General features: G+C 41.0%; 2 protein-coding genes across 2 annotated transcripts in view; one reads left to right on the plus strand and one right to left on the minus strand.

Moving 5' to 3' along the window:
- Positions 1–5377: 5377 nt before the first annotated feature.
- YES1 (YES proto-oncogene 1, Src family tyrosine kinase) lies at positions 5378–74610 on the minus strand. The gene is made up of 12 exons (XM_077810395.1): positions 74365–74610; positions 39089–39358; positions 32379–32478; positions 30622–30720; positions 26451–26554; positions 26179–26328; positions 20793–20948; positions 19959–20138; positions 14693–14769; positions 13297–13450; positions 12109–12240; positions 5378–8404 (listed from the first exon to the last, which is right to left on the minus strand). Exons 2-12 carry the CDS (start codon positions 39348–39350, stop codon positions 8196–8198), a joined length of 1623 nt encoding a protein of 540 aa, XP_077666521.1. The 5' UTR covers positions 39351–39358; positions 74365–74610; the 3' UTR covers positions 5378–8195.
- A 66860-nt stretch (positions 74611–141470) lies between these two features.
- ADCYAP1 (adenylate cyclase activating polypeptide 1) overlaps positions 141471–144179 on the plus strand; it is a 6359-nt gene continuing 3650 nt past the window's right edge. Inside the window, exons 1-2 of the mRNA XM_077809050.1 lie at positions 141471–141571; positions 144042–144179. The exon at positions 144042–144179 is cut by the window's right edge and continues 45 nt beyond it. Of these exons, the coding sequence (XP_077665176.1) occupies positions 141471–141571; positions 144042–144179 (239 nt within the window). The remainder of the gene's footprint in view (positions 141572–144041) is intronic.

Below are 144179 nucleotides of genomic sequence, written 5' to 3' on the forward strand. Positions count from 1 at the left end.
CTAACAGGAATGGCCCCCAGATCTGGAATGTAAAAGTTTTCAGTATGCCATTTGTTTAATTGTAGCCCAGCCCTGAGGTGTGACTGCCTTCTCCCTTTCCTCCTCAGGGTTATGGGTCCTTGTTTCACCTATATGGGTGCCTGGTGCCTCCACCCAAGCAAACCCCTTAATGCAGAGAACACAGAGAAATATTTTCTCCTGGCAAAATATTTCATATAATCTCATACAGAGGGGGTGTCAGAGCACACAAAACTAAACTAGCTATCACAATTCCCACAGTAATAAAACAGTAACTGGGTCTTTATTAGGTATGGGGAACTCAGGATAAGGGACAGTGGAACAGGAGATTAGGATAAAGAGACAAAACAACAATATCTAACACTAGCCCTCTCAATATTTACAACCAGTACAAACTTCCCAGCACCTGGATAGGCAAATAGTGATCTTAAGCTCAGTCTTTCACAGAATCATAGAAGACTGGGGTTGGAAGAGACCTCAGGAGGTCATCTAATCCAACCTCCTGCTCAAAGCAGGATCAACCCCAACACCCCTCTTTGATGGGTGGTGCAGCGCTGATGTCCATGGTGGGCTTAAAACAAAATAAAAAAATTAACAAACCAGGGTATTCTCTCAAAGTATGTGCACCAAGGATGGTAAGATCTTCCTTGGTGCTCTGGTCTGGATTCCAATGTGCAGTTAGGCTGGCTCTCCTTAGTCTTCAGAGTTTCTGGTCTCTGCTGTTTAGTGACCCAGAAATCCCAAAAGGACTCAAAATCTTTCCTTGGGTAGAAATGTGGAGGGGCAATGCAAAAGGACCTTTCTGGCAGAGATGCGTCTCTCCCTGCTATACTTCCAACACAGCTAAAACCAAAAGTAAAACCAAACCCTTTGTCTCTGAGTTCTGGCTTATGATTTGTTCAGGTAATGTTGCTCACCAGTTCTTTCTTCACGCTGGACCCTAAGCAATCTGAGAAACAGAATCCTGAATCTTTTCCACCATTGCTGCTGTAATCCAGGGCGAGTCCCCTAAATGCTCAGTGCAGTATTTCAGCAGCAGCATCTCCAGGGTGTTACATCATAACTGCTCTAAAACAGCATATTTCTGTGCTCAGTGCATGTGCAGGACATTAAAGGCAAGTCAATTAACTATATATTTACCACTTTTCACATTCTAATTTAAAAGGATAGCTGTGGTGGAGTTTAATCTGGAGCCTTTAAATTTTTGGTGTTGTTCTCAGATTTGCATATTTGTGCCCATACACTATGTAACCACATTCAGGAGCAGAGAATCCACTGAAGTGAAAGAAAAGTTGTCTCAAGGAGAATGTAAACCTCACTCGTGATCAGTTTCCACTTTTAGAAAGTTTAGTTAGCACAAATTTGACTATTGCTATTCCTAGGAAGGGCTCCCCCCGCCTTTACATTCCTTTTGATTTGTTTACTTTACACAGGATGTTCAACATTCAACCTCACACTGAGAGTCCACATCAGCACGTATTCTAGCAATTTCAGATATTCTGATGCATGATCTCTTTAGGATTGCTGCAGTGCCTCTGTGGTTACAAGGCAGCTGCATAGCTTTTGATGTCAGGGAGCTGTTGACATGCACACAAGTTTTCCAAGGTCATTTACTTTTGAGGCCGTGTGCATGTCTAATCTTTACAGCAGGAGATTAGGAGGGGAGATGTGTGAATCAAACACTAAATTTTCTGAATAGATAAATATCATATTGGCAGTATTTAGCTCATCAGAATTTACCCCTCCCAGTTTGTTGCTAACAGCCATAAGTAACTCCAAGCTTGGAGTTTATGCTAGCATCATCCCTGCATCATCACATGGAGAGCAAAAAGAAAAACTGCAGCACTGCACCTCTCCGTCTGAGAGAAATAGAAGAATCTTAGGTGAGCTGGAAGTGAAGATCCTGGTTAGCCCCACTCTTTCCTGGACCTTGCTGGTGATGGTTGCAGAGAAGATAGGAGACAAGAGAATGAAAACTGCTGGGTAATTACCACACCCCCTTGATTTCAGATAGCAGAAGAAGTGTGTGCACATCTGTGTGGCTTCCTAGCAATCACGCCAGGCTAACTCCGTCTGTGTAGATCTTGCTAGCCTCTTTAGGATTATGAACTTCCTGGCAGATAACCCTCTTTTGCTGATATAAAGAACCCAGAAATGTAAAACAGAGCCTCAGCTTTCATTTAAATAAAAGGCAAACATTTTTAAACTTGAGTTAGGCTAACTTGGAAAAATAGGGATTTAAATCCACACTTTAGGTATCTAATGTTTGTTTGAGAGATGCTGAGCACCCCCATCTCCCACTGACTGCAGATGCTCTGCACCACTGGGAAACACGTTTGGCCACTTATTTCAGTGCCGGATTTAGTTTTCTAAGTTGAAGCATCGGAGTTTAAAAATGTTGTCTTAGCTTTCCCTTTTACTTGTCCAAAGAGCCCTGAAAATAGAGTTGTCAACGAACCAAGAGGGTTGAGAGCTTGTCACTGATTTCCCTAAAGATTACAGATTATTCACTACCCCCCCCCCACGGATGTCCAGGGGTAGGCTGTGATCCTGATTTTTGGAGGACTCCAGATGCATTTGGAATTACATTACTGCTGATGGCACTAGGGCTACGACAAGTTTCCTCCTGCCAGGTAGTTGCTCACAGCTAGGCTTGCACATTTGCTGAACACACAGTGTGACAGACAACAAACATGGAAAGCTCAATAGTATGTTAGACAGCAGGAGCTAGTGGGCTATATGTTGGCGGAGAACAAAGAATGCTGGTATTTAACATCTCCCTCCCTTTCCATTCTTTTATACAAAATAAATTTTGTGTTTGGATGTTAAATAACCCTCCCACACCAGTCACATTAGCCCTGGACAGTGGGGTGTTCATGGTAGTCAAGTCAGTTAGGTGCAGTAGAAAGAGAGAGGCATGGGCCTGGTGCAAGGCGTGAGACCTGAACCAAAGTCAGCAAAAGTTATGCTCTGAGCAACAGTCAGGCCCTGTCAAAAGCAGGTGCTTGCCTGCAAATTAGTGTCCGGTACACGAAGTTGGCACCCATATTGCTAGCATTGCTAAAACACACTCTGAATATGTAAACACAGTCCAGCAGGCCAGCACAGGAACACCCCAACCTAGCACATGATAAAATGGTTTGACAAATGTGAATAGTGAAAATTTGCCTGAAACAGCAGGAGTAAAAGTACAAAGACAGGTGTTGAATAGGAATGTTTTGTCTGAAACATCAGGATAAAAGTACAAGATGCGGTAACAAACATGTCATGAAACGTGTAAAGGTGATATGTAAGTTGTTGATCCCATACTGTTTGTTTCCATCTATAAATGCTGGGATACATCACCGTAACCCTTTGTCTGGCCTAGGGGACAGTGGAAAGTCCTGCCGCTGACTGAGCTGGTCCCCTGTCACAGGCATAAGTGTGTTAGTGTACCTGTAACCATTGAGCCGGGCTACTAAACCAAGTCTTGGGGTCTTATTGGTCGATTCCGTCAGAGCTTGCTGTATGGGCTATCTGGCCAGAGCCAGTACAGCACCCAAAAAGAAAACACACATGCAGCTGAACATCTGACAACATTAGGTTTCTGAAGTGATGAAGAAACACTATTTGGAAGATCCACCCAAAGCCAGCAAGGTCAGCTCTGGCCACAAACCTCCTGCTCCTTATCAACTTATCATACATGCAGTCAGCTGTTGAGGAGCCCGCAGTTGCCTGAATCCATTCTGATGTCTTCAAGGTTGGTCTCATTTTTGAGAAAGCCAAGTGATAGGTAAGTTCTCTTCCCAATTTGTGGCATTATCAGGGTGGTGAGGTTACCTTTTTTGAGGTGGGGGGCTTAGTTCAGCAAAATCAGGACACATTTGTCCAGCTCCTATACCACTGGCACTTTCAAACTGTAGAGCAGAGAGAAGTCCCAACATGCACATGACTATTAGAAAATGAATGAGAGCGAGAGAGAGCGAGTCGCAGAACCTGGCACTAATTCAAATCCAGCTGAGGGCAAGGAAAAATAAAAGTTATTACCATTTAATGGATATTCAGGGTCTCATACAAAATGCACTGACACATCCACATCATAGTTAGTGCACACTTGTTGACGGTTTCTAGTGGAAGCCCAGGAATGAAAAATAAAAAAAAACCTATTGACAGGGCAGAAGGAACACTCTCAGTTCTCCTTGTAGCTATCCTATGGATAAAGAAAAGACTGTCTTCACAGTTGTCAAGTTGGCATCTGTTGTTTGTAGCATTGCTGAAGCCATGTTTGTCCCAGAATATGAGGGAGACAAGGTGAGTGAGGTCATATCTTTTATTGGACCAACTTCTCTTGGTGAAAGAGACAAGCTTTCAAGTTACACAGATCTCTTCAGGCATCTATCCCTCTATTCACAGATGAAGTTTTTATTCAGCTCCTCCTTCGTAAATTCTGATTTCGCCCCAGGCCCCACTGTATACAGTCTAAAACTGGCCCTTAATTTTTTAAGAAGAAAAATGGCATTTAGGGACAGCATGTTTTTTCTCTCATTAAAATAAGTGAGAAACTCAGAAGAAAGTGGCAGTGTTCGGCAACTGTAGAGCAGAGTGCAAATGATCTGAAATTTTTATACTATCGAGTTTATTCTCATTTAACAATAGTATGACTGAAATTTTTTTCTGAAAAATATTAAACAGAAATAAGTTTGTACACACAACCAGCTAAAGAAAATTTAATTCCTCACTGTTTTGTGATAAACTTAATCACTAACAATATTTTGATTCATTTCAACAAGAACTCCCAGTGTATTCTGCAGCAAAGCCCTTGCATTTTGTGGCAGGCTGGTGGAAATGCTAAGTTCTACAGCACCTTTAGATAAAATATTTAAAACAGAAATTTTATTGGGTTAAGCATGAAAACGAACAATTCCTTCACTATAACTGAGGTACTTATTTTGATATTAAATTTAGTTATTTTTAAGTTTTGTCCACTTTTCCAGTTTTTAATTTGCCACAGATCACCACTTTTAGGGTTATCATCATCTTAGATGAAAGGGGAAGATTGCAGAACTCTGAATTGTTGCAGACTGTCTGCAAGTTCATGAAGACAACACTGCATTGGTTTATGTTTTGTTTACCTTTTCAAGGTCCTCTTCACAACCCATGAGAGCTAGAAACAAGAAAAAAAAACCTATGGCACAATACTATATGGAGGGTACAATTCCATAGCTGCAAGACCCAGGAATATATAAGGCCCTTTTTATAACTATGCTAAAGTAGCTACTTATTTTCTCTAAAGAGTAGGCACATACACAATGTTTGTACTTTTGGAACTTTAATTACTCAAAAGTAATATAAAAATATTTTAAAAATACTAAAGCTTGAGAACACTGCATGATAGAAACAGTTTGAAAGTCTTCCACAACAAATGTATATGACAAAACTGATGAACAATTATTTGAGTACAGTTTTTACCAGAAATATTACATAAAATGTTCCCATTTAAAATCAATAATAAAAAATAAACATTGATTACACTACAGGAAATACTAAAAATATGGTAAACTTCGCAGTTTATAACTTGTGTAGAAAGAATCTTTTGTTTTGTAATTTTATATTAGAATTGTTTGATGTAGGTTAGAAAACATTTTAACAAGTAGTACAGTCTTAATATACAGTGGCCCTCCTCTACAGTTGAGAATTTGGGATTGGCTGTAAGTGCCCATTGAATGATAGTGGTCATAGTGACAGCTGATGTTTCTTAACTTTAGCAACAAGTTATGTCTATCACAAGAGTGGATTTATGACTTCCCAGAACAATTACACAGAAATCAGTAATAGCTGTTGACAACAGATAAGGTACAAGAGAGCAAACAAATGCTTGTCTGTAGTAAGGTGATGCCCAACTAGAGGATTTTGTTTATTTTGGAATTTCTCTTATGGGAATTCACATAATGCCGGTTCCTTGTAAGAGTTGTAAGATTAGATAGGATTTGTTCTAAATGATCACTACTAAGGAGTTCTGGAGTGCTCTAGAAAATCTTCACTTTCACAATAGATTTCACAATTCAAATGTCTGAAAAAGTATATTAAAAATAGCTTAAACAGAAAAAAAAAATCAAAACTCCGTTCTCTGCAGCTTCAAAAAATTTTCCTCCAAAAAGCAGCTAACACATGAAGTAGTTTTGAAACCTTGAAACCAAACAATTTTATCTTTTTTAAAGTAAATCAGATGCAATGAGGGAGACATTTATTTTAAACCAATTCTGCAAAAGAATTCCACAGTGCCATACTTTATAAAAATAATTACATAATTAAACTTATTACTATTACATAAAAAGCGTAAATGTGAACTTTGAAATTTTTGTTAGGGTAAGATCCATATCAATGTCTTGAGGTGAAGGACTGTTAAAAATAAAAATTTCATATACATACAGAAACTCTTTCTGGAGAAGTTCTATAATACACAACCATTTACAATGAACGAACTCATTAAGTTAGTGTTTTATTTCTTTACTATACAAATGTTATTACAAGGAATTATTCCATTCAGTCATTAAAATCCAATTAATGCCAGCAACATTTTCAGGCATTTTTACTGTAACTGTATTAATACATAAACTTGCACGATTGTGTTACCCATTTTAAAATATTCAGAAAAAATTACAATTCCATAGTGTTCTTGGTTTTTTACATAAAGCCCTTTTAAAATTTGATAATCACGCGTGTATAGAAGATAAGGGAAAATGCAAAATGATGGCACTGTTCTTACAAAGTTTCATTTAGTGGAGAGATTCAGTATGAAGAATGTAGTGTAAACATGTGAAAAACAATTTTTAGTACCAGAACTACATTGCCCACTTGCATGAAATTCATTTGTCAGATAGTGTTACACTGCTAATATGATCATCATCATGATACCAGAAAAAACCGTTTAGTTTCATAATTAAAGTATGTTAGCTTAATTTGAAAATTCTAAACTTCATGTCACCAGATGAACAGAGGACATGAAGTTATTGCTAGATATGTCAGTAGTTGAAGAAAATATCATAGATTTAATGTGAACTGAATGCCAGCAAAGGTTTGTCATCACTGTATTATGTCAATATTAAATATACTTTATCCGTCTAATTTTTAAGCCTTCACATTTTCTTCTCCTATTTATTCTCACTTAAATAATTCTGTGTGTAAGAGTCTTTATAGTCACGAAAAGCAAAAGTGCAATCAAATCCCTGAACTAGTGTAATTTTACATTTGTGGCACCCATCACTGTTAATACATACTAGCCACATCCCACAGTACCAAATCTGTGTTTTAATGTGTACTGTTTAAAGGTGGCCATTTACCAGCTAAGGTCTTGATCTTGCAATGAGCTTTGTTTAGGTAGTCTTCCCACACAGAGCTCATTGTAGGATTGGAGCTTAAAAGTTTAGAGAATTTTAACCTCTGATTGTACTGTATGGTTTCAAGTTCAAACTTTATCATATTTTATCAACACAACGTTATAAAATATTACCTCATTTTCTTGTTATCTTCATTATTCTTAACTATGCAGAAAAAAATAAAAATGAAAAATCTCACGCTACTTTCCAGTTACATTAATACAAATATGAACACAGTGCATTATGCTCTCCAATTCCACTACTGAGGTCTAGCATTTAATCAAGTTTGTCATACACTGTTTAAATTTCTGTTTTAACCTTGTCTATCCTAATTAAGTCCATGCAAGAGGAAGCTTAAACTGAAGATTACTATCAATATCTCAGATATGGTGGTATTATCTTTAAGAAAAAGTCCATCTAATTCTGAACACAGGAAATTTTATAGACCTGGAATGGAATTATTTGGTCCCATAAAGTTCCTTTGTTTAAATTTTTTTTTTTTTTTAGGGTTTTTTCTTGCTAGTAATTGTCATGCTGACACTCACTTTACCACTGAGTAACTTCAGCAAGCTCCTTTTGGACCCTGAAATCAGTTTGGGGGGGTAGAGGGGGGAGAGATAAAGGGGCGAAATCACATCATAGGTAAATTAGGGTATAACAGTTTAAAAGTGGTTTTGTGCAACTGTATTATGGAATTCCAGTTTGCCATTAAATGCATGCAGAGTGAAGATTTTCTTTCCTTGGATTCCTTTAAAGAAGCGAGGAACTCTTTGAAAGTCTTTTACATTTGGCAGATTTGTGCATGTTATGTAGGTTGCTGGCTTATAAATTGTCTCCAGGCTGGTACTGTGGTTCTGTAGCAGTGAAGTAGTCTTCCAAGAAAGACTGAATATATTCAAATGTTGGTCTTTCATCTGGGTCCTTCTTCCAGCACAGTTTCATTAACTCATGGAGAGACTCTGGACAGCCCTGTGGGCAAGGCATCCTATACCCACGTTCTACTTGTTCCAGAACTTCACGATTCACCATCCCTACAATAAAGAATTTTAGGTGTTAATGACATTACACAAAGAACAGTTTACAAAAATCCCTCAGCTTTTTTTTGGCATCAGACCACCTGAGAGTTAAATATAACTGTACTGTCACAAGGGACTCTTAACTATAGACACAGTCTGTTGGATTAATTTTGTAAATTTTAAAATAAGGATATTTTCTGAAATATTCAGTTACACCCATGTTTCTCAAATAATTAGTACTGGCCCATCCTCATGCTTCTCCAAATACTTTTGCTAAAGAACATTTCCTATTTACTTGGAGAAAATTCCTGCAAAGGACATCCCCACAAAAAGACCCTTACTCCTGTCTGGAGTTCTGTTCATTGGCCACTTGATCTGAATACTAAAATACTAGAATACTAGAATACTAAAAGAGATTCTGTATACTAAAGTTCAGTTGATAACTTGCCCAGAACAAAAGTGATATATAAACTCAAATCAACACAACAAAATATTTCATATTATTTACATTTATTGATCTAAAACCTGTGGAACCTGTCCATAAGGCAGCCATTTTCAACACATACTGTATAGATTCTGGCTGCAGACAGCATCAGGTTGCTGTAAGTCAGGGAAGCCCCAAATCTGAAATTTCAGAAGCGAGCAGGTAGAAAGCAAGTTTAATATTCTCCTGTACTCAGTACTCTTAAACCTTATCAGTGGGATTTAAGATACTATGGGGTTCTAAAGCATTTTACATTTAACCATGCAAGAATTAAATTGCAAGGCAAAAAACTACATAATTGTAATTAGAATAAAAACTATAAAATACATTTTACATTTCAAAAAGAGTAAGAGCAGGATTTTCCAAAACAGGAGCTTAAAGTTAGGCTCCTAACTCTATATTTATCTGCCTTAATGAATAATGAAGTTTTTTTTAAAAAAATACTCAGTACCACCCAGCTCCCACATTTTTCTGTTTTTGAAAATGTTGGCTTTTGAAGGATTCATTTATGAAAATCATCAAAATATTTCCCTAAACACAAACAGTTCAGAATTTCAGAATATACTTTGTTAGGTAAATAGCAGTCCTAGTTCAGGAAAGAGGTATTTGCTGAGATTTTCAAGAGAGCCTACAAGAGCATGGTTTTGGGTGCCTAACTCACTCTCAGGCTTCTTTGAAAATCTCAGCCATAATGGTTAAGTGATACTGCTTAAGCAATGCACTTTGCTTTCTTCTCTACAGCCATGGAGGTCCACAGCTGTCCAAATGGTGTTCTGCATAGGAGTCTGTGGTCGGCAGATTTTAGAGACCTGGGGAGTAGATGCCTGCATGCTGTGGAGCCTTACTTTTTAGGGGCTCCCTGCACTTTGTCATTATGACTGGTGGAAGGGCAGAGGCAGTCCACCAAAAAAACAGAGTTAGGGTAGGGTAGGGTTACCAGATAGCAACTGTGAAAAAACAGGACAGGGGTGGGGGGTAATAGGTGCCTATATAAGAAAAAGTCCCCAAAAAAGGGACTGTCCCTTTAAAATCAGGACATCTGGTCACTCTAGGCTAGGGGATCTTCCCCTCCATGATCTAGCTGCCACTGTTTCCTGCACCAAGTTGGTGCAATAGCAGTATTTGCTACTGCAGTCTCAAGGCTGTAGCAGCAGCTGCCAGAGTGGTTCCATTGCTTGGGGGTACTATATACTGCATGTAAGTTTCACCTCCCAGTCTCTATAAAACCACTAGAGTTAAATCCTGCTGCTTGGGCTTGGCCCAGATAAAAGGATTTGGTCCTAAAGAAGCGGAACTAATTATGACACTCAAGTGTGGGTTAAAATATTTTAGCTTAGGACTTGTCATCTTGTCATCATAGTGTTTATTCGTACTGGATCACTGAAATAGTTTTTTGGAAATTAATGGTATGAGTCACAACAGCATTAAAATCCTGAGGTATCAAAATTATGCTAAAAGCGAGTGTTCTGGACTTGCCTACATTCTGAGAGAAGACTCTTAATTGCAAATCTTACCCTTCTGACACTCAAAATATTATGCATTCTTTAGGAATAAATGTTGCACTCATGTCTTTTTGGTTGGTTATAGCCTGGTAAGTATTACAAATTGGTGTGGTTCTGATGCACAGGGATGCAGAATGTGTTATGATGCAGGAACTCCTCTAGTAGGTTCTATACCCTCACATATTAGAATATTATACTTTGCAGAGCCCATCCATAGCAGCACGCAGGGAAGATTTTGAGGACGTAGCATGGCCAATGCATCCTCAATTATGCAGGTCCGCTGATCTCCTCTTCCAGCAGGTGGCAGTAGCAGCCACAGAACACTAACCTATGGTGTAAAAATACTTTACCCTCGAAACTCATAGCACTCACCCATGTACAGGGAAGAGGATTTGGCATGTAGCAATGTAATGTAACGAGTACTATGCTTTTTACAGCACTGGCAAAAAACACAAGAACCAACAAACAAAACCCCCACAAAACCAACAAAAATCCAAACAGAGCAAAACCACAAATCAAACCCAAACATTTAAAAGTAATGAATATCAATCAACTACACTGATTAAACATCCTTAGCCCCTGAGTCAAGACAACTTTCTGTGACGGAAGAAAAATTTCCCAGTTTCTCAATTTATTTATTAATAAGGCCCAAGCTGCATGTAGTGTTATAGAAACAGGGCTTGACATTTCTCTTTTTGCAACTTTATATAATGGAGCACTATACACCATTGCTTTCCTCCTGGAAAATCATTTTACTCCTCTAATATTCTGTTAAAGGGTAGCTTTGCTTTCTCCAATAATATTGGAAGTAGAGTATGTTAAAATGGCTAACAGTCTAATCTATTAGGAGAAAGACAAGTTTCTTCTGTTAGACTTATTTTTGGAAAGAGGACATAGAAGCCATTCATATTTCCAGTATTCATTATTCTACCTCTGATTTAGACATAGGAGAAGTAGAAAAGAAAGGAGCAGGAGGAAGATTTCAAAGAGCTTTATTTAAGATTATACTGTAAACTGGAATAAGATCCAAATGAGCAGTTTGAGAAATTAGGACTAAAAGGAGTATCTTTTTTGAGTTTCATTACCTTAACAGGTTTCAGAGTAACAGCCGTGTTAGTCTGTATTCGCAAAAAGAAAAGGAATACTTGTGGCACCTTAGCGACTAACCAATTTATTTGAGCATAAGCTTTCGTGAGCTACAGCTCACTTCATCGGATGCATACTGTGGAAAGTGTAGAAGATCTTTTTATACACACAGAGCATGAAAAAATACCTCCCCCCACCCTACTGTCCTGCTGGTAATAGCTTATCTAAAGTGATCACTCTCCTTACAATGTGTATGATAATCAAGTTGGGCCATTTCCAGCACAAATCTAGGGTTTAACAAGAACGTCTGGGAGTGGCTAACTCATTATGCAAGGTAACCTATTTCCCCTTGTTTTTTCCTACCCACTCCCCCCCCTCAGATGTTCTTGATATACCCTAGATTTGTGCTGGAAATGGCCCAACTTGATTATCATACACATTGTAAGGAGAGTGATCACTTTAGATAAGCTATTACCAGCAGGAGAGTGGGGTGGGGGGAGGTATTTTTTCATGCTCTGTGTGTATAAAAAGATCTTCTACACTTTCCACAGTATTACCTTAACACCAAACTATATAAATCCCATTATGATCATCATAACATACTGGTGTTATATTTTCTAATAATGCCTTGTTTAATGCTTTCTTACCTGGATATGGCACTCTACCCTTTGTTACCAGTTCTGTCAGCAAAATTCCAAATGACCACACATCAGATTTGATTGTAAACCGACCATATAATGCTGCCTCAGGAGCTGTCCATTTAATTGGAAATTTGGCTCCTAAGACAGTGGAGAAAAACAGACACTTTTTTCCTAGATCCAGTTTGCTCACACTGAAGTATGTATGTGTTTTTGTATATACAGTAAAAGCTGTGTTATCTGGCCCCCTACCAACTGGAAAGCTCTATAAACCGGCATTTCTAATCTTCCTAGAAAGTCTGGTTTATAGTCCGGTTGGCATGGGGCCGGCAAACTCCCTACCTGGCTCCATGTGGCTCCCCGGAAGCAACGATGTTTCTCTGCTGCTCCTAGGCAGAGGCGTGGCAGGCGACTCTGTGCACTGCTGCTGCCCCTGCCACGCCTCCACCTAGGAGCAGAGGGACACATCGCCACTTGCGGGGGAGCTGCCGAGGTGAACACCCTCCGGATCCGGGACCCTACACCCCCTCCTTCACCCCAAGCCCCTACCCTGACCCTCCTCCAGCACCCAAACTCCCTCCCAGAGCCCGCCCCCGTCCTGCGCTCCAATCCCCAGCCCCGTACCACCTTCTGCATCCAAACTCCCTCCCTCTTAGTCAAACAGCATTTTTCACCTATCAGCGCTCCGCATTCCTCCAACATGCCGGTTTAAAAAAACCACAAACTTTTACTGTATATAATTTGAAATAAATATTGGACTACCAAGAATTTAAATTTTGCTTTGCTAGTTCAATTAGTTGGATGGCTTAATATCATTTAGTATAAAGGGATTTTTCAGACTGGAAAACATTACAGCAATTAAGATTTTCAAAAGTGACTTGTGATTTTGGTGCCCGGCTTGAGTAACTTATTTTCAGCAAGTGCTGAGCACTCTCCCACTGAAATTCAGGCCTATACAATGTGCCTCAGAGGATGGGAACCCAAAATCACTAGTAATTTTTGATAACTTAAGCCATTATCACCAAATAATTTTCAAAGTTTACTTGTTAGTTAGTGAAAGCTGCAGCAATTAAAGTAGTGGAAGTTGGGACCAAACATATATGCCTTCAAGGGTATGATTATTTTTTATATATATATATATATATATGCATAAACTTGTACATAGATTTATTTATACAGTAAATAAATCTGTCTTACCTTGTCTGGCAGTGTACTCATTGTCTTCTATTAACCTTGCTAAACCGAAATCTGCAATTTTACACACAAGATTGTCTCCTACAAGAATATTAGCTGCCCGAAGGTCTCTGTGGATGTAGTTCATTCTTTCAATGTACGCCATGCCATCAGCAATCTGAAAAAGAAAGGTTTTATTTAAAAGCTATATTTGGTGACCAGACTCATTTCTCCAAAAACGAACATGTAACAAGCCAGTCTTTTTGGTGCCAGTTCTGCTATATATCTGCATAAAATACGTCATCACAGCTGGCCATTATAGCTTGCTGATCATTAATAAAGTGTATTTTACTCCAGGACATCTAATAAAGAGATATTTCTTGTAGCAAATTATAAAACTTCAACAGAAGCTGTACAGCAGGGGCGGGCAAAGTTTTTGGCCTCAGAGCTACATCGGGTTTCCAAAATCGCATGGAGTGCTGGTTAGGGGAGGCTGTGCCTCCCCAAACAGCCAGGTGTGGCCCGGGCTCCGACCCCTATCCAACCCCCCTTGCTTCTCACCCCCTAATGGCCCCCCCCAGGACTCCTGCCCCATCCACCACCCCCTGCCCCCCCTCCCAGATCCCCCAACCTGACTGCCCCCCCCCAGGACCACTGCCCCATCCAACCCCCCCTGTTCCCTGTCCCCTGATGCCCACCCCCAGGACCCCTGCCCCATCCATCCCTCCCTCCCTGTCCCCTGATTGTTCCCCCGCCGCCCTTTCCAATCCCTCCTCATTCCTGACTGCCCCCCCCCGGACCCCACCCCATCCAACCACCCCTTCTCCCTGTCCCCTGACCGCCCCTGGAACCCCTGCCCCTGACTTCCCCATACAACCCCCCATCTCCTTCCTGACTGCCCCTCCTGGGACCCCATTCAACCCCCGTTCTCTGCCCCCTGACCACCCCGACTCCTATCTACAACCCTGCTCCCTGACAACCCCCTCGATCTTCCCTGCCCTCTATCCACCCCCCCCTTACCCCTTACCGTGCTGCCTTGAGCATCAGTGGCTGGCAGCGCTACAGCCGTGCTGCCTGGCTGGAGCCAGCCACGACACTGCGCAGCACAGAGCACTGGGTCAGGCAGGGCTCTGCAGCTGCGCTGCCCTGGGAGCTCACAACCCCGCCGCCCAGAGCATTGCGCCGGCACTGCAGTGAGCTGAGGCTGCAGGGGAGGGGCCGGGGGCTAGCCTCCCAGGCCAGGAGCTCAAGGGTCGGGCAGGAGGGTTCCACGGGCCGAATGTGGCCCGCGGGCTGTAGTTTGCGTACCTTTGTTGTAAAGAGTACAAGCATATAGAACATTCAGTTGGTATATCTGTTTCACATTTTTTAACATGTTTTCTATGTGGAAAACACTCATTTGTTGACTTATACAAAGTACCTGAGCAGCCATGTCAACTAACTGTGGAAGTTTTAAGCATTTCCCTTCTCCTTCTTTAAGGAAGTCTAGTAAGCTACCTGTAAAAAGAAGATAAACATAAATTAGGAAAACACAGACGCAATCATTCAGTCTAGCTGAAAGCCTCTAAGAGAGAGTTTTTCAAAGACACAGATGGGATTTAGGTACTCAACTCCCATTGACTTTCAAAGTCCCAGTGCCTTTGAAAATCTCCCCCTAAATATTTCCTTCTCCAAAATGTAATACTGGGTTTGCACAATCTAATAGTGTTCCTTTAACTGCACACATGGGAAAATTACTAACAGCAAGTTTCATCCAATTCTGCATGCTCCTCTGTTTAAAATACAAGAATTGGTCATAAGAATGTCTCTCCTCCTTCCATATCTTGGTTACTTCACCACACTCCAGAAACAAGTGCTCACAAGGTCAATATGAAGAAAGCAGACATTAGGAATAAAATGCTGCTATGTTACCTACTGGTACAATGTCTTGGATGCTCATGGGAATCCTTAAAAGGTTTAGCCTAAACTTTAATTAATATATACAAAATCTTGTCATTAATAGCAAAAAGAAAAGGAGGACTTGTGGCACCTTAGAGACTAACAAATTTATTTGAGCATAAGCTTTCGTGAGCTACAGCTCACTTTATCGGATGCATTGATGTAGCTCACGAAAGCTCATGCTCAAATAAATTGGTTAGTCTCTAAGGTACCACAAGTCCTCCTTTTCTTTTTGTGGATACAGACTAACATGGCTGCTATTCTGAAACTTGACATTAGTAGAACGTTATGGTTGCATGAGGAAGCACTTACAAGCCAGAAACTGCCCAAGATAACTTTGCACATGCCACCTTAACAGCGCTCTTTATTCACGTGCTTCATAGTCGATCTGTAACATGGGGATCATAATATTGACCTCCTTTGTAAAACACTGAGCTCTACTGATGAAAATTTATTTGTAAGAACTAGGTATTATTTCTCAAATAATACATTATATAACCTTAAATACATGTGCAGAATCCTGTATGCCACTGTATATAGCTAGTCTATGCAAGTAATTTATTGAGAACACAATATTTAAATATAAATGAGGTATTTCATAAAAAACGTACATCAAAAGAATGTTAAGATTGCAAAACCAAGCACTCTAAAGTTTAGAAACGTGACTTAACTCAGCGACCGTATGCACATGCATTATAATACAGTCTTTAATTACATGATCCCAGTATTTTTTCTACTGGACCATCCATCTCTTCCCAGTTCTCATCCCTCTGTCGTTGAACAAACCAGGCTGTTTCCTCCCTGCTAAATGGGAGACAGCAGGGGGAGCACTGAGAGCAAAGAAAGTGTTTCATTGCCCTCAGATCTGGTAACTGGTGCCAGAGTGGCCACCAGCAGCAAGGAGAAACAACTGCAGGAAAAGGCTTGCTCAGCCCCTGCAGCACTGGGATGGCGCAAGATCAGTCTGGTAGGCACACAGAAACTGTGTCAGGATGGAACATGTTTAGTACAGACAGAATCTTTGAAGAATAATGCTGCCAGTCAATAGCAAACATGTTATTGGGCATGTGCAAACTGAAAAGATCAGAAATGTATAATTTGGCTAAATTTGGGTGGATTTTCCCACAGGGACAGCAAGAGATACATTGCTGACACGAGCTTGACACCTTTGCCAAACTTCAGGTCCCTGACTCTAAATCATGGATACAGGACAGCTTTTCAACAAAATGGTTGTAATTAACATGGGCAAAAATAACATTTTCCTATAACCTCATTCAAGGAAACAACAAAACCATTTTGCTGAAACGTAATATATATTTTTCCCCAGCCAGAGATAGACACTCTGGATGGAAAATTTCTGCTGGAATTGTTGAAGTTTGCCAAACTAATGAGGAACTGAAAATAGGGTAGAATAATGGAAAGCCATCAGGCAACCTTAACTATATAGATGTCTCTATCAGAGCTATATATTCAACAGTATAAAAGTGAAATGTGCTGGCATATATAAAGGGATTAAAATTACGACATTAATTCTTTCAATGACTATATCACTATCATCAGTGCTTCATTAATACAACTGACCATAAATGCACTATTAAATATTTAGCACCTGCAAACTCGAGCACCGTCATTTTTAGTTACATAGTACCCTTTGCTTTCATCAACTTAATTTAAAAGCATATATGTATATGTACAGGAAACATTACATTTGGTACCAAAGTGAAAATTTATCCAACCAGCGTACCAACAGTATTGTCTATGGTCTGGAAGCAGCTGGATTAAATGAAACAGACATTAGAAGGCTGGAAGCAGTAGAGATGAGAGATCTTCAAAAGATGGCAGGAATAAAGTGGAATGATTTTAAGACAAATGAAGAAGTTAGGAGACTAGAATGTAAAAATCAGAATATGGGATTGGCTACAATCAAAAAGATTATGATGGTGGGGACACTGCAGAAAACAAACATATGATAGGATGCCAGAAAAATAATATAAACACAACCAAGGTCAGACCTAGAGGCTGAAAAGTAACCAGATGGCAGGGACATGACATCATACACAGGGACATGACCAGGCTAGGCTTAACGGAGGAAGAAGGCATAGACAGGAATGAATGGCAATGCTGTACTACTCCCTGTGCCTGCAAAGGTGCTCCAGGATTAGAAAAAGATAGAGTGTTTCCTATCTGCCACTGAAATGCAATAGCTCCTTACGTGAAATATCATGGCTATTTGTAAACGTAAATAATATTTCAAATGAGGACAGTAAAAGTAATAGGGCACACACATCCTATATTGACTATGTTAAATACCCTTTGTGCTAGCTAAATGGACTGCTACTGGACAACTGGAAGCTAACAAATTCTTAGGTCAGGAAGCATCCTTACATCATTGATGCTCCTTGTCAGCTACCTACACCATTTAACAAAAACAGAGACATTTTATATAATGTATAATGCTTTGTTTGCAGCCTCTTTCACAGTGAAGAAGAAATAAATTATTTACTGCATAACTAAATACATTCAGGTGTGTTTAGAGTATAAATTTTTTTTTTTTAAATTTCTGGATGTGAATTAAGTTTCCCTAAAATACATTAAGGAAGTTATTCTGCCACTCAACCTCAATTATATATTAGGGAAATTGTAACGTTACACAGTTGCAGTTTTTGCTTTCAACGTATCAAAAGCAGCAATGTTGTTTGTTGTACTTTCTTTTTGATTCCAAAATCCATCTCCCCTCCTCTAAGATACATATTTTAATAGTCTTTCCTCAACTACATATCACATTTATACAAAGAACACTAAAACATTAGTACTGCTTGAAAGGAGTTGCAGTGATTTAATAACTGACCATAATTTGTACTCCTTAAAAGGCAGCAATCTTAAATCTTGGTCTCTGATATAGAAGCTTGCCCACCTGTAAGCATACTATAGGTATTCAAGAAAATGTTCTCTTTAGTATGAAAATATGTTAAAATTCTAGGAACTGGAGTAATTTAAGAAAGTCACACCTTCCAAAATGGTAAAGACAAAAATGGAATGAAAAATGTTAAAAATAAACAAGTCATAGACTTTTCAGAGCAATCTCATCATTGTAACTGCCACAAGTTTAAATACATATGATATATTTATAATCGCTTGCTACAATTTTCTGTTTAAAGGAACAGCGATGGGCCAAACCAGGATCTCTGTGGTTGATGTTCTGCACTAAATTAATGAGACACGAGATTTCCATACCCTGTTTCTTGGGGAAGGAGTATTGTGGAGGAGCAAAGACCTTACTCCAACTTCTAGTAATCTGCCTGACCAGGAACAACACTGTTGGGCTCTGTCGTGCTTCCATGCAGCTCTCTTTTCCTTGAAGAAGGCTGTTTTAATGCTGGGGTCTCTGAGGCTAGCTAAATTAACCCTGAGAGGTAGCACCGGCAATTCTCTTGGGGTGGGGTGGGAAAAGCAGTGCAAATAATGAAAAATAATTACAAAAAACCCAAACAAAACACACCAAAACCCAACCCCAACAACCTGATTTGATTAAAATGCCACAACCTTCTTGTTTCAATGGCTTTGTGCTACTGGGGGTAAATATTAACAAAACAGTTTATGCACTAGTATAAAATTGATTCCCTCCCTCCTCCACTGGCTTTTTACATTTTCAGAAAAATAATGAACAATTTGTCTGAGATTAAAATGGAAAGTAGAGTTTTACATTTGTAATATCGAAAACTGCACAGTTGATTTTTGAAATACTTTTGTAAGCCTACTTTGTTTTGGCAATGTTCCAATTCAAGTTTTAATTTTTGCTTTGTACCATCCCATTTCAAGTAAGTAAATAAATACATAAATGGCTTATTCTAAACAGTGAAACCTGATTTCACAAGGCTGTTTTAAGATCTGCCATCAGAGAGACTGCTTCATTTCATTCATTTCCATTTTGTTTTTACTTTTAAAGTTTGAAATCTTCAGTTCCTCTCCACCCTATCTGGCCTGATCCAAAACTTTAAAAATATTTCATATGCTATGTGCGCTTTGATATAATTTGTAAATTTTATAATTTCAGTTTCTGACTTCAATCTGATTTCTATCCTCCTAACATTGCCACAACTCTCTCCAAGATAAGCACAAGAGAACAAATTCTTCAAAAATTAAAGTACTTGATTTGGGACCTGTTCTTTTTAAAGATTGTTTAATACTGGAAGTAAACATTTAAAGCCTATTGCACACATCCTGAACCCTTAAACTTCTCTCTTTTTGGGGCGAAGGGTAGCTTGGGGAAAAAAAGATGAGGAAAGAGCACAGCAAACAATTTTAGTTTACTGTTTAGTTTGCAGAACTATTGCAAGTAGATCAAACTTTTGACCTACTAGCCTCAACAGTGCTTCTTTTAATTTCAAAAAGTTTTATTGATTCAATGGGATAATTACAAAGACTTCTGCCACTAACAGGCATCTCTGCCACGTAGTTCCTAGCAACTAAAAATCTGGATCTTTTGTAAAACTCATCTGGTTTAGTTCAGTAAAGAAACAGGTTATAGCAGATTTGAACAAATCACGATAGCACAAAATTAAGAAAAAAAATCAGATCCAACAAAGATGATTTCAGAACGTATCATATGTTAAAATCTAATCACAAATTCACATGCTGGGCTAGGTTTACACATATCAGTTTTCAACAGGAATCAAAATATACCTTTTTGGGTTACTGGGACTTTTATTAACTTTTAAACTTAGTGCCTTCTAGTTAATATCACATACCTTTTGTCATAAATTCAGTGACTATGAAGATTGGCTCCTCAGAAACAACAGCATATAGTGGAACAAGTTTATCATGTCGTAATTTCTTCATGATCTGAGCCTCCTGCAGGAAAGCTTCTGGCATCATTGTACCAGGTTTTAGTGTTTTGATTGCTACTTTTGTGGTTCCATTCCACGTTCCTAAAGAAAAAAGTACATTTTACTGCCTCAGCTACGCTTCTAAGAGGTTTTCAATTGAAACTGCTTTTATTCTTTGTTTCAATTTTTTTTTTAAAGGGGATAAAGCAGTAAGAACTATACTGAAAATTATCTTTGAATTTTACTATATATAAATATACAGAAGTACCAAATACATGTAATGAGGGCATAATTTAATTATGGAGATCTAGTAAATTACAAAACAAAATTCTTTGTGTAGTCATGTGAACAACTGAGATGGAATTATTAAAGCTCAGTTTTCAAATGAGCTTTATTCTGATTCCCCTCGTGCTTGTTGGGGTCGTCTCCTCCATTTATTACTTCTTGTTGCCACCTTTTCTCCTCCTAGCATACCCGTGATTGCCATTACCTCCTCACTCTTCCTTTATGGTGGCTGGACTGCTTCATACCTGCTAATCCCAGAGTCCTTGCTACTGGCTAAAGCTCATAATTCATGGTGTGAATTCATATCCAAAAATTACAGGAAATTTTGCATTGAAAACACTTTCCTTGACACATATCACTGCTATTAGTAATTTTGCCTTCAATTCTTCATCAGATTATCTTTCCAGACTATGATATTTTAGGTAAAAATAAATAATTGCAACAGGATAGGTGCAAATATCATACTCTTACCCATCCATACTTCCCCAAAGCATCCTTGGCCCAGCTTAACTTCTAGCCGCAAAGACTCTCTAGGAATTTCCCAGGCATCTTTTGATAGTCCCTGGGTCTGGGGTTTCACAGTTGGACACACAGTTGTTAGTTTATGACACAGGCCATCAGCATGCTCTGGATAATTGGAAAATGAAATCATTTAAGTTAAATAATATGCGAAAGACTATGATAAAAGAAAATAAAATACAAAGAATGTCTAACAAAGTTATCTGTTGCATTTTTTTTTGCCATTGCTAAAAAGAGCTTTATTAATAACAACAACAACAACAACAAAAAATAAACACACTTTCCAAAAATATCACCAGCCACATAGGGTATGTCTACATTGCAATTTTACGCCCAGGGTTGGTGGGACTTGAATCAGCTGAGCCATGTTAGAGAACTCTGGGCTTCAGCATCCACACTGATTCTTAATCCGTTAAAAGAAAAGGAGGACTTGTGGCACCTTAGAGACTAACCAATTTATTTGAGCATAAGCTATCATGAGCTACGGCTCATCCGATGAAGTGAGCTGTAGCTCACAAAAGCTTATGCTCAAATAAATTTGTTAGTCTCCAAGGTGTCACAAGTCCTCCTTTCCTTTTTGTGAATGTACACTAACACGGCTGCTACTGTGAAACCTGTCATTAATCCGTTAAGACTCTTCGCTGCAGCGTGCAAACCCAAATCAAACTGGCCATACCCCAGAGTCCCTAGCACCCTCACAAAACGTGGCTGCTCTAGCACTGTGGGAAAACTTTATTGCCCACCCTGCACGTTCCAGGAAGTTTGAACAGCCCAACACCACAGGCTACTGAGAAGACTGTCTATGCACTCCCAGCTACCAAAGCCAGCAACATGGAGGTGGCACCTTTTGAAGAACTTCTCTGGCTTGCACTTTCACTCCTGTGTCAGGAAACAGGTAGAGCATCCATGAGGCTCTGGTGGACATTTTGGGTGTTTTCGGAACCACCAAAGGCACCTGACAGGGCTTAGGATAGAGCGGGTGGAGGTCTACCCAGGCATTGTGGACTTGCGCTGGCTGATGCTGCTCAGTACACTCGGTATAGCCACTGATGCCCCCTATACAAACCGACACTTCTTGTGCAGAGCCATAAGTACAGACAGGTGGGATCACATCATTATGCAGACCTCGGATGACCAGCTGTGGGTCCCAAACTTTCTCATGAAGAAGGCTACATTTCTGGAGTTCATAAGGAGCTTGTCCTGACCCTCCAGCGTAAAGACAGGTCTGTTGCCAACCAGTTTGGTGTCGGAAAGTCGATTGTGGTTGAAGTGGTAGTGGAAGTTTCTGAGGCATTCAGACGTTTGGTTTACCCCATGTGGGCATAAAAGATAATCCTGAGGTAATTGCTGACTTTGAGAGAATGGGGTTTCCAAAGTGCACCAGAACCACTGAAGGGACTTATAGTTTGCCCTCCTCAAAAAACAGGAGTACATAAACCGCAAAGGGTTCTACTCCTTTGTTATGCATGCCCTCATGGACCACAGAAGATGATTTATGGAATGTCAACAAGAGTTGCATTGGGAAGATCATGATGCCAGGGTTTTTCGCCCATCAAGAGTCTGTATTTATGGACAGGCTGGGACACTCTTCCCATCAAATGACATGATCATAAATTGACTTATTGTCCCTACCATTATTCTGGGGAATCCTGCCATGCCCCCCACCCCTTTTGCCTTGACTTATGAAACCATACTCTGATTTCAGAGGCGCTGGCAAAAGACGGTCAGCAGGTGTACAACAGTTGTGGAATGTTCATTTGAAAATCCTGTGGAGATGTCTGTCTACAGACCCATTTGGATGTCAGGGTCATCAGTATTCTCCAAATTATTGTGATGTGCTCTTCACAATCTTTGTGAAACCAGAGGTGAGCCATTTTCCCCTAAATGGACTATGACAGTAAGAGGCCACTGAATTGGCACTCAGCCAGAAAGTGCACCTACCACAGCTGGAGCTTGATGCACCCAGGCTACAGAATTTGGGGATGGTTTGTGCTCTCACATTATGAACTTACATGACACAATGGAAGAGGGGGAACAGTACCTTTCTGAATGTGCTTGTGGATGGGTGGGGATGCGGGTCATTGATTCTGAGGGATTTCAGTGCTTGGGGAGTGGTGGGGGTTTGATTGCCATGCAGTGTATTTATGAATGACGTGACCATTTATGAAATGGGGGCCAGGGACTGATTCACAGTATGGACTGATGCAAGGAAGTGGTTGAAATATAGATTTATGTAGATAATCATATTGAGGAATGGTGTTTGCTCCGATCATGTGTTTAACTTTATTATTTTAAATACACATTGTATGATGTGATGCAGTGATAGCAACACACTTTCTTGATTAAATAAAAGCTTTATTTATAAACATGTATTAGAAAAGTACAACATTTGCCCATTGCCAGGCAGCCAACTGCCATTACCAAGCCAAACATCAATAACAGAACCTTTAAGAAAAAGCAAAACACAGAGTGCATGAACAAGTGCAAAGAGTGAAACCATCTACAAGACAGAAGCCCCTTACTGTTGCATGTTCCCTGCCCCCCCATTCTCCTTTCCTTGTTTGTCGTGCACTTGGCAGTAGGGGTGGAGGCATCCATATGGGAGGGGGTCCAATATGGAGGACTGCATGGGGTAAAATAACCCTGCCTAGCCACTGTTCATGGGGCGCAACTGCATGGGGCACCCAGCCATGGAGTTTTCCAAGCTGTTTCTGGACTGCATCACAGGGGGACTGAGGCTGTGGCGTTGGTGATGCAGCAGGAGCCACTACTCGTGATATCAGCTGCTCAAACAATTATTTCTGCTGAGGTCTGTCCTCCATCCTTATCTGCCATTCCTGTTCCAGGAACTGCGAGGCAAGCGCCTGTTCTCTCACTGAAACCCTGCCCTCAAGCTATACAGCCAGCCATTTCCTCTCACCGTGTCTCTCCTCTAGCCATAAGTTCCTCTCTGTTTATAGTACTGGACCTGCTTGTTGGCCCTGTCCAGAACTTCAACAACAAATTCATCACGGAAATGCTTCCTCTTGGAATGGTCCATGACGACACTGACCCGGGCGTCTGCTGCAGTGTGGGTGAGCTGTGGAGGTACCAGAGCCAGTAGAGGTCAAGGGGCCTGGAATAGGACAAGACACAGAGGGCTATTGTCTCAATAGCTCACTGCAGGAGCATAGAAATTGTGGAAATTCAAAGGACAAAACTTTACTTTTCCAAACTGAACTTTAATATATTGTAAGAGGAATGCTTCAGACCACAGAAGTTCCCTGGACACTGCCTGGTTAATCTCAGCTAAAGAAGTGCAGAGGCAATGATAAGTTAAAAATTCAAAGCTGTTTTTGTTTTCTAAAAATTGCAGAACTACTTGGGTTGGGGGGGAGGTGCCATCAACAGCCATGCTACAAAAGCTTTTTCTATTATTTCAGGACTTCCACATTTTGGAAGATAACAGTTGCTGTGGTGCCCAATTGGCAAAGGAGATTTTATTTCAAGGTACTGTTGGGACACCTGCAGTGTATGCACCTAAGTATTCAAATGTGTGGTGACTGAACAGCTCATCTATGAATGAAGTGGACTGGTCAGCTACTAGGGTGGCCGTGGAAAATATGCCCTTCCCCAAAATGCGACTGCCTATCTGGAGTTCCCGCTTCAGGAAAAGTTTGCAGCTATCAGCATCTGGGATTGGGTCAGAATTCATAAAGGGGACTCAACAGGATGATGTATTAGCTTTCATATGGCTTAGCCTGTATGGAAATACACAGAACTCCACAGCCAGTCTCCTTGTCTCTCCCCCCACCCCCATTTCTGGACAAAATTTCAAACCCCACTTGAATTTGGAGCAAATGAATTTTTTCACCTATGGACTGCATGGACTACCTTTAATTGAAATGGACTAGATTTGTAAATGGAACACATTCACTCCCTTTCACCCCGGCCCCATCCACCCCTCCAGATCACTGTTTTCAGGCGACTCGTTACACTGTTGAGCGGTTACAGAGCCACATACTTATAGGCCTGGCAATGTAAGGTTACTTTTAAGAAATAGAAATGCCCTAGTAAAAATTCACTTTCAAGATGTTTTTATTGTTTGCATGCCATTTTGAACTCCACATAGTGGAAGGTAGGAAAGGGTGCAGCCAAGCCACTGGTGACATAAAATCTGCCATTAGCGGATATACACAACTAGCTGGGTCCTTTAATAACTATTGCACTGGTTCATAGGATGGAAATCCCTCCTATCCCTATAGTAATACAACATTAAAATGGAGCCAGAAACTTACCAGGCCCAGGGGCAGCTTCTGTCCCTTCCGTGTCGGCTGCAGGCTCCGCAGCGGGCTGTGCCTCGGCGGGGGGACACGGAGGGGGGGTGGGGAGAAGAAATCAAACTGCTCCTTTGAGTATGGCCCCAGGATGTGCTGCTGCTTCTCCTACTGCAAAACCTCCTCAGGGACAGTTTCAGTAAGAGTCACTTCACTGTCCTCACTCGGCACCTGCTGCTGGCTCCTATCAGTCCTAATGTTGGATTCTGGGGCTAGAAGGGCGCCATTCTGGCTGACTACATCATGATGCGCTACTGTTGGCTCCATGTTCAGTGCAGTGCCCAGCATCCAGTCAAACTCCATATAAAACAGGCATGATGTTGGCAAGTTGTCCAAGGTACAGTTCTGGTTCCTGTTTTCATGTACTCAGTCTTGAGCCACTTAACCCGCTCTGGTTAATTTGCAATGCTGCCAGCTTCTTTGTTATTTGCTGGTATCTGTAGTCATTCCTGGTACCCTTACTAAAATCCACTCTTTTGCTCGCCTCGCTCTAGAGATGCACCAAAATCTGGCTGTACACCCATGACCATGAAGCAGTGCACTTTGCAAAAGACTTGTTCTGATCTGTCTCCACTGCGAACACAGAAGGCTCTCTGATGGTATGTCTGCAGCTCAGTGTTCAGAAGACAACAGACAGGTTAAACGCTGACTCATGGAGCTGCTGCACTACACCAAGGGGGGTTGCCTCCATTTCCCTGGAGTCAACAGGAGATTTTTGGGATAGAAAGGACAATGGAAGTTGTTCCATGGGATACTTTTGTCAGACTCCCAGGGTCCCGAGGTGATGTGTGTGTGTGCACGCGCGCGCTGTGTCTACATTGCAAAGTAATAGGGCTAACCTTTGGTCCCTGCTTGATTCCTAGGTCCGAGCCTGAGAGATGAGTGTGTAGACAAAAGGGGAGTTTGGGCTCAAGCCTGAGTGAGCCCATTGCAATGTAAACATACCCACGTATCATTTATTCAAATTTCTTTTCTTGTAAAAACCATTAAACTAGTATTGGACTGTAGGGACTTGAGCCTACCTGTATAGTGTTTAACCAACTTCTGTAGAGACTCAAATTGTGCTCTGGTTGTGATATAGTATCCACCACTGTCAAGTTTTCTGATTTTGTAGTGTTTCACATTATCGCCTCTGACCTCATCCCAGTCACGTATAGAAAGGGAATAAGCACCTAGAAAAAACAGTTAAAATGTTGTTTCTTACCAAAAAAAAAAAAAAAGAAAAAAAAAAGTGTACACATATGAAACAATTAACTCTTTTGCTATAGAGAGGAAGTAAGCTTAAAAAAAATACCTTTAGTGGTTTCACTCTCTCGTACTAAGAAAATACCACGTTGGTTCCCAGGATTTAAAAGTAATCTCTCTGCATCTTTCCTGCCCATCTTACCAAAATACCATCTAGAAGAAGTTAAAGAAAATATTTGATAAGGTTAGTGAAGATACTGTGGTAATAATCTGCATAAAATAGCACTATAAATTCTGCTTGTATAAGTTTCACTTAATTTTTTTTCAAATCTTAGGGGCCTTTCATAGGCCCTTACACCTAAATAGGCAGCAAGGTCTTGAGATACAGATGCAATGCTGCTTCATCATCATTACTCACATGGTGATTTATAACAGAAGGCCAAACACTAAAGCGTTTCTGCTCATAATGCAAACTCCCAAACACTGATATTCATCTAAACATAGTTCTCATAAATCTATACCACTACTAACTGTTGGACTACTGATAAGGAACAGCAGGGATTAAAGTATCTGACTTCATCCTGAACAGCAAAATCTCTGGACTGAGCTTCCATTCACTGGAAAGAAATTCTGACTTCTAAATTAACAGGCACTGTGCTAGCATATTTTACAGGTTATATTTTTCTATTCATTTCATTGAATCATAGAAATACAGGGGCTGAAAGGGACCTTGAGAAATCATCAAGTCCAGCCCCCTGCACTGAGGCAGGACCAAGTAAACCTACACCATCCCTGACAGGTATTTGTCCCACCTATTCTTAAAAACCTCCAGTGATGAAGGTTTCACAGTGTCCCTTGGGTGCCTATTCCAGATCTTATCGACCTTATAGTTTGAAAGTTTTTTCTAATATCTAACTTAAAACTCTCTTGCTTCAGATTAAGTTCATTACTTTTTGTCCTGTTTTCAGTGGACAGGGAGAACAACTGGTCAGGTTTCCTAAAGCTTAATCATTTTTGGTGCTCTCCACTGGATTCTCTCCAGTTTATTCACATTTTTCCTGAAGTGTGGCACTCAGAACTGGACACAGTACTTCAGCTGAGGCCTCACCAGTGCGGAGTAGAGAGGGATGGATAATTACCGTATATACTCGTTCATAAGCCAAATATTTTTGGTAAAAAAGTGATGCATCAAAGAGCAGAGGTCGGCTTATAAATGGGTCTACACCAAAATTTGATTTTAAACTCTATGAAATCATTGAATTGAATATCTAATACATTGTCGTTTTGTTTACCTGGAGCGTCTGCAGGCATGGAGCACATCAGTTCCTTGTGGCCGCGCACTTCCCACAGCTCCCATTGGCTGGGAATGGCGAACCGTGGCCACAAGGAACTGAGGGGCTCCATGCCTAGACGCTCCAGGTAAACAAAACGTCCTGACCTGCCAGCGGCTTACCCTGATGGGCTGGGAGCCAAAAAGTTTGCCAACCCCTGAAATATAGGGTCGACTTATGAAAGGGTCATACAGTTTTTACTATTTTTACCTATCCATTTTGGGGGGTAGGCTTATAAATGAACGGGCTAATGAACGAGTATATATGGTAACTCCTGTGTCTTACATATGACAGTCCTGTTAATACACCTCAGAATAATATTAGCTTTTTTCACAAATGTATCACATTGTTGACTCATTCAATTTGTGATCAACTATAATGCATTATATCCTTATCAGCATTACTACCTCCCTAGCCACTTATTCCCCTTTTTGTAGTTGTGCATTTGATTTTGCCGTCTAAGTGAAATACTTTGCACTTGTCTTTATTGAAGCTCATCTTGTTGCTTTCCGACCAACTCCAATTTGTCAAGGTCATTTTGAATTCTAATCCTATCCTCCAAAATGCTTGCAACCCCTCCCGGCTTGGCGTGATCCGCAAATTTTACAAGTATGTTCTCCACAAGTCACTAATGAAAATATGAATAGCACTGGACCCAGGACTGACCCCTGCAGGACCCCACTAGATACACCCTCCCAGTTTGACAGTGAACCATTGATAATTACTCTTTTCATACGGTCTTTCAACCAGCTCTGTACCTACCTTATAGTAATTTCATCTAGACCACATCACTAGTTTGCTTATTAGAAATGTAATGTGGAACCGTGACAAAAACCTTATTAAAATCAAGACATAGCACATCTAGTGCTTCCCCCATCCACTAGGTCAGTAACCCGTCTAAGAAGGAAATTAAGTTGGTTTGGCATGATTTATTCTTGACAAATCCATGGCTGGCTCTTCCTTACAACCCTATTATCCTACAGGTGCTCACAAATTGATTAAATAATTTGTCCCATAATTTGTATATATTAATATAGAAAAAGAAGCCTCCCTCTGTAAGCTGTAGGTTCCTCTGATGTGTTAACACAACATAACAAAACCCAGGATCAAACCTAACACCTTCCTCTGACCTTCCTCAGAGACTGGGCAAGGAGGTCAGAGTGGTGTTAGCACTGGGCAAGGAGGTCAGAGTTAAGGCTCCTTTACACTGCCAGAGTGGTGTAAAGGAGCCTTATTGTGAAGGACATTTTTACACCTGTTTTATACTCCTGGGGGAATTCACTATGAACAATGGAAACAATTCACTAAGCAGGCAGGCTGCTACATTCTACTCTGCCTGAGGGGACAGAGCCTTCCCCAAACCTACCTCCTCAGAAACACCCCAAAGCCTTGCCCCTCCACACTGAACATGCTGCAACAGTGAGCAAGAAGGACAGAGTGTATCTCTAACTACCCAGCCCCATTGCCCTGGCAGTTATTTACATCTCTGCTGGCTGTTCTGGGCACTCAAACTGATCTTCCTGAACTGCTGGAGAAGGGTGTGTGACCACTCTTGCAGCTTCCTTTTGCTTCCCCATCAGAAATAATTTTTCTGCGGGGAAGCAAAGGGAAGCTGCAAGAGCGGGGAATAATTTTTCTGCGGGGAAGCAAAGAAATCTACGGGGGCCATGAATTCTGTGCATGCCCAGTGATGCAGAGTTCCCCCAAGAGTAACTCTTTGGGCAACGTCTCACTTCTAGAAACAATCCCCAAAACTTGGATATATCAGCACTAGCATCTCCATTGATGCTACTGCTTGGCCATCACAGGTGCAGCACTGCAGTCGTAGTAATTCAATTAGGAATTTTAAATATTACTTTTTTGGTTATATAGAGCAGCATTTTGTAAGCAGCTGAAAGATTTAATTTTTAAGAACAAATGCTTGTCTCTCTCTGATGCAGCTGCTATTCAATATTAAAGGGCCAGGTAGTGGCAGCAGAAGCAGTAGTGATATACTGAAGTCTCAGACTGAGATTCAGGAAGCAAGCTGGGAATTGGGCTTCTTTCCCAGAAGTGCAGTGAGATGTGTGAAGAAAAGGACTGGAAGAGTCCTGACCACATAACAGGGCAATGAAAGCTGGGAAACACTCCCACTGCTAGCATTGTGGAGGCAAAGGCAGCAGAGCTCTGTAAGTCTTAACGCAATAATTAGGTACCCACTACCTAGCAAACAAGCACTACCTGAGACATCTCAGAATCCCTAAAGAAACTTCAGGTGATTCCTTAACTACTACATTAAAGATTATGGGCTGTGTCTGTCCTCAATTGTAAGAAGTGCTGGCAGTAAAAATGGTAATGTTGCCTCAATTCTCACTGATCTTTGGGGATGCTGAGCAATTTTCTGTCCCCTCACACAGATCTGTCCCAGAGATTTGGAGGAATCAATGGCTTTAAACCCTGAACAGCTTTGGAATGCCATCCGTGTAAAATGTTTGCTTAGAACTTTGAGTTCACTCACTATCAGGGTGATGGAGCCTGTTGGGTTTGCCCACCTAGTTAACAAACAACATTTTATCAACTGCATTCCAAAGTGTGCATATCTTGATTGAGAAACAGATGGCTGTTAGATGTAAGCAATAACACATTGAAGGGTATGTATACCAATTCAGTTATCTTCACACTCAGATATACTCAGGTTTTTAAACACAAACACACACATATAAACAATCTCATACGTATTAATGCATTCCATTAAAAAGTCACATATCTATACTTGTTACTATTTAAGTAGTATTCCCATCCATTAATTAGTGAGAAGTATCATATTCATACTTTCCCGAATTAAATGTTATCTTGCTACTCTGAAACCTGCTACTTATATGGCACTGTAGTAAATTAGTTCCTACGTATAATTCTTTGGTTGTAAATTATGGGCAAAAGTGACTGACAAAAGACTGAATAATGCCTTACTCTTCTGCCTGAATGGAGTCTGCAGGAGCTACATAATTGCTCGGGATGTAGCCAGTCTTTCCTGTAGCAATGGATCTTGCTTCCCACCAGTCTCCTTCCCTGAAATGCAATAGCAATTATCTCTAAATTGCATAAACTCTTACAACGTGATGTATTATCATCCACAAATATTCAACTCAGATCAAATTTTAGCCAATGCAAAATTAAATTTAGAGGACAATCATCCCAACTAGAATGCAGTACCTGCCAGTAAATTTTTCACTTCATCATAAGCTGCATGTGTACATCTTAATTTCATTTCATATTTTAAAACAGAAATATGTACAAGAGAAAGGCATTTACTGACATATAAGGTGTAGAGTAATAGACTGCTTTGTTATATGATTATTAAGTAAAGATATTGGCGTTCCAGTTATATATTGCAAAGTTAAATTTTTAGGAAGGTTTTTTAGAAGTGCCTTCTAATCACTTTCATACATTTCAGACAAATATTTGCCACTGTTGACAATCTGGAAAAAATGGCACCTCGTGATGAACAGGATTAAAAAAACGCTAAAAGAAAAAGAAACCTGATGAATGCATTTATAATGTTGTAGAAAACTGTCAACTATAGATAAGCAAATTAAGAGATGTTCCAGTGCTAGCACACTTTATGGCAATTTAGAGCATCTCAGAGTGCTTTCTCCATCCTTTAATTACCAGTTTTTAGACAAGGAACAAAATCCCAATTACTCAAGTCAATAGCAAAAGCTCCCCATTGACTTGTGTGAGGACAGGACTTCACCCAAAGAGTTTAAGTGATTTGTCCAAGGTCACAAACCAAATCTGTGACTGCGTAGGGAATGGAACCCAATTCTCTAGTCCTTTTCTGTTGAATCCAGATCTTTAAGTACTGTTATGTAGCTACCACAGCAGGCTGCCTTTATGTACACACTGAGCTATAAGGGAGGGACAAAGAAAATAAATAAAATTGTGTACAAATTTTAGATTAGAGAATTATATGAATTCAGCATATTGTCACATGTAGTTCTAGGATTGCCAACCCTCCAGGATTGTCTTGGAGTCTCCAGGAATTAAAGATTAATCTTTAATTGAATATTATGTCATGTAATAAAACCTGCAGGAATACGTTCAACCAAGATTGGCAACCCTGTGATTCAAAGGAGGGATCTGAATCCATATCTCCCAGGCGAGTGCCTTAATCACCAGGCTACAGATTTTCCGCCCTCTTTGGCCCAATGAATATTTAAGTATTACACAAGTGGAACAACTTCAACTGAAGTGGTTGAGAGCAGCCCACCCCAGAAAATCCTATAGCCCATTGGCTAGGATGCTCACCTGGGAGGGGGAGATCGGAATCCTTGCTCCAGAGTTGAGATTCAAACTTGGGTCTCCCACTTCCAGGCAAGTGCCGCAAACACTGAACTAAAAAGGTCAGAACGCCTTCCCCCCCCCCCCCATTTGTGGATGACACAAATTGGGCTTTTCCAGTTTGCTGACAAATTCAAATTATTTTCAGAATTAAACCAAGTATTTTTCTCTGAATTTTGGTTTGCTGGCCAAATTGGAAAAAAAAAATTAAATTTACCCAGCTCTAATTAGCATGTTAATGTAGTCCTCTTAAGCCCATATTTATGGAGCTTTGTAAATCAAGTGAAAACCTGTCTACTCTTTGTTGAAAAATCTTAAAGGTATCTTGAAGGTATTTATTTCCATAGTAACACTAATTATAGAAGTCTCTGACAGAAAATACTTACGTGTTGTTTATTATCTGGAACCGTTCACCCTTCTTAAACGAAAGATCATCTGTAGTTCTAGCTTCATAATCATATAAGGCCACAAAAACAGTTACACCACCTTATGAAAAGAAAAAGGCATATCATATAGCAATACCACTAAGATTAATTTTTTTAAAAAGCAGTCTATGACAGCAGCTAATCAATTTTGCTTTGAAAACAAACAAAATGTTCTCTGCATACTAGATCCTGTCAAGATGCAAAAGCTGACTTATCAATAGACTGGCTAAGTTCTTTTCATTAAGAGGGAATTTACATAAAGAGAATCCTCAGATAAGGTGAGTTGAGTTATAAAAAGAAAATGCAAACAAGATTACAGCAGTTCACTAGAGAATCAAGAGTGGTACTTCCAGTCAGACCATATACAGGGCTTACTATACACAAGACATCAAGAATGATAAAACTCAAAAGAGTTGCTTTTTAAAAATATATTCTAAAGAAGGAACATAAAATAGATTCAAAAGCCATCATCATATTTAAGTTTTTAACTTACATTTTTATAAATTAAACTAGTTTTATGGCAGAGCATCTCCAGACATTACACCATGGATTCTCCACTTTTCTGGAACTAAATATCAAGATCTGTGCATGGGATTAACCGGACAAGAGGCCAATTCCAGAGGGGACAAAACATTTTCATTCTATTATGCTTTAAAAAAAGGTCCTCACTATAGCATAATTCCACACAGTAGTAAAACATACATGTTATCTCCCAGCCATAAAAAGCAGGAAGGGAGACTGGTGTTGAGGATGACACACAGCTGCATCACCCTTGGGGGAATGCTGAATAAGATTTTTCTTAAGAGAAGTGAGCTTACTGCATCAATCCATTTGAAATTTGCTCCTCCAAGCCTTTCTAGCCAGTTATTCCAAGCATGGGGACTGTTAACGTGTCTGTCCTTTGAGTGAGGTGTGAGAAGTGGTAAGGCAACACACTGTCTTGCCCTAAAAGATACTTGGCTAAACAATGACACAGGAGGGATGTGATAAGAGTCTACAAATATTTGAAAGGTGTAAAACACCAAGGAGGAATAGGAATAGAAGCAGAAGCAATTGGATGAAATTGAGAATGGAAAATTTCAGATGGACTATCAGTAAAGACCTTTCTCAGATCTATTACTGAGGAACAGTCTCGAGGGAGTTCTAAGCGCCACTGTTTCGCACATTTAAAACTAAGTACAAACATTTTGTAGGATGAGAGGCTATATGACCCAAAACGTCTTTTTCATCTCAAATTTCTACTATTGGTATGTCCTGAAGGCAGAGATCAAAGTTGCTAGGAGGCATTCAGCTAAATTCGTGGAAGACCTCTTGTTAGATCATTCATGAAATCAAATCAAGTCAACATTATGAGAAAGAAGCAAAACTGAAAATTAAATTTACAGTCATGAAAGGATTTAAAAAGAACTACAACAACCTAGACTACAAAGAATTTAGCCTCTTATGAATAGAGAATTGGCCACGGCTTGCCCAAGAAATAGAGCACGCTGTCTGAATTTTTCCAGAAGTTGAAGGATGGTGCATAAAACAAATGACATCAACATGATTTTCATCAGTTTTGCCTGGTAACCACTCGCTTAGTCTGAAGTCAAGGTGATGCACCAAATAATGAAAATGGCAAGAATGCACACTTTAAACACATTCACACAAATATACAACTGATGCTCAAACATAAGGAAACAAGCTGTATCTGATTATATTTTAAGCTTCAACATCTGACAAAAGTGAATACTCTAGAGTTCCATTATGACAGATGCGTTGATTGCTTACCAGCCAGCCAACACGTTTCATGATCAACTGTACAATTTATCGCAACTAGGAAGTTATTAATTCAGTTAAACTACACAATACTAACCAAAATAACAGAATAATGCATGCAAATGCAAACCGCACAGCAAAAGAAGTTATTTACCAATGCTGTTCTTTGACCGTTGCCCTGGCAGTGAATACATGGAAACCTCTTTCAGAAGGCATCTCTGCTGGGTAGGCGCATGAGCAACCAAACATTGAATCATACATCAGATACCCAGATCTATATAAAGGAATGTGCTCCTCCACAACCGCCTCAGTTCCTTCTCCTGAACTGTTAAATTCTCATGACATGTATGTCTACATAGTATTTTGGAGCCTGTGGGAGCAAGACTCCGAGCCTCAGTTGATGGACTCAGGCCGGTGGGAAAATAGCTCGATAGACAGCACTTTGAAGTTGTGGCTCAGGATGGAGCTTGGACTCTGAAGCCTATACAGCCTTCTGAGGGGGATCTTATGCCTGCAGGAATTGGCAGTCTAGCTAAGATGCCACATAGTTCTGTGCACCTCATATTCTACTGAGGAAGACCCTATTTAGATCTAAGTTTTCCCGGACTAGAGCTGGTCACAAAATGGACTTCCCCATCCTGTGAAAAATTGAGACTTTGGAAAAAAAAATTCATTCTGAATTAGGATAAAAAGCCAAAATTTAAACATTTTTACATACATGAAATCAAGAAAAAAGTTTTGGTTCAATCAGAATGTTTCCTTCAATAAATCTGAAACATTTCATTCATAATTCATTCATTCATTCAACAATTTTTTTTATAGAAAATAAATTTTGAAGTAAAAAAAAATTGAAACGTTTTCTTCTGAGAATGTCAAAATAGAACACTGACATTTAGAGAGAAAAAATATCAAAATTTCCCCCCAAACGGAACGTTCATATATGATTTTGTGAAAAATTTCAATGTTGTCAATATGGCATTTTTCTGATGGAAAAACTATTTCACTGAAGATTTTCTGACTTTCTCCCAGACATCTTTCCCATAAGCGACAAAGAGCCTGTCTTCTCTAAATAGAAAAACATTCTTTTATCATCTGAATTGTGCAAATTACCTGCCTAGGATGGGAATAGGTCTGGGAAAGACAGGGAGGGGCATATACCAGCTGAGGTGGAAATCCAATACCACTTTAGGAATAACACTTGGGTGGGGTATCATGATCACTTTTTCTCTGTGGATCACAATAGAAAGTGGCATAGTTATTAAGGTCTGTAGTTGACTTATTTTCCAAGAAGAGGCTATGGCAATTAGAAAAGCAGCCTTTACAAGACTCACTCTAGGGAAATTTCCCTGAGAGGTTCGAAGGAAAGGCATATATTGGTTTCATAAAGTTCCTTGGTAGAGGCTGAATGCATTGATCAGGACTTAAAAAATAAAAATAAAAAATCCAGCAACAGTGGATTGAAAAATGTAAGTCTGCTTCAACACATTGATAGTAAGCAGAGGGGATGTTAGGTGTGCTTCGAGAGGCTACACACAGGTCTAAGCACTTTATACAGAAGACAGGCCAGAATTACAGCAAATTTTAGACTAAGATGGAATCAAATCTTTATTAGGCAACATTTTCAATCTTGGATGTAATTTTTGCCTTGATTGGGTTAGAACTGTCTGCATTTTGTCATCAGGAGTGGTCAGTAGTGGATGGGATATTATCCTCTGTGTTGCAAGCTGCCCATTTTAAGGCTGATAATCTTGAGGGAGAGGCAATAAGGATCAGCTCTAGGAAACAGTAACAATGTTGGTGCGGATTTAGGGGGGCTACAAGGCTATGTCTACACTACCACAGTAAGTCGACCCAAGTTACACGACTCCAGGTACTTGAATAATGTAGCTGGAGTCGACGTAGCTTAGGTCAACTTACTGCAGTGTCTACACCGTGTTGGGTTGATGGGATAGTGTCTCTCGTTGACTTACCTTACTCTTCTCGTTCGGCGTGGAGTACTGGGGTCAACTGGAGAGCAATCTGTGGTTGATTTGGTGGGTCTTCACCAGACCCACTAAATCGATTCCTGGTGCATCTATCTCCAGAGCATCGATACAGCGGTAGTGTAGACACAGACAAAGCAAATCTCATCCTTGGGCTATCTGATCTTCCAAGACGACTCTGAGAAACAGATATTTTGAAGGAAGGCACACAAGAGCTATGAACACCATCTCATTAGGAACGTGTCTGATAGGGATTTCTAGACTCTTCCAGCTCTGGTACAATACAAGAGGTATTTTGTGTTTGCTCTGGAAGTGAAGAGGTTGATATCTGGGTGGTCCCATTCTGGAAGAGGACATTGGTTAGTTTGTTTTAGAGACCACTCTTGCCAGATTTATGTCTGTCTGCTTAGCGAGTCTCCGCCTATGTGTTTTCTTCTCTTGCTAGGTGGAGAACTGAATAGATATGATGTTTTATGTATCACAGCTACAGCTTCCTCACCTCCAAGGAGAGGCTCAGTGATTGCACACTTCTGTTTACATTGCCTGTCAGGACGTGTAATACTTTGATGTTGCAGTGATGGGACGAAAGACCTTCAGGGCACAGCATACGGCCCTGAGTTATCGGATGTTTACACAGAGCGTCAACTGCCATGTGTTTCAGTGGCCAAGTACTTTGAGTTTTTGGTAATGTGCACCCCAGCCTAGACTAGACTCATTAGTGATCTCTCAGAGTTTGAAGATGATTATTAACCTTAAGATTCTGTCATGGGTATTTTTAGTAAAAGACAGGTACAGGTCATGGGTAATAAACAAAAATTCACAGAAGCCTGCAACCCATCCCTGTCTTTTACTAAAAATAGTCTGGGGGACAAGGGGGAAACAAAGAGTTCTGCCCGGGTTTGCACCTGCTCCAGCCCCATCACTGCTCCAGCCCTAGCGGGGGCTGACCCAACTCAGGCTAGCTGCCACTCCGCTGACAGCTTCAGCAGCCCAGGGGACTGAAAGTTGCTCCAGTCCTGCCTGAGAAGTCCCAGAGGTCCCAGAAAGTCACGGAATCTGTGACCCCATGACAGAATTGTATCCTTAAAGACTGCCTTCCATAAATGATAGCCAGTTATCACTGGTGGATTCACAGGTGGCTAATGAGATGGACCTAGGATCCACAGATCCTGTAACAATTGGGGCAGACATTTCCCAATGGATGGGGCAGATCTGGACTGTGGAGTCGGGCTGCAGTGCATTCTTTCCTCCTTTCCCATTTCCTGTTGTCTTTGATGGATCTCAAAATACGGGGGTCCTTGTCACAAGGTCCTTTTCCGTATTGGTCGGTCTAGGGCTTGGGTTTTCCGTGAGTTTATGTCAATACTGCACTTCTTCATGTTGGCTCTGAGGACACCTTTGAAGTGCTTTTTTTGCCCACCCCTCGTCTGTTGGCGATGGTCCAATTATGAGAACATGACCTGCTTTGGGAGATGATTTTCCGGCATTCAAAGAACATGACCAGCCCAATGGAATTGGTGGTAGGTGATCATAGATTCAATGCTGGAGGTTTTGGCTTGGGAAAGAACACTAATGTTGGTGCATTGGTCATCCCACTTGATTCAGAAGTTCTTCTGGAGGCACCATTGATAGTATCGTTGAAGAATCTTGAAGCGTCTACTGTACGTGACCCAGGTTTCGGCACCATATGATGCATTGTAGGTGGTGTTGAATTTCCTCACCAATGTCAGCTCTCTGTAACAGTTAGCTACCAAGGTAAAGGAAGTGATTGACATTATTCCTGGGGGAATTCTGTGCCATTGTGCGCATGCAGAATTCATATGCTCTGCTGATTTTTTTTTCTCCACAGAAAATACATTTTGTCAGAAAGGCGCTGCAGTTATGTCTTTTTCCCACCAGGGGCTGCTGTGGCACCAGAACAGCAGCCGCTGGCTCACCACTCACTGGCCATAGCAGTTAGCAGCCAGTAGGGAGGAGGAGGAGAGGTTGTGTTCCTCAAAGCTCCCTGCCTGGGGGGCCAGATGAGGAGGCAAGAGAATATGGGGGCACAGACTGAGCGGGACACACAGGGCTACTGGGGGGTCCACCCAAACGGAACGGGGTTCAGAAGGGCTCGTGGCAGGACAGACTGGAGCAGGGGATGAATGGGAGTCGGGGTGCAGGGCCACATGGGGATGGGGGCTGGAGGTGCAGGGCCACACAGGGACAGGGAGGACGCATGGCGCAGCGCCACATGGGAACAGGGACAGATGTGTTTGACTGGTTGGGAGAGGCTAGGCTCAGCCAGGGTCTGATGGGAAGGCTCCCCAACTCCCTAACAATCCCTTTTCCCCTCATCCCCATTCACACAAAAAAATTGTTCCATGCTTCTCCCATCCACACCCAATCCCTCTTCAGGTTCACTCTCAAGGCTCCTTCCCCAGCAATTACTTCCCTCTTTCTCAGCTCCTCCATTATCCAGCTCCCCCAAGCCTTTGCACTGCTCCTGAGGAGTGCGGGAAATACATTTCTATATTGTAGGTTAAATAAATTATTACTCAAAGTTCTGTATTAATATTCCTCGTAAGAAATCTTTTGTCAAAAAACACTTCCTGAATCTTTTTTGTTGTCTGTATTATTACATTTTGAATCATTCCCCCAAATTTCAAGGTCATTATTCCATACATGTATCTTTGATGTCTCAGACTCACGAATACAGTCTTACTTGCTCCTGTTACTGCCTTGGATTTCCATTGATGTTCTCTTTGCTGTACTCTTTGGAATGATATCCACTGAATTACCACGTGAATGGTAAAGACCTTGAAAAGCAGAAGCCCTTAGAAAAGTGTTCTGTTTTGGCCATGTAAGTTTTCCTGTGTTGTATGGCACTATAACATTTACTAGACGAGACTGTCAAAAGATAAAAATTAAATTATTTTACATAAATCTCACCTGTTAAACTATTAGGATACGGACTTGGCACAGCTGAAAACGAGGAAGAGGCTCCTCCAAAGGGTGTCATCCCTGAAGGTCCTCCAAATGGAGTCATGGAATGACTGTTAAAGTTAACTGATGGTCCCTTTATCGCAGGCGACTGTGTTGCTTGAGAATCTGATCCATAATGGCTGATGTGGGAACTAACAAGTTCTGGAGGGTTATCAGTTCTATATTTCATAGCTGGACCTTTGTCCTCTTTGCTTTTAATGCACCCCATAGTTGCTTCTGTAGAGGGAAAAAAAATCATCTCACCGTTGATATATAGTTAATGTAGAAAACATGATAAAGGCTTATTATAAATACTGATTAAGTACTGCTTAAAAATTAAAAAGAAGGTGGTAGTTGGTTTTACAGCCACAAAAACTGCTGAAATTTCAATAGATAAAGGCTGGAGAAAATAGTTAAGTTAGCTTGCTAGCATACCTGGATTACAAATACTAATGAAAAAAGTTTTCTGGATGGAAATCTGTAGAATTCATAGAATCGACAGAAACGTATTTTTCCCCCGAAGTACTACAGTACCCTGACAGCCCTTAACAAGAACAGTATTTGGATATTCATCATTATGATTGCTCCCTGGGCTGTAAATTCTAAGGAGACAGAAAAAGTAGGAAGATGGGTAATGGAAAGATTAGAGCAGCGGGAAGACTTTTATATGAGAAGAGACTGAACTTAAACCTCCATTCCGGAGGTGTTCATAACTTCTGGAGGTTCTACTGTGTGCTAGCTGGAGCACTGATCTGACATGACAATTCCAGAGATAAGAATTCTGTCTTAACTTCAGAAGTGGAAGTCTCCTTGAACATGAAATAATTAGCCGTCCACATCACTGAGAAATTTAGAGAAAATGACTGAAATCAGTAACAAATTGGAAGCATTTAATAAAAAAAAAAATAGTCTCTTTTCATTGACATCTATGGTTAATATTGCATGAATCTTTCTTCCATAGGTGGTCAAATAAGTATGAACACTGGAGTTCTTCCTTCAAGTAATTAATTGTCCACATTTTTTCTTTGCAATCATCACTGATCTCTTCAATCATTAGATATTTGCATCTGGAACAAACTTAAGTTCTAATCATTGCCCCAATACATCTACTTTCAAATATTTTTTTTCAGGTTGTGTGTCTTATTTCTCTTTTCATCTGGTCATTAAAATATTAAAGACACTTTTCATTTTCTTAAAAATGAACTCTCAGGCCCTGAAATGGACCATGAACACATGGCAGAGGAAGCACACAAAACTATGTTCTCATTTCAATGCACATAATTCCTATACATCAATATAAGAATATTCACCATATCACTTGGTCTCTAACATCTGTGGTACTGTACTAGCTAAGAGAAAGAAAGATCCAAACTAGCTGAATTGTTGCAGCCTGCAAGTATCGTTTAAAAATTCTGCAGGGATGAACAAAACAAAAATATCATGGAAATGCCAGAATTTGTCCAAGGAGGTTTTTTTTTTAAATTAATTATAGTTAACCCATATCTGTTGGGAATGTCTAAATGTTATTAGAACCACCAAGTAAAGGATCACATAAATGCATGATTTCAAGAGAAGTTAATGGAGTTTAGCTGTTTAAAAACACCTTACAAAAGAAATCCTGTAATATAGATCTGGAAGGCTCCTAACAGGTAACTCCTAATTAAGTTTAATCCAACGATAAACACCTATTTATAACCTCTCTACTACATCTGGAAAATTGAATCCAGTAGGATATGAACCACCATATTTTGTCTGTCTGGATTCTCAGTGTGGTTTGTTGCCTAATCCTGAGGCCTACCCCTTTTAGTAGACAATTTCCATTGCAAATTTTTTTTAAAGTGTACAGTATGAACTGTACTGCCTTTGTGAAAGTGTGTTTTCCTAGCAGTACTTAACAAAATGATGTATTATCTGGCTTGTAGTTATAAAGTCATACAAAGTCAGAGCTTCAAGAAGACAAATACATGAGCATTATTTATTAAAACAAAAATAATGTGGATTAAATAAAGACGGCAGAAGGAAAAGCTGCTGCATCCTCAAAACATACTGTGCCACTAAATATCTGTCAGAGATATTCTGTCAAGTTTTGTACTCTATCTTTAACATCTGGCTAACAAGCTAATGAGACTTCAGGATTTAAAAAAAAAAAAAAGTTTGCTTGACCTAGTAAAACCTGCTGGATTCTCTCCAGAGCACTTGTACATTTGGCCGAATGTACAGTGTAAATGTTAATGTATGTTGTAGTGATTATAAATAGTTTCTGTGACAAGCCTCATTAATTAAAATAGTGGCTAGTAGTGAAAAGTACCATCATGTTATATTTGAACAGACTGCAGAAAGATACTTATTGAGGATTTGAATTCATATTCAAGGAATGCAGTAGATCCCCCTGCCTTTTGGTTCACTGTTAAGGTAATCTTCTTTCTGAGGTTTAAGAGATTAACAATAGATATTCAATTGGCACTTCAAGGAAAAGCCACATTCAGACACAAACAGCCAAAGAAAATCCAAGAGCTCTACTTTAAAAATCACATACTCCCCCCTTTAAAAACACAAAACAGAAAATAACAAAAGCCCATGTTTTAAAAAGATAAAAACATACATGAAGACTTTCTATAACGTATTGTGGGGGGAAGGAGGGTTAGGGAAGTTGGAGAGAGAAACAATAGGCTTTTCTGAGTGTTTAGCTTTGTAATGCATTACTAGAGAAAGGAAAAATCCTAAACAGCTGGTCTGTAATGTGGGGATTGGTTATTATAGTACAGTATGTGTTACTAAAAATGTATATAACCAGAGCAGCTTCCAACAAGTATTTAACACTTCTTTTCCGCTACCAGAGACAATACAAAATAGTTATACGAACGATGTGTTTCCCAGTTAATTTATGCCACCCCTTCCAGGGGCAATAAGACCAAGGTCATTTTACAGACGAGATAAACAGACATGTAGAAGGAGGAACAAGATCTTTTGAAGATCTTTATAACTGCATAAATAAAAACTTGGCCCAAGTTATGTTTATACGCGAAACCAACATCGTTCACTAGGCTTCACAGAAATCTAACTAAGGATAAAGGCTTGACAGACTCCCAACACTTGGCTCCTTGGAGATAAGAGATGAATACCTGCGATCCCATGGTACTGAATTGGGAATCAAGTGCCAGTTTTCCAGGAAACTATGTTCTGAAGGAAATGGACTAAAAACGTAGATGTCCAATTCTGCTCTCTAACTGGAAAGGGGCCCCAATTAGAATGTTGTCAAAAAAAAAAAAAAAAAAAAGAGAAACTGGCTGTGGGGAGGAAAGAGATTTTCAGGTAAGCCTCCCTGAGGGCCAACAGAAGAAAAACTGTACTAGGAGACAGTTGACAAATGAGATTTTTGAGTTTCCATATTGAATTTTGCCCTTTTGACTGATCTGTCCAAATGGTTCGGGTCAAAGATAGTTTTGATGCTTTGCAAATACTTGGGAACTTGACGGTGGAAGATGGAGTATCCCTCGGTCTCTGTCCAAAGTGGAGTAGTTTGAGAGGCTAAAAATATAAAGGCTATTTCTCCATCTTCTATTTTCTGACTTCTGCTTTGTTAGATTACAAAACGTTGGGCCAGGGGAAAACCAATTTATCTGTAGGTCTGAGTGATTGATGCTATTGCATAGACCTTGCTGATTATCTCTGTCACCTACCTGTTCAAAGAAGGTGTGATTTCCTAGTTTGAAGAACTGATGAGAGCCACCATATCTCCAGGAATGCACTGGGACAAGAAGCACTCCAAGTTTTTGTGACAGAACGTCTGTACAACTAGTCTGTTTTTCCCATTTCAAATTTTCTGTGTGGTCTGAGTCTTGTCTACAGAATCTAGCAGGGAAGGAGTCACAAAAGGAATGCCTGCTTTTTTATTGTTTTTCATTCCTTCTTCCAATAGTAGAATCTTCCTGAAAATATCTTTTGTTTCAAGAACTGCTTTTCCATTGGTTTGCTAAAACACTTGGCTCCCAGAGTGCTTCAAAAGAGGCCATATTTGATTTAAGGCTTGTACCAAAAGTATCTTGGGAAGGGCTCATTTTTACATCTTTAGGACTGATGGATAAAACTTCTGACTGAATCATTTAAGGCCAATATGGCCAGAGCAAAGCAGGCTGAAAAGCCCTCAGAACAGCTGTTTCAATTTTTCCATAAGGTGGATTCTACCCTGCAGTCTGTGAGGTTTTTTGGGCAAAAAGTCATCTTTGGTTTCCAAGGCTTCAGAGAATTACTGAGCATTCAGTGGGCTGGCAACTGCTGTATGCATGTTGGAAAGAGTAATGAAAGCAGATTTTTTTTTTCAATTAATGTGGGTGCCACGCTGAATTTTTATAATGTGAGAACCTCTTAAGTTTGGTTCACTTGTGCCTGCTCTGATTTGATAACATTCTTCTCCTTAGGATCAAGGAGAATGCAGAGTTCCCTCTTAGAAGCCATACCAAAAAAGAATTTTGTTGTTGAATTTCTTACTTTCCTCCTGATTCATCATACACTCGGATATCTCTTATGGAGTGTGATTCTGAAGCGGTCCAGAGGGAAGCCTTTTTTTGGGTCTCTTTCTTTCCTCTTTCTTTGTTACAGTCTGAGCACTTACCATTCTCTGATGACAAGTGTGAAGAGAACTTTTGTTTATACATTTCTCTTTTTCAGAGTGCCTAGAACTCCTCTCTCCCCATCTTAATAACAGACTGGCTCTATGGTGTCAATACTTAATTCTCTCTCTTTTTTATGGACACGAAGTTCCAAATTAGTGTTAAAGGAAAAAGTCTTGCTATTAAAATTCTGTGTGATTATAAAAATAGAATATTTTTTACAATTCAAAATGTCACTAATATTCTGCAGGTTAGTTCAGTGGATTTTCAAGCTTTAAGCTTGAAGCTTCTGATTGTTTAAGTAAACAAGTAACCTGAATGTGTCTGAGTGGAGACTCCTTGCTTACTGTACTGGGCAAACACAGTGGAACAACAGGTGGTTTCAGATGGTAGTAGTTAAAACTGATTTAATAAAGGTAGGAGGGTGGTGCAGATTAAAAGAATGAGAGAAATCAAAGATCCCCGCTAAGAATGGCTAAAAACCGATGCTCCTAATCCTGGTTAAAAGGTTATGCTCTATTATAACATTCTACTAATTCCATCTAAAGGGTATGTGTTTGGATATGAAAGGTATTGCCTTTGCTATAAAACGTGAAGAACATACACATAAGAAATGCATACTTCAAAGGATAAACGAATTGTTTCTAGTCTTCACAAAACTGGCATAATCTTTTGTCTTTACTTGAATTACATCACATGTATTATTTAATACAATTTATCTAAAACTGGCAAATCATGAAATTTTCTAATTTCACTGTGACCAACCCATGAAATTTTAGACCATTCATTTACAGGGTATCTTCATCAAAATTAATTATAACAACATTAGCATAATGCAACAACCACTTTAAATCTCCAATCTATTGTTATGCAGCTGAGAATGTCATTGGTTGTAAATAATGACTTGGTGAGAGGGAAGGAGTGAAGACAGTGAGATAGGAGCATAAAAGAAGCCAGTGAAACAATGGACAGAATTTAACTACCAGAAGGTCTGTGATTAGTACAACTAGTACTAAAGAGTGGTTCTATAATGAAAAGTTACTGGAAAAACAGCACTGTTGGCTCCGTTGTTTTGTGTCACTCAGATCAAAATCTGTTTAGTTTAACAGCAATACATATTTTCCCCCTTCTTTACTGATAGCACTGTAAAACCAACCAGTAAGAGGTTCCACATGCCAAATACTGTCCTCAACAGGGTTGCACAAGTAATTAAGGTCAGAATTTGGTGCTGCAGTTGGAATTTAGTTGATTTCACTGACTATACAGACACTAGAATAAAACCCAGCAGTCTCCCAATGCACTGCAGCAACTGAAGAGAAGCACAAATACAGAACTCTGAAAAGATCAAGGGAATAAACCAGTTATGTAAGAAGAAAGTGCCTTTTATATTAACAGTACATTTTTAAAAAGTTTTTTGATGGGAAAGTTGTCCGCAAAGATTGATATAGTTATAAATTGTGTTTCTTAATTGCTCAGATGCCATCACTTCTATTAAAGTTAGCTTTCTGTATAAAACAATTTTCAGTAAAGATTTGTAAACTGGTTAAACCTTCCTAAATAAATAGTTTTAAAAAGTTAAGCAGATGAACATATTATACCTGTCCTCAACCAGCTTGCAGTTCCTTCAGAAATTAAATTTCATGTTTCTGCCAAAGATGGTTCTTGAGGGTGACTGATTTTCTCAATAAAGAGCCAGTTTCTTGACTAACAAGGACCTTTTGAGGGTGCAGGGTCCAGTCCAATCCTGAATATCTACACAGAAATTTTTAGTCCCACAGCCCGAGCCCCGTGAGCCCAAGTCAACTGACCTGGGCCAGCTGCGGCCATGCCACAGGTCTTTTATCCCTGTATAGATGTACCCTAAAAGATACTTGCCACACAAGGTAAGCCCTACTACCTGACCCCAAGGTCCTATGGGATTGTAGTTTCAAGGAGCAGAGGGAGAAAAAGGTCTATTTTCACACCAAAAAGAAGCGGAACTAGGGAATGACAAGAGCTGGGTGAAGCAGAGATCGGTAGGGAGGACTGGGAGTCCCTCTTCAGACTGCACTCTCCTCTTTTTGCCTGGTGCCTGACCTACAGGATCCACTACTTGCTCACTGCTTACCTTGGGAGGTGAACGGTTTCTGGACGGGTCTTCCTTCATTTCAGGGGAAGGCAAAGGTCCCAAGCAGTACACTGAAGAAAATGACCCAATCACAGATGGCTCCATGGAAGCTACAGCGTCTGGTGCTCCTCCTAAAGTTACTGTCTATTTATATTGTGGTTGTGCCTAGATGCCCCAACCACAATCAGGGCCCCACTGTGCTAGGTGCCATACATACGTATAGCAAGAAATAGCCCCTGCCTTGGAGTTTACAAATCTAAAATGGACAAGTCAGACAAACGGTGAGACAAAGGAAGTATTATCCCCATTTTACAGATGGAAAATGGAGGCATAGATAGATTAGGGACTTGTTTGTATACATGGGAAAATTATATCAGTATGAGTTAATGCATGAATTTGAACCAATAGTGAAATTGTTATAACCTTACTGTGTAGACACATTTTTTCTGGTATGAGTGCCTTGGACAGAACACTGGACTGGAACTCAGGAGTCCTTGACCACTGGCCTGCTGGGTGACGTGGGTAAATTACTGCACCTGCCTGTGCTTCAGTTTCCCTATCTGTAAAATGGAGATAATGATGCTGACCTCCTTTGTAAAGCTCTTTGAGATAGTGCTTTTCATTAGTAGATAAGAGCTAGATATCACTGTTTTTATTTTACTCAGTTTATCTGATACCATTTAGGAAGGGGTTTAAGCTACTAGAATAAGTGGTTCCATAAAGGGAAAGGAGGAATGGCTATACTGATTAATCATATGGGTAAAACTGGCAAAACTTTCCCATGTAGACAAGCTCTTAGTGACTTATCCAGAGTCACACAGGAAGTCTTTTGCAGAATCAAGAATTGAACCCAGATCTCCTAAGTCCCACTCACTTCACTAGAAAGACAAGCCTCCCTTTCTGCACTCCTGTTGCTGCCATTAGTGTACTCCACTTCAGTCAGGAGCTGCCTATCCAGTGTGAGGTAACTGAAGACTGGGGGAGAAAGCACAGGTTTCCAAGAGGAGGTGATGCAGTAGATACAAAACTGCTCAACAGCTAGGATTGAGTTGCCTGAACTGGAGCCAAAAATCTAGGCAGAAAAAAATTCAAGTAACTTTAGGGGTTACTTGCAACAACAGATACAAAGTTTTCAAATTAGATTTTCATCGTTAAGTTGTTGGTGTCCCTTTCAAGGTTCTCTAGAAGTCAGCATATTGTTTATATTCAAGAAGTGAAAAAAATATATATTAACTATGCTCTTGGGTACATCCTAAAAAACCCCCACCCAAACCACATGAAATTGTACTTGATGCTGATGATTCATTTTCCTTACTCCAACAGCCAAGAATCCAAGAGATTTTTTACTAAAACTACAGTTTGCAAAAAGAAATTTTCTGTACAGCAGACATGTGAACCAGAGTATGAAGGAATAATTTTTAAAATAAAAATGTAAATTCATGTCTCAGGAGTGAGATGTATTTTGTGGTGCAGCATAACGTCATCACATGAAATCTTCTAAGATACTACAAACACACCACCACAATACATGAACCATAAACCATTGCTATTGCTCCACAAAAAGTCTAGTCAGTACATTCTTTTCCTTAAATGTACAGAGTCAAACAATCAATGCAACAAATACAAGTAGGAAGGGAAGAATTCCAATGCTTTTTTGATGCACTTAAAAGCAGTTTAGTCTCATGGATGTTTAGTTGAATGGGTAAAGAACATTTTAACAGATTTAAGAGCCTTGCATGTGTGAAAAAGCAGGCCAAAAGTTAGTTTCAATTTAACATAAAATATATGTTATAACTTGTCTAAACCACCTAGTCTACTTCAGACTGACTTGATGAACTACTGCCAGTAACAAAATATATCTTGTATCTCAAACCTATTTGCACTAGGGCAGCTGGGTAAATCTTGTTCATTTCACAGATTATATTTAAGCAACTCATTGTTTTCCAAACTTTCTATATTCAATACATTTGTTCTCAAAGAAAGATGCATCTGACAACTTTTTAAAAAGCCATTTTATAAAACCACTACTGTACTCTATGGAGCTCACAGTAGGGAGAACAACTTTAAGTCTGCTTCTATCACACACAATTCAAATCTGGAGTGACCTAAAAATAAAAACAAAATAAAACAAAAAACTCACATTATTCATAAATTTAAACCATCAGAAAAAGTGAGATGAGGCATCAATGCATTAACCACTTTGGACACTTTTGTCAAAGCACCCTCCAATAAGTGTTTGGAACACCATACACTTAACTGGTTGTTTGATTACATATAAAAACTTTTTTACACCAACCACAATCAAGTTTAGATTTTCTTTCCAATGGGCATGGAAATAAAACACTACACTAACAAAATTTAAAAATAAAAAGCTCAACATTACTACTATTCAGAAAAAGCACTGTAAAAGAAAAACTAATATGCAACTATTTTTCAAAGATGTAATAAAAACAAAAAATAGATTTTTCCCTGCTAAAACTATTGCAAATAGACACAATTTAACAGTCAAGCTTAAATATGTTCCTAATACACATCATTTGCTTGAATTTATTTCAAAACTAGATTAATTGCAGATTTCTCACCATGAAGACACTTATTTTTTCAGACTTCTACACTTATTTAGCATCATTCCTATTGACACTAAACAAGATTTTGCAAGCCCACAATATTTAAAGTTCCAAGCATGCAGTTTGCCCACAATAACTAATTTTACCTACAGAGATAATCCTCTTAGTGTATGGCGAGTTTTATCTTAGTTTTGTCCTGTCTGAAAGGACAGTGCCTAGGACCGCCTAGTGTGGCAACTACATTTTATAGTTAGAGAAATATAGACTAATATAAAAGAACAGTGGAGAAGAGTTCAAAGTCTGCAAAGTTTACATCAATGAAAGCTTTATTTACAGTCTCCATTAACCAACTTAAAAGAGCTATTAATGGATAAAAGTCAGTCATAGAATCTATATCAAAAGGCATATTTTTAAAGGCTCTACTGTCTTTACGGTTCCCCCATCTACTTCAAACATATTTCCCTAATGGTTTTCCTGTAATGTATGTCACACAGACATTCAAGAAATAATCTTCTCTTTTCAGTGCATTTAGTCTTGATTAAAGTAGTTTAGTGTGTTTTGACATCAAAATTATGTGCCAAATTTAATGTTACAAGTGTTTGCCTCATGCGGTGTATCTTCAGATAAGTAGTCTTCTCACTTGGCCTGAAGTTTAAGTTGCCTGTACTAGAATGCCTTTCTTTTTGAGTAAATCCTGTTTTTAAGAAAAGAACCTCAGAATGTTACGGGAAGATTGTACAAAATAATCTGTCTTCCCTGCCTGTTAAAGAAGAGTTCACGAATAAATGGGAAAGAGCTCTGATGCCAGAGGTCTGAGATTTCACAGTGTCTTTTGTGTTTGTTCCATTTCAAAATATGTGTAAGAGTTAAAATATAATACAGCATAAAATATAATAACACATTGTACCAGATACCAGTAAATATGAACAAGATGGCAAATCACTTCTCTGACAAACACTGGAGGCATTGTGATCAACATGTTTTCCTATTTCAAGTTCAGTGGTCCTGTTCATAATTACCTTCTTATTGATCACTTGTTCTCCATCACACTCAACAAAATTCTCTGGCTTTTTGGTGCCCAGCATTCCAGACTCTTGTATGTTGGGGAATTTGAACTTTGAAAAATATGAGCGAGATAAATGGAAGCGGATTCAAATTTTACTTATGGTTGCTCCATTGCTTATATATAGATGATGGAAGAGTCAGGGATTTTCTACCATACTGGAATAGGTTCAAGTCTGGAACTTTGTGTTTCTGCACATTTGTCTAGTTATACTTTGAGAAGGTACACAAGCCTGTGCACATTCTTCTGCAAATTACTTTAAACAAAAGATCATATAAACAGGAACAGGGTACTTTAGTAGTAAATGAGGGAGACGTTAAAGCTACCCCTTTCCTCTCACTCTATATTTTCCTTTTTCTGTCTTCTTTCTCATATCCTTTGTTACATATTTAAAATGTGTTATATTAATTTTAATTCTTATCTCACTATTTGAAAAATACAGAAACCTCTTGCAATGTTTTCATTGGTTTTATTTATGCTTGGAAGGATTAGATTTTTATTAGTAAATGTAGGTACCTGATTTCACTGAACACACAAACACATGAAAAAAATATTTCCATCAACAGAAATTTACTGATAAGCAAAGAAAGAAAAATGCTGCTTGAGAACTTTAGAATCTGATTTTTTATGTTTTATATTGTATGTTTTGACATGCGATGTTAACAATTTGTGTTTTAACAGTTGCAAAGCTTTAGTGTTTTGAATCCCAATGTCTACTGTCATTAAAGAGAAAAATTTAAAAGAATCAATTTTATCCTCAAAATTATATTAAAAAAGTCAAATTCTGCCAAACCTAATTTTATTCATAAAGACAAAACACTAATGTATTATATTTCTAATGATCCTATATTATTTAATCTATGATTTTTACCATTTTACAGAATAAGAATTTAAAAAAAATAATGTCTCTTACTTCATATATCAAAAACTAATTAGAAAGATATGGACATACTTTATATGCTAACTAAGAATAATAGATAGAGGGGATTGAGTTTGCCTAATATGAGCACTTCATTATTTATATAGTAACTGATAAAATAAGAGATTATAGAGATGAATGCAATTTACATTGAATGATACATAAATATATGTATCAGGAACAGCAGAAGCGTCAATGATTTGGGTCAGCAGGGAAGGAAGAGGTAGCAATCCAGAGTTATTAGAATACGGTCTTTAGTTTACACTCGTTTCCAATAAAAGAAAAGTGTGTAAATATACACATACACAAATCTTTTGTAAATTGCTATTTTTTATTCCAATCCTGCAGACAATTATGCATTATTGGGACTACTCACAAATATAAAGGTTAAGTATGAGCAGAAGTAGCTGCAAGATGAGACCTTTACAGTAACTCCTCGCTTAACACTGTAGTTATGTTCCCGAAAAATGCGACTTTAAGTGAAACGATGTTAAGCGAATTCAATTTTCCCATAAGAATTAATGTAAATGGCGGGTGGGGGTTAGGTTCCAGGGAATTTTTTTTCCCTGGAAAAGACTATATTATATAACACACACACACACGTTTTAAACAATTTAATACTGGTACGCAGCGATGATGGTTGTGAAGCTTGGTTGAGATGGTGAAGTCAGAGGGTGGGATATTTCCCAGGGAATGCCTTACTGCTAAATGATGAACTAGCACTTGGCTAAGCCCTCAAGGGTTAACTCATTGTTGCAGGAATGGAAGGAGGGGAGACACACACCCCGTGTGTGAGAGAAAGAAAGAGAGAGGCACATCGCTCCTTTAAGTACGCTGACCCCGCTCTGAGTACACTGACTTGTCAAGTTAATCAGCAAGCTGAGATGGCAGCTGCTGCCAGGAAGCTCCCTCCATCCTGAGCCCTGTGGTTTGTCGCCCCTGCTCTATGGAAGATGGGGTAAGCGGGGTGCAGGAGCAGGGGGACACCCTGACAATAGCACCCCTCTTCCCCCGCCCAGCAAGCAAGAGGCTCTGGGGAGCAGCTCCTAGGCAAAAGGCAAGAGCAGCACGTAGCAGTGAGGGGATGGACAGCTGAACTGCTGGCAATTGACAGCCTGCTGGGCGGCTGCTGCACAGGGAACTTGGGGGAACGGGGAGCTGATAGGAAGGCTGCCAGTTCACCCTGGTTCCAAGCTCTCACCAGCTAGCTGCAATAAGGCTGCTCTTCCTGCAAGCAGCAGACAAAGCAGGCGGCTGCCAAATGACATTATAAAGGGAGCATTGCGCAACTTTAAATGAGCATGTTCCCTAATTGATCAGCAACGTAACAACGAAACATTAACCGGGACGACTTTAAGTTAGGAGTTACTGTATTTATATTATTTTAAAAAACCTTAAAGATGATTTTTAAAAGATATTACAAAAAGAACATTGATTCCACATATAAAATTCATGAGTCCTCCCAGCCTCTACTAATTTTGAAAAGGCAAATTATTACAACAGTAGACAGAATAAAAATAGTGTGACCATTTTAATTACTTCCTTAGTTGATAATCACTAGCATATTAACAAAAGCAGTGCTTAAAGTGTCTAAACCCAATTACTGGTAAAAAGTGGCAGCTCTAATTTATTCAAAGGCCACATACCCAGGTCTCATTAGTCAATAAGTTCTCTGCTGAACAGTAGTCAGGAAGGCCAGCTGGAAAAAGTCAACCTTTTCACTAATACAAAAAGTTAATATATATCTATAAACAAGTACAGCCACTCCGGTATGTTTAATGCTACAAAAGGTTGTTTTATTTTGTGCATAAAAAGGAAAAATGTAATTAAGTAAAAAAATTCAAAATTAAACACAAAAAGTAACACTCCCCCACAACTCCATACTAAACAGCTTTATTGAAAGAGAAGTTATATTAAATTTTACCTAAAACAAGGTGTATTGTTGCCAACTGCTATCATTACTGCTGTTATATTGCCTATATTGTATTGCTTCATATATTGACAGATACAGCACTATTATACTGGAGAAATTTCATGTTGGTAGAATCTAAGTCTGACAAACATGTTTTCTTATTGTTTTGTTAAATCCTGGAGTTTTGTTATTAAGCAAATATTGGGAAAGACCACAATGCCCGAATACCCAAATAAAAGAGCAGACTGGTAAAGGAAATGTGATCAACCTGCAGTAGTAGCTGGCACTGAACCAATCCACACCAGAAAATGCAAACCACAAGGATGAACAGATGTGGTCCTCTGCTTCCCTACCCACAGAGTTCAGGGCCAATGGACCCACTCTCTGCAGGACCACATGAGCAATGGAGTGGTGCAGATGTGCCTATTAAACAATTTCTCCTCCATGCTCGGATACCAGGCTCTGCAAAGTGCAGTGCCCTTCTACAAATGCTCTTGGCTCTCCAGCGTAGACATGATATTTTTGCTGTGTTACAGTCCTGGACAAAATAGAGGAAATACATCTACTCTCCTCTTGTCTTTGGAAAGTGAAACTTGGCTATTCTTGGGTTGTTGCTATTACAAAGGTATTAAGAGATGTCTTCAGTCCTAGTTAATTCCAACAGCTGAAGGGAGGGAGTTACACAACTGTGGGCCAGCCACTGGGAAAGCCTAGTCCTTGGTCCCATGAATCTCACAAGGCAATATTAATTCCCGCTGACTCAGAGGCCTGATGAATCAAAGTGTTCAGCTCTTTCCAATTCAGAACAAGCAATTTCAGCAGAATATATTGTGTATATTAAGTCTGCAATGCTTAATGGTAACAGGAAACCACATACTGTGCATTTCCCATTCCTTGTCTGTTTCCCTTTGGACAAATCTTAAAATGCAGGTGGAAAAACAAACAGGAATTGCTGCAACTGTTTTAGGCAAAGGCCAAAGACTTTTCAGGAAAGACATTATAGAAGGTGGAGGAAACAGTGTTGAATGACATCACTCTTTCAGGTAGAAGCACCACTAAAAGTTTTTGAAGTAAGAACCAACCGTCCATTTCATATTCACAAGGAGTGCTAAAGTAAAGTAAGTAAAAAGAACACGTTAAAAAATGAATCTCTTAAGGATATGCCAGCTACCTCTCTTTTAGGGATATGTAACAGAGGGTGCTGCACTTGCTCAACAGTCTCTCCTTGTAACTTGGCATTCTGCAGCTCAGACGCCACTGTGCTATCCATATTGCAGACAGTAAAGTTAAACTATCCAGAGCACACACAAAGCCCTGTAAGTCACTGTGCTCCACAGTTTGCAAAGTGAAGCCTACCAACATTTTAGCAACTGCCACTTTCCAGTCCATTCCATCATACAGAGCAAACCAATGGATTAACCCTGTAGGAAATAAAAGAAAACCGGGGGGGGGGAGGGTAGCGCAGAGAGGAATGATTACAAAATGGGAGGTGGGAAAGGCCAGGTGTGACACAGGGCCAGCAAGCGTTACACACTAGCAGGCTAATTGACCCAGATTCAACTTTTAGACACATACTAGTAGGGCCCTACCAAAGTCATGGTCCATTTTGGTCAATTTCACGGTCATAAGATTTACTAAAATAAATAAATAAATAAATAAATTTCAAGATTTCAGCTATTTAAATCTGAAATTTCACGGTGTGGTAATTGTCAGGGTCCTGACCCAAAAAGGATTTGGGGAGGGAGGGTGTAAGGTTACTGTGAGGGGCGGGGTTGTGGTACTGCTACCCTCACTTCTGCGCTCTGCTGGGGAAAGCGGTGCTGCCTTCAGAGCTGGGCAGCTGGAGAGCGGCAGCTGTTGGCCAGGAGCCCAGCTCTGAAGGCAGCACCGCCGCCAGCGGCGGCACAAAAGTAAGGATGGCATGGTATGGTATTGCCACCATTACTTCTGCGCTGTTCCTGGCAGGGCGCTGGCTTCAGAGTTAGGCCCTCGGCTAGCAGCCGCCGCTCTCCAGCCGCCCAGCTCTAAAGGCAGCAGTGCAGAAATAAGGGTGGCAATACAGTGACCCACCACCCTAAAATAACCTTGTGACCCCCCCCCCAACTCCCTTTTGGATCAGAACCCCCAATTTGAGAAACGCTGGTCTCCTCCATGAAAACTGGTCTTTTTTGTGCTTTTATCCTATACTATACAGATTTCACAGGGGGCGGGGATGAGATTTCACAGTCCCTGATGCATTTTTCATGGCTGTGAATTTGGTAGGACCCTACATATTAGTAGATAATGTGTGTGTTGTGTGTGTTTACATATATATTGTTAGAGGTTGATAATGTAACCAAACAGTTTCTGTCTATCCCGGTGTTCTGTTAATTCATTTAAATGAACTGTGCATGTAGTGATATCACCGTCTTAATTTCTCTTGGAAGTATGTAGCAAACTACCTGTAAATGGCGGGAGACAGGCAATTGTCTTATGTTAATCCATTTAGCTAATTATCAGCGATGCTTAGGAAAGAGGAGGTCTACTTCAAAAGCTAGGATAAATGTCTATTGTTCACCCAAAGACCGCATGCTGTCAAGAGGCTGCCCAGGAACTGTATATATTTAAAAACAACAAAAAAAAAACCATCCACCTCTTGGGCCCTTATCCTTTTCATCTCAGATCTGCTTAAGCTTCATCAGGGGAAGCATGAGCCGAAAGACTGAAGTCTACACTTGCATCTTGGTCACCCTGATATTGGACATTAGTCTTTAGGTTCAGTCCAATTCTGAAAGAACTCTTTGCAACTCTAAAGCTCGCCATCTCTACTATGAAACTGACCTAAGAATTCTATTCCTACCTCTGTGTATAATGATCTTTTAACCAATACTCATTCTCTCTCTCCTTAATAAATTTTAGTTTTGTTAATCAGAATTGGCTGTAAGCATGTACTTGGGTAAGATGTGAAATATTCATTGACATTGACGTAATGTGTCCAATCATTTGGAATTTGTAGAACTTTTTATATGTTGAACAAGATTTTCAGTAATCCTCATCATATTTGACTTGGCTGTCTGGAAGGAAGGCTTTAAGGGAACTGTTTTTGGCTTCTGGGTAACGCGTAAGGTATTGCAGAAGCTGTTTTGTTGCTGGCTTGGTGAATCTAAGTATTAGAACAACCACCAGTTTTGGGGACTGTCTGCCCCATTCTTTGGGGTTTGCCCTAGTTGAGCAATCTCAGCATGGTACTCCTAGGACCCCGGTCACACTGAGAACATGGAATATCAAAAGGAGCAAGCCCTGTGGAAAAATCAGTTCTCTTTTTATAAACCAAAGAGAAGAGCCAGAAATAATCAATATCAGTTTACCAAGAAAAAGAAAAATGATTCTCTTTTTAGGTGAACATTTTATTTGGTGTATTGGCAACCAGCTTTCCAGGTTTAGACTTAGTTTTCCTTCTTCCATTCCCACCCATATCTATATCTATAAAAATATAAAGAAATCAGCCATTGCAAATTATCAGGCATTATGCCACCTTGTTTCAGGTGTATGTAACTCATGTTTAAAGATTTACTTAAGGCTAAACAAACAAATTCAGCCCAGTAGTAAGTTTTCTTTTTCTTCTAAACTGGAAAATGGAGCTTTAGGAAGAACTGTTTTAGCTACCAGAGTATCATCAAAAAAGAAGAAAGGATGTTTTACTACTTTAAAAAAAAAGTTTATAGGTTTTAAAAAAGGCTGAGATTTGGCAAAAGTAAGTTTGGCAAGTTCATAGTTTATTCCCAAGAGTTTATGGAGTGTTGAAAGCTGGACGACAAAAATATTTAAATTATGAGTAATAACAATGGAGATAGTAAATGAACAACTTTTAAAAGACATTTAATAATGCATTAAACAGATACATTGTGAAGGCAAAACACTGCATGTATTAATACACTGCATGTAATACTTGAGGCATGTATTAACAGAGGGCTGAAACATACCCCGTAGCGATGCTGTTATAAGATAGCTGTAATGCAAAGCTGTTTTAAAAATACGTCTAATTTACAAAGCATTTAAAAAAAAAACAATTTTATCATGGAAAAAGTTGTTCACAAGGAAATCCTAAAACAAAAAAGACAAAAGTACTGTGTGTGTGTGTGTGTATTTAAAATAGCATTTCTGAATTAACTTTTGTAACATCCTAAAACTTCTTCTCTAATTCCAGTGTCCCAATTCATATTGGGCTGATTTTTTCTAGGTTCACAGGAACCCCCTACATGCAGGTTTCTTACTCTCTCGTGAGAAGATAAAACCGGGATCTATTTAATACAAGACATGAAAAAGACACTTGGCTGCCTGAAAGTGGAGAATGAGAAATATTCCCTAGTGGATGGAGGAGGGGTTGCTAAGCCATGAATTTCTGCAGAATTCAAACTTTCAATTTACAAAGAAATAACTTTTAATTCTTATGGTTGCAAACGTCATCTTCCAAGTGAGAATATGGTGCTGTCTTCCCTTAGGGTCAACCTAGGCCAGCCTGCATGTTTTTTTTAAACATCACTGTTTTTGTCTACACTATTTGCTAAATGCAGTGAAACAGTCAAGAAGCACATCAACTTAATTCTTCTAATGTTTTACCAATATATTAACAGCAGCAGATCTGGGCTCTGCAGCTATTCACAAAGGACAAGGACCCAAAAATACTGAGATTGGGAAGGAGCAGCAGAGAACCCAATATAGACACCTGTAGCCACCAAGAGATGGTGGTGATGCAGTACTGATACTCCCATTTGTGGTTGTGGAGAGAAAGACAACATGAGAGTAGAAAAGAGACCCTTAAAGGGGAAGCATAGTAGTTAAGGCACAATGAGAAATGTATATGATTTTTCCAAGTTTCAACTCAATGTGAAAAGAAACACAAATTAAGTGTCCAATTGTGTGATGTGCTGAACTTCTTCAAATATTATTGACCTGAAAGTGAGTGTTGGGATAGATACCTCAATCCCTAAGAACAAATTCATAAGAGAAAAGCAGAGACCCTTCACTAAACTGGCATAACAGTCAGTTGGGCAAGTACTTTTATTAAAAAATTCAATTTTCTCACACCCTCCTTAAAATAAAGCCTCATGATCTAATTCTCAGAGGTATCAAGCTCCTACTGGCTTCAATGGGAATTATGGATGTTTTGCAGCTCAGAAAACTGGGCATAGTTATGAAGGCTATTACTGAATGTAAACGATGTAACAGTTTAACCCTAGTCCTCCCATGTCATCCCCCACACACAGCCTATTAAATGAAATATTTCTAATTTCCCTGTGAGTTTGTAAACTCAACAGGTTGCTTAGAAATGTCAATGGTTTCTGAATGACCAAAGCAAACATATTCCACAATGAAACATCCTTAAATCAAGAAACTAGAGTTAGAGAAAACCAAACAGTTCCAAAACTCCACTAATGCAGTATTTTGAAGTAAGCACACATCAAACAAGAATTTATGCCACACAGCTGAAGTACATGTTGTACAATGATGCTGGCCTCCAGTGTTAGTAATAAGAAAAAGGAGTACTTGTGGCACGTTAGAGACTAACATTTATTTGAGCATAAGCTTTCGTGAGCTACAGCTCACTTCATCGGATGCATGCAGTGGAAAATACTGTAGGGAGATTTTATATACATAGAGAACATGAAACAATGGCTGTTACCATACACACTGTAATGAGAGTGATCAGGTAAGGTGAGCTAGTACCAGCAGGAGAGAAAAAAACCTTTTGCAGTGATAATCAAGGTGGGCCATTTCCAGCAGTTGACAAGAATGTGTGAGGAACAGTAAGGGGGGGGAGGGGGAAGAACAATCACGGGGAAATAGTTTTACTTTGTGTAATGACACATCCACTCCCAGTCTTTATTCAAGCCTAATGTAATGGTGTCCAGTTTGCAAATTAATTCCAATTCAGCAGTCTCTCGTTGGAGTCTGTTTGACGTTTTTTTGTTGAAGAATTGCTACTTTTAGGTCTGCAATCGAGTGACCAGAGAGATTGAAGTGTTCTCTGACTGGTTTTTGAACGTTATAATTCCTGACGTCTGATTTGTGTCCATTTATTCTTTTGCGTAGAGACTGTCTGGTTTGACCAATGTACATGGCAGAGGGGCATTGCTGGTGTATGATGTTATATATCACATTGGTAGATGTGCAGGTGAACGAGCCTCTGATAGTGTGGCTGATGTGATTAGGCCCTATGATGGGGTCCCCTGAATGGATATGTGGATACAGTTGGCAAGAGGCTTTGTTGCAAGAATAGGTTCCTGGGTTAGTGTTTTTGTTGTGTGGTTGCTGGTGAGTATTTGCTTCAGGTTGGGGGGCTGTCTGTAAGCAAGGACTGGCCTGTCTCCCAAGATCTGTGAGAGTGATGGGTCATCCTTCAGGATAGGTTGTAGATCCTTGATGATGTGCTGGAGAGGTTTTAGTTGGGGGCTGAAGGTGATGGCTAGTGGCGTTCTGTTATTTTCTTTGTTGGGCCTGTCCTGTAGCAGGTAACTTCTGGGTACTCTTCTGGCTCTGTCAATCTGTTTCTTCACTTCAACAGGTGAGTACTGTAGTTGTAAGAATGCTTGATAGAGATCTTGTAGGTGTTTGCCTGTATCTGAGGGGTTGGAGCAAATGCAGTTGTATCGTAGAGCTTGGCTGTAGACAATGGATTGCGTGGTGTGGTCTGGATGAAAGCTAGAGGCATGTAGGTAAGTATACTGGTCTGTAGGTTTCCGGTATAGGGTGGTGTTTATGTGACCATTTCTTATTAGCACTGTAGTGTCCAGAAAGTGGATCTCTTGTGTGGACTGGTCCAGGCTGAGGTTGATGATGGGATGGAAATTGTTGAGATCATGGTAGAGTTCCTCAAGGGCTTCTTTTCCATGGGTCCAGATGAAGATGTCATCAATGTAGCGCATGTAGAGTAGGGGCATTAGGGGATGACAGCTGAGGAAGCGTTGTTCTAAGTCAGCCATAAAAACGTTGGCATACTGTGGGGCCATGCGGATACCCATAGCAGTGCTGCTAACTTGAAGGTATACATTGTCCCCAAATGTGAAATAGTTATGGGTGAGGACAAAGTCACAAAGTTCAGTCACCAGGTTTGCCGTGACATTATCGGGGATACTGTTCCTGACGGCTTGTAGTCCATCTTTGTGTGGAATGTTGGTGTAGAGGGCTTCTACACCTATAGTGGCTAGGATGGTGTTAATAATGTTATCTGAATGATAATCATGTGAGTTTACAATAGTTGCGATCTGAGTAAGAATCCATTTCAGAAGGTTGTGCGACCACTTTGCCAATTAAACTTTTTAAAAAATTCTCTTATTTACAAGACACCCTAAATTTGTATCTGGAATGGTTTATATTATGCTTAGTTAAAAACTAGCAGGCACTGCTATTTTCCCCCACACACAGTGGTCAGAGCTCTGCCCATAGGAAAAAAAATGAGCAAATCTTTCAATAAAAACTCCAAACATTTGACATCTTCATGAGAATGATAACACATACTAAACATCAAGAAGTTTTATTTTAAAATAATACAACCATATACAGAAAATCATATGTAAAATTTGTAAGATGGTTTCTGAAAGAATCTCTCTCAAATAAAATTGTATATATAGCTGGATGAAAATATATGAATGGCTGTGATTTGCAATCTTTTAATCATCCTCACAATAAAAAAATTGTGCTTCTGAAGAAAATTAGGACTCTGAGGGAATCAAATGCAAGAAGCAAACACACTGGGGAAGGGAAAGAGAAAGTGGTGTAAACTTTAAAAAAGTACACCAACTCCAGAAATTTTATTTTTCCATTCTTCTTTATATATAATCAATTATGAGAAAATAAAATGGTTAAATCAGCTAGGATTTTTACAAGTGTGATCTGGTATAAGGAAAATGAAGGCAGTCACATTAAATAGCAATACTATCACTGTAGGAAATAGGTCACATTTTTCAAAAAATCAGCGCTCCCATTCTACACAAATTGTTTGAAAAAAAATTTTTTAAGGCATCTTCTCCCCAATTAGCAGTTATAGGGATCTCTTGGTTATTTCCATGATCAGAATTCTATTTTTCTATGACGTATTCAGTCAGATTTTGCACAGCCCTATTTGTGGGAAGGGAGGACAGGACGAAGGTATCCTTCGGTTTCTATCCAACCCACTTGCCTCCCACCCAACTACTTTTCCACTGAGACCTGGCACAATTTTAGTCCATGCTCTTCTGAGTCCAGGAACTGATCTTTTCCAAAGTTAGTGAGTTGGGAGGGACAAGACAAATAGAATAGTTTCCAGAATTACTTTAAAAAAAATTCTAAGGAAACATACTATGTGTCTGTTTGGAATGTAAAAACAACTGTAAGAACCTGCAAGTAAAACAGACTTAATTTTCATTATGCAAGCTTACAAGGCAGACACATTCTTTTTGGTTTATGGTTATACAGCACCTAGCACAACTGGGTCCTGGTCTATGACTAGGGCTCCTGTGCATTATGGTAATACAAGTAATAAATACTTAATTGAAAATATTATTACTTTTAATCATCTTAGGTGTTATTAGCAACATAAATATCATATTCTAAACATCTACTTTATTTAAGTCCAAAGTGTACTTTTATAATACAAAAGTTAAGAACTATGTAACTCATGAACTTTTCAGTAACAATTAACATTTTTTGATTCTTACAAAATGTGAAATCAAGTGTATATACACTATATGTAAATATCTTCTTAAGCCAAATATAACAATGACTTAAGAAAATTATTACTACATACACCACCACTTTGGGATTTTTGGTTGACATAGCACAAATTAGTCTGGGATAGATAGCCTAAATGATTCTGGGAAATGGCTCACAAGGGAACAAGTGAGTGGTTTTAAAGTTGCAAACAAAAGGTGACCACAAACACCTTGAATGTATATCCCAATTGGCATTTCCCATCTCTACTGCTGTTCTAACATCCCTGGATTTGTTTTTTTTTCAAATTACAGAAATTATGCATTTTCTGATTTTCAAACAGAAAATCAGAAATCCAACCCCCCCCCACACACACACTCCCTTTAAAAATATCAAGTCTATTGTATGGTTTTCTGGCATTTAGAAGATGTAAACATTCCAAGAAAAAAAATGCAAATTTCTAAGCAGTCTCTTTGTTAAGATCCATAACATGAAATTTTACTTCAAGTGGACCACTGCAATTCTTTGGCCACATTTACTGAAGAAAAATTCTCTGCCCCACCCATTCAATCTAAAGAATATGATTCGATGAATGTACACTCACAAAAGGATGAGCCATTGTAGCAGTTCAATCATCTTAACAGTTTGCTTTGTCTTTTATGGTAGGAAACCTCCCCTCCCCTCCACACAAATTGGCAGGTGAAGGGTGAATTATTTCGTAAATGAGATTTTCTAGTGGCCTGTACATAAAGAAATATTGCTTTTTAAACATTTAATTAAAAAGTACAAAAATTCAGAACTCTTGCAGAAATCGCCACCACCCATTTGGTAGCTTCATACACTAAAGAAAATATGAAAGTTACCAAAGCATCCGATGTTTGACATACATTAGACTGTATATATTCAGCAGTTATACGAAACTGCAGTTTTTTCACAGAAGCTTTCAGATGAAACCTGAATCTCAAAGCCAAACTCACCAAGATTTTCTCAGTATCTATACAAACACACTGAATTTTGCCTTACTGTCCATTCAAAACCAAAGACCCCTTCCCAAGATTTGAAAATAAACCCAGCCTTACCAAGTGCTGTCAAGCCTTTCAGTAAACCAGGCCAAATAGAATTTCAGGTTTCATGATGACATTTTTGCTAGTTTCTAATTAGATTATTATATTTCTTTAAAATAACACAATGTACTTCAGTCTTTCCCTATCCCAGTCTACAATTTTGACATACAAAATGTATCAGACTAATGAAAATACAATTCACTATTAATAATGCTATAAAAAAATAGTCTTGAATTTAACATCTTCGTCTAGGGCTTGGGGGGAGGGGGAGGGAAGTCTACCCACCCATTCACTATGGGCAAGAAGATTACCTTGGCAAGTGAGGGGCTTATACCATTAATTTCTGCAGAAATTTACACTTTTCAAAAGAAAAAAGTTTTAACACTGTGGTCGCAAAAATCAGCATTCCATATATAAAAGAATGAATGGCCAGGATGTCTTCTCAGCTCAGACCCTCTGATGCTGTTTGCTTTTCCAGACAGCAGTGAAATTAACAGAACTCATATCATTTTCACTGGTGCTAGGAAGAACCACATGGCAGTTATGAAAGTGACAAGATTACGTAAATTCCACTGTGCTGTTGTTCGGGGGCAAAAATGCACAGAGGAACACACTGGTATATTCACAGGGATGAAATGAAGTGGAAAAAGCTGAGAGAAGAGCAGAGTTGCAGGGAACCACCCCCAGGAGGCTGTTGGTAGGAAATGGTAAGACAAAAAGCAAAAACAAAAAGATCATTCTCTCTTTCAGAAGCCAGATGGAAATAGCTTTGTCTCATCCTCACCCTAGTTCCTTCTGTCGCCCTATATCCTGCTCCTAATCTCTGCAACTTAAAAAAAGAAAAAGAGAGTATTTAAGTCTTAATTTATAAAATACGTTATTCCATTAGCAGCTTGGCTGCCTTTACAACAATTACAATTGACAATCTCATGTCATTCATAGACTGCTCATGCCATCATAGGTAGCTAAACAGCTATCCCCCCCCCAAACTTCTATAAATTAGTCATTTTATTCCCTCGATTCCCTCCCGGGGGTTCTGTTATTTAATTTCCATCTTTCCTTACACCTCCTGACTAACATCTCCTTGCCCCAGACCTCATGGCTCCTCTGGGTGACACTACAAGTCTCCTACATCCTGTGTCTTCCCCCTGGATTTTCTCCTCTCTCTTTTCCCATGTCTTCTCTCCAGGCTATAGTGTAGATGAAGACATGTGTGTTAGACCTCAACTGCAGTAAGATAGCTCTCTGGCTCACACCACTTGAAGAGGAGGAAGGAGCACTGCACCAGGATTCAGTGCTGTGTTTTCTTTCTACCTTGCAGCCAGCCATATAGCAGGAAAGCAGCCAGAAACTTCTACCTACCCTCTCCATACACAATTTATCAAAGGGGTTTGGGAAGGCAAGAGGAATAAGGATGGTGATGTTTAGGTCAGGTGTATTAATAGGGCTGCATTTTACCAAGGTCAGCTTCTTAAATTAAAGTTTTCCTACCAGTTACAGGTATTTCTAAGATACTGCATGCTCAAATAGTAGTTTGGTTAAATAATATTTCAGTTTTTAACACTTATCTGTTAAAGTACACATGGAAGTTACAGTCATGTAGACTACAATTCTGCTTTTATACTATACCACACATCTGATAGTGTTTCAAGCACATATTTTCTTGTTAAACAATAGTGGAGGAGCAGATTACAACATGAATCCTCTATTCTCTCCACCAATTTAGTGGTTCACGTCCCAAAAACGTCTATTTTAAGTCACATCGCACATTTGATCAGAACACTGCAGCTCTGCTTGACCAAGGAACATTGTCTACCTAGTTTCTTGGACTTTAACTCTCACTGCAAAGGAATAGTAGATAACATATTACACACATAAATTTGGACATAATCCCTATCAGATTACTACAATTTTCAGGCAATTGAAATTTTGGACCAACATTGGTAGACAGTATCCATTTAAAAACTTTCACACTTGTGCAAAGTTAAATCAACTTGGCACTCTCTCTGGTAGCCAATTGTACCCTTTAAGTAGAAACTCTATTCATTCAATTGAATTGCTGCATTAAGGGGGACAGTTGGTTGGCATGGAGAGGATTGGGTTGATTGACAATGTCCTTTAGTCACAAAGAAATTGCAGCAAGAATTTTTTTAAAAAAATCACAGTGGGTCTCTCAATAGATTAAGCTAGTTGAAGATGATACAAGTACAGAATGTTTCCAGGGAGAAGTTGAAGATTCAGTGCATTTCATCAGTCCAAAAGTTACTTTTGTGTCTTGTTTGTAAATTTGGTAGCTCAAATTTAAAAGAACTCCTACTTTGACTTTTAACTCAGCACAAGTTACAATATCAGCTCAACTAGAGTATCCCTAGAGTATGGTTTGTGGGATTTCTACAGAACTGCAGATGCTTGACTGGGAATTTTGTGGATCTTCATTCTTACATTTTATGGTATTTCATTATGCACATAAAATTTTGATAAAAAGGTACTCAAATTTAGCTCTAAGTATTTTTTAAAAGTCAAATTTTCAAATGATTACAATCATCTTTTTTGTCCTCCACAAGTAAAATCATATAGTGCTTACTGAAAGAAATCAGAGTGATCAGTTATTAAATGAATGCTTCGAATAGATGGAATCACTAAAAAACAGGGTATTTCAACACGCATAAATACAATAAGACAAACGAGTAAGACACTACTGCATATATAGGCACTGTATTCAAATTGTTAACATTTTTGGATACTTTAGCTTTCGATAACCTTCATATTTACAATTTGGATATCACTGTATAAAATCTAGTAACTATATAGAAGGCCATAATATGTCTTCACCCACTGAAGTTAAAGGTGTTATTCTGGATGAACACTGGAACAGAGGAAGGCAGAAATTTGGTCCAGTTTTTTTACTTTATTTTGTTTTCTTTAAACACACTTAATTTTCCTTCGCACATGGGAAGATTATATAGACTTCTCCACTAATGAAACACTTGGAACAAACACGCCACATTTTTCTTGTTATATAATCATAGTGGTAACTCCCAACATACAGTATATTGTTTGTTAAAACAAATTGGAATAGTCATGTCAGCATAGTTGTGCTGGCATAGCCCCTTACTGTAGTTGCAGCGTATAGAGACGGGAGGAGTTCTTCTGCTGGTGTAGGAACACTATCTCCCAAATGACATTAAAGTTGGCCTACACTTGCAAGTTACATCAGCATAGCTATGCTGGTCAGGGTGTGACTGACATACCTACTCTGACAAAACCCCCAGTGTAAATGCAGCTATGTTGACAGAAATGTGCTTCTGTGGATGCAGCTAATGTTTGTGAAGGTGGTGCTCCTATACTGACAGGAAAACAATTCCATCCACATTGGCTGTGTCTATGCTAGGGGCTGGTCTACACTAGAAAGTTAGGTCAACACAGCCATGTCGCTCAGGGGTATGAAAAATTCACACCCTGAGAGATATAGCTAAGCTGACCTAAGCCCCAACATAGACAGTATTACGTCAACGGAAGAACTCTTTGATCAACTTAGCTACCATCTCTTGATGAGGAGGGTTTACTATAGTGACAAAACCACCCTTTCCATGACCTGTAGCAAGTTTCTACGCTACAACAGCACAGCTGCAGCTGTGCCACTGTAACGGTTCTAGTGTAGACATAGCTTAGGGGGCTATGCCAGCATACACTCTGTAGCTGACATAGCCTGAGCCAGCAGGAGCACTCTTCTGTGTTATATCTAGAGCTACGCTGACAAAAAATTTGCTTTGTTGCTAAGGCGCGTGCTTTCCTCATACCTCTGAGTGACATAGCTATGCCAGTATAAATTTGAAGCGTAGACTGGGCTTTAGAAAATACGGCCAATTTCACTGCTAGGGTAAGCAGATAAAGGTTTTCTTCGTTTTATACTTCAGTGAAGTTGACTTCAATACAGTTGCCTCCACTTATGCCATCAGAGAATCTGGAGCTGTTGTGTAAAAGCCTAATCCAGCTCTCCCTGAAGAGGAACTTTGCAAGTGACTTCCATGTCAACAGGATCAAGCCCTAAAATAAGTAGGCTAAAATCTCAGCAAATCACACTAGAAACTGACATTTTTCTTTGCCTAATTAGTTAACAAAATTATATAGTTAAATTGGTATATTGCGCAATTTAAAGGGTTATTGTTATTTTGATTTTGACTGAAATCACGTAACTTGCAAATCAGAAGCCAGTCAGATCAAGGACTTTTAAAAAAGTTCACCACATTCAAAATATTTAAATAGTGAGGGATTTAGCATTAAATTTGTCTGCCCTGTCTTTTCAGATTAAAAGGACTAGAGGCTGAAATCAATGATATTTGCAAATCTCAGTCAAGCATCATAAAAATAACTTTTGAATTAAACTGTCACATTACTTCTAGCCTTAAAATGGCTCAAAAAAAAAACAAAAAACTTAAACCATTCACTTGTGTGGATACTGCACATACTATATGAAAATGAGATACTGTACACATTTCAAAATATAATTCATAAAATAGTAGTGGCAGAAAATACAATAGAACTGTATAGTCTAACTTGTTACTTGACTACTTGTTAGGTTAGCCACCATTTTACCCTGCACACACCAAATCAAAATAGCATTCAGAAGTCCTACAGCAGCTCAGACTTATCAGGGGTTTAAAAGAAAAGAAGAAAGATACCTAGATTTAACAGCTGCAGTATACTACTTCTACCAATAGAAAATATAGCTACAACCAAAAATGTTCTTTGCACTAGTCAGACCTACCCAGAGAAGACAGATAGTTTATGAAAACAATTTTATCACCAGTCTTGGGATCTATGGATAAATTGTTAGTTCAGCCAGAACCATAATTAAACAACACTACTTAGGTTTTTACACATTTAGAGCAAATAAATACATCCCAGAGTTTACAAATGAAAATTGATTTCTTTAAAATTGATAATACACAATTAGTCGGATAGTTTTTTTTTTTCAATTAAAATACAGGGGACTTCAAACTCTGCCATTTATAAATCATGCTTTTTTTAAAAAAAAATATTTAAAAATGCAGTTATATTATTGGAATGTTACATGAACATCACTGTAGCTAAGAATCAGTCACCATTTCACTTGATGTAGCTGCATTTTTAGATTTTTCATTTATATTTTGCCTATTGACCTGAAATACAATCCCATAACACTTTAAGAAAACAGTCTGAAAACAAAGACTTTATCATTTCCACAGAGAATACCGATGGGAAGAAGTGTGCAATGCCAACCAGTCAGTCTTTCAAACTTGTAGAGCTTTTTGGATATTAGAGACCAGACTTGAGCCTTACACTCAAGGTAATCACACTGCTCACTCCTAGTTTGATACTGCATATATGTATTCTGGCAATGAATAAACTATATGAACTACAACTGAAGGGACAGAAGCAGGAGAACTGAAAACAGGTGCCTGAATGCAGGGGCTACTGGGCCAAACCTTAGTGGTGTTGGACCATAGGAGTGCAGGACAGGCAAAGGGAGTGAGTAGAGATGGGCAGCCAGGATCAGGAGGAGCTACCCTAGCTTCAGATGGGAGTGGAGTTTTGAGTCAGGAAGTGTGGTGTGGTGGGTGAGGGGCTGGGCTATTGGCTAAGCGGGGTGTGTTGGGGGATGACGAGGTTAGGGGCTGGGATGTTGGGGACTGCAGCCAGTGGGGCTGCAGTGAGTTGGATGTATGTCAGGGCTGCTGTGATGTCTGGGGTTTGTCAGAATAAGTGGGGGCTGGTGGAAGGTACTGGGTGGAGAGAGGGGAATTCTGGGAGCTGTGTGGTGTGGGGAATATATTGGGCAGGAGTGCTTTAAGGAAGGTGAATCCCCTCCCCAATTTCCATAGTGTACAGGGGTCCAAAATTCTTTAATCTGGGCCTGGCAATGGCAGACCTCAAATATGTATATTTACATTGTACATGCACAGATGCAAGAAGGGCCACTATGTTATTAGACCACCAGGAGAAATACCAGTTTAACTGATAGTTCTAGATTAATTCCTTAATGGAATGTACTTTAACCAATAACACAATGTAACGTAAAGGAAATGCTCCTTTTTCTACTCTTAGCAGTAATACAAATACTAATATGTTATCTATGTCATATAGATACGTTGCATGCATTCATCAAAGCGAGGTAAGGTTTTTTGAGATTTTTCATTCAGAGGTGGTGAAAGCGTGTACTGCATAATCTTTAAATTTCCTTTAAAGCTTATATGGAAAGAGGAAGCAGTGACCCAGCCCTAATTCTGAATTCCTTTTCTTGTGTATTTAAGTTAAATTCTAACACTTGTGTTTATTGACTGAAAACACCTAACAATACTTATTTTAGAAAGTTATTAATTGATTTTCTTTGGTAGGATGTCTACTCCTGATTGTGGATCAAAGAAATTCTAAAGATTGTGGTGGATAAAGGTTTAATATTGTTATTTAAGTACTCTTAAATACCACCCATCAACAACACTTGTTTGTTCTTACAATTAAAACTGTAAGCATATTAGACCGAGTTTTAAAAGTTTTAGCAGTTAGCCCAAGCACTGTACTTTTTCCTTCCCAAAGCTAAGTATTCCATAAACTTGGCTTAGCAGAAGCAACTAAGGGCTACAGCATGACGGCTTCGGCCATCTACCCCCACTCTCACATTCCTGTTAAAAAAACCCAGACATATATTGTAGTGCAGATGAGACCCTGACTATATTTGTACCATGAACTTCAGGGTATGATTAAAACATAGTTATGGCCTCATCTGTGTTATGAGATTGGGAAGAAACACGTGCACAGAAGAGAAAGTAACAATGGAGGACCTGGGCCTCTTCCAGCATGGTTGTTTCTATAGTAATATTAACCAGCCTTAAATATCAGATTGCTAACAACGAAATCTCCCACAAGTTTCCTCAGAAGTGAGCTATAGGCCTGATCTGCAAAGATTTACATACAAGTAACTTTGCTCATGTGAGCAACCACCTTGTCAATGGGGGTTGTCATGTAAGGTTATTTATGTGTTAGTCTGTAGGATCAGGCCAGGTAGGTAAATGCTATTAAAGTGTTCTTTACTCTTTTCCATCCTTCTCTAGTATCTAGTGTAAAGAACACCCAGTATTCAGTGGGCATGCAGATTTATCCACAGGAGATTTTGCCCTGAAGTACCAATCATTTGTGTGTGGAATCATTTTAAATGCAGCAGCAGCGTCAGTATTTAAAGTTTACATAGCTGAGCTGGTCAACAATTTGCTCTCATATGAAACATTTTTGAGGCCATGTCTACACTAGCGAGCTCACAGCAGCACAGCCGTACCGACGAAGCTGTGCTGCTGTAAGATCACTCTATGTCCACGAGAGAGAGCTTTCCCGTCAACACAATAAAACCACCTCAACAAGCAGCGATAGCTATGTCAGCTAGAGAAACTCTCCCACCAACATAGCGCTGGGCACACTACCACTTATGCCGGCAAAATTTATGTCACTCTTGGGTGTGTGTTTTTTCCATACTGCTGAGCGACATAAATGGTAGCGTAGACGTGGTCTGAATTTTTAACATATGTAGCACACATCTCTGAAGCACATTCAAGATCACAAGAAACCCAGCAAGTTGTCTCCACTCCCAAAATGCAAACAGAAAACAAAGCCACACTGGAAAAAAATTATCTAATTTCCTGTGTAGCCTCCTGGAGTATTCAAGAAATTGAAAAACAAATATCAGTCTGAGGTTTTAGTGGTCATTACTTCCTCTGCACTCTCTAACCATATCCTGTAACACTACATATTACTACTCCTGACAAGAAAAACAAATCTCCATCCCCATCCTCAGTCCCGACAGCTGAGATTAACCAAGGCACTCTCACTGTCAACCCCCACTGTGGTACATCAGGAGATTAGAGCTCTCAGAGAAAGGTCCTTGATTTTGGAATTAACTTCTCTTGTTGGCTGACAGACCATGAGGGTCTGTATACTCTTAAAAACACTGAGCAATGGAGGGGTATTCCTGTCACAGTAGTTAATCCACCTCCCCGAAAGGCAGTAGCTAGGTCGATGGAAGAATTCTTGTCTACACCAGGAATTAAGTCGGCATAGCTACGTGTCTCGAGGGTGTGGATTTTTAACACCCCTAAGGAGACACAGCTATACACTGAAAACTAAGTCTGTTGATCTCCAGCGCATGTGGCAAGGCCAATCCATTTACTCAAACTTTTGTCTGAAAGCAATATTTTAAACCAAAAACAATATTAACATAAACCCATTTATAAACAAGTTTATTTCTGTTACTAACATCTTAGCCCCTGATCTCGCAAATAGCTGTCACATGCTTAACTTTATCCATTGGCATAGTCTCACTGACTTCAATAGGACTACTAATGTGCTTATGCAAAAACTTACATTTGCTTGCTAGATGAGCACCTAGCAGAGTCCTTTACTTCAACAGAACCAAGATTTAGCTCTTCAAAACTAAAATCTAAATACTTGGCCAAGAAGAAGACAACAACATCATTATCATAAAGTCTAAAATACACCTGGGCACTTTTCCAGATGTGTTTTCACAGAAGGTGACAACTAGTAATGCAATATGGGGGCCTTTGAGATCTCAGTCACTGGTTTGAATCTTTCCTAGCATAGAAGCCACAGAAAGTGGTTACCATACCACAGCTGTGAAGTGGTTTATATAAAAAGAACTAGTGATTGCCACAACACAAAAGCCACCATCATAAATAGCACCCTTGTTGACATTCCCAGAGAGGCCAGAGATTTAAGTGAACATGAAGATTAGCCTACCTTCTCACTCAGAGATGGTGACACCAGGAGAAGGATTAAATCACATTAGTAGGGTGGCGTGGGACACTTTGCATTTCCACTGTCTGTGCTGAATCTGCTCTGTGTATAACACCTTTCACAAGAACTGTTCTCAGAGCATTTTCTTCTAGAATCTCTCAAACACAGCTAATGTTTGTTTGGGTTTTTGGGAGGATGGGAAGGGGTGGGGGGGAAGCATGCTATTTGACAGAGTTGGTTTAGTCAAACCTAGTAGAATAATCTAGTATTCTTGTGATAGTGTTTGTTTTGGCACGGACATTAATTTTTAAATTCTTAACATTAAATGGCTTGTTCAAACTGTGTCCAGATTATGGAAATAGCGTAGTCAGTCCAACAAACAATGAATAAAGATGAAACAGCATACTTTTCCCAGTAGTGGCATGAACATCTGGACTAGTCTACTGAAAACGTGTCGCTTAGGTTTTTCTTTTGTCCATAAGTAGCTTTTAAAACAGAAAATATAGAACATAAAGTCATGTTACCACTTAATTCATAAAGCAAGCTTTGGTTATATAAACTGACATTTGTCACAAAACAGATATTTACCAACACGTAACAACAACACACATTTACCACAGTGGAACAACAAACACAGTTCTGATTTATTCTCTTGGAGTTGCTGGAAGTATATTGCATATCAGAACAAGAAGGTAAAGCCTCCCATCTAACAAAAAAAATTGCTTTCTAGAGCAGAAAATGTTCTTGTTTGTTATGTTATATGAATATTAGCTAAAAAAAAAACCCCTTGATGTTTTCGAAGAAGACATTCTGCTGTTCTGTTACTTTGGTATAATATAGGTCAGATTTAAAGTCTGAAGTTACATGCCAAAGTCACTGTTTCCCCGATACTCTACAACACGTCAATTGCAATATTTTTCCCTAAAGGCTATCACTCACTCTATATCTGACCTATAAGTCCTCATCCTCAAAGGAAACCTGCACAACACTTTCAAAAGATGTCCCTGGAAGCTTAAATTCATAACTTTGCTAGACACTAAAAACCATGGACCGAATAGAAACACTGCATTTATGGCTTTTGTAATCTGCAACCCATGAACAATCCTGCACCCACAGCTGCTTAATTTCCCAGAGCTGAAGAAAACCTCTGCATATGCTCGAAAGCTTGTCCTTCTCAACAACAGAAGTTAGTCCAATAAAAGATATAACCTCATCCACCCTGTCTGCTTAAGAAAGTTTGGCAGTTTAAATATATTTTTAGATTTACAGTAGTTGTTTTTTTCTATAGAGCCAGAATACCAGGTTAGTTGCAGGCATAGATGGATTGAGGACAAAAAAATAAATAAAATAAAATACACTTTATAACATAAAATACAAATGATATATACTTAGGGCCCAATCATGCTCCCATTGACATGGATCAACTTCAAACATTCAGGATTTGAATCCAAAGTAGTGAAAGACTTAAGAAAACCAAACAAAAGACCTGAGCAATCACTGTCAGTGTTTTACACTCAAGTTTTTGTCTTGTAAACTTAATTGCATGCACCGTACTGTTTTTTCTTGGAAACTCGATATAGTCCTTCTGACGTGTAAGCTTCATTTATGTCACAAACACTACCTTGTCCTGCGACTACAGATCAACTACCTGATTTTACAAAACTTGTGTGTATGTTTAGCTTTATGCACGTGAATTTAATGGAACCATTTGTAAATAAAGTTATGTACGTACTTAAGAGTAAGGCTCAGACTCAAAGTTCTACTGTTCAGTAAAGAAGTCAATTTTGCAATTTATTAAGTCAGTAGAAACAGCTGTGTTAAAACTGTATTACAGAACTTTGGTAGTTACACTAACTATATTTGAAAGCAAATTCATTATCAATGTCTGTTTCACACTCTTATAATTTCTCAGAGAAAAAGTTATGGTTTACAGTGAAGTGTCACATCTTGGATTTGTGGCCGAAGGTTAATTCTGTGTGTGAAATGACAAAATTCTATTTAGTTTTATGAACCTGTCAGCATGTGAAAAAAGCAAACAACATCATTCCCCACCAATATTCTCTACATTACAAACTGTTTTCAGACAGGTTTGCTCTAGACTATCTTAAAAATAGTTAATTTTAACATGAACAAACATAAACTTAGTTTTAAATGAGGACAAAAATTCTTTGGTATGTTTGGGGAAATCTGTCCTGAGAATAAAGTTCTATAGTGTTATAATTGCACTCCGACAACGCAAAGTGCAGCACTCCATATCAGTGTGTGTACAGGTTGTATAGAGTTGCATACATTACAATAAGTGCAAGCAAGTGCACGTATCTCAATTAAGGCATAAGATGTATATATACACACACTATATGGCCCCTATCTTATGGGAACTCAAGTACATGCTTAACTTTATGTAGTGCAAATAGTCCCATTCAAGTCAATGTGTCTACTCACAGCGCATAAAGTTAAGGACAAGCCTCTGCAGGACTGGAGGCCTAAGTATTCTCTATATATGCTTTTAATTATTTTATTTATAAATAAAGAAGACTTGGTGAAGTGTTGTGATTGAAAAATATATATAAAAGTCAGAAATTTAAAGTAACCATGCCTCAGCTAGACACACAGATGTAATAATGCCCAACAATAAACAGAATATACAATACTACATAATAATTAGACAATGGTGCCAAGTTAGTTGATTTGGAAATCAATTTTCAATTTCCTGACTTTGCTGGTTTAGATTCTCAAGACACAGTGCTTCTTTAACAGTGTGGGGGAGGGGGCGCTTGCACTGAACTGATAAAAGAAGCAATTCAGCCCTGGACCATGCTATACTGGATATGGCTCATTATGAGCCAAGGTGGTCAAAATTAAAGCCAAGAAACAAACGCTCTTCCATCAATACCAGTGTAAAACATATGCTGGTGTAACTACAAGGGAAAAGGGAAAAAACCTTGACCATACACCTCCAGCATGCGCCCTGGTGGAGAAATGTCGAGGAAACTGAAAGGAGTGGTAAGTGAAAATGAAAAGCGGAGCCTCCAATAAACTTGTTTGCTCTTTCGCCCCCTCTCAAAACAATGAGACACGCTGTGGCTTTCAATCAAAGCAAGCCAGGGAAGGCAGAGACCCCTCTCCCCAGAGCAGTTGTTGCCAGGCTTCAAGCGGCCAACAGACAGCGGCCCCTGCCACCCTTGCAAGGAACGGGACTGACGGGCAGAGGGGAAGCCACCAACGGGATCCTCCTGCCCCCCCGCGCCTCAGAGATAGTCTCCTGGGGTGCGGCCACCCCCCAGCCCGGCCAGGCATACGGGCTCTGCTCCCCGCTGGGCGGGGAAAAGTTACCGGGAACTTTCTGTCAACCCAAGGGGGGCAGTGGAAGGGGGCGGGGCACCGCCCATCGTCCTGCCAGGGACACGGAGCCGGCCGGGGGGAAGGGGCTCGCCCAGGGCGGGGGAGGCGGCCGCGCTGACTGGGGGCTCCGGAGGGGGGAGGGACTGGGGCCTATCGCTCTCCGGGCGCCGCCGCAGCCTCTCCGGTGGTGAAGGCGCGGCCGGTTTCTCACCTGCTTCTCAAGCCGCTCCGGCAGGGAAGGACTGGAGCCCCCTGCTCCTCCCGGGGCCGCCGCCGGACCGGGCAGCGAAGCGGGGGAGGAGGAGGAGGAGGAGGGATCCGGACGCGCTCTGCGCGCGGAGACTCGCTGCGAGGAGGAGGAGGAGGAAGCTCCCCCGCCCGGCCGGCCTTCTGCCTCCTGCCTGCCTCCCCCGCCTTCACTGGCGCTGCGGCCGCCCCATGCGCCCGCGGAACCTCCCCCTCCCGCCCGACCGCCGCCCGACTCAGAGGCCGCGGGGCGGAGCCGGGCAGCGGGGGCGCTCCCCGCCTCCGGCGGCAGCTCCCGCCTCAGCGGAGCGCGAGTTCAGCGTCCCGACCTAACATGGCGGTCTCGGCGGCGGCTTCCCTTGCGGCGGCGGCCGAAGTGTTACCCCCGCCCCCCAGTCGGGCCCTCCCGAGCAGCCCCTGGCCGGGGGGCGCCCCCGAGGCCAGGGCAGCCCCGCTGTCTGTGTGTGGGAGCATGGAAGGGGTTATAGGGGGCGGCGCTGGATTTGGGGGGCACTAGGGTAGGTCATCCTCGGGTCGGGCAGCCGGAGCCACAGCAGCGCGCGGGATGGCCGAGGTAGGTGGGGAGCTCCAAGTATTTGCGGAGTGGGATGAGGCGGGAGGTTTGGGGGAGGTGGTGCTGGAGCAGTTTGGAGGGCTTCGTAGGGATTAGTTAGTCCATTGGGGGAGGGGGGACACAGGTTTTGGGGGAAAGTTTTATGGATTTTTTTATTGGCAATTAGGAGTCAGTGGGGGAGCAGCCCTGGAAGGTGTTTTTTTTTTTTTGGGGGGGGGGGATTTGGAAGAGTAGCAATACGTTGGGGTTAGGAGGAGGAAGAGAAGCCTCGGAGCTTTCCTAGGAGTATTAGGGAAGAACTAGCAGCCTCTTTTTAGAGGGGTGGAAGAGGTGCAGAGCTTTATTTTCTCATCTTTCTTTTCTCCACTGCACCTTGCATTAGGGCTGTGACTAATTCAATAAGTACAGATTTTAAATCTTTCAACAACAAAATTTTTCAAGAGAAAGCGTCTTAAAAATTGCTTTAAGTTATTCCCTAAGTCTGCAAACGAATAAGATTTGGAAGGCTCCCTGTATTTCATTCTCTACTTTTTTTTAAAAACTTGTTCAAGTGAAACAGAAGAGCCTTTCTTCGTCTTTCAGAAGTGCTTCTATTACAGCTCCTGCTGAGGGGAAAGTTCACTGCTTGCAGACCAGAGTTCTTAACTAGGAGAAGGTCAAAGTGACACAACAGAATACATAAACGTTTGAAATAATGTGAGATTAGCTTTTACATCATCATTTCCTGCAACCTCAATTTCATGATTTAGCATTTCACATGTAAATAATCTAAAGTAATAACAAACAACAGTTTTTGTGAGGAGGAGGTAAACTTGAGTCTGCACAAGGGGAAGGGTCACAATCACAAAAGTGCAACAAGAAATGAACAAAAAGAAAGTCCTACAAACGAAAGCTATTGAACTTTACATGTATAAATCAGCAATTACCTCCTGCCTATTACTGGCCTTAATCATGATTTTTCCAGTACTGATAATAAGCTTATATCTAAGAACATAAGAACGGCCATAGTGGGTCAGACCAAAGGTCCATCTAGTCCGCTAGACTGTCTTCTGACAGTGGCCAATGCCAGGTGCCCCAGAGGGAATGAACAGAACAGGTAATCATCAAGTGATCCATTCCCTGTCGCCCATTCACAACCGCTGGCAAACAGAGGTTAGGGACAACATCCCTGTCCATCCTGGCTAATAGCCATTGATGGACCTATCCTCCATGGACTTATCTAGGTCTTGGAATCATAGAATATCAGAGTTGGAAGGGACCTCAGGAGGTCATCTAGTCCAACCCCCTGCTCAAAGCAGGACCAATCCCCAATATTTGCCCCAGATCCCTAAATGGCCCCCTCAAGGTTTGAACTCTCAACCCTGGGGTTAGGAGGCCAGTGCTCAAACCACGGAGCTATCCCTCCCTCCAGGGTTCTTTTTTGAACCTTGTTATAGTCTATAATTATTTGGCTCAGCAGGATCTCTTTTCTTCAGGACTGGTACAACTATGGCCTTTAGTCGGCCATCTGATACCTCCTCTTGCTCCTGTACCTTAAACATTTTTCCTAATGCTCTGATAGCACTTGTCCCATAGGCTTTTAGCAGTTCAGCTGTAATATTCAGCTGTGTATTCATGCAGCTTTCCCAAATTGTTTTTAACTGAGACTTAAAGGAGTGGGTGAAGGGCAGCATGCAGGATTGGCTGCAGTCAGAAAGATTACAGTGCAGAAATTATAAAAGACAAACAGATGATAGGAGGCCAGAGAAAATAATGCAAATACAATCAATATCAGTCAGATGTAAAGGCTGACCACCTAAATGGTGGGACATTGTACATAAAAACAATGTCTTTAACCTCTTACTGATCCATGAGAAGATCTTTCCACTTAACTGTCCCATGACTGCTTACTTTGCTTAATAAATTTTACCAAATTCTCTTAAAGGTTTTCTGAAAGTGCACTATATCCACTGCATCACTGTTGGCCACATGCTTGTTAACACCCTCAAATAATTCTAGTAGTTTGGTGAGGCATGATTTCCTTTTACAAAAGCTGTGTTGACTCTTCCCCACCTTTTGTGTTTATCTCTTTGTCTAATAATTCTGTTCTTTACTATAGTTTTTACTAGTTTATCTGGTACTGAAGTTATGCTTGCTGGCCTGTATTTATCAGGATCATTCCTGGAGCCTTCTTTAAAAATCAGCATTATATTAGCTATCCTCCAGTCATCTGGTACAGAGGCTGATTTAAGCAATATGTTACATACCACAGTTGTACAGTTAGTAGTTCTGCAATTTCATACTTGACTTCCTTTAGAACTTTTGGGTGAATAGCATCTGGTGCTGGTGACGTATTACTGTTTAATTTATCATTCTGTTCCAAAACCATCTCTATTGACACCTTAATCTGGGAAAACACCTCAGATTTGTCACCCAAAAGGAATGTCTCAGGTGTGGGAATTTCCCTCACATCCTCTGTAATGGTGATTAATACAAAGAATTAATTTAGCTTTTCCACAACAGCCTTGTCTTCCTTGAGTGCTCCTTTAGCACCTCCATCATCCAGTGGCCTCCCTGATTGTTTGGTAGGCTTCCTGCTTCTGATGTACTTAAAAGAAAAATTGCTGTTAGTTTTTATGTCTTTTGTTGATCCTCTTGGATCAGATCCTGTGTGCCACTTAGGTCTAAATGAGGAATTCTCTCCCCTTGTAGGTTCCAGGACTAGCTGCTACAAGAAGCAGTCATTAAGAGTTTCTAGAAATTTTCTCTCTGTATCTTGAGGTGACATGTTCCTAATCAATAGGGGACATTTGAAATCCCCCATTATTACTGGGTTTTCTGTAGCCGCTCTAATCGCCCTGCGCATTTCACAGTAACCATCACAGTCAGGTGGTCAGTAGCATATTCCTATGGCTATATTCTTATTATTCATGCATGGAATTTTATCCCTAGAGATTCTGTGGTACTGTCTGATTCATTTAAATTTTTTTACTATATTTTATTCTGTGTTTTCTTTCAGATGAAGTGCCACCGCACCTCCTGCCAGTGCAAACTACTGTCATTACTATATTTTTTGTACACTGGTTTTACTGTGTCCCATTGCTTATCCTTCTACCAATTTTCTGAGTCTTATTATAGCAATATCATTTAATACCAAGCACTCACATTCACTTATCTTCATATTTAAACTTCTTGCATTTGTATTCAGGCATTTATAAAATTTGACATTTCATTTTCTGCCTTCATGTGATGTAGGAACATTACCTCCAGCCTGGTTATGGAGGAAAATGCCATGGTCAGGAGTGAATGATGCTGTTGTATTGCTCCCAGTGTTTGTAAAAGTGCTTTTGGGAGGAGGAGAATTACCACCTCTCATGAGTACCTTTACTTGTTTTCAACTGTTAGGTCACATTTGGATCTGGAGTTGCAAATTCACACACGATGTAAGCAGATGCCTCAAAGGATGGAGGTAAAACCTTCATAAAAATATTAAACAGCTGACAGTGATTTTAATACAAATATGTATTAAAAATGAGAAAATAATGTAACGGAGCTCAACATTTCTCTTAATTAGAGAATCTCATGGAGTACAGCGATTTGTAATGTTTGATTTAAAACAAATGAGTTAATAGTTTCATATTTGTATCAGGAAGCAGTTAACAAAAAAATAAATAAATTGCAAAGCAAGTTAATGTTTTAGGATCTGAAATTTCATTACCATAAATCCCACTCACGTGATCTTGTTAAAATTAGTAAAGTCTATAAAATGTGATTTAGGTAATCAAATGATAGAATTGATATTTAATTTTCAAATTAAACACTGAGGTTTACAGATTCACATAGCAAATGAATTACTTAAGCAAAGAGTATATACAGCATAGGACAATTCTGTTCTCACTAATACTGGTCAATGGAGTTCATTTGGATTTAAGGAACAGAATTTGGACTTTAGGGCTCAGTTGTGTGCTCATATACAGAGACAAGTATTTCTGCCTCTTGTATGCGTAGTTAGTTTTACTTAGTCAGGCTTCTACTCAGGGCACCCTCCTCTTTACCTCTTGACTGCTGTATTCCCTTAAAATCAGCATAAGGAGTGAGTGAATTTTGGTGCAGTTCCTATTGTCTGAACAGTTCCACGTAGCCTCACCATTTGCGGACATCAGTGAAGGTTTGTGTGCTAGTCATGTGTAAATAGTCGTTTATGCAAAGTATCATTAAATATTATTTGAAAATTTAGCTCTCAGCTGTTTATTATTTTAACTCCCATAAGGAATGGTCATTATTTATACAACTATAAAATAATTTTTATTTAATTAGTTAGCTAAAGGACTGGGGCTCCTATGCAACTCTAATACAACCACTACTAATAAAAAGGCAATGAAGTATGTGTGTGAGCAGGAGAATGAACAGAAAGAAAGAAGGGGGAGTGGAGACAAAAGATACAACTTGGCTTTCCTCCTTCTGTTGGGCATCTTTATGGATTCACTGATGAATGACCAAGGAAGAAAACAAAAAGAAACCCTTTGAGATTTCTGAAGATGAATGGGCTGAATTCCTGAAGAACTTTGACAGATGAATCTGATACATGAGGAAATTAAAGCATGTTACACTTTACAGCCAGTAACTGGAAACATTTAAGGAAAACTGATAACTTATTAAAATGAAGGAAGATTGTATTGTAGTGACAAAAAAGATACATTTGCAGGGGTCTGTACACTACTCAGAGTTGGGTTTTTTTTTTCATTTTTAAAAAAATTATAAAGTGGCACGTAAAACTCAGGCCTTCAGTTGCTGGCTAAAAATTCAATTATTAAGTGTATGTACAAATGGCGTTGAAGAGCTAAGGGGATTTCATTATTACCTAAAAGTTCCAATTTGCATGTTGCATTAAAGGAATTCTGAATTCCATTTTTATCAGGATAAATTAGCAATAAACTGTGCTCATGGAAGTGTTTTATTTAATGGGGACTTTAAGTAGTTTTTTTTTATTATTATTATTATTCCCATGCTGTTTGCAAAGTAGTACAATACATTGCTCCGAAACACTGAATAGCAGAGTAAAACTGGAATAATTCTACATCATACTCCTGAGAGTGGGCATCAAATATGGTCTTGGTTTCTAAAAGGATTGGGGTCAGTCTTACAGCACCCTCTTCCTACTGGACCATGTTTTGCTCTTGCTGAGCAAGCTCACTCCCTGGAGTAATTCTGTGTGAGCTTTCTCAAGGAATCCAGGAAAGCAGTTTCCAGCAGTGTTAGCTGGCTTATTTTTAAGCATTCTTAACAAAACTTCACAGACTCTTCCCTCAAATGTCTGTGCAGGCCAAGCAGTTCTCCCTCACACCAGTAACTTCAGCAACCCAAAGTTTTCTAGCTCTTACCTCAGAGCCTAAGCAATAAAGGACTTCACACAGTCTCCCTTCTCTCCATTTGATTTCTGGACCAATTCCTTAGTTCAGTAGCAGTCCACTAGGAGCATAGCCCCTCAGCTCTGTGGGGAAATTGCAATCCTGCTCCTCTGTTTCCTGCTGTCTTCTTTTACAAGGGTCAGGTAATTAAGTTCTATCTCTCAGGTGCTGCAGGCAGAGCTAATCAGCCAGCCAGTTGCAGGCCTCTGACCCTAGAGGAATGGTATCTCTTAAACCTTCACAGAGTCATAGAAATCCTTTGCATGGATTCTATATTTCTCTGGGCGTGTGGCACATATGATTTTTTTTTTTTTTTACATTTTATACAATTTAAATACATAAATATAGGAACACTTATGCCCCAATTCCCCAATACAGCATTTCTCTGGGCAAAGTGAATGCAAAAGACAGTGGCTCAAATTCTCCAGTGCAGCCACACTGAAGCAATGAATTTAGCACAACACCCGATTGTGCTAGGCACTGTGCATTCACTTAACAAAAAGATGATCCTTCCCCCAAAACCTTACAGTCTTATTGATTTCATTGGTACTACTCATGCACATGCATAACTGCAAAATTGGGGGCTTTTTATACAAAGATGTTTCTCTGAAATCTCTCAGTTTTTCTAAGTTGGGTAAATATGTCAGTTAACATGATAAAATAAGAACTAATTCCTTAGTATTGGGTCTCTTAATGAGTCCTTTTGTTTTTTTACAGTGAAACACTTTTAAAGCGAATCATGTAAGTTATGTATGAATCTGGTAATGCTGTAAGATGGTTGAGTGTGAGGACGCTAACTGATCAATTTGGTATTGTTTCTTTTTTTATTTTTTTAATGGTTTCTTTTTTTAAAATAAACTTTTCAATTACACTGGTGTAAATCCAGAATAACACCATTGATTTTAATGGATTTATGCCATCATTACACTGGCGTAATTAAAATGCAGAGTTTTGCTCAAAGTCTAGCTTTTGTTTCTATGAAATTGGTACTTCATGTACATTTTGACCATTTAAAGTTTTCTTCTTTAGTTATTCGGGTAGAGGAGCTATTCCTATTTCACAGTCATTCTCTGCGTATCTAAAAGCATACAATAGTGTACAAAGAAAGATATAACCACTCACAAGTGCCCCTCCCCTTAAGCACAGCCAGTACCTGGAAATGGCCAGAATTTTTGTATTTGCTACTCAAGAGGTCAAATCATACAATTCTTACTCAAGTAAGGTGTCCATTTTACCTTGCTGAACGTTTCTGTTTACTTTCTGCATATTATGTTTTTAGCATACACAACAGGATCTCCATTTTTATAAAAGATAACTTGAATTTTTTTAAAACAAAGTGATTCAGAGTTATTTATAAAGTTACACTTTAAGAAATCTTCAGCACATTAACATTTCTAGACCTGTTGCTATTCATTTGTGTCACATCCAGTTATATCCGACATGCTGGATTACATTCTATAATGCAAGGCATATTGCTGTCGTCTAATCTTTATCTCTTAATATCCAATCTCCTTTGGCTTGCACATGAGTATCGCTTATGGTTACTTAAAATAACCACTTATTTTTGTTTCAAGGACAGTGGTATATCTGATGAGCACTCAACACTCTTCCTTATTCCGCCAGAAGTCACACATCCTGTATCCTTGATTCTTGTATAATTTAAATTAGAACTGCATTGATAGGGGTCTTTCATTTAAATTACACAAATCAAACATCTAAAGTGCATGAAGTCACACATGTCAGAACTCTAGTGCTATCAGTTTGGCCAGCATGTCCTTCAAAGAGGCTGAGACTTGTCCTTCCCTTTGCCCCAAACCAGGGGTATATATATAGTTTCCCCCAGAAAGACATCCTGGAGAAAAGAAATACATGAGTTAAAACTAGCCTTGGACAGCTTTAATTTGGACATTAATGCTGGATCCCATCATACCCTCAGAATACATTGGCTGCAGAATCAGATCAAATATGTGCTGACTTCAACTGGAAATGCACATGTATTCATTGCACACATCATATTGTCCTAATACTGAGTACTAAATGCCTAAGAAACTTCAATATAGGAAGCAATTCTATCACATGTCAAATGTATTACTACAACATCTAGGGTGATTAACATGCAATCTTACAGATTAACATGTGACCTTAATTCAGCCTCCTTGTGCTCCCTATTCAACTCTCTACTTCTATCCAACTCTGCCCTCCCTGCCCCCACCAATTCCTGTCCTCTTTCCCCTCTGCTATTCCTTATCCTCTGACTCCTGAAACCCCTTCTCCTCTGTCAGCATTCAAATCTCATGCTTCTGCCTTCTTCATGCTGCCTGTGAGGCAGCCGGGGGAACATTGAACATACAATCTCCCTGCTTTCAGGTCTTGTGCTTGTGACACAATGGCCCCCAGCAGATGGGAGGATCAATTACAGGAAAAGTCCTGCTCAACCTCTGCAGCCCTGAGATGCAGCATGCTCAGTAGCTTGGTGGGGATGGAACATGCCCAATCTGGTTGGCCTATAGGAGCTGAAAGGAGGTGATGCAGACAGAATCTTCAAAGAATTTAGCTGTTACGCTCTAGCAAGCCTCTACTGAGCATGTGAGAACTGAGATGTTCTGAGGCTCACAAGTTGGCCAAATGTGGGTGGTTTTTCACAGGCATAGCAAAAGGCGCAGCCAGGCACCAGGGATACTCTCCCCTCATATTTCAAGTACCTGCTTCAAAGCATGGGAGCACTAGTGCTTCTCAGCAAAAGTGTTGGGAGGTTTTCTTTGAACTCATGTCAAACATTTTCCCTTAATATTCTCAGAATGAACAGTTTTAGCTGACACTTCAAGAAAACAAACAAACCAAACCAACTTCAGCTTGAGAGAGGCAGACGTGGTCCAAAAGATTCCAGCCCAAATGGTTCATGTTTGAGAAAATCATAAACTGAAAATAGGGTTTCATACAGGGAAATGTTGGATAGCGGTAATTATAGGTGGTGCCACCAGCTCTATTTACAATAAATCCTGGCTTCTTTCATCTTTTATTTCCTTCACATTTTTAAAGTTAGTTTTGCAAGGACTCATTTGCACATTATCTAAGTGTACATTAGCTCAGACACTTGGATCCACATTTATTCACATATTGGTCCAGATTCTGAGCCCTGATCCCTCTTTGTCTTCCCTGCCTCAGCAGCACGAATTGGGCAGAGAGCTGCCCTAGAGGAGCAGCAGAAGACTACTCCCTTCCATGAGTGGGGCAGGGAGATCCTGGAAAGGGGTGTACTGAATAGACAGTGCTTTGCTTGATTCCTGGCTGGCACAGGGGTCCCTGCACTGGGCTGTTGTAGCCAGGTTTTAATTTGTCAGCACCTAGCCTCAGGATCAGGTGAGCAGAACTACCTTCCTCTGTCACTTCTCAGCTTTATCATGGGCCCAGGCCATGGAGCACTTCGAAGATAAGTACTGAGACCTTGAACTTGATTTGATATTCTTCAAGAAGCTAGGAGAGGGACCAGGAAAGGTTCACTCAGAACTACCCCTGGAAGAAACAGCCAGCCCTTTTAACCCTTTATTGGTACAATGCCTTACAGATAAATCATTAAAAACAATAGGAGAACCTACATTCATACTAATAATCTTACCAGAATTAACCCCAACTCTAACTCAGATTCTGGCAGGCCCAGTCCTTCCAACACTGTCCTAAGGATTGGGGTCCTCTGTGGAGCAGAGATCCTTTCTGTTTGCTGAATCAGGAAGAAGGTCATGAGTCAGTTTAATACCAGGCTATTTATCCAAAAATTCTTTCTTAGTCTGTTGGTCCCCAGAGAATCCAGATTGAACTAATACTTCTGGGTGGTTGGGGGTGGGGTGGGGGTAGTTCCTCTGGAGATGTTAGAAGTGAATTTGCCTAATCCCCCTCTGCTGTTCTCCTATTTACCCTTCCCATGGAAATATACAATTCCATAATTACATTTTTAATACAATGGGCCCCAAAGGTATTAACCTAATTCAGTAAACTTCATTCAGGATATTCCAAGAAATTGTCAGTCTGTCACACTCTGATCCTGCACTTACACGTGGGTGTCACATTCTTAAAGTTAAGGAAATACATAAGGCTACGTCTACACTGGCAAGTTTCTGCTCAGTAAAGCGGCTTTCTGCGCTGTAACTCCCGAGGTGTACACACTGCCAAGCCACTTACTGCACAGAAACTGCGCTGTTGTAGTGCTCTAAAAAAACCCACTCCAACGAGAGGCGTAGACACCGTGGCGATTACAGTGCTGCGATTGGCCTCCAGGAGGTGTCCCACAATGCCTGTTCTCACCTCTGTGATCATCGGTTTGAACTCTACTGCCCTGCCCTCAGGTGACCAACCGTCATCCCCACCCCGTACATTCCTTTGCAAATTTGAAAGTCCCCTTCCTGTTTGCTCAGTGATGTGTGCAGTGGTCTCAGCGCATCTTTCCAGGTGATCATGCCTGCTCTTGCACCAGGCAATCCCCTGCTTGGAGCGATGCCGAGCTGCTGGACCTCATTAGCATTTGGGGAGAGGAGGTTGTCCAGTCCCAGCTGAGCTCCAGCCATAGGAATTATGATACCTATGGACAGATTTCACGGTGCATGATAGAAAAGGGCCATGACTGAGACACATTGCAGAGTAAGGTAAAAGTGAAGGAGCTGCAGAATGCCTACCACAAGGCGCAGGAGGCAAACCGCCACTCCGGTGCTGTGCCCATGAGCTGCCGCTTCTACAAAGAGCTGGACGCGATACTCGGTGGTGACCTCACATCCACAGCGAAGGCCCATGTGCATACTTCATTGGCTCACATGCCAGTCGAGAGTGTACCGAGTCAAGACGAGGAAATCTTGGACGAAGAAGGGGAGGGGGACTCAGAGGCAGAGAATGGCTTAGAGGCCAGAGATGCATGCTGCAAGGAGCTCTTTTCTACCCCAGAGAAGCCTAGCCAGTCACAGCAGTCGGATCTTCGTGAAGCACAAACAGGAGAGGAGACTCCTAGTAAGTAGATCTAATTTTGGGAATTGCTGAAGTGAGTTGTTGGGGGCAGGAGGGTTGCAAAAAGCAGGCTTGTCTCCCACCACATGCCGACTCTGAAGGGCAGAACAGGCTGTTGATAGACTCCCTCACTTCACAGGAATCTCCCTCAGAGATCTCCAGGAAACTCTCGTGGAGATACAGGGCAATCTCCTGCCGCAGGTTCCTCTGCAGAGCTGCTTTTGTTTCTTGCCCCGTTAACGGTAACTTTCCTGCGCCACTGTGCTGTCACGGGTGGGGGTGGGGGCGTAACGGGACTGTTGCTGCCCACAGGCGAGCTGCATAGGGGCCGGGGCAGAAGCCACAGGCTTGGAGAAGACCCTCCCTTGATTCCCTGCTCACCCTTAGCAGCAAGATATCTTTCATAATGATCACATCCTGTGGAAAGTGTGGGAATAGGAATGATTATCAAGCCCCCCCACCCCAACAGCACTAGCTCTCCCCAAGAGCCACCTGCTCAGTGTACAGCAGGGTCTGGGAAGAGTGAGTCACCCTGCCCCTGTGGCTACTCACCATTTTATGGGTCTTGTGGCTCATGTATGCTTGCCTGGGGTCAGCCAGTTAGTGACATGTGTGTGAGTACTGGCTGTGTTTTAAAGCACTGAATCAGTTTTGTCTGTGTTGCAAACAATAGTGCTTCTGTAAAATGTTGCATTTAAACTTCACAGAGATGACCTTGGGAGGCCAGCCTCCCTTATCGGCTGCAGAATGGCTGCGCAGAGTTAGAAAGCAGCCATGAAGAACTAAGGAGGACTTTCTCTGTGAGGTGATGATGCACTCCGATGCTGAGAAACAGGAATTGAAGGAGTGGTGGGACAGCGAGAAGAGGGACCAAAAGGGGAACGCAGCACACCAGAAAGAAGCCACAGAGCAGCCCTTAAATGTTATGGAGCGCCAAGTGGACACGCTCCAGGTGGCACTAGCTCTTCAAACCCAGCAGCTCCACGCCCGCCCTCCCTTGCAGCCTCCCCAAGCAGTCTGTCCTACTCATCACTGACAAGAGCACTACCTAGATAAGTTTTGAGGTGGTGTGGTGGAAGCCTGGAAGTTGATTTACAGTTGCAGTAGGTGTGGTCTTACTGTGATTAACTCTATGAATACCACTTTATTTTAAGACCTGAAGGGACCATTAAATCAAAGGGACCGCCAGTGTAACACAGGCCATTAAATTTCACCCTGTTGCCTCTGTACTGAGCCCAGTAACTTGCATTTGGCTAAAGCAGATTTTCCAGAAAGGCATCTGTGACAGAGGTTCCTTGGTAAAGGGTCCCCTTTACTTCACAAACAATTCTCACTCTAGACCTGACAAACTCACTACACCAAAACACATCTTACAGGATATTTATCCGTAAAGAGTAACATGTAAGGAATCTCCAGAAAGTTTGTAACTTGTCAAGATTCATAATCATTCTGAGATATATGTCTGAGTAATATTTAAGGAATAATGTAAATATATTGAAAGTATGCTTTATGGACTTGGCATAAAAGCTAGTCACCAGAGGATAATATGTCTAGGTGACTTCCCATTCAGGAAGGAAGTTGTCATCCCACCCTGGTTAGCTGCTGATGTAATGTCAGGCTCCCTTGTCTAGCCTTGCTCCATCCCAAAACTTTCAATGGAAAACCATCAGAGACAACTCCAAACAGTCAAAACCACTTGGAGATAAAAAAGGAACATTATAGACACAGAATCACTCTGCCTATGAATAAAGACAAAAGATTGTTATACTGAAACAGAAGAGGTGGAAGGACCTTCTGGATCCTTTCACTGAGGAGACATCTGGGGAGCAGGGAGTGTTCTCACAAAAGAAAAAATGGATCCTGGTCCCTGTGAAACCAGCCAGCTCTGCAATGGACTGAACTTTGGAGGAGGGGAGGGGGATGGGGAAACCTAATTTTGTAGATGGGAAAGGTAACTAGGTTAATAAGTTTAGACCTAGGTTTATTTTTAAAAATTTTGTTTTGTATTGTAACGATTTGTTTCCATGAATCTCTCTTGTTTGCAGTTAACTCTCCATACTTTCTTAATGAAACCAACTTTTGTTTTATTTTAAGTGCTTAGACGTGCTTTGTGATTTTACAGGAGTGGTGATATCAGGTACAACTAATAAACTGGGGCACATGACACCTTTGGGGGCAGAGGATCTGGGATTTCTGTGATTAGTCATTGTCAGAGGCTGGATATCACAGGGGAATGCTTCAAAGGGACTTGGGAACTGCGGTGCACCTATTGTTAACCTGAAAGGCAAGGTGTAGCCCAGAGGAGAGCACCTGAGTGGCTGAAAGGCGGGTGTTATAAGGGAGCTGGCACACAGTCATGCACAGGCACAACTCCCTCATGTTGGAAGCGGAGGATAACAAGGTGACTCACAGTCCTGGGTGCCCTGAGAATGGTCACAGCATTCAGTCTTGATTGGATGGCATCAAGCAATGGAAAATCTATCACTTCTGGTGAGAGTATCTGGCTGATGAATCTGTATCTGGCTGATGAATCTTGCCCATATGCTCAGGGTTTAGCTGATCGCCATATTTGGAGTTGGGAAGGAATTTTCCTCCAGGGCAGATTGGAAGAGGCCCTGGAGGTTTTTCACCTTCCTCTGTAGCATGGGACACGGGTCACTTGCTGGAGGATTCTCTGCTCCTTGAAGTCTTTAAACTATAATTTGAGGACTTCAATAGCACAGATATAGGTGTGCGGCTTTTTGCAGGAGAGGTGAGTGAAATTCTGTGGCCTGCTTTGTGCAGGAGGTCAGACTAGATGATCACAATGGTCCCTTCTGACCTAAATATCTATGAATCTATGAGAGATCTTTAAAGATCTCTCTGCCAGAGAAAGAGGAAAGGGAAGATAATAGAGGAAAATTTACTCAGAACTCAGCATGACATTTGAAGGCAGTTGCCTGTCACAGCTTGATATACAGAACATCTGGTCAACTTTATTATATGATCATTCGTCAAGCTCTTTAGGGCAGGGATCATCTTTTTGTTCTGTGTTTGTTCGGTACATAGCACAATGGGGTCCTGGTCCATGACTGGGGGTCCTAGGCAGTTCCTTAATACAAATAATAAACAACTCTGCATGCTCAGACAGCTACAAAATATTCACAAATGCAGTAGGCCAGTTTTGGAGCTTAATTGCACCATTGTTAATTGAGAATAACTATTGAAGCCAGTGGAATTATTGCGGATTTACATTGTTGTGAGAAATCAGAAAATGCTCCCCCATCTTCAAATTCACTTTGTTTCTAAGGATATCAGTGGAGACCAATAAAGAGTTGTAGAATTAATTTCATAGCAGAGTGCCACCTTGGTTATTGCTTGTAACCTTTTTTCTTTGAATTAGTAACAAGTAGGTCCTTCTCAAAATGGTTTGAAAATGGTTTGGCTATTTTTAAAGTGTATTTTGTTCTTTATCAGCATCACCTCAGAAATAGAATAATAGAATGATTAACACATTCAGTGTGTTGCAAGATGTATTTATTTTCTTATTTTACTGCACTTGGTAAGGTGTTTCTTCTATACCTGTTTTGTCAGTCACTTCCAAGCCCAGCTACTACTGAAAACCATTCACTTCTCCACTGCACTTACAAATCTCAGTTGCCCCCTCTTGTGGTGGTTAGTAATTAGTTCATTTTGGTTTTTTAAATGTGTGTTAGCTTTGATTTCTGAACAAATAAAATAAAGCCAAGTGACAAGAATGACATTAGAGACCATATAGCAATGCAGCTTCTCAGGTAACTGCACAAAACATGTGGCGGGGTATAGAGAGAAGTTTAGAGTGGATGAACTCCGAGAGTTTTTGGAAACAAGCTTATGAGAGAGAGACTTTCAAAGGCATGTAGGGAAGCTAGGTACCCATTGACTAGCGGGGTTTCCATGGCACTATATTCTTATAAATCTTGATTTTGCTGCGTGTATTTGAAATTTTCAGTTTAGAACGAAGCCTAAGGGCTAAGGATTTTGACATTAATTCCTAATGTAGGCCTGCAAAATTGTATGTGTATCATTTGTATATGCAAAATCCCATGAATGCAATAAAATATTTGTGTATTTACACATGCTAATGTAAGTTTTGCATGTACTTCAAGGGTATACACATTTGAAGGCCTAGATTAGTTGCTAACATTGAACATTTAAAGACTTTAAAGAACTGTAAGTCACATCTTGTAATTTTTTCTCCCACCACAAAAAATATTGCATTGAAAACTATCCAGGAATAGCCTTGATGTGGCTGTGTGGTGGTGGGGAAGGAGCAGGAGCTCCTTCCTGAACTTCTGTAGCCCACATGCAGGTTAGCCTGAGTAACAGCAATGCATTTCAGTGGAGCAGAGATGAGCAACTGAGTGGAGAGGGGCTGGGAGAAGGTGGAGATGACATTGACTGCCCATACAGAGAAATGGGGGTTGGGTAGGTGGGAAGAGGGAGTACTTTTCACAGGGCTGTAGCAAATTACTTCCATTCCTGTAGTGCTCTAAGAGCTCTGGGAGGCCTTGTGCTCAAAAGACAATGACTCCTGGTTTTCCCTTGGAGCAGTGCAGTTCTGTACCACTTTATGATGGGTACAATTTTACTTTAAGGGATCACTACTGCACACACTGAAGTCAATGTGAGTTTTGTCATTGGCTTAAATTGTTGGACTGTTATATTGTTCTCTGGTTCATTACACATGGTTTATTGAGTGCGTATCAGACCCAATGATCAGTGATTTTAAGGACATTGTGGCAATCCAAGATGGAGTCTGAAAACTGTCTTCTTGTGACTCCATCTTGTGACCTCGGTACGCTGTCAGCTGGTCTGGATAGAACTGGACTGAATGAGAACTGAATCCCCAAAGTTCCATCACTTCGGACTGTTTCCCGCCTTTCTATGGATCGTACCATGTTTTCCCGCCATAGACTCTATAAAAGAACTGTGATCACAGGCTGATGAGGCAGTCCATCACAGCGACTTTGTGTTCGGTTTTGGGTCTTCGTGGCACTCGTGCATCAGCGAAGAACACCATTCGTTCCTGGAGTGAAAAGAAAAGAAGAAGACACATTACCATCCGACCTGTCCTGCACCTGGAGAATGTCATCATCCAGAGGGTTCCTGGTCCGTTTCTTCTGTTCTGACATCCATCGAGGGACTCTCCAGTGTTCCTCCTCCAAGGGTTTCAATTACCTACGGAGTAGAGGTCCTGGACTTCACCGCTGCCACTGAAGTGCTGGGAATTGAGCGAGAAAGCAGTTAGGGTTTCTAAGTTGGGGGTCATATTTCTTGAATGCCAGGGTGGGTTTAGTTTCATTCCTGGGCCTGAGCTTCATGCTCGCAGGGAAGAGCTGCTGTGTCACTGGGTTTGTTTGTTATATAGCTATTAGTCATTTACATTTATTCCTTCTCTATCTGTGTAATTCTATCCGCTAATATATTTACCTGTTTGTTTTGAACCTTATCTCTTGTCAGTTATATTTATTGTGCACCACCACACAAGGGGAGAGGGAAGGAGATCTGCACCAGTCCACCAGTGACAGATACGGCAGAAGGCAAATCTGTTCTTTTGAGAAAAAGGGGCTTGTTTCTATTCTGATACCTACACCACTTTACACATTCAGGGTTATCTTGACTCCCCTTTGAGATAACAAAATGAATGCAAGCCTGGACCGTAATTCTATATATTTATAAATTATTGTATTGTGCTTATGTGCTTTGTTGAAGGAGCTCTAGAAACAGACTACATTTATAAATAAAATTAATATGCAGCATTCTCCAACAACACTAGCAAAAATTCATATTTTGATAGGTTTGCCAAAAATCATAATATTTCTCTACATTTGTCTCATTTTTTGATGTAAAACTTTTTGAGGAAGAAAAACTTGACTTTTTCCTGTAAAAAGCTCCTTTTCACAGCCAGTATAATCACATCTTTGTAAAAATGGTGACTTTCTGCTTGGGATAAAATCATGGAAATCAAACAGTTTGAGAGGTTAATAATTTACTATTTGCACTGTGAGAAGGTATGTTCACTGGTGAGAAGAGTAAAAAAAATCCTTTGGAGCAAAATTTTCAAATAATTGTGAAGGTATTAGTTGTCACAGGTGAATTTTGATAAAACCGTTTAGAGTCTTGCACAGTTTAATACAGACTTTGCTAACTGGCTGCAGTTCATTTGGAGCAACTTTTAATAGCTGTAGGACCTACAGCTACTATTCTTTCTCAGAGCAAAGAGATAACTTGGCCTGCTTCTGCTAGCAGTTGCAGATCTGGTAGACTCTAGCCTACTCTGTGCAGGAGATTAATTTTTTTTTTAAATCATAGAATCATAGGACTGGAAGGGACCTCAAGCGATCTTCTATTCCAGTCCCCTGCACTCAAGTCAGGACTAAGTATTATCTAGACCTGACAGGTGTTTGTGTAACCTGCTTTTAAAAATCTTCAGTGACGGAGATTCCACAACCTCCCTAGGCAATTTATTCCAGTGCTTAACCACCCTGACAGGAATTTTTTCCTAATGTCCAACCTAAACCTTCCTTGCTGCAATTTAAGCCCGTTACTTCTTGTCCTGTCTTCAAAAGTTCAGAAGAACAATTGTTCTTCCTCCTGCTTGTAACAACCTTTTATGTAATGGAAAACTGTTATCATGTCCCCTCTCAGTCTTCTCTTCTCCAGACTAAATAAACACATGTTTTTCAATCTTCCCTCAGTGGTCACGTTTTCTAGACCTTTATAAATCTTTATTGCTCTTCCCTGGACTTTCTCCAATTTGTCCACATCTTTCCTGAAATGTGGTGCCCAGAACTGGACACAAAACTACAGTTGAGGCCTAATCAGCATAGAGTAGAGCAGACGAATTACTTCTCATGTCTTGCTTACAGCACTCCTGATAATACATCCCAGAATTATATTTGCTATTTTTGCAACAGTGTTATCTTGTTGACTCATATTTAGCTTGTGATCCACTATGATCCCCTGATCACTTTCTGCAGTACTCTTTCCTAGGCAGTCATTTCCTATTTTGTATGTATGTAACTGATTGTTCCTTCCTAAGTGGAGTACTTGGCATTTGTTCTTATTGAATTTCATCCTATTTACTTCAGACCATTTCTCCAGTTTGTCCAGATAATTTTGAATTTTAATCCTATCCTCCAAAGCACTTGCAACTCCTTCCATCTTGGTATCATCTGCAAATTTATTAAGTATACTCTCTATGCCATTATCTAAATCACTGATGAAGATATTGAACAGAACTAGACCCAGAACTGATTCCTGTGGGATCCCACTTGATATGCCCTTCCAGCTTGTCTGTGAACCACTGATAACTACTTTCTGGGAATGGTTTTCCAACCAGTTATGCACCTACCTGGTAGCAGCTCCATCTAGTTTATTTCCCTAGTTTGTTTATGACAAGGTCATGCAAGACAGTATCAAAAGCCTTACTAAAGTAGATATATTTCTACCACTTCCCCCCTATCTACAAGCCTTGTTACCCTGTCAAAGAAAGCTATTAGGTTGGTTTGACATGATTTGTTCCTGACAAATCCATGCTGACTACTACTTGTCACCTTATTATTTTCTAGGTGTTTGCAAATTGAATGCTTAATTATTTGCTCCATTATCTTTCTGGGTACTGAAGTAAAGCTGAGTGGTCTGTAATTCCCTGGGTTGTCCTTATTCCCCTTTTCATAGGTCGCACTATATTTGCCCTTTTCCAGTCCTCAGGCATCTCTCCTGACTTCCATGACTTTTTGAAGATAATCTTTAACGGCTCAGATATCTCCTCTGTCTGCTCCTTGAGTATTCTAGGACAGTGGTTCTCAAAGCCGGTCCGCCGCTTGTTCAGGAAAAGCCCCTGGCGGGCCGGACTGGTTTGTTTACCTGCCGCAACCGCAGGTTTGGCCGATCGCAGTTCCCACTGGCTGTCGTTTGCCGCTCCAGGCCAATGGGGGCTGCGGGAAGAGTGGCCAGCACATCACTTGGCCCGCACCGCTTCCCGCAGCCCCCATTGGCCTGGAGCGGCGAACCGCGGCCAGTGGGAACCACGATCGTCTGAACCTGCGGATGCGGCAGGTAAACAAACTGGTCCGGCCCACCAGGGTCTTTCCTTGAACAAGCAGCAGACCGGCTTTGAGAACCACTGCTCTAGGATGTATTTCATCAGGCCCTGGTGATTTAAAGATATTCTAACTTGTCTAAGTAATTTTTAACTTATTCTTTCCAAATTTTAGCCTCTGATCCTACCTCATTTTCACTAGCATTCAGTAAGTTAGACGTCCAATTACTACTAACCTTTTTGGTGAAAACTGAAACAAAAAAAGTCATTTAGCACATCTGCCATTTCCATGTTTTCTGTTATTGTTCCCGCGCCCTTGAGTAACGGGCCTACTCTGTCCTTGGTCTTCCTATTGCTTCAAATGTATTTGTGGAATATTTTCTTGTTACCGTTTTTGTCTCTAGCTGGTTTAATCTCATTTTGTGCCTTGGCCTTTCTAATTTTATCCCTACATACTTGTGTTGTTTGTTTATATTCATCCTTTGTAATGTGACCTGGTTTCCACTTTTTGTAGAACTCTTTTTTAAGTTTCAGATCATTGAAGATCTCCTGGTTAAGCCATACTTCTTATCTTTCCTACGCAGTGGGATAGTTTGCTCTTGAGCCCTTAATAATGTCTCTTTGAAATACTGCCAGCTCTCTTGAACTGTTTTTCCTCTTAGACTTGCTTCCCATGGGATCTTACCTACCAGCTCCCTGAGTTTGCGAAAGTCTGCCTTCTTGAAATCCATTATCTTTATTGTGCTGATTTCCCTCCTACCATTCCTTAGAATCATGTAATGTAACAGTTATCAAGCAACTTGATCAACATCTGTAAGTAGAATTTAGTAAACAAGGCTGATTTATATTTCACAGTCTTATGTTATGCTAGTGTATATTTATGGGAACTTGTTGCATTGGGCAATGGAATGCATTGTATTGATGCATCTAGGCGTGGTGTAGTATAGCTTATTTAGGAATCTAAAATGAGGATCCGTTTTTAAAAAATCATGGCCTATGTCTTTTATGTAATATCCTGGGCTAGATCCTCAGGTCCAGCTAAACTATGCTTGCTGCAGGAGCTAATTGGAGATGCAGGGAATGGTGCGAAGATAGCTTAAAGCCACCTTTGTGCTCCCCACTTACTGGAGCTACTCTTGTAATATGAGGGATAAGTCAGACTCCAAGGTGCTCAGACTTTTCTGTCAGGTCCCAGCTATTCTGGCTAAAGATTTCAGGACAAGCCCCTCACACTTAGAATGCCTTGGGATATTTAATGCTCATGCAGCTCAAACAGCATCTACCTTTCTAGGATCCCACCAGTAGACCCACACACATATTAAACTGCACATTGCTCAGTTAGTCTACCTCAGAAAAATGAAGGGTTGAATCAAGCTTGCCAGAATTAGAATGAGAGGTTCCAGGAACTTTAAATTCTCAACCACACGGCTACCTGTCTCCTTCAGCAAAAAAGGTGGTGATCAACCCACTAATGTTCTAATGAAGTACTGTAGTCATCACAGACTATTGTTAAATTTCCCATGATTTAATTAGAAATAAAATCACAGTCACCTATTATTCTGTCTAAGTATTCTCTCTGAGTCACAAATTTCCTTTAAGAAGTGACTAATGATCCATAATAGCTATTATAAATTAATAATGATATGTATCATGCATTGCACTGCAGAATGATGATGATGATCTGTATATTTACTGTACAGTATATGAGATAACTATTTTGGTATGGTATTTACAGAAAATCCCAATTACTCTGGAAAATTATCAAAGCAATATTTCAGGCAGAGAATTTACAGAAGTGCCTAAAGTAATTCTTTTGTAATCTAATATGCAATTGTATACTTTGGATTTATATATAAAGTTTCACCTGAAAATCTTACACAGATATACATATTAAGCCTCAGAACATCCACTATTACTGCAGTATAGAACTCTTCTAATTGGTCTGTTGAAAAACCAAGTTTTCCTCAGCTGCCTTATTTTTATTACTGCATACATTGTAACAATCGGGCCCTACATCCTTACATATGTCATTTGTTTCATTGACTTCAACAACACTACTCACATGGGTAAAGGTTGCGAAGGACAGTATGTTCAACAGAGCAAGAAGTTGAACTCAGAAAGCAAGAAAAAAATACATCATTCAGGGGCAAAGGGGTAGGATAGACATAAAAACACATTCTGGCCTCAGATATATTATTGTTATTGTTGCCCCTTTTTCATTTGATTGACTGGTCACAGTTCAGGGCTCTGGAGATATTCCAGTTGGAAGTAGAAATTGATGGAGTCTGGTATTTTCTTTGATGTAATTTTGTTTACAATGAATGCACAAAGTCTGGTGTCTCTCAATGCAGAAGGAACCAAGAACAAAATGTGCAGATTCTTATCTTACAGCCTCCAAATCTCTTGCCAACACCAGACTCAAAAGCTCTCTCTCTAGCTTTTACCTGTCCATAAGGGCTCCCAGTTGGCTTTCTTACCTCTCCTTCTCACTCTGTTCTTGTCCATTCTCAGTTTCTATGAAAACTCTCTTCCCACCCACACATACCCAAAACTATCTCAGCCAGAAGCTCCTGGGTGGGTTCACACACACATTTTGTCTTAGGTGGAGACTTTTGCTTACAGTTATTTTAATTGAAAGGTGAGTCACACCTAAAAATCTCAATGGAGTTTTAACTCAAACCATAAGAAGGTTTCACCCAGCTTATAACATTATTATTTGTATTACAGTAGCACCTGGAGTCCCAGTCATGGATTGGGGTCCTATTGTACAAAGCACTGTACAGATGCATAACAAAAGGACAGTCCCTGGCCCAAGAAACTTACAACCTAAGGTCTACTTTACAGACCCATCTTAGTATAACTATGTAGCTCAGGAGTATGAAAAATCCACCCCCCTGAATGATGTAGTTATACCGACCTTAACCCTTCAGGCAGACAGTACCATGTCGGCAGGAGAGCTTCTCCCATTAACATAGGTACTGCCTCTTCGGAAGGCTACGCCGACAGGAGAGCTTTCTCCTGTCAGTGTAGGGGCATCTTCACTTAAGTGTTTAAATTGTAGACCTGCCCTTAGCAATACATGGAAGCAGCTTCGAAAGATTGAATTCAGGTGGCAGTGTAGACCAGTAGGGAGGACTCATGAATAGCCTGGAATCTAGGGTTCTGTTTCTGATTCATTCTGTGATCTTGTGGAAGTCATGCTATTTCTCTGTACCTCAGTTTCCCCATCTATAACATTATTTACCCTCTTTGTAAGGAGCTTTGGGGTTTGTGGATTATTAGTGATAAATATTATTATTTTACTGGGTAGGTGAATATGTGTCTGGTGTAATTTCATCCTAACTTAGATAACAGCAACTGGGGAATATTTTCCATTTTGAGATGAGACATTTCAATTTGAGCTGGTCAGGAAATATTTCCCAAACTCAAAATGTCACCTGTCCAGATTAATTTTTTTGATTTTTTCATCAAACCAAAACATTTACAGTTTTTCATGTCACTTTCAATGACATTGAAATCTTCCGAAATTTTGCTACCATGAAAATTTTCTTAAACATTTCAAAAGAAAAATTTCCATCAGCTCTAATTTCAACGCACAGATTTTCAGAGCAAATTGGGCGATGCAAATGTACTAAATTACAGTCTGTTTACAAAATGAGAGTCTAAACTGGATTTGTCTATCAAGCTGCATTAGTCAGTTCTTTAAAACCAGCATTAACATTTAATGAAAAAATGCATTAACTAAAACATTGACTATAAAATAAGGTCAAAAGCTGTTGTGTAATTTACAGAAATAATTCATGTGGGTCATGCATGCATCCATCCCAATGTGAAGACAATAACAATCTCGCCTCTCTAACCATCCTGGGAAGTTTTCTAGTAAATACTTGTCAGGGTTTAAAATAATAATTCCTATAATAGAAAAATTAAGAGACAGCGCTTTATTGTCACTGATCAACTTCTCCTTGTCCTTCAGCACCATCACCCACCCCCAAAGAATTTATTGTGCAGTGCTGTTCTCCCTATTGTGCACCAATTGTTATTATTTACAATAGGTTCTCATCACCTGGTGGTTGTCAGCCTGTTATACTTTTACTGCATGCAATAGGTCTTTCTTATGGTCACTGTCAATGATCACAACTTCTTTCAATTAGTCCTTCCTGGCAAACTATCTATTTAGACAGACACTCCATGTTTCTCACACTGTGCCATTGCCCAAGCGAGATTAAACTATAATACACTCGATAGGACTGGAGATAGGAGTCTGCATTGGCGAATTCCATTTTCCGTCATGGTTCCCGATGTACTGTTTGTTTCATGTGCAATACTTTCAGTGTGGAATTTCATCATTAGCCATTGTATTGGGGCTGAAATCTGCCCTTGCAGGAAAGCACCTGTGATTTACATTTAAAAATATCCTTATGTTCAGCAAAATCTTTGGACTGGTTTTCTTGTTGGAGTCAGTGGCGTTATACCAGGGATGAATCTGACCCTCTATTATTAACTTTCTGTGATATGCTGGTGTAATATAAAACCAATACACCCAGGTTATAAGTGGTGAATTTGTTCATGTTTCCCAAATGCTCCATTTGTATGAGTTATACGCTATTTGCATGGTTTACAAGAGTCATCTTGTGGTTGCAATAGGTAACTACAGCCTGCACAAAGACCAGCTCTTGCAATGGTCCTGCTATTTATTGCACATGCCAAACAGCATGGTATTCAGGATTTCATTGTCTCTTGCAAATGGCATTTTATTTCCACTGTTAGGAAGTGAGTGCTGTCCATTGGCCTGAAGAGTATTTTAGCTAGGGCTGTCTGTAAGAGTTGGGTATAAAAGATTTATAACCACCCCAAAGAGCGTTTGGAATGTTGTCAGTTTTCTATCTTGGGCAGGCCTACGACATTTGCTGCAGCTGGTTTGAGATCAGGTGTCTTTTAGTTAAGCTGGTAGCCTGAATAATCTCCTATTTGTTTTGCTTGTAGCATTTGTGCCCCCACCGTGATTCATTTCTCACTTGTATAACTTGCTGCAGAGCATTGGGAATTAAGGTGAACTATAATGGGTTGGCAATGGTTAATATATGGTTTTGGAATGATATTCATGTTGGGTGAAGTTCACGGCTGTCCAGAGGGACATCATGCAGCCTGTGAACCACTTAAGTCGCACTTATGCTCTATTTTTGGGATTTGAATGATGCATAGAACTGATAATGGACCTCAGCAGAGGGTTGAATTTCACCTATTAAGAAATCCTTTTATTTAGGGAAATTTGGATCCAGAACAAATTACAGAAATATTAGGGGTAAAAGATAAACCATGATAGGCAGAGGAATGATGGTAGCAGTAGTACCACCGGGATAGACAGGGAGGAGAGGAAAAGGTGGGATTTTCATTTTATTATTATTATAGGTATGGGCATTTATCCTTTTTACTATATTGCAGTAGAGCCTAGAGACTAACCAGCCCAGGCCTTCATTGTGCTAGGTGCTGTACAGACATATAGAAAATGACTGTCTTTGCCTCTAAGAGCTTACAAACTAAAAGACCCCTCAAAACCAAACCAACTCCACCAAGTCATAACAAGTAATTGAAGTAAACAAGTGGGTCATCATGGGAGGTAGGGAACACAAGGTAACAACAATAATAGGAGGCATTCAGTTCTTAACATTTGACCATGCCATGCTGTGCTACTAGAGGACCTTATCAGATAGCAGAGGAGGCAATGACAGACCATCCTGGATGTTTGGGAGCAACAGCAAAAAGGAAACATTAGAAGATGGGCAGCAATTAATTAGCAGATTGTTTCTGCTGAACTGCTGCCCCTAATCTCAGACCAATGAACCCGGCAGTGGTATACCGAATCAGTCATGTGATCCTCTAAGTGTGAATCTTACTTCTTGTGCAGATATACAAGCTGTGGACCAGTCAGGACGCCAAGCGTCCTGCCAATCAGGTTCCTGGACTGGAGTCCTCTGTTGGGGTTCAGCTTCTGCTGTAACAACTGTCAGCAGATGTAACAATGCTGCCTCTGACGGGACACAACTGAGAGTATCAATTCAGGACAAATTGCTTAGAGCAGGGCAGTCACAGCCCAAGGCTGGTTTTTCTTCACTATTAAGGCACACCAAACCAGCCAAACAAAGAGGACTTTGGTCTCACCCCACTGGCTAACCATAAGTCATACAAGCAATTTCCTTAGACACTCTAGTTTTCCAGTATCACTCATAATGGGGACAAATGGTTATGAAAACCAATACCCCAGTAAAAGTAAAAAAGTTCTCCTGATCCCAAAGGACCAAGCCCCAGATCCAGGTCAATATACAAGTCAGATCTTACCCACAAATCATGCTGTTGCCAGTCCTTTAGAATCTAAAATCTAAAGGTTTATTCATAAAAAGAAAGAAATATAGATGAGAGCTAAAATTGGTTAAATGGAATCAATTACATACAGTAATGGCAAAGTTCTTCGTTCAGGTTTGTAGCAGTGATGGAATAAACTGCAGGTTCAAATCAAGTCTCTGGAGTACATCCACAGCTTGGATGGGTCATTCAGTCCTTTGTTCAGAGCTTCAGTTTGTAGCAAAGTTCCTCCAAACGTAAGAAGCAGGATTGAAGACAAAATGGAGAGGTTTCTAGGGCCTTTTATATTCTTTTTCTTGTGGGCGGAAACCCCTTTGTTCTCCTGTGCAAAATCACAGCAGCAAGATGGAATTTGGAGTCACATGGGTAAGTCACATGTCCATGCATGACTCAGTTTGCAGGCAGAAGCCATTGCTCACATGCTACCTTGAACGTTCCCAGGAAGACTTCTCATGTGGATTGGAGTCTCCCAAGGTCCATTGTCAGTTAAGTGTTTCTTGATTGGGCATTTAATCTAAAAATAACCTGCTTTCTCAAGAAGATGACCAAATGCTTCACTGAGGCTACTTAGAATCAAACACATTGAGATACAAGTACGTAGCCAATATTCATAACTTCAAATACAAAAATGATACACACATACAGATAGCATAATTATAATCAGTAAATTGTAATCTTTTCATAGAGACCTCACATGTCAACCTTTGTACAATATTTGCTGCAACAGTGGTTGCAACAGTGATCTATATGGTCACAGTTTGTCAATAATGTCACAGCAGGTTGCTGGGTGGAGCTTACTAGCACCTAATGGTCCTGTGGACCTGGATTCCAGATCCCCTGGTCTGGCCTCTGGCTGTAACTGACTGCAGTGCACTGACGCAGGGTGCCACTTTATCTCTGTACATATGCTGAGCTTGGCAAAAGGCTTGAGGTAGAGTTGCAAAGATGGCCTACTCTGTTCACGGGCTAGCTATGGCCCCTAGTGCAGATTAGAGTAGCCTAAAACCTAATTTACACCTTTGCTGCAACAACCCCTATGGATTGTTCCAGCAACCAGGAATAGCCAGAGTGTAAAAAAGCACTGGCCATACCTTTCCTTTTGCTACCACATCTCCTGTGCTGTGGGCTCCTGCAGGGGATGATGTAGGATGGGCTAAGGTCAGCTCTGTGGCCTGCCAGTGACTCCCACTATGTTGGGAAAAATTCCCCCTGAGGGTAATTAATGCAACTTTGCAGCTCTTGTATGTTGACAAGAAGACATGAAATGGCTACAATCTGGTCCAGAGCCCTGTCTCTGATGTGTAAAGTGAGGTGTATCTCTGCGTCTTTGCTAATGCTCCTCTACCATTCAAACCTGTACGTGTGCTAAGTACTGCTGTCAGCAGCAGTCTGAGATAGCTTCTCTCTGCTTCTTCCCACATCTGTGCTTGTACATAGGATATTACTATTCAGGGGTAATTATGTGTACTCTTTGGGGTTTTTTTTGTTAGCCCAGTAACAGTGAGATTTTCCTTCTTCTAGTCTTTTCCAGGATGCACTGAAAGGAGAGAAAACAAGATGCTAACAGCCAGCACTACTGTTGCAAAAATGACTAAAGGTCACTTAAAACAAAAATGTCAAGGGACGATACAGTACTATCTACTTTCAAGAAAAACTCTCCATTGGTTTTCAGTGGAAGATGATCTTGTAACTAAGGCACCAAAGTGGAAGCTTGTCAACATTAGGGACTTCTGTACCAGAGTAGAGACACCAGTGAAAAGCTCCATTATAGATATTTACATGGGGAACAAATATTTGACAAGGAACTCTTCAATCTAGTAGAGAAAGGCATAATATGATCCAATGACTGGAAGCTGAAGCTAGACAAATTCAGACTCGAAATAAGACATACATTTTTAACGGTGAGAGTAATTGACCATTGGAACCATTTACCAAGATTAGATGTTTTTCTAAAAGATCTGCTCTAAGAATTATTTAGGGAAATTCTATGGCCTGTGTTATGCAGGAGATCACATTAGGTGATCGCAGTGGTCCCTTCTGGTCTTAAAATCTATGAAGTCACTTAATCTCTCTGTACCTTATTCCCCCATATGTAAAATGTCGATGGATATTCAGATAATACTACGATGAAAGCCATATTATAGACAGGACAATAATACCTCCCTCCACATACAGACGTGTTTTGAGGATTAATTTATTAATATCTTGTGAGTTCTTCAGTACCATAGATATCTACACCGATAGAATTCTGTTTGAAAACAAACATTGGTGGCACAATATGGACCAAAAGTTCCCAACCTGATCAAAATAAGTTAGTGTGCTCTTAGACTTTATACAATGACTACATTTGGTCATTATTTCAGTAAATGATCTCTCTGCAAGGACAATGCTTCTGAATCTCTCAAAACAAAAAAATCAGTGATTCCCAGAAGTTGCCTTTTTTCAGTAATTAGCCTCTGAAGGGATGTTTATTATTGATTTAAAAAAGCCCATGTGAAAAGAAAAGTTCTATTTAACATTTATTATAGGGAAAAAACTATGTTTATCCTTTCTTAATATTGGCTTTCTTATACATGTTAAATTTCTCATTTAAATTTTAAAGCCACTTCCTGGGCCAAATTCTGTGTAGTGTATAGGAGATGGGTAGTATTCCTTTAGTTTGTGAGCCCTCACTGTCTACCCTTTGTTTCAGAAACCACTAGAACTCTGCCAGAGTACCATTATGTATGTTACTCCTGGAGGAATTCTGCACCACTGCACACTGAAGAATTTTACAGACATTAACATTGTGCATGCAGAATTTCTTTTCCCCCACAGAAATGGGCTGCAGTGCTGCTGGCCGCCACTACGGGCTGCTGGACCCTGCAGAACCCAGCTCGCACATAGGAGACACTCCCCGCGGGGGAGAGGGAGGGAGCTAGAGGGTCCCTGGCATCTGCAGTTCCCAGCATGCCCTGACGGAAGGAGAGGGTGGCGAACAGGAAACTCCATGCAAGCATGGGACCGAGCATCAAGCTGTTTCTCCCTCTGGATCTCCGGGCTCTGAGGTTGTGGGGTGGGTGTCTGGGCAAGGAGGGGCCATGGCTGGGCTCTGGTGGAGGGGGTGCAGGTGTATTGGCTGGGGTTGGGGGATGGTCCTGGGGCTGGGCTGTGGGGGAGGGAAGAGGGTGGGTATCTGGGCCGGGGGGGCCTCATGACTAGGCTCTGGGGTGACGCAATGTGAGTGTCTGGGCTAGGGGGGTCCTGTGGCTGGGCTCTGAGAGGGGCTGGGGGGTTGTATGTATTGGCTGGGGGGAGCCCCATGGCTGGGCTCTGGTGGGGGGAGGAGTTGTGGGTGTCTGGCCCCCCAGTGGGGTAGTGGGAGGGAAGAGGACAGAGAAACAGGAACTGGGTTGTCATAGGGGTTTCTTTAACTTTCTACTCCTGGGAAATTTTTGTGTGTCTCTCTATTGTTACAGATAGGTTGTTCAGCTAAACAAGAAATCAATTGGGAGCTAAAAAGGCAGGAAAACTTGTTTTCTTCTTTCAATCTAGGTGTGAGAGAATGAAATCCATTAGTTCCAGAATACTGAAGGACAAAGATAACCAGAAGCAGTTCAATTCACCATCTACGGCTAATATTTTGTTTAATGAATCAGTCATGTTTTGCATTTAAAACTGTTTTGATAAACTTTTTTCTTATGTACCCAGGACTGTGAAGGTAGTTTTATTTAACTAGTATAAAAAGAATTGTAAAATGCCTTTTTGTGCTTTTTAATTGAATTTGAATTTCCATTGAAAAAGAGCTTGACACAAATTACAAGTAAAAAATTATTCATCACCTAGTAAGAAAATGTACCAGTCACCATTTTCTAGCATAATAAAAAAGTAAAAATTAAGAATCTGCATAAATGTAAATTCAGCTATATGACTGCTTAAATACATGTGTATAGATGTAGTGTATTCCCCTGGTTAGCAAAAAAGAAGCACAAAATTTACTGTAAAAGCTATATTTAGTTACAAATCATATGTTTTAATGGTTACCAACCAGTGAGAATCAACCTTAGGATTAAGGAGATTGCTTGAGAATTTCAGTGAATAACATGGGTGAAATCCTGGCCCAGCAGAAGTGAAGGGGAGTTTTGCCATTGACATTGATGGAACTAGGATTTCAACCCATGCCTTTCTTGTAAGACATGAGAATAGATTACTTACCAGAGAGATGTGCTGATGTTTGGGAACTGATTCCACTGAAAACTGGGGAATATCAAATTGAGTAGCATTGCCATAAATCATGCATTTGGTGGACTAACTACTTTTCTGTGACTCATTTCCTCATCCATTTTGTTAATGTTCGTGATTTTTCAAAATGAGTAACTAAACAGGCTACTTGCTCCTTTGTCATTTTTGGTTGAATATTACAGGAAATACGTGTTACTTCAGAAGACTGATCTTACCCTATTTTAGGACAGTCTGCCATCGTTATTCATGAGTAGTAATCATGAATACTCATGGAATAAGGTACAACTCAACATACTTAAGGTTACCAGAACTTAGCCTTATAATTACAGTGCATCTGCCTGTTATACACAGATTTAAAATAAGATTACCTGTTTTACTATATAAAAAGCCTTGATTAAAAATAAAAGAAAAGATCCCATAAAAAACAAAGTTATGTGTCATAGACTTTGCATGTGGATTCAAAAACACAGTTAAAAGTTATGAGAATTTAAGAATTTCCTTTCAAGGAAATGTAAATGACTGGAAACAGCAAGATCTTGACTAAAATGTATTACTTTAGAAAATTCACATAAAAAGAGACTTGGTGGTGCAATGAGTTAATACCTTTGGCTTTTATCCCTGGAAAGATGGGTTCAAATGGGGACTATAGGCATGCCCCACAGTTTGGACTATAGGGGTGTGAATAGCAGAGTGTACCAAAGTCCTATGCTGTAACTCCCCTGTGTGGATGCTGCAGGCATGAGCTAAAAGATTTGTACTTCGCATTAAGGTAGACCTGTTTGAAGAGGACTATGTCTATGTGAACTACGATCCTTTTAGTTTGCACCTGTACCATCCACAGGGGAGAGTTACAGCACAGAACTTTGGTGAGCACTGCTATTCCCTCCTCCATAGCCTGAACTGTGGGGCAGTGTAGACATGCCCTAGGTCACAAATAAGTACTGTAAGAAATCTGTGGCCAGCAAAGGCTTCACCTTTGTCACTGCTTCTCCCTGGGTCCATTCAGAACTTCCTGGAAACAGAATCTGTTTCTACATCTTCAAGGGCACTGGCCCCTATCTTGTGTGCCGTCTTTGGGCCCTGCTGTACAATCTTTGTTTTCATGGATGAACATTTATGCACATGAGTAATACTGTAGAAGTCACTTGTATGAGTAAGTGCTCACCCACATATGCATTGTACAGCTGGATTCTGTAGGGCAGCTGCATCAGCTTTGTGCCATGTTGCTGTGGAATCTGACAGCAAAGTCTGTGTATCTGGTCATGGGAGAGTCACCCCAGTGCAAGGAGGACCCCTGTTAGTGGTATAGGGTCTTATGCCCCATCATCCTGTGTATGGGGTGTGTTTGGAGTCAAGGAAATGTGACGAGGGCACTCTTATGCGGTGTTGATTCCCAGCTGCTATTTTGGCCCTTTGGGACAAAGGCTTAAATTAAACCAGCCTTTGGGACAAAGGCTTAAATTAAACCAGCTTGGGGACCATGTTTTGCTCCAGGATTGGGAGTGCAAAGGGAGCTTTATACCACTTTTGCACCCACCAGCCTCAACTTGCACTGTGTACTTCTTGGCCGTATCTCAGGATCTGACCTATAGAGTCTATGTTACTCAGCTGAACAGTCTGACTCCACCCACAGGAGGAAGTGTTATACAGACACATGAGCCAATTTGTTACAACACATTTGGTAGTTTCGTTCTAGGGCATGGTTGCATATTCATCTAGATCACCAAAGCATCACACAGTTCAGCATAATAGGCACTCTTTTCCCAGGAGGCCAGTGGGTTGACCTGGATTTTATAGCTCAGGGTATAGTCTGGGAGCATAATGTAGTAAACTCCCATTCTGTGGGCAAATTAGTGATAGAAAGATAGGGGAGGTGTCATTTGATTTGTAAAAATCTACAGAATCAGAATTTCAGTGGTGACACCCTCTGCAGTGTGGCAGGGAGACTCACTGCCCCCCTGGCTCCCAGCTCCAGGGCTTCTGGTTTGTGGAAATTTTGATAAGACAGTGTCCTCAGAAATGGGTGGAGCAGGGTGTCATTCGAAAGCCCTTTCTGCCCTGAACACAATGGTACCAAACATGACAAATCTAGAACAATTAGGTCGATATATATTCAAGAAAATGTTTAAAAATAATTTTTAAAAATTATACTTTACCACAGGGCTGCATTGCTTACATGAAAAAAAGACACTGATCTTTGGTAACCCTAGAGAAGTTAGCTTTGATATGTAGGACTGAAAACATTTTTTCAGCAAAGTCATCGTCACGGTCATCTCTGTGAAGGGCACCATGGCTAGAAATGTCACACAGATCCTCGTCCATGCTGCACTCGCCCATCTCAGTACAAGGCAGGCTGCTGGCCAAACATTTGCAGGGTGGTGACCGCCTGGTCTTTGCACATGAACATTTGATTAGCTGAAGGATTGATTCAAGAGCGCATAGCATTTCACACATTTCCAGTGTGATCAGTCCATCTTCCCAAGACCCATCCATGCCTGATAGGGGAGGGTAGTTCTGGATGTGCTCTATCACCCCGAGCCATTCCATTGCTTGATAATTTGCCCTATTGATAGCAGATTGTTGCAGGGTAATATACCCAGTTAGTCCTTTAGGGTAGTATGGCCTCACGGGCCCAGTCACTAAGGTGGGTCTGGGCTTCAGGGCAGTAAGGTCTAGTAGCCAAAGTCTAAGTAGCAGCTCTTCTTACTAGGGTAATGTGACCCAATGGCCAGAGTCAATCGGGCTGTCCCAGGGTCCAGGACAGTAAGGCCCAGTGGCCAAAGTCTAAGTAGCTGCCATTCTTCCCAGGGCAGTCTGGCCCAATCGCCAAAATCAGTAGGCTGTCCCAGGGTTCAGGGACAGTAAGGCCTAGTGATCCAATTCACCTCTCCACCCGTTGGCAGTGTCTACAGTGGGTCGGATGGGGTAGGGGGACAATAGGGAACCGATACCTTGCTGCTCAGTCTTGGTCATCTGTCACTAACATGTCATTCCCTGGGTCACTTCCTACCCCTTCTTCCAACATGGGGAGTGGGGGGAGGAGAGTCCTTGGGCAATTGCTGCCTCACCACTATTGGCCTCGGGAGTGGTCTGAGGTTCGAAAGAGGCACCAACCTGGCCGGTATTGGCATCTAGTGGCTCTGGCACTCCCCCTCAGGAGGCTGCAATACACATCTGCTCTCATCACCGGTCAGCCCAGACTGAGCTGAGCTGAGCTGCTCCCTCTTATACTGTGGTTCCAGTTGGACCATGTTCAGCCAGGGTGAGCTGGTAGGCATGGTTTCCTTGGCCCACAGGATGGAGTTAACGCCCCTCCGGCCCAGTGCAGGGTGAGTATACCCAGTCACACAGGTAGAAATGCACCCTTGTTGGTGGCATCTTTTAGCCATTTGTTTGCTTCTTGGAAAACATCCAACCTAGCTTTTCAAGTGTAATGTTAGTCTTCAAATGGTAAACTCAGCATATGAATGACTCCATTGCATTTGTGACCTCATCAGTGACTGTCTCAGCCATTCTGAGCTCCTTCAGAGTGAGGAGAGAGCCTTTAAAGGCTGAATCAAATCACTTCCAGTAAGATAATTTGGTCTTTCCAGTCAACCTTCCCATAGTGTCACATCCTGGAAAGACATGGAAACATGGCAGTGTGGCAGCTTTTAATAATATGAGTGATAGAAACACATCTCTGAGGGATATACAGCAATTCAGCTCCCCAGCAGCAGGCATAAAAACAGAATGTTGCAGAAGTCTTGGGTAGCATCTCACAGAGAACACTAGAACACCTGTATCTTGCGCAAAACTGGAGTTTAGTAGCACCTCTCTGTGGCGTTGATGGCATGCAAGAAACTTGTAGTGTCAGCCTCTTCATGGGAACTATGAAGAAACTCCACTGAACAGTGCAAGGCAGTGGCTTCGTTATGCCATGCACTGACAAAATTAATTGATTAATTCTTTGCATGCTGGAAGCATTTCTCCTGCAAGGTATGCAGTTAACTCATCCTTTGTGTGAGTATGAGATAGTAGCTTCTTCATTGTGACTTTGGAAATGTTTGCGGAGTCAATGATTTTGTATTGGACAGGTACAATACCACTGAGCATCTTCTTTCTGGTAATATTTTAATTGGTTCCTCTGCATATGTGTCAGACACGGTCTTCATCATAGGTCCAGTGAATCATAGAATATCAGGTTTGGAAGGGACCTCAGGAGGTCATCTAGTCCAACCCCCTGCTCAAAGCAGGACCAATCCCCAACTAAATCATCCCAGCCAGGGCTTTGTCAAGCCTGACCTTAAAAACCTCTAAGGAAGGAGATTCAACCACCTCCCTAGGTAACGCATTCCAGTGCTTCACCACCCTCCTAGTGAAAAAGTTTTCCCTAATATCCAACCTAAACCTCCCCCACTGCAACTTGAGACCATTACTCCTTGTTCTGTCAGTGGTTTCTCTGTTGCCTCATAATAAATCTCGGCAGGTGTTAACAGGTTCTGGTTTACCAAAAGCTTGACCTCAGACATACCATATATGATTGCTACACTGTAAGGCCTCTGCTGGCATAGGTACTGGCCTGGGACAGGGTATATCAGACCATCTGAGGCCCCCGCTAGAGGCCTCATGGCCCCGCCACAGAAAAGGGCAGTGAGGGAGCTGCAGGACCTTGGATGAGGTAGTGCAGCCAGAAGCTGGGGGCAGTGAGAAGGAGCCCTGAGCTAGTTGCGGGGATTCCATCAGGACAAGGCCCTGAGGTAAGGGTGAAGGTGGTGCAGGGCCGTGGGGAAGTGGACCAAGGAATTAGAGCAGCAGCGCGATTTAGATAAAGGGACACAGTGGACAGCTGCTATCTACAGGGTTCCTGGGCTGGGACCTGGAGTAGTGGGTGGGCCACCCAGCCCCTATTAACTACTGGGGGAAGTGGCCTGGACATTGAGGCATCCCAGAGGGGGTAAACTGAACTGCAGCAGCCCAGCTGGAGAGCTGCGTCTGGAAAGGCCCTAAGAGGACAAGGACTTTGTCTCCAGGGAGGGAGCCCTGGGGCACTGCTCTATCCCAGAGCAGGGACAACTGGTGGGAGACATTACAGAGGGCACTGAGAAAGACCCCTGTTGGACTTGTACTCCTGGAAGGGGTTTTGCTTTGCTTTCATCACACAGACAGACTGTGTGTGACTTGGTTGGAGGGCTGAGTCTCCAAAGGCACACCACAGAGAGAGAGAGAGAGAGAGAGAGAGTGTTCAGGCACACACACTCGGCCCAAGAGGGCACTTGCAAGAGGTGAGTGCACCCTGTTACATGGCCTTGTGGTTAGTAGGTGCTGGTTTAGTAAGATCATGAACGACGTGCATTAATTTGCTTTTTGCCTGGCACATATGCATTGTTCCATTGCATTCAAACATTGATCATGGTACCATGGAGAACTCATACTTGTCCAAAGTCTCATGTAGATCAACATCATGCTGAGATCTAGATATAACCAGGAGATGAGAAAACAATGACCTGGACCTGTCTGTGGTTAACTCTGTAATAGTCTCTGCCACCTTCACTTTGACTTTCTTCTTTGCATTCAAACCCAGCTTAAGTCTATTCTTCTTGACTGGAGTCTATAGATTGACAGAGCTTTGGATAATTCTTTGTGTATTGAAGGCTTCATATAAGTCATGACCCAAAGTATCCATTTGACTGACATCTTTAGCTATCTCATCACTGAAGACTATTTTCATCATGATATTAATGATCTCCAGTCTGTCATACGAGAATGTGTTGGCAGTGTGAGCAAGCTCATCCTGTAGCTTTAAAATTACCCTGTCATTTAACAACATTTAATAAGTCTAGATGGTGCTTGGTTACTTCTGAGAAAGTCATCCCAGCCATCCACCCACTTAACTTTACTTTCCATGCTAAGAGCGACTGCTTCATACAGTGTCTCACCTGTTGAAACTGTGCTTAGTGGAGGCCTTTGGGCTTCGAATTTACTGTAGAAGAATCAGATGTTTTTCTTAAACGCATGCCATAGGACTAAGTATAAGGCAAGTCTTACCCACAGCTGGCACTTGTCCCGACATTTTCAACTTTTTCCTAATGTTCAATGTAGCTCCTCTCCAACGTTGCCAAATTCAGTTTCGGGGTGCATTCTTACAGCATGTAAAGTGCCACTGAGCATTGTGTTGAAACAGGTCCTCCAAGGTGGTACTCTCCAAAGATTCAGCTACTAGACAGTACTTCTCATCTCCCCATTGATGCCTACAAATGAACAAGATCCAAGTAAAACCAAGAATCGTTATAATTTATTTTGGGATTGTAATTAATTATGTTATGTAATGCATGTTGTATAATTATGTGCGTACCATTTGCGGATGGATTTCAGTAATATCTGGCTGAATGCTGATGTCTTAACCAGGACCTCATTGCACCTCCTTTGGCATAATAAACAAAGCTGATGATCAGTACCACTGAACTGCTTTTTCTTTTGCTGATGATGGCAAATCAACTTGAAGCACTTCTTCCATTTGAAAAAATCTGTAACATTAAAAAAAATTGATCAGGTATCATGTTCTGAGTATTAGCTGATAACACAGTACTGTCAGTCAGGGACCCTAATTTAACTTTGTGAGGGTGTCAGGTTTGACACACCCATGTTAAAGTATAATTTTTTAAAAATTGATTTTTAAAGATTTTCTCAAATATATATCTACATAATTGTTGTAGGTTTGTCATGTCTGGTACCTCTGTGTTTGTGGGAGAAAAGGCTTTTGAATGATACTCAACTCAATCCATTTCTGATTACTTTATATGATCAACATTTCCACCAACCAGAGGACCTGGAACTGGGAGCAACGGATGGGGGGAGGGAGATGAATCCCTCCCTGCTATGCTGCGGAGGATGATACCTGTAGCTTTTATGATTCTGTAGCTTTTTATGAATCAAGTGACACCTCCCCCACCATTCTATCATTAATATGCCCACAGAATTACAAATGCTCCCAGACTGATAGACACATGGGCAGAGTGTGTGCGTAGCTTGCAGAGCACTGGCCTGCACTATTCCTGGCTCAAAGCAATTCTATGTGCCTCTCACCTTTGTTAACATTAGAACTCACGGACAGGTTTAAAAAAGAGGAAATAAATGCCATGTGAAATCTGCCGAATATTAGCAATATAATATTATGTACAGACAGAAAAAACTAGTTGGTATTTCACTTTAAAAAGAGAGACTGCTGAGGGACTAATTTCTGGTAAAATCAAACATGGTTTAAATAGGTTTGACCGCCACAGATCAATTGCTGTTTTCAGGAACTGAATGCCACGTGATAGAGAAGCTTTCCCACAGGAAATCTATTTTTTCTACCCAAATGTCATTACCTAAATGTGGATAAGGATTTATTTGCATAGACATGGAGAAGAGTGGAATTGTTCAGCTATTACAATACCTCTGGGAGTAACAGCTTCTCTGCACATTTTTTTTAAAGAAAAATTACCCAGTTTCTTCTCAATTTTGTATTTTAGTAGTTGGAAAGCCCCAGATAACAAGATGTAGAAGCTTCTTTTTCTGCCCTTCACAAATGTCTTGAAATAAGAAGGGACCAACAATGAAAATTGTTCTTTTGGGGATGGGGAAGCACAAGATGCTGGTTAAATATTGCCACAAGGAGCTTAGCTGCACTCATGAGTGTGTTTAGATTCTACATTAGTGTTATGGATAAGGTGCTATATTTATAGTTCTAAGGTGAAAGATTCGCCTAACAACAATATCTTGCTCTTGTTTGATTGACTAGTACATCAGGATTGTCCTCCTTCACCTCTCTAAATGTGACCTTCCTTTCTTGGACCCCAACAAGTCTAGAAATAAAGTTCATGAGCCATATTTTGCTTTCTGTTGACTAGGGCAATTCCACTGATTTCATGGGATTCGATAAGATGTAAATGGAGGTAAAAGTTTGCTCAGAACTAGCAATGAGGACCTGAGTAAATTACTGGATGCTGCTGCTTCCTCCTGTTTTTTTGTGTTCTTGAAATTCCCCAGCAGTTATGTAATCAGCCATAGATGGTTTGGAAGTGTTTCAGGTAATAAATTAAACAAGCTCAAAATTTCCTCCATACAGTGGATAGTGACTTCTTACAGCGACTCATACAACAGGATTTCTCACTTACTCAGTTTCTCATTTCAGTGAAACTAGAAGGATGTACATTATCGAGAATAATGATTGCTGGATAGAAAAATATTGAACAAATTAAAGCATATACAATAGCAATTATGGGCTACCAAAATGTTATTGAAGGGCTTCCTCAAAAATGCGCACCTTAATCAGTGATATATGCCACATTCACTGCGTAGGATACTCCAACAAAAAAAATCCAAACTCCTTTCCTGTTACCTATTCAATGCAATCTTCTCCCTCGCCTCCAAAGCCATCAGTTCTTCCACTCTCTCTCAGCACTTTCCCTAGCATGCATCTCAGTTGTTCCTCTACCCAAAAGCTGTTCCTCACTGCAGCAGCCATAGGGTAGTGGCAGATGCTGTCTCGCAACCTCTGTTGGCAGCAGTGATGGCTGGCAAATTGTCCTGTAGCCTTTGCTGGTGGGATGGTTAATCTAATATAAACCTGGTTCTCTCTGGTTACGGGTTGTGTAATTACTTGAAGAATAGATTTGATTTGGTTCTCAAAGGGGGCAGTTCTATGCCACTCCAAACAGGAGCCCCTGGTGCATGGGGCAGGCCAAGGGAGAAAGAGGTTTTGTTTGGGGTTTTCCTATGCCCAAGCTATTCTTGGCTGCTGCAACAATTTAGATCAGCAGGATGCATGATGGCGGGGGTGATGTGGTCCAAAGAGGATGAGTGACTTGCCCCAGGTCAAACAGAGCTCAAGCTGTTTAGTTTATCAGAAAGAAGATTGAGACGTGACTTGATTACATTGTATAAATTGTTTCACAGGGAAGAAATACTGTATATTAAAGGTCTCTTCTATCTAGTGGAGAAAGGCATAACACGAACCAATGGCTATAAGCTGAAGCCAGACAAATTCAAATTAGAAATAAGGCACACATTTTTAATAGTGAGGGACAAACTACCAGAAGTGGTGGATTCTCCATCTCTTGATGTCTTCATATCAAGACTGGGTGCCCTTCTGGAAATATGCTTTATCCAAAACACAAGTTAGGTTTTAGTCAAACCCAGATCATTGGGCTCAATACAGGACTAATTGTGTGAAATTCAATGGCCTGTGTGATTTAAAGAACGTCAGACAAGGTGATATAATGGGCCCTTTTGGCCTAAAACTCTCTGAATCTATGAATATAGAAAATCTGTGGGAGAGCCAGATATAGAAGCCCAATCTCCTCCTGCCAGCCCAATTATGTATGAATTATATGATTATCCTTCTTTCCCCACAACCGTGGGTGCAATGGCAAAACTGTCATTGGCTTCAACGTTGTAGGATCAAGACCTTACGAATCCAAAAGGGGCCCCTTTGAAAACTTTCCCCATAAAGTTCCAACAATATTTGTTAGTTTAGGCTACTGTCTGTGGCCTGCTGGGTTTGTCTGCTCTTTACCCTCACGTTTGGTTTTGTTAGTTGAAATGAACTGAGAATTGTCTAAACTCTAAATTTTTCTTCTTGTTCATGTATACTTACTTTGGAAGTAAATATCTTGCTTTTAGACACTATTATATCTCAGCAGAGAAGCGATCTAGTTTTTATGATATCACAAAAGTAATTTACCCAAATAGATTTTTTTCCTGGAAGCTTGGTACTTAATCATCTCTAAGCAAATATGGGAAAGAACTGTCATATGTCATCTGCTTTGTAAAGAACCATTAAGTTTTGGACCTATTAGCTTGGGTTGGTGGTTTCATTTGTCGCTTTTCATAGTTATATCATGAAATATTTATTAAAAATGGAGGAACCATTAATTTTTTTCTAGTTGTAAATAACCAAGTGTCGCCTTTACATGTGAAAATGGAGGACGGACTGATTTTCAATTAAACGATAGTGAATACATGATATTGTTGAACACATTTTACCTGATAAATGGAACATCTGTTCTGTCTCTCAGGTCTCCTCCAGGAATTACTCCTTTAAGCTATTGCAGTTTTACATCCTGCCACGGGTTTTATTTATCACCCTGACAGGTTCAAAATTGCTAACCCTAAGTCCATCCAAACTATATAAGTGTAACTATGGTATCTGGAGCTGGTTCTAAACATCTGTTCTCCCGTAAATTCATGGGAAATGTACATAGCTAAATCTTTTGTGCCTCTCTTTAAAAACAGAACCTTAAGAATCACATTTGTTAAAAGATTCTGATTTCCTTATAGATATTATTTTCATTTTTTATTGTTCTTTTTTAACTTTTTTCCTCACTTGTGTTTTTTCCCCCACACTGCATGCTAACTGACAACTGAGTTATTTTCTGCATGACTCTGTTTTGAGATTAATATAAAAATTGGTAGTTTGACGGTAATGCTAAATTCCTAACTGGTCAAATATTTGTGGCAAAGGGCGATATCTGAATGGATATTTTCTGTGCATGCATGCATATAACTAAAGTCGAACTAGCCCTCCAATAAAAGATGTTGCTATTATGAGCTGGGTTGAATTTTATTGAGAATTTTAATGCATTGAGTTAAATCCTTCTTGAAAATCACATGTGAACATGTCCTTCATTTAAGATAGTAGTAAGAGATGGTTAAGGGGCCACACCTAAAACAAGACATAATGGAGTCTGCCCAGAGACTAGTACTATGTGTGTGGAGTGTTCCATTGGGTATTGTTCTGACCACGTGGGTGGTGAGTCTGTGGGTGTGGAAAAAGTCTAATGGGACGGGGGAAAGGACCAAAAAGAAACTGAGGGAGATGCAGAGGCAGCAAAAAAGCCAAGTGGCAGCCTGTAAGCATGATATGACACGGGGAGAAGCCTAGAGGAAGGTTTTGGCTCCGAGCTGCTGTTTGAAAGAAGCATAAGCTATCAGCCAAGAGGCTATCCCCTGATTTTGGTTCCTCCTGTGTTCAGAGAAGCAGGATATTGTATATTTCTTGTAAATAAACAAGATTGCATAAAAGATAGTACCAGACTCCATCATCAATTTCTACTTGCAACTAGAACATCCCCAGAGGCCTGAACTTTGACTAGCTGCTTGGGTCAAAAAGGGCTACCATTGTCATATACATTTTCTGCAGTGCACTTTCTTACACAGCTTATTGAACATTCAGATTTTTAGAAGCTTTAAAAATAGGACATATATTTTACTCCTTAAGACCAAATGATGAAAAGAGTTCAGCTCCCATTGCTAGGGTATGTCTACACTGCAGTCGGAGGTGTGATTGCAGCTTGGGTAGACACACCCATGCTATCTTTACCCACACTAGCATGGCTAAAAATAGCAGTGTAGATGCAGTGGTTTGGGCTTCAAGAACCTAAATAAAAGCTAGATTTTCAAAAGATCTCAGCACCCAAATCTTATACTCTTGAAAAATCTACCTATTTTGATGCCTTAAATGGGAGCTGTGCTCTTTTGAAAATTGGCCCAAAAGGCCTTTCCATTGACTTCAGTGAGCTTTGGTCAGGCTCCTAAAGCAACGGATGTGATGTTTGATAATAAAAATATCATGTACAGTTTACAATAATTTACAACTGTTTAATTAATAATAAAAGGTCCCCGGATCCCACAAACAATAAGAACATTTTGTTCCAGTGCCCTGGAAGCATCAGAAACTCTGGCATTCTAAGTATATACTGTTGTCTGAGTGGCTCCTGAAAGAGAGATTAAAAGCACTGGCTTTCATCAGATGGGTAGGTATCAACTCTGCCAATACATCTCAGTCCTGACCTTTAATATCCCTGCTATTTCAGTTCTGGGCCTCTCTGAGGCTGACTGCCAATCATGTCTAATTCTCCTGGGGTTTTGTGAGGTGCAGCAAATGGAAGATAGCAGGAAACCATAAAACTCAGATTCACTTGGTGATCTATACCAAGATTTGAAGGAGTAAAAAAACCACTACTTTTAACTAAGTCCCTGGTCCACTTTACTGGTGCAACAGGGACCATGATCTGCATAAGCCCTGCTAAACTAAATGGTGATCTAAGCTTTTTTTAAAACAAACAAAAAAAAAACCCCAGGCTGCAGTTTTCCAGTTTAGCCTCTCAGAACTAGTTTTGAGCAAGTTAGGCTTGTTGCATTCATAGGCATAAGGGGTAGCTGAAAACAGAGTTTGAAAAACAATAGGGCAAAGGAAATCTCAGTGTAAAATTATATTCATTTGCTATACAGCCATTTACCAAGGTCTCTCTCATTTTATGTGATTGTGTCAAAAAAATGTATCCCTAGCAACCAGCGTGGATGGTTCATACCCTAAGCCTATTCTTGCAAAATTCAAAGGTTCAGATATGACATTTATTTCAATCCCAATTGTGAAAATACACTCAGATGATGCAGACCAGACAACACAGCAAAAGATGCTACAAGGCTAGGGCATTTATATACAAAGCACTGCACTATAGCAGAGTACATTTGAATAGAAAACAAAACAAAACAAGACACAAAGTTCATGCTAGAACTCACCTTTAGCTGTCCTAGATGAAAATGCTGGCTAATGAATGGATGTGAGAGCTCTTGCTATTTGCCTTGCTTCCTAGATTAGCTGACACTTTTCACCTGCTCTGCGTGACTCGAAAGTTGTCTCAATGACCAAGAGAAGTTGGTCCAATAAAAGACCCACCCACCTCATGTCGCTCTAGACAAGAGACTTCTGATCACTGTAAGAAGGCATGGTACCATAGAATCATTCTCTCGGCAGCAAAAACATAACTCTGTTTCCTCTTGCTGTCAACTTTATTGCATTAACAGTTACATTTTTTTAATTAACATTCCTTGGGTACAAACTCTCTGTACACTAATAATCTGTAGGACGTCAACCAGATCAAAGTTTCTAGTTCCCATCACTCTATTTGGAACCTCTGATCAGGACTAATAGTAAGACATTAAAAACAATTGCCTGAATTTGAACAACGAGGGCTCCTCGTTTGCAAAGCACAAGGGGAAAAATACTAACATAATATTTGATTCTCATGCTACGCACAGAGAATTCTGCTTGCTTAACAGTTTACGTTTCTCTCTCCCAACATATTTTACAACTGTGGGGAATGAAACTAACTGCAAGCTTAAATAAAATGTTTGCAAGCCTCTGAGTAACATACATAAACTGTAGCAGAAAAGAGTAATTTTGTGTGTGCACACTGTACTGCGAATCCTTCCTCTTCTCCTCCCCCAGGATGGTTAAAAACATTTGAAATCAAAGAGTTTCTTTGTTTGCAGTTTCTAAATGATCATTTTCTTGGTCGAATAAGAAATGGTGTCAAGGGCAACCTCACTCATTAGTCAAGCTATGTAAGTTAAACAGCATTTCTGTGAGCATTCTCATACATCAAACACATATGGAAATTGAAAAATAGCATAAAATACATATCAGCCTCATATCAGCCTTCATTTTCTGGTCCCTTTTTACTGCTTATGATGATATTTTATATTGCTTTTGGCTCTGTACCCAGAGACACCCGCATAAAAGGGAGGGGTGTTCAAAACACAAATCTGGATCCAGATTAAAATTTCATAGTTAACCCTATCTCTGGAATGAGCTTCCCAAATCTGAGCTTCAAGGAGTTGGAAAGAAGTTATGATCTGGAGTGGGATCCCTCCCAGTTTTGTGGCCCAGGGCCATCTCTTCTTACAAAAGACTCTATTGTGACTTTCAGAGTCCTGACAAATTAAATTGTTTATTCGTTTGTGGAATAATGCTACCATTTAAAGATAGCACAAAAATCTGACAGGGAAAGTCATTTGTGCTAAAGTCATGCATCCACAAGTGTTTTCTTCCTAGCTTCACCTGAGCACAGCTGTGTGGTCTTCCTAATTAATGAATAGCCCTCAAGGTACTGACCCAAATCTGATCTAATCTATCTCTGTCCAAAATGACTAAACCCTGTCCTGCATTAAAGATGTAAAAGGCCACAAATTACTTCCATAGTCTTTCCAGCCAGAAAATCACTGCTTAGTGAATGGCAATCTCTACATGTGGCATCCAGGAATTGATTTCATCACCCTGGGGCTCAGGCTTTCAAAGTGAGTGAAGAAAAACATTCAGGGCTAAAAGTTTCTAAGTTGTAACTTCCATTCCAGCAGAATAAACATATTTTACAATGTAGAGTTACATTTTGTGCCAATGTAATTATAAAAATAATTAATAAAAATTGTCAATTACATAGTACTTTTAATCTTCAAAGCATGTTGCCAACATTAACTAATTGAGCCGTCTTTTGGGATCTTTGCTCTTAAATTTTGTGTGCATCAGGATCTGGAATTAAGTTCAATGTACAAGTGGAGGAGTGTATATGTTTTTCTCTGAGCTCATAATAATGAGCAAATGGGATGTATTTTGAAATATGAATAGGTGTGGTATATCTATCTATCTATATCTATAATATATCTATATCTATAATAATGAATGCATCCGATGAAGTGAGCTGTAGCTCATGAAAGCTTATGCTCAAATAAATTTGTTAGTCTCTAAGGTGCCCCAAGTACTCCTTTTCTTTTTGCAAATACAGACTAACACAGCTGCTACTCTGAAATATATCTATAATGTGTGTGTGCTTTTTTAAAACTGCAGTGTGGTCATTTTAAACCACAGATTATCTAATCTAATCTAATCTAGCTATCTAATCTGTGGTTTTAGCTGACCACACTGCAATTTTAACAACAAATCCCTCCTAAGGGCCTAGACATAAACTTTATATGATGTTTCTGATAACTCACATTTCATCCTAAAGGATTCCAAAGTTCTTTCCAAGCTTATAAATGGGAATCACCTCATCTACTACTGAAATGCAGCCAATTCTGGTATGAAATGAAACAGCGCACAGCAACACTACCCAACAGTTTAGGATAGAAGGGAAGAATATTGTGTTGAATTCAAACTGCCAAGAGATTGTAGGCAGGCAGAAGATACAAAGTGCACATGGTGGTAGGTACAAATTCTGCCCCTTTTATAGGTCCAAATTATGACTACATTTCAATTGTGGGCACAAATTTGAGTAGTTAACACACCGAATGTACCCTGCAGTTCAATTTGCAGGCACAAGTTGTGCTAGTACAGAGACTAGGCCTCAACCTATCAGAGAGCATACCCTTAAATCTCAGCTGGACTTTGATCAGGAATACAAGGTTAAGACAAATTAGTGAAAAGAGGTAGTGCAAACCTTACAATAGTCGGTGGAGCACAGCACTGAGAGACTTGGAGTCTATTCCCAACTCTTCCACTGACTTGCTATATGACCATAGGCAAATCACTTTACCTCCCTGTGTCTCTATTTCCACACCCATGGTCTGTCTTTTCTATTTAGATTGAGAGCTCCTAGGGACAGGGATTGTTTCATGTATGCTTGTACAGTGTCATGGACAAAGGGGGCTCAAGTATCAGTTGGGGCCTCTAGGTGTTACCATATTACAAATTATGTAAGTGCTGACTGAAAGCAAGAGAGACATGCACGTCAGTCCTTCAACCATCAACGTAACAAGCTACTATTGGAAGAATATTTGCTGCTCTTTGTTGAGGTAATATTTTGGATTGTTATAAAATAGAGTGATATAAATTTGAGGTAAGCCTGAGACAAATTCATCACCTGTTTTGTTCACTATTAATACAGTTTAAACACTTTCATTGCTTATAGAACAAACATTGCCAATGTTTTTTAAAAGAATCTTTGTTATAAAGATTAAAAAAAATTATAAAAGGTTTTATCCAATCTCATACTTTAAAAATAGATATGCTTTTATGCTTTTGGAAATTTTAGACATATGGCAAAATACAAGGGTTTTATAAAAATTGCCAATATTTATAGAAATATGTATGTACACACCCCTATACCATTTACAATCCATAAGTGGCATACTGCTACATCAAAGTAAAAGAATTCTTTATTCATTTGAGGGGTTGCCTCAGGGTTACAAATAAATCTGGCTTAAAAAGTAATTAGTGGCACTGATATTGGACAATGAAGTAATTCTGATGATATGGAAGGCTACCAATTTTCTTGCAGCAAAGATTTTGAAAAATATGACTGGCTTTTAGGATTGTTGTAAAACAAGTTTTCTATAAAGAAAGTTAGACCTAAGATAGTCTCCAAAATTTGGGATAAAGCAATTGAGCATCTCATCAGATAACAAAAGAACGGACAGCGAGAATCAGCCTAGGTTTATTTTCCCAGGCCACTGGTTGGGGTAATGGATGGATGGATATTTTCCACTTTGTTTCCTTCAACAGTCATTAAGGAGCATGGATTAGTCATGCTTTTATTTCAGGCTTTTCCATGTGATCCAGAGTTTCTGCTGTTTCCAAGATGTTAAAACTCCCATATGGATCTTTTATGCTTCAAGGCAAAGTATGCTATTGTCCTTGTTAGGTTTTTAATGGGTTGTATTACACAGATATGAAGTACTGTTTGTCCTTGGAATCATAATTAAAAACCATTTAAAAAAAGAGTGCAGTTGAATATTGTGACTTGAGTTTTAAAGTAATTGACGTATTTGTAAAAAGGATGCATTTTCTCTCTCATTGCTCACTTTTAAGATTGTAGCATCAAGTCAAATGCCACGCACCCAGCTCAGCAGGTGGGGGAACTCATAGGAGCTGCATGATGGTGGACAGTCTTGAAAGGAAAGGAGGGAAGAGACTGCATGCTGGAGAAAAGCAAGGCTGGACCTCTCATCTCCCATGGGTTCTCTGTCTCCCATTGACCAGCTTGAGGGAGATGAGAGCTCATTAGCACCTCACTAATTCAAACCCTTGCCTGGTTCTTTTGGACTTTCTTACCCCATTTTAGCTGCCCCAGCCTTGCTCCCTACAGCTGTAGTATAGGAGCTGGGGTTTTAGGCTGTTGCGGGTTTGGGCAAGTAGCTTTTTGGGTTTTGGGGGGGACGGGACGTCAGAAAGGAATTTTTCTCTTTGGGGGCCAAATTGGCAGAGGCCTAGTAGTTTTTTTTGCCTTGCTCACATTGTGACGGAGGCACAGTTCAGTTAACTAGGCTTGGGACTTAGAAACCAGTAGTCATTTGTGTGAATGTTTTGTTCATCATTACCTACAGAAGGAGTCCTGTGTCGATAAAAGGCCAAAAGGGCCAGATCTCAGAAAAAAGAGACCTGGGATTTCGCTGTTGGACCTTAGGAAAAGGAGAGACTTTAGGCCTTCACAGGGCAAGGTCCCTCTTTGGCACCTTCTGTCCCCTTCACAGTGGAGAGGGTGAGAGGATTCAGCAGAGTGAGCTGAATCCTTGGGACAGGCTGAGGAGCCTCTATCCTGAGTTATGGGATATATGGTGGGAGCCTGGTAAACCCCCTCCCCCACTGGACCTACTTAGAGTGTCACTCCACGGTGTTAAATTAACAAATCCCTGCCAGCTGCTTAATCCTTCCTTGTGTCTGTCTCATTCAGCTGTGTGTCCCAGCTATTATCCCTGGGGGGTCCAATATGTCATAACCTTAGAGTTTGATAGATGATCCCCTACAGGTGGTAAAATTGGTTGCCAATTCAAGCACTAGATAATTTTACAAGATAATTACCAACTGTAATAGAGTTACTACACTCTAGTTACTACACATCTGAATTTTCACTGGCTGCCTGACCAGGATGATTTCCAGTCCATCCCTCCAAGACACATTGTTCTGATCTGCAGATTGCCCTCTTCTTAGACTTCAAAAACTCTACGAAGGATCAAATGACCCACAATTTTAACATTTGTCTGAATATGTACTTTAGGAAGCTGATTATTTCAGCACAGGTGACTAATTTGTAGCTATTGACATTACTGACTCTTCCAGCTGAATTAACTTGAAAATGTCCTTGGTATTACCAAATAATCAAATTCATAGTCAGTACCCTTCCAAAACAACCTGCTCTGACTTTAACAGTGGTTTCTTTTAGTCTGAAAACTGAGTGTAACACAAGATTCTTTGTCAGTTATGTTAACAATAAGGACTTCTAGTTCTTACCCTCTTCTTTGCTGCAATCTGTTGCAAAGGCTGGAGTTTAAGGTAATCGCAAAACAGTGTAGGAGTGTTGATTTACAGTTATACAGTTATTTTGACTTGCAAAGTCCTCGGCAGATGTTAGCTGGTGTAGACCCTTACATTGTATAAAATAATCTGCATAAAACTAAAGGGGGAATTTTCAGAAGGCGGGTTGTAATTATGTAGGAATCCCTACTTTTAAGAAAAATGACATAGGTCTCTATTTATCATGATTTGTAAGAAACTAATTTTTATATATTATTTCAAAAACAGCAGTTCCAGCATCTTATTTGAAGTATATGAGATAGTATACATTGTTGTGCATCTGGACCAAGTGCAGGAGCAACTGTTTCTTTGTATGCGCAATAAGCAGAGAACAGTAACCTCTGCGCACCTTAAAAATTCCATATCAGCTCTGAGTTAAAGTTCCTTTGATTTTCTGGGTATTTGAATATGCAATTTCCATAGGCATAACACCTTAATGTGAAGGATAAGCTATTGATTTAAACCCCCCCAATAATTTTAATAATCAAAACACATTTTTTGTTCATGCAGTTATTGATATAGTCCCCCTGAACACAGATGGCAGAATTGATCCGAAAGACTAACAAAAGTTTAAATAAGGAAATGTCTTTCAGAGTTTGGAGGTCTGAATATTTTTAAATGCAGCTACTGTCAGAATTTGCTTTTGTGTTGACAGAATCCTTTTAGAAGATCTTGTGGTGTCAAAAGCTTCTTTTAGGGGGTTTTCATAATGCACCATGAAAGAACATTTTTCTCACCGTGGCCAGCCATAGAGCTTACTTAGAACTTCATGTACTCAAAGTGAGACTAGATTTTAGTGCCTTCACACAGGCAAAGAGACAGGAGAGGGTACACTTGTGTGAGCCCCCAATTCGCCTGGGCAATCCAAACAGATGCTTATTTTGAGTACTCCAAAGCATGGTTAAGGCTCTATTGTATACAGCCATCTGCTCAGAGCACAGAATAGGGACTAGATTCACCCCTGTAAAAGCTGTGTGTCAAGGGGAAATCCATCCGTTAGAGCACCCCCTAGCACCCAGACAGGATTAAGTTTCTGCCTCTCAAGCACTCCCTCTGGATGTCCATGATCCCCTTACCCTTCTGGTGACTTGGTCGTCCTGACTGGTCAGGGTTCACCTTTTCAGGGTATCAAAGTCCCCTGTCCAAAATAGATAAATCAACACCTACAGTCACACTAGCTTCAGGTTCTCCTTCTTCAGGTCTTCTGTTGGAGTCCGTGCAACATAAGTCATTCATCAATATTAATCCAAATATTTTCCACTCTGGTTCACTCTCTACTCAGGTCCTGTTCCAGTCCCTCAGGCCCAGATTCTCCAAGGTACTTAGGCTTCTAACATCCATTTTAGACCCTCCCCCCCCGCCAGTGAGTGTCTCTCAATTCCCTGCTGGATCTTTTTGGGGGCTCAGCTCCAGGTCTTTTTCCTGCCCTCTCTCAGGCTTTGTAGGCCTCCTAGCCCCCCATCTTATCCTCAGGCTCCTTCCCCCCAGGCCTCAGCCCTTCAAGCTCTGGCTCTCTCTACTTGGTAAGCCTCACTGCTTCAGGCATGGCACTCTCATTCTCTCAGTACTCTGACAGGCTTCCTTCTTGACAGGCCTGCCCTCACAGACACACCCCTTTCCCAGGTAGTTCCAAGTTGGCCTAATTAAGACCCTTCCAGTTTCATTAGCCCTTTCCAGAGTCCTGTTCCTTCCTCCCTAGACTCCCCTGGCAGCCGGTGGTGGTGATTTCCCTTTCAGGCATAGGGTCCTGAAACAGCCCTGTGACTCCCTGCAGCAGTGATGGTTGTTGCAACCAGGAGGCTTTTGCCTCTGAGGGAAAGCAGCTTTAATCACCACCCAGAGCTCTACTGGCTGAGGCTGTAGTGGTGGTGCAGTGAATAAGCACATCCCCCAATGTTCCCTCAGTGCTGTTCCCTTTTGGGGCTGCAATGGGAGGCTGTGCGCAACCTCAGAGGGGTGGGGGGAACAGGTTTGGAGACATCTTGTGTTGTTGCAGGCCTTCCCGGGGTAGATATTTCACCTCTGGGAGATCTGTGCCACTGTCTGTGTCATCAGAAACTGGTGGAGACCCTGAGTGAATCTGTCCCTAAGGTCTTAAAGGATCCATCACTGTGTTTCTTTAAAATGTGTTTATATCCAATGAGGATTACTATGCTCTGTGAAATACTGCCTCTGCCAAATTGCTTCCTATGATATATTTTGAAGTGCTTTGTCCAATCTAGGTTTCAAAGTCTCTATCCTGGATAAGGCTTCCACTATTTCTCCTGGGAGATAATTGCACAGATCTCATCGTCAGCAAGTTTTCCTCGTATTCAGCTTAAATTTGCCACTTATAAGATAATCAGGGAGTGTAAGTTAATATAGTATTATCTGAAATCAATATTTCCATCCCCCTGCTGCTGTGTTTATCCCATTAATGGCATGATCCTGACAGGAGCTGAGCATTCACAACTCCCATTCATTGTATTTAGCGATTTAAATTTGTTTTGAAGTGCCTCCTCAGGACACTGGGCTTTTGTATGCACATTAGAGATATACCATGCCTTCCGTTGGAATTGCTGGTATGCAGTGTCTATGGGGATCAGGCCCTTACGGCTGAATTAAAGCAATGATTGTGAATATGACACTTTGATGCTAAACTCACAAGTCTCCGTAGTATTAGAAAGCCATATTTTAATTTGTTCTACTTGGTTAGTTTCACAAGTATTTGTACAGAGCAATCTCACCTTTTCCACACATTTTAGTAGTTCAGAAAACCTCAGCTTAAAATATCTGTGGCCCTTAAATTTTATATTGTCTAAGAAGAGTGGAGGGGATGTATATATATTTTTAGGTGGCTTCCTTTTCACAGGAGTCTCACTTCCCTATTGAAGTCATTTTGCATTGGGCAGAATACTGCAAGCATTTGATCATGAGCAATGTTCCCTATACCAACAGTTCTTAAACCTTTTCACAGCATGTACCATATCTTATCTTGGGGGACAATCTCTCTTCCAATCAGTGATCAAATAACATCCCTGTAGCAACTACAGAAACTGGAAAATTAACGTTAGGGAAGTATTTTATGGATATTTAGCTTCTTTTAATGCAATTTAGCAGATGCAAACAAGGCGAAGGAGCCAGCGCCATGAGACCATCCGGTTCTCTTCAGACTACCAGCAAGTTTTCCAAGGACTACTGTAGTCTATGGACCACAGTTGGGGAACTACTGCCCTATGCCATCAATAGCATGTGAACTTGTCAGTACTCTAAGATGACTACGCTGTAACATGTCACTATGACTTAGAACAGAAATGCACACTTTTGTTCATTAAGAAAGAAAAATATTTAGAGGACCAGTGATTCAAAAGTCCTCCCCCCCCTTAAAATAATGGAAGGACACCAGTCCAACAAATAAATGCCTCATCAAGTGGGATGACTAACTCAGCGCCATTCATGGAATTAACATAGAAAGGGCGGGGAACAGAAATTTATTTGGAAGGACATCTTTTGTGCAGGTGCGAAATCTCCTTCAAGTATCCTATTCTCTGTGGATGAGTAATGTGGGTTTAATTATTTTTAGTTTAGTTCAAGGTTGTCAATGTACTCATTTTCAAACCAACTGCTGTCAAAAGTTTCATATAATTCATTATATATTTTCTTTTTGCATGTATAGTTTTCTTTGTCTTTCTAAGTGACACTGATTGCTATGAAGACCAGTGGAGGTCATGTGACTGAAACCAGACAATAAAGTCCAGAGTTCCTGTGTCAGAAGCTCCATGTGAGATGTGGGGACTACTGGATCTGCACCAACTGGATTTGATCTAAGTGGAACCAAAGCAAAAACTCCTTTGGTGCCATGTACAGGGTGTGCAGACACCTGTGGCTCCCTTGTACACTCTCAGTATGAAGCTTAGTAGCATGGGGGGCATGAGCTGGCCCTCCACACCGTGGGTCAATTTCACCTTGACTGTGCTTGTATGTCTATTAACACTAGTAGGGTTATATGCATGTGTTTGGGATCTGATCCAAAGCCTGCTGAAGTTACTGGCAAAGCTGCCATTGCCTTCCCAGGTGCAAGAGCAGACTCTAAATGCAGAAGATACCCCTACGACTGAAACTGTGTTCTTTCATCAGTCTGTTTGACTGTGGTGCAGCTCGGGCATTACAAAGGACTGAGGTCTATAAATGACAATGTTACATATAGTATCAACTTGAATCACGGAATCAGTGCCCAGAGCATTGGATAGGAAAATACAGAGACTTTTCTGAATCTAAATATATAATTTAATGTAACTAATAATCATTAGCAATACTCAGCCACAACATGGGAAATTAGGCCAGGTCTACACTACAGACCTACATCGGTATAACTACGTCACTCAGGGGTGTGGATTTCACACCCCTGAGCAATGTAGTTATACTGACCTAACCCCCAGGGTAGACAGCCATATGTCAGTGGGAGAGCTTCTCCCACTGACATAGCTACTGCCTCTTGAGGAATTGAATTACCTATGCCAATGGGAGAAGGTCTCCACTAGTGTCTTCAGTCGCGCCAGAGCAGCGTAGCTGAACCGGTGAAGTTGTAGCACTGTATGTGAAGAGAGGTCCTTAGAAATGGAAGAGGCAATGTACTACCTCAGCTTTTGTTTATTTGTGTCATTAACTCTGACTTAAACCTTAAACACCTTCGACAAAAATCTAGGGGAAGCTATTCAAAGCCACAAATGGCAGTTATGTGATCCACTCCTGCTGCAAATCAGTTATGGGTACCTAACTGCCACTTGTTCCTTTGAATAAACTGAGCACGCTAAGTTTATGGAAGGGATGGTATGATGAGGTTGCCTACAAAGGCATATGGCCCATCTGAGTGTGCTATTAGCAAGTGTCTCCAACGGCTGGTGATGGAATACCAGATGGGAGGGGCTCTAAGTTACCACAGAGAATTCTTTCCCAGGTGTCTGGCTGGTGGGTTTTGCCACATGCTCAGAGTCTAAATGATTGCTGTATTTGGTGTCAGGAAGGAATTTGCCCCCAGGTCAGACTGGCAGAGACTGTGGTTCCCCCCTCCCTTCCTCTGCAGCTTGGGGCATAGGTCACTTCCTGGTTTAAACTAGGATAAATGGTGGATTTTCTGTAACTTGAAGTCTTTAAATCAAGATTTGAGGACTTCAGTAACTTGGCCTGAGGTTATGGGCCTAATACAGGAGACCGGGGGTGAGGCTCTGTGGCCTGCAATGTGCAGGAGATCAGACTAGATGATCATGGTGTTCCCTTCTGGCCTTAAGTCTATGAATCTATCAGAATATCTCCCCTAGATGTTTTTTCACAGGTGTTTAAATTAAATTTAAGTGCTTCAAATCTAGCCTGTCCCAGAGGGCCAGAGAGGATGATAATATTTTCCATTTATTGTTCCTTTCATCCCTAAGGATCTCTAAGTGCTTTAGACATCCTATGAATACAGCAGCACTGGAATAAAGCCACCATGGAGGTGGAAGGGCAACAGCTTACTGTCACACTAGTGTGGGAGGTGAAATTTTGGCTAAAGACACTGGAACAAATATCTGCTCTTATGAAAGTGCTGAAGTCACTGGGAGTTGTACTACTGGCTTTAATGAAAACAGGATGAGGTTCTTTCTTGCTGCCAGGTACTTTTTCTACTCTGCTGACTGAGAACATGGTTAATGATATTTTGTAGATTGCTACCTAATGTAAATGAGGCCATGGCAATATTAATCTAGAGAAAAGTGAATAGTTAAGGGCCAGGTCATGCCCCAAAGAGCCGTATAGAAAGGAGATCCTCTGTGTGTAGATCTCCCCATCTCACATGGAGGTCGGGCAGGGGTGGGCAAACTTTTTGGCCCGAGGGCCACATCGGGGTGCGAAACTATATGGAGGGCCAGGTAGGGAAGGCTGTGCCTCTCCAAACAGCCTGGCCCCCGTCCCCTATTCACCCCCTCTCACTTCCCACCCACTGACTGCCCCCCTCAGAACCTCCCACCCATCCAATCCCCCTGCTCCTTGTCCCCTGACCACCCCCTCCCGGGACCCCCGCCCCAACCACCCCCCTGGGATTCCACCCCCTATCTAACCCCCCCGCTCCCCATCCTCTGACCGCCTCCACCCCATCCAAATGCCCCCTGTCTCCTGACTGCCCCCCAGAACCCCTGCCCCATATCCAACCCCCCGGCCTTGGCTCCCTTACCATGCCACTCAGAGCAGCATGTCTGGGAGCCGTGCAGCCTGGCCAGAGCCAGACACACTGCCGCACTGCCCTGCATTATCACGCAACCCCGCCACCCAGAGCACTGCCCGCATGGTGGTGTGGCTGCGGGGGTGGGGGAGCAGCAGGGGATGGGCCAGGGGCTAGCCTCCTGGGCCAGGAGCTCATGGGCTGGGCAGGATGGTCTCGCGGGCTGTAGTTTGCCCACCTCTGAGGTGGGGGCTCACGTGCCTCCAGAGAAGCATTCCCCCTTTCAACCAGATCAGGGATCTGTGCAGGTAGGTGAAAGACAGTGGATGGGCTTGGCGAGGAGAGGAAAGCTGGGAAGTGGCTGGGGAGGTAAGATTCATTGCTCCCTGTCATAAATATAAAGGGAAGGGTAAACACCTTTAAAATCCCTCCTGGCCAGAGGAAAAACCCTTTCACCTGTAAAGGGTTAAGAAGCTAGGATAACCTCGCTGGCACCTGACCACAATGACCAATGAAGAGACAAGATACTTTCAAAAGCTGGAGAGGGGGAGAAACACAGACATTTCCAAACGGGCTCTTTCCCAATTATATACGTGTTAGACGTTTGGTGGTGGCAGCGATAAAGTCCAAGGGCAAAAGGTAAAATAATTTGTACCTTGGGGAAGTTTTAACCTAAGCTGGTAAAAGTAAGCTTAGGAGGTTTTCATGCAGGTCCCCCCATCTGTACCCAGAGTTCAGAGCGGGGAAGGAACCTTGACACTCCCCCACCGTATGGTGGAAAAAGTATTATTTTCTCTGACAACCACCTCCTGTGGTGAGAATCCCCCTTTACATGGGATCCTGAAACAATTTTGGTGAGGGGAGTCTCTGGCCCTTTGGGAGAGCCACAGAGGAAATTCAATGACAGCTAAAGAAACTCAGTACTCTGTAGAGATGTTTAGCTACTCACGAATTTGGGCTCCAAAGAGGGTCCATATAAGCAGAGTGACTCTTTAGTATGAGTAGAAATCAACCCTGTGCAGAGAGTCATTACAAGAGTGATACATCACTGAAATCCCATATAAGTCTTATTTTTAGTGTTTGAATGGGACTTCAGAAGTGCATAGGTTGTGTACTGACCCTCTGCACATGACTGAATTTCACCCTGCAGGACAAATGGAAGTCCACTGAAAAGAAGTGACATGATTTAGTATTGCCAGACCTTGTTGTTATGGGCAGATTCTCCGTATTCTTACCTGATGTATGTTCTGAAGCTCTTGGAATGGAAATGCAGTTCAGTAAAAGCTTTTCTCTGCCCATCTTTTGTCTTTCAGTATCCTTGCAGGTTATGGTTGATGACACTCAGCACTCCAAGGGAAGCGCTCAGCTCCCTATAGGATCAGGTCTAAGGTAACGGATCATTATTTAGGATCTATTTTAGGTCTGATAGCTGTTAGTGCACATTAAAGATAATTATTAAACTTCTCATTGGTCCACTCATCTGCAGGACCTCCATCAGTGTTGCCCTGGATGTCTTATACTGCTGGAAATTTCAGTCTTTGGCCTTTTGTTTGTACAAAACCTATAGAAATCTCTTACAAATACACATAACAAATGCCATAGGCACCGGCTTCCCCTCTTTCCTGTGTGTGCTTGACTCCCCCTCTGCCCCCGGCCCTGCCTCCACCCACCCTTTCCATGAGGCCCCACCCCTGTCCCACCCCCATTCCCACCCCTTCCTCAAAGTCCCTACCCCAACTCCGCCCCCTCCCTGCCAATATTCCAACTCCTTCTCCAAATCCCCGCCCCGGCCCCACCTCTTCCCCACCTCCTCCCCTGAGTGTGCCACGTTCCCGCTCCTCCTCCCCATCCCAGAGCATGCGAATGCCTCGAAGAGGCTGTCTCCAAACAGCTGTTTGGCAGCGGCCAGGCGGGAAGTGCTGGGAGGTAGGCGGAGGAACGGGGACATGGCATGCTCAGGGGAGGAGAAGGTGGTGGGGCGGGGGGTGAGGGGAGCTTGGCTGCTGGTGGGTGCGGAGCCCCAGAGCGCTCACAGAGTCGGTGCCTATGACAAATACATATCGTTACACATTATGTACATGAATAGTAGGAAAAGAAAGAGAAAAATCATCAGGTACCCAGATGGCTGCATTGACATATAAGCCCCACAACAGAGAGTAATCTTTCTAAAGATACTTAGGATAAGATAGAGAAAAGGATTAACACAGGAGAAAGGCACTGCCACAACTAAGGATGCCTTATTAGACCTGTGCATAGATTCTTTGTATTCTCAGCTCCATAGGAAATGGATATGGGCACTAATAGATTGTTAGTGTTCTGCTGGGCAGCGTGTATCGAAGTTCATAATGTCCGATCTTAGGGATGAAGAAATGAGTTGTAAGTCTTTATGCATGAAACACCTTTGGATTGGCCTGAGATACTGCTGAATGTGATTTTCCATAATTTATTTTTTCTCTGAGTCTATTCCCCTCCTTCCAAATGTAAAAAATCAGACAAAGTTCAATTGTCAGAAAAATGTCAAGAAAAAAACCAAACCCTTCCCTCTCTTTTAGAATCATAGAATATTAGGGTTGGAAGAGACCTCAGGAGGTCATCTAGTCCAATCCCCTGCTCAAAGCAGGACCAACTAAATCATCCCAGCCAGGGCTTTGTCAAACTGGGTCTTAAAAACCTCTAATGATGGAGATTCCACCACCTCCCTAGGAAACCCATTCCAGTGCTTCACCACCTTAATATCCTAATATCCAACCTAAACCTCCCCCACCGCAACTTGAGACAATTACTCCTTGTTCTGTCATCTGCCACCACTCAGAACAGCCTAGCTCTATCCTCTTTGGAACCCCCTTTCAGGTAGTTGAAGGCTGCTATCAAATCCCCCCTCACTCTTCTCTTCTGCAGACTAAATAACCCCAGTTCCCTCAGCCTCTCCTTGTAAGTTATGTGCCCCAGCCCCCTAACCATTTTCGTTTCCCTCCGCTGGACTTTCTCCAATTTGTCCACATCCCTTCTGTAGTGGGGGACCAAAACTGGATGCAATACTCCAGGTGTGGCCCCATCAGCGCTGAATAGAGGGGAATAATCACTTCCCTTGATCTGCTGGCAATGCTCCTACTAATACAGCCCAATATGCCGTTGGCCTTCTTGGCAACAAGGGCACACTGCTGACTCATATCCAGCTTCTTGTCCACTGTAGTCCTTTTCTGCAGAACTGCTGCTTAGCTAGTCAGTCCCCAGCCTGTAGCAGTACATGGGATTCTTCCTTCCTAAGTGCAGGACTCTGCACTTGTCCTTGTTGAATCTCAACAGATTTTTTTTGGCCCAATCTTCCAATTTGTCTAGGTCACTCTGGCCCCTATCCCTACTCTCCAGCGTATCTACCGCTCCCCCCAGCTTAGTGTCATCTGCAAACTTGCTGAGGGTACAATTCATCCCATCATCCAGATTATTAATAAAGATGTTGAACAAAACTGGCCCCAGGACCGACCCCTGGGGCACTCCGCTTGATAATGGTTGCCAACTAGACATCGAGCTGTTGATCACTACCTGTTGAGCCTGACAATCTAGCCAGCTCTCTATCCACCTTATAGTCCATTCATCCAATCCATACCTCTTTAACTTGCTGACAAGAATATTGTGGGAGACCGTATTAAAAGCTTTGCTAAAGTCAAGATATATCACATCCACTGCTTTCCCCATATCCACAGAGCCAGTTATCTCATCATAGAAGGCAATCAGGTTGGTCAGGCATGACTTGCCCGTGGTGAATCCATGTTTACTGTTCCTGATCATCTTCCTCTCCTCCAAGTGCTTCAAAATGGATTCCTCGAGGACCTGCTCCATGATTTTGCCGGGGACTGAAGTGAGGCTGACCAGCCTTTAGTTTCCCGGGTTCTCTTTCTTCCCTTTTTAAAATATGGGCACTATATTTTCCTTTTTCCAATCATCTGGGACTTCCTTTGTGGAATGTGAACCTACCTCTGGGCAGGAGGAGACTGAAGAGGAAAGAGAGACATAGAGTAGTTGTCTGAAGAAAAGATCTGTCCCATTGCCTTCAGTGCAATTACACCTATGTTTAATCCCGAATAACTAAGAGCAGCAGAAATGGGCCCACTGTACCAATGTTCCCTGTTATTTTTGGTAGGCCGTGTGCACAAAAAATTTCTTCTGTGCAAATTTTTTGAAACACAGTTCAAATTTGTGTGCCATGAGGCAAATGCGCCCAAGCGAGTAAAATGCTTATACATTTAAAAAGTTTTAATTTGCAATTTGTGTCAATTTATATGGGTTTTCAGATAGAGACATCATAAGTAAAAAAAGAAAAACAACAGTTTGTGTTTTAAATTTAAAATTTTCCTAAAAAAATCAATAACTGATTATCAGCCAAGAATAAGATATGTAATTACAAATGCATTTTAATTTCCTTATTGATCAAAATGTCAAAGACTGCTAAACTAACCTTACTGTTTTTCCCTGCTATCTTTTTCATATGCCCATTCAATATAAACTCTGTCCAGATCTATCAGGCCTCCATCCAGCTGGTAACTCTTAATACACATCAGCATGTCCAAATGATCTACTTATAAACGATTCCGTAGTTTGTTTTTTAGAGTGTTCATTAAGCTAAAGCCATGCTCTCAGTCTGCACTTGATGCTAGGAATGTTCCTCCAATATCCATCAACTTTGCAAGATCCTGAAACTGTTCGTTCTGGTGAGCAAATGTCACCATATCCGGGAACTTAAAACGAATTGGCTTTTGATTCTTTCGGCTACTGCAAACTTGAAATCATTGTACTGACTGACTATAACAATCTCTTCAACAAGAAAGTCTTTGTATTTTGAACATAGGGATTTGACCTGATGAATTCCAAAATTGAAATCACACTTAATTATTGCTGCACAATCAAAAGCAGACCACTCCTAGACTTCATTCTCTGGAAATCTGTCTGCAAAATGTGCACACAAGATGTTTATGAAAGTTATTATGGAACTGGTATCAATTTCATTATTTTCTTGAGAGCTCATATCTAAGAGAACCTTAACTTTGTCACTCCATAAGACTGAATCTCCAAGGTACTGTCTTCCGATCTTGTTCAGTTTACCTCAGGCAAGGTGAAATGCTTCAAGAGGTGTAAGGCCCCGTTTCTGGAGCAGCTTGGATAGTGAAGCCAGCTCTGACAAAACATCATTCAAAACTTCTAATGTTATTCGGTATTCCATGGTATTCAGCTTTTTGTGGCAGTATTTAGAAACTGGATCAGTATCTTTGTCTTGCTCAAAATATTCCAGAAAGGATTATAGTTGCGAATAATTGCTCGAAGTGCAGAGTGCCTAGATAACCAGCGCACTTCATTGGCTGAAAGCCACTGGCTCACATTCAGAAGCATCCACTAGTTCCTGAAATTTGCATTTGCTCGTGGATGACTGACAGAAGACCGTGTAGACAGTTCTCATTAAGGTTTCGATGTCTCTTATCAGCTTGACCTCTTTCCATGTATCGGAAATTCCCGAGTCTTCCCGGTGTGCAGCGCAATGTTGCTGGACTAAGTGTGGAATATCAAATTTCAGCTGAGCTGCCACACCGTTGAGTTTGCCCAACACCATGGAGACACCATCAGATGTGAACATCACCATTTTCATTTGATCAAGCTGGTGTTTTTTATAAAACTCTTTGATTGCAGACACTATTGAAAAAGCATCACATTCTTGCAATTGTAATAGTCTACCAGACAAAGTTTTATAGTCTGCAGAATTTATGGATCTATATTTAAAGTAGAGTATCAAGTATCTGTTAATGGATATATCAGTGCTTTCATCAACAGCTAAAGTATGAAACATTGCCGATGCTATTTCATGCGTGAGGTCATTTTGGACAATGTAGTTGATAATTTCAAGAAATTCAAAAGCATAATTTTTACTTCTCCAGCTCGCTGGTATGCGCATATACTTTTCCATATGTCATTAATATCCTGAACAGAAAGCATTGAGCTGTTCATTTTAATAGCCAAAAACACACTGTCAATAAGTACCTTGATTTCTTCTGGGTTTGAGCGTTTGTGTTCAAGATTAATTTGCCTCCTCTGCTTTTCAGCTGGACTTTCAAGAATCATGCTAAGCAATCCGCTCCATAAGGAAAGGTTTTTGTTTCTAAGTCTTGTTATACCATCTATATGAGACTTACTTGACGGATGACGCTTTAAGAAATCCAACTTCCATCCATCATTCCACATTCTTCCTGTTGAAAATTCTCCTGAAGCTCTGGCATCTCGGCAATATACACAAACCACTCCGTTGTCCTCATCAGATATGAATATTTCATGAAGTTTAATAAGCATTACGCTATGTGACTTCGGTGTAATCGTCTCTCTAGTCTCATCCAGCCATCCAGATTTAAATGAAGACTTTGTTCTTTTGTGCTTTAAACCTCTAGACAGTGACATTTGAGGATTGATTTTCTACCAGATTGGTTTATCTAAAATTAATACTTTTATTATATGGCTACTATTTCAATGAGCTTAACAGCGTGACTCAACAAAAGGGCAAATGGGAGATCATTCAGATCAGGATACTGGAAGTCTGTGCATAGCTCCGATCACGTCAATGCATCTGTGGCAAAAAAAACATGGGAAAATGGTAAAACATCACGAGTAAATGAAGTCCAATGCCTTTGAAAGATTTCAATCATGAAAACAACACTTAACTTTGTTCATTTCTGGGATCTCTTTGCAGTTCCTTAGCAACTACAGCCAGGCATTTTGACTTATTCACATGTACTTGAGTTTGTACACAGCCAAATGAACAAACTACAAGGAGATGTGTGGGTCCCGACCGTCCCGATGTGATCAACGTTCCATGTTCAAAATGCTGGTGAGGAGGGGTACGATTCATTGCCCTCCTTTCCCTTTCCCCCCCTTCCAGCTAATAGAATCTGGCTGTGTTGATAGATGGCGGGGGAACAATGTCAAAAGTCACCTGTAAATGGGGTGACCAGATCGCAAGAGGGAAATTTCAGGACACATTGGATGAGTGAGGGGGGGGGAGAGAAGAGAGCCACATAGCTCCCCTGCCTTGCACCCCCTGAACCCACTATGCCCAGAGCCTCCCCACAACCTCCCCACATTTCCACCACAAATGCACAGTGCTGTGCACATCACTCCCCCACCCAGCGACCCCCAACCCACAGCTCCACCCAGCACCCCACACAGAACCCCCCCACTCGCTAGTTTCCCAAAACACACAGATTTCTCCTCCCTCCCTCCCTTCCAGTGCCCTTCCCCACAGCCCCACCACCACAATTAAACAATGCCCCACACAGACCCCCACTGCCCAGTGACCTGACACACACAGATCTCCCCCACTGTCGAGCACTCCCCAACAGGCTCCCACTGCCTAGCACCCCAAGACACACAAACCTCCCCCACTTCCCAGTGCCCTCCACACCCTCACAGCCCAGCACCCCACCACAGACCTCCCAGACACTCACTGCATCACGCCCTGCCCCCTTCCCTGGCTGCACGCACCAGCTCTGCTGGGAGATCTCTGGCTCCTAGGGTCAGAGTGGCAAGGGCTGGGGGGTCTCCAGACTCTCCAGGTGCTGCGCCCGCCACAAGCGCAAGCTCCATGGCTCCCATTGGCTGGGAAAAGCTCCAATAGGAGCTGCCAGAGCTGCGGAGTGGGGCTTGCAGGCGCTGGCAGCGCGCAGAGACCCTAAGAGCCAGCAGGTCCCTCTGGCTCCTAGGGTCGGGTCAGGTCAGGGGGAGGGGCAGAGGGCTCTCTGCCCACTGCTGGCACCTGCAGGCCCCACCCCCGCAGCTCTGATTGGGCAGGAGGGAGCTGATGCAGCACACTGAGACCCCCTCTGCTTCTGTGCCTAGGGGCCGCCCGCATTACAGGCTCCTGCTGGCAGGCGGGCACGCCGCCAGGAGCTGCCCCAGGAAGCATGGCCACGCCAGCCACTGGACTTTGGTGGTGATGGTGAGCAATCCCTGATATCGGGAGAAAGGGCGTCCCTACCGATGTGCAATCAGGACGCGGGACAAACGTGCATGTGGTGTTTCGCTGTGTGGGTGGGGTTTAGGATCTGTGTGTGCGTGCACACGCGCACAGCTTAGAGGGAACAGTGCACAGTACATATTTTTGTTAGTCCAGAAGGTGCTATTTTACCCTTTATTTGCTTGGGAGTTTTAGTAATAAAGTTTTATGCCTCGAATAACTCTTCTTTGGTTTGTCCTTTGTATGCTTGTCTGAATCATTTGGCCTGGTTCTCCTAAGGACAGTTAAGTAGGAGAGATGAAACCTTTTGTAGCAGATCAGATATTATGAACTTCAGTGCAAACTGTGCAAGAGGGTGCTAACTAGAATAGTGGAGATCTATTTCCCATGGAGTCCTGAAAAGGGGAATGGAGCTATTGTTAAAAGACTGAGATTTGTTCATGATGAGTTGGGGTGAGAGAGGAATTGTTGTGGTTTATCACTATGCAGATGAGATTCAAAACTGGAAGGAGGCGCTTTACTCAGAATGTACAGAATGCCTTTAAGCTACTTGGTTTGACATTGATACAATAGTGTGTGATGCATTAGGTTTGATAAAAGACATGGTATTGGATCAACCCTCCTGGAGAATTTGTGCTTTTGTCACAGGTGATTTTTTTTATGAGGAAAGAATTAATTCTTTTGTATTTTAAGCTTACTGGTTGTATTTTATGGAGAAACCAGAGGCTCCTGCAACCAGAGGAAACTGTAGTCCAAGTTTCTGTTGAAAACATAGCAAAAGGTAGGCTTGCTGAGAAAGGCTGGGGCTGCATATATGCATATGATTTCTTCCTGGCTTGTAGACTGATAACAAGGCTTGCTTCTGATGTTGTCATAAAGTCCTGTGCCTTTAGATCCAAAAAAAAAAAAAAAAAGGTTTGAAAAATTAATAGATTTTCCCTTCAAGCATCAGCCAACATATGTAGACAAGTATGAAATATGCATGCTTGAATGAAAATCTCTGACACCACCACTACAACCTTAGAGCCGTCCACCTCAGAGTGTTAGTACATTCATATTGTGTCAGGCTGGAGGATCTGTAACTCCACTAAAATATCTATGGAAGTTTAAAAATGTACTTTGTGAAATATTTTGAAAAAACAAAGGATGCATTCAGGTAAATTAAAATGACTAATTTCAGGTGATAGGAGGAAGGTGAAGAAAATTCTGCCACCAAAATCTTAGCTCACCTGTTTGTGTGCAGATGTTGCTTTATATGTGATACCTAAGATCAAGTATTGTGAATCTTAAACTCCTTTCAAATTACAGAGTTAGCTTGGAATTTACTTTCTTTAGCAGGCCAAAGTCAAACTTTATTGTTGTTTCAACCTAGACTGCTAGTGTAACGTATGTACATTATGTGCATCACATGCATGGAATGCATGATGGAGCAGTGTGCTATACAGGTATTTATTGGCATGAATTTGGGATCATTGGATTTCTCAGGAGTGGCAAAGACATTTGTGAGTTTTGCAGCTCACCTTAAATGAGTGTCCATAAACCTTTTTTACCACAGCAGGCTAAGGTTTATTCCGGATACACTATATAGATTACAGGGAAAAAATAAAATGTTCAAAAGTTTAATTTTTTTCATTTGGACTATTTCTTGTATCCCTCTCTCTGGATAGATAGATGCTTTAGTTACCCTGCTTACCACTGCAGAGTCAGAGGGAGGAAAAACAATTGAATATGTATCAATAGAAAATCACCTAAAATATCTTTAAAGTCTAATATAGTGGATTCTTGTCACTTTGGAACAGGGGAAATCTTCCTTTCCCAACCCTATAGAGCTCGTTGTTCTCTCTCTCAAGGATGAAAGATACCAGGCTTAAAGCCATGACATTCCTGTGCTAGAAAAGCTGTTATTAGCCCAAGCCTGGATCTTGCCATCCTCGACTTGGGGCCTGGGTAATTTTGGAGAAAAATTCCACATTTGAGGTGGGAGGGGATAATGAGGAAACATTTCCCTGGCAGGTTAATTTAATAATATGACATCTGTTCCAAGCTGCTGAGGGATCTGGAGGGCAAGAATAAATTAAAGGGAGTTTATGCATAAATATATTCGCTGTAAATCAAACCTCGAAGCCCTCACTAGGCTTTTGTTCAGGCAAAACTCTTCTGGCCTCTGTGTTTTTTACCTGAATACGTACTGAGCAAGCCTGAACAAGAGCTTCAGGATTTGGCCCCAAATATTTTTTTTCTTTAATAGGTCATAAAGACAACAAAGTCCCCACAAGATGGCACCCTCTGCTTACACTGAGTGTCCTTTACCAGAGAGTCTTAGACGTATTCCGGTATTTCTCTATATCCAAACACAGTTTGGAATTCATTGGAGAAGCAAGATTAGAAGTTTTAATAGGTTCACCCCAACATTATCAAGGCAACCCCTAATCATCAGAATAAGTAGCTATTCTTTTCCCTTAGGAAAAAACACCCACCCATTGACTCTTATAGTATTATTTGGTCATTTAAGTTTTAGATTTTTTAATTATTTGCCGAATGCCAAAGGACTATTTCAGTATTTAACACAGTGTTTATAAAATAATTGTGTTTTCAAATGTTGTATTATATATTAAGCCTTTCCGTAATCGCACAGCTTATCATTTTTAAGGGAATACTTCATTCAAGTTATAGTTCCTGAACCCCCAGGGAAAAAAAAGAAATCTTTAATGATCATAATAGGATTGTAATTGTATGTTTTTGAGAAATCGATTTGAGCTCAAATAGCTCATTTAAACATGTTTCACCAAAACCATTGAAATAGGAAACAGGAGGACTAAATTATTGCTGCTTCCTGAATTCTCTGCTGATGAGCCAAATAATTAAAATGTACTGTAATGGCTCCTGCAGTCTGTATTTCTTTGGGTAATTCTCGGAAATGAATCTGAATTTCTACCGTAGAGGGGGAGCAAGAAGATCATCGAAATATCAAGAGGGTTGGAAGCCAGACGGTGGTCTTCCCACAGCGCTTCCATGCCTCCACGTCATTTTCAGTAAAATAATATCGGTGGATTGAGACCTCCCAACGGACGGATTCCCTTAAGAGTCCCTCAGCAAATGAACTTTTAATGGAAATCCTCTCTCTTTTCCAGTCTGCCTCTGCTGCCCTGCCAGGAGCTCAAATCGCAGACACAAGACAGGAAGGAAAAGGGACAGACAGTGAAAATTAGACCTGCAAAGTAACATGTACTGCGCTCCGTTCTTGTCAGTGACAAGTGAATCAGGGCTTGCGAATTTTTAATCATTTCAGTCCTCTAATGGGGATGCTTGCGGCCGAAATTAATATGCGATATCATCAAACAAAGGACAGTCTCGGACCCTGTGGCGTGGTTTCGCAAATAGTAAGGGATGTTTTCCAATCCCGCGCATAGAAAAATATAATGACACGCGTAGAAGGGGCTATAGCTTGCTGTAAATATTTTGTTGCTACAGTGATTGTGAGATATCATGACGGTACAGGCTGAATTATGGCATTGCTAATGTTCCTCTACCCATCTGGGAGCGCTGTATAAAAAAACAAATGGTGAAAATGTTATTCCAAGTCTTTTGGTTGCCACATTTCCCAGGTTCAGCACCGCAGAGTTTGGACAGCTCCACACTGGGAGCCTTCAGCTAATCAGTCCACCCACCAGCCAGCAACTGTCAATTACAAACTCTAATTAGAAAATTACTGAGAAGCCTCCAAGACTTCAAACAGCCTTTATAACAATAACAACAACAGTAACAACAATAACGTATTTCTTTATTTAATTGCCCCGTTGAAGGGAACATATGCACCACATTAGAATCCTGGGCTTTGCCAAACGAATTTATGTAGAAGTTATCACATCAGAGCTCATCCTTTCAAACAGATCTGCTCTGTGGTTCGGCTGCTGAGACCACCCTTGAGGATGGGGTCTGTAAAAAGCCTAAAATTTCCTCAGCAGCTTCTTATCCCTCCCCACAACTTGAGTCAGAGAGAACTTGACAAGCATCAAATCTTCTAGACCTCTGTGTATAAAAAAAAAAAAAAAAAAAAAAAGGAAAGAAAAGAAAAGAAAAGAAAAGAAAAGAAAAAAAGTGTGAGTTAAAGTGTTTATGAGAAGCTTATGACTCTCGATCAGATCATCCGCGAGGACGACACAGAATTGTTATGTTCCTTGAGGAATTGGGATGATGACGTCTTTTCTGATACCCGATTATTACGTGACTGAAAAAAAAAACCTCATTTGATTCCTGAATAAAAATCCGAACGCCACAACAGTGCAACAAACAATACTGCCGCCCTTAAAGGTAACATGTAGACCGATGTTTACAAAGAGGGCTCTTGATAAAGCAGGGGGGTTGCAAAGATTTTGTTGCTAATTGCATTAAAAAATCGAGCTGCGGAAGGCTGGTCAACTTTGGAGGCACAGAGAAAGAAGAAGGAGAAAGCTGCAGCCGAAGCGAGAAGCATCTCAGTGAAGGAAAAGATCTGGGGAAGAGAACCTCTCACTGCCAGCAGCTCCAGAACAGCCTGCTTCTGCTTCCCGTCTTCTCTCTCCCTCCCTGGCTTTCTCTTCCCCGGTCTTGTGTTCCCTTCTCTCTTTCTCCCTTCTGTCTCCTTCCCTTCCTCCCTCTTTCTTGCTCTCCCTTCCCTGACAGACTCCACTCCAGATCCGTGCTGCCTGCTACCTACAAACTTTTTGGAGCGGATCCCCTTAAGCCAGCAGACAAGTAACTGCCGCTCTTCTGCCTTCGGCTGCTTTGCTCGTCAGAGAGGCGATACCACCCGAGGTTTAACTATTTCGGCTGCAACTTGGGAGACAGTTTTTTGTTTTTGTTTTAAATCTACCCTTTAATTGCGCAGCCAAACGCTCTTAGTGCCGGGTGTTAAGAGTTTGATGGTAAGGAAAATGTATCTCAGGCATCTCAGCAGCTTTAACTGGAGAGGTCGGGTTTCGTTAGCCCAGGCACTTTGTGTGTGTGTGTGCGCGCGCGCGCGCCTGTGTGCTGGGAAGTGGGGGTTGTGTCTGGTTGTAATTGAAGACGCGGCTCCACACAAATCGCGCACACGTTTTGTTGTTGTTACATCGAGCACACTTAAGACTTGATTTCTAACTGGTTAGATTTTGCTCGTGGCAAAGCTAGAGGGGAAAGGGAGCGTGAGGGAAGCATTTTGACAGCTGCTGTTTCTTTCTTCCCTGATACACAGAGTGGCAATGTGTAGCAAAGCGATCCTAGCGCTACTGGTCTATGGGATAATAATGCACTGCAGCGTCTACTGCTCACCTGCTGCTGGATTTCAATACCCTGCGCTAAGGTAGGTGCCTTCTTTATCCCTCCCTCTTCCCAGTCCCTGCAAGACTCGCATCCCTGGCTGTCCCCGTCAGTTATGTCCTTGCATCTTGGTAATAGAGAGCAGAGAGCACTGGCAGGTGGTTGTCTCCCAGACTCTGTGCGTGTCTGATAGGTTTTACTCTCCCTCTCTTGCGAACGGAGTAACGCTCTTCCGAGCAATGAAAAGCACCCAGAAAGAAAAACTAAAGAGCAAAACCCCCGCCGCCTCCTATTTACCGACTCCATCTACCCTCTTGGAGAGCGGGGAAAAGAGACTGGGGACTGAGGCTGCTTGATTAAAAGTCCAATTTAGTTCCTGTGGCAGGGAAACTAGAATAGATTCTTATGTTCGCCAGGAGATGGAGGGTTTAATGGACTGGCCCCTTTCTTCCATCAGGGCTTCTTAGCCAGAAGGATCTTGCGCTGTATTATTTCCTACACACGCGTGCCTTACTCTTATCCCCTTTTCTCCTAAATAATAGGGAATAGCTCTGACTTTGGTCTTGGTGAAAGTATTCGATTTCTGTTAACTGGGGTCCTGAATGAAGCATGGTTCTCAGAAGCCAGCGTAAGCCTTATAGGAAAAAGCTGATTAGCCTTTTAGTGGATCCATTTTTCTATATGAACTACAGTGCAATAACACATAATATATATATTTCCGGCCACCTCTGAGCCTAACTTGAGTGGCGATAACCTGCGAAAAAGGAGTTGACAGGTACTTCCAGAATAGACAGTACCTAGATGAAAGCATTTTGAAGCATACAGTTAGAAAAATATTTTAATGACACATTTCCGGCAGAAGGGTTTACCAGCTATTAAGGAATATGTGTAGATATAGATAAAACTTAGTTTTACAACACATATAATAGCTCTCTATATTCTCTCTCTAATATAGATCTAGATATGTTCCAGAATTAAGTTCCTGTATCATAGCAGGGTAGAATCTGTCCCCACCCGGTGATATTGGTTAAAGTACTTTAAGTACTATTTTCCAGCTCTTTTTTTAGAAGTTCGCTGGATGGGAGAGGGGGGCTACTGTAGTACTCAGGGCTGGGCAGAGTGTGATCCGGCTCACTCTTCCTGAGATCGGTTCAGGATTCCGTAAGACGCTCTCGCGCTCACCAGATTCAGAGCAGGATTGTTAAGACACCGGAGCAGAGCTGCCAGGATTTCAGAACTATCTTCACCTATCGAGCCGAGTGTAGGGGCAGCCCCCAGGCCAAACCTATATAACAAAGGACGACTTCCCAGCACTTTATAGCAGGGAGTGAAGCTTTACACAGCGGCAATCAATCAACTTCTGGCTCTAGCCTGCTGTAAATCTGGCTTCCCTTAACGAGCAGCGCTTCTTACAACAGAAGAATGGGGGAGCTTTCCTATCCACCCATCTTAGCTCCCTCGGAAAATTATGCAGCTCTATTTATTCCGCCCATTAAGTCCCACAGGGGACACGCTCGTGGTTCAGCACTAATGTACATGCAACATCTGAACTGCGAAACTCACTCTGGAGCTCATGTGAACGGTCGGAGCTCGCCCTTGGGTGCGGGGCAGCACACGCTCCGGAATGGTCTTAAACGAAGCAAAGCGTTACCCGGGGCTTTGGGATTCAGGTCAGCCTCGCCGCAGGGCCCTCGGATGCCAGAGCTGGGGGGAGCCGTCCCCGTATAAATGGCCAGTCCTTCCAGAGGGCGTTAGGTGGGGTGAGAAGGGACATTGGTTTGAGTGGACCGGGCTCGGTTCATTGAAGCGCCTGAATTAGCAAGAGCGAAACACTTTACACGCATCTATTATTAATCTCCCTGCCAGAGCTCGGAGACAAAAATAGCTGCCTGAAACGCTCAGTGACCTACATCTTGCCGCAGAGAGAGAGAGGGGGAAAACAAAACTCAAGCGATCTTCAAGGACAGAGACACCATTCAACGAAAAACACAAACAAACACAAGCCCCACCCCGATCCCACTTGGTGTGAGAAAGGAGGAGCAGTCATTTGCTAACGGCAGAGTTTCTGATCTCTCGGGGGGCCTGGAGGCGGGGTGGGTGGGGGACTAGAGAAAGCTGGTGTCTTTCAATGGGAAGTGCTGTTTTTCTCTCGCTTAACTTATAGCCCCCTTCCCATGCGCCTGGGTATGTAGTTTGGAAAGCGATCAGGATTCGTGCTGGGAGAGGTGGGTAGTGATCAGCTGCTTACTTGGCAGCCCCTGGACTTGTTTCTGGCCCCAGCCTCGCAGCAGGTTGGTTTGCTTGTGTATTTCTCTCGCGCCTGGCCCTATACTGATGCGGAGGCGGGGGAATGAAGTGAAGGGGCTGGGGGTAGAGGGGTAGGTGTAATCTTGTCTGTGGGCTCCTCTAGCAGGGCCTTCAGTCCAGGCTCGGAAGTGCCCATGTTAAAACCCACTAGATCCCTGGCAGAGGAGTAGCCCTTAATAACAGTGATCAAATACTCCTATGTGTAGGATTTCTCAGGAGGCGTCTGAATTCTTGCCCTTTGCTTTCCGGGCTAGGCTGGAAGATGAAGTTTATGACGAGGATGGAAACACGCTGCAGGATTTCGCCTTTGACAACGACCCCCTTGGCATAGCGAACCCTTCATC

This window comes from Eretmochelys imbricata, chromosome 2, assembly GCF_965152235.1.
Source record: "Eretmochelys imbricata isolate rEreImb1 chromosome 2, rEreImb1.hap1, whole genome shotgun sequence".
Taxonomy (NCBI): domain Eukaryota; kingdom Metazoa; phylum Chordata; order Testudines; family Cheloniidae; genus Eretmochelys; species Eretmochelys imbricata.

Excerpts from the sequence above, each read along its gene's own strand:
- YES1 (XM_077810395.1), bottom strand. The coding sequence starts at position 39,350 with ATGGGGTGCATTAAAAGCAAAGAGGACAAAGGTCCAGCTATGAAATAT. Across the intron at positions 26,555-30,621 it reads GACTCCATTCAGGCAGAAGA|ATGGTATTTTGGTAAGATGG; the intron begins GTAAGGCATTAT and ends AACTTCTTCTAG. Across the intron at positions 20,139-20,792 it reads CTTTGGGGAAGTATGGATGG|GAACGTGGAATGGAACCACA; the intron begins GTAAGAGTATGA and ends TTTTTTCTTTAG.